Genomic DNA, 144,179 nt, shown 5'->3' with positions numbered 1-144,179 from the left:
CTTAAACACATTAAAAATTTATTAAAATTAAAGAAAAAAAATTGTACGCAAAGAAAATTTATATGATTGTGAAGCTTATTCCTTATAGGATTTCCTTATACCTATTGCAATTGTTCTCATGATACGATCTCGGAAAAAGGGGTTGAAATTTTTATTTCCCTATAACTTAACCCCCGGGGGGGCACCTCGAAATGAGGATGAGATGCTTCCGGCATGGTGGTTGGATCTCGCCACCCTGGAGGGTACACTAATAGGTGGGGGATCTAACTCTTCCCATCGATGACAGGACGTACTTCCTTCAGGGAGGGTTGTACCGTGGCCGGTGACGGCCCTTAGGACTCAACCACAGTTCCCGCCAATGTTGTTGTTGAGGCGGTTCGGTCATTCAGTTTTATGGTTTAAATCCGTGTGCCTTCGTGGCGGGTCGGAGAGTTAGATGATTGACTTTCCCTATAACTTTTTTAATATGGAAGATAGCAAAATAAATTAAATTAGCCAAATGAGCGCCTCATTATGACGAACAACTTTTGCATTTCAAGCTTTTTGATAGGTACATTACTTAGAAGATAGCGGTTAAAAATGATTTCCAATTTCTAATTTTGACTGTTGGTAAACTCATTAATTTATGTTGCCAGTTTTGAAGGAAAAAAAAAATGAAATAAAACGTCTACCTTTATTTTATTTTCATGTATTGAACCTTTTAAAACTCACGTGGACTAAAAGATTAAAGGCTTCTATAAAACTAATTAAATAAAAATAAAGGAGAATCAAGATGTAATGGCAACATTATGGAAAAATAATCTATTAAGCAGATACAATGTTATCTTAATATTATTTATTTTGCAATAAATACTGAATTGTGCGAGAATAATAAAATCATTATCTATGGTTGCTTCAAACTGTAGTATTTCATTATTTTTGTCTAAAGCAGCGTTCACACGAAGCCAACTATTGTGCGGGATATAAGGTCACGCCTACCTCATGAACATCATGTGACCCTAATGGGGCAATAGCAACTCATCAGTACTATTGGTGATAATTGGTGATTTGTCATTGTTCCCTTGCGATCACCTTATCTTTATGGAGTAGGAATGACCTTCTGTTGTGCGCAATAGTTGGCCTCGTGTGAACGCCGCTTAAGGATTGAAAATAATAGCTTAGATTATAGGGAATCTAGCTTTGCCTTTCAGCTTGCTGAAAGAAATTTTTAAAAAATGAAATAGTGCAAACACCATTTATTCGCAATCATAGGCTCTTAGATTATAGTTTAAAATTGTAATTGTATTAATATAGTAAAATTATAGTAAAATTGTTTGATTGATACTTATCAAAATATTTTAAAAAGATTCCTGTCGTAATAAACACCTGCTACCAAGAAGTAACTACTTGACTAAATGATTTATTTTGGTCTAAGTTTATTTTATTTTATTAACTTTCTGAAAATGCAGATGTTTGTTATCACTCTAAATTGTCTGATAGTTATATTTGTACACGATATTATTGAAGCAGTTTTTCGATTAAATAAAAATATTCGAATAGCTGAGCGAACGTAATGGAACTTATTTAAAACTAATCTATCATGTTTTACAAAGTGTTAATACAGTCAAACCTCATATATAAAGAAAAAGAAAATGTAAAAATGTGACTCGTTTAACGAGTGATGTTTCGTAAAATGCATGACACGGAGACATTGTGGCATCGCATGTTGGATTGGCTTTTATAGTCTATTAACTACAGCTGAATAACTATTTTAAAGCTTACGGTGTGTCATGTCGAGCATTTTGGACGATTTTTTCACTATATGCATCAAATGATACAATGAACAGTTAGTATGTCAGCCAATAAGCGTTATCATTTTAATAACCCAAATCAAAACAACATCAAAAAAAGGTTCCACTCTCCTTCGCCATTTTCCCCTCCAAATTTTTTACCTATGAAAAAGATAGAAGAGCACAACTTTCCAACCAGATATCTAAGCATGGGTTAAAAAACAGTCGGAGTTTGAAGTTAACAATCAATTTTCAATCCTTAGTTTCCTGATATTCTCCTCTAGTAATAGCAGTTATTAAAAAAAAAAAAGCTTGAAAGCATGTATAATATTTTATAACAGCAAAATACTTATATATAAAGATTTAATAATATTAATACATTCTTTTATCAGTTCCAGTTAATTTCAAATGCATCCAACTATTTACTAATTAAAAATACTCTTCAATAAAAAGTACATAAGAATTATTTTCTTGAATGAATAGATCATATTGTTAAGAAATTTTATTAGTCTAATTGCATATTCGTAAACTATAGATATTGTTAAAAATGAAATTATGTGTTTAAAAAAAGGAGCCCTTCCGTCATAACTTCTGCTAATATTTTTGATTCATTTTTCCAATTTATGAAATACTATTAAAATCAAAATAACATTTTGAAACATTAACGTTTATTTCGATTACCGCCACTACTCTTTTCAAAATAATAATAATAATATGAGCTTCCAACAATCCATTTCATTTTTTTGTATTGCAAGCTGTCTTGGTACTTCATTAAAATGAATTTGCTTTACCAAAGGCCACGTCATTTGCTATAACAGATTCATTTCTTGTTTTGAATCTAAAATTTGTGTGTTCTTCAAGATTTTGAATTTCTTCGACATCTTACAGGGCACCCCTCTCTGAATTTCCACACCACATTAACGAGTGGACGTTTGATTCTAAAAGATTTTAACATTCTTTAGATCACAGGTGGCGAGTATTGACCCTGTGACCTTCCAATACTAAAGTTGCTATTCTGCTATTTCTAAAATCCACCCTGTTGATTTTTGCCCCCCCCCCTTCCCTATTTATGTATGAAACATATTGCATGTTAAAGAACCAGCGGAAATAGTCTTTCCAAAACTTTCTCGGATGCTCTCTGATCCCAGAGAATATAATCTTAGAAAACGCCTTGTATAGCAATAACGTATAGTAGTTGATAAATATTAACCTTCTGCATGAATATAGTATTTTTACTGAATCTATCGTGCCGTAATTGGCGAATTTCTTGGCGATAAATTTATGACATGCAGATAATAGTATCCGAAAAAACAATTTTTGTTTTAGACGTGTTTTTCCCAATCATTTGACACATAAATACATTTTTAGTCACAAAATAAGATAATAAATTTGATATATTTAATTCTTTGAGTTGTCGCTTTTATATGTTTCAAAAAGCACAGACCGGCAGACGGCCAATGTTCTGTTTGTTTTGTATTTATCGTATTAATTTATATTCGAACAGACGGTCAGACAAACGTCCATCGAACGGATTTTTCTCAAAATATGATTGAAATCTATAAATTTGATACAAAGACCGTATACCAAATGTCATCCATCTAGTTAAAGACGTTTTTGAGTTATTTTGTCACAGACAGAAAAAGAGACGGTCATTTTCCAAAAATGTATTTTTCAAACTCGGGAAGTCTAAAACGTGTGGATTCGTCAAAATCTCGAATCCGAATTTTTCGACGATTGCATACTCCCTATATGAGAAAGTAAAAATTACCTTATTTCTTCCAAAAATGCTTGAGCGTTGAACATTTAAATTGAAGCAGAACTAATCCCGAGAATGGGAAATAATTAGCATGTTAAGAAAGTCATCACATTTTAAATATGCCACTGTTCTGAATTGTTTGTTATTTGCTTAAATAATTAGCAAAGAAGATATTTGTTTGCCTGCCGGCAGGGCACCAGCGAATAATCACTCAGAGGCAGAGGACACTTTTACTTGGTGACATTTATTCCGTTTTCATTTATTCAAAGAAACCAATGAAAGATTAATTCCAGATGAGATCCCTGTTTTTTCGACAGTGATAAAATTGGTCATTGAGTACAATGAATGTGTCCCTGGAATATTAATCTGTATAATTTTAATTGTTTCCTCTTCTCATTTGCATATTTCCTATTGTGCCTTTGTCTCGCCTTTCTTTTATTATCAGTTTTTTTTTTCTTTACTTCCTTTTCTAAAATGTTCATTTTCCCTCGTCGCTGTTTAAACATCTTCACACTACATAAAGAATAATAACAATGATAACAATAAAAAAAAGAAAAGAAAAACGGCTTAAGCGAAGAAAGCCAAACTTTTGGAAGTTTGGTAATAAGAATATATTAAATAAAAAACGAGGAGAAAGAGTTATTTTTTTTATTATTCTTAACCCTCTTCAAATTTTCATTTCAACAATTATTCTGTACTCTTTTCGTAAAGCCAACGGAAAAGTGTAATATCTCTTTCTCTGTTCTGATTCCCCCCTTCCCCTCCCGCACTTTCTCCCCTCTTCTCGACTGCGCATTTATTTTCGAATGAAATACAAAAGCAGACGACTTTTTCCTCCCCTTTCCCCCTTTTTGAGTCGAGAGGAAGGAGCAAAAAATTAAAAAAAAAGTGAATGAAAATTTAAACGTAGAACACTAATCTGAATAATTAGGTTTTTGTCAGCTAGCACCGAGTACAGCTGTAATCACACCATCCTATAAACAATAAGGACGGCTGATTTGCATTGCTTATAAGCAGAACGCTTCTTATTCATTTCTTTAATTTTCGTATTTACACAATTTTATTTTTTTTTACTGAAAATTCTGGATTCGCTTAAATTAAAAAAAAAATCGTGCTATATTTTTTCATTTCGTAACAAAGTCGAGTTGGAAATACATTTATACGCCTTATTAGGCCATTTTTATTTCTCTCTGTCTTTTTTTTATTTTTATTTTTTTATTCTTCTTAGTGTAATTCTTCTAGTTCGAATTAGCTTTTCTGCGCAATGTCAGGTAATTGTTATACATGTGACATTTCTGAATCTGGCAGTATGTTTCGGGATTCGAATCCTCATTCCGATTTACCGCCTTCCTTACTCCTCCCACTTGGATTAGAACTTTAATTTAGGGATGAGGAGAAATAAACATTTCGTGAGCTCCGAGCATTGTCCAGTGAAGGAGCAATGGAGTTCATTTTAATAGCTGTATGTTGTTAGAGACAGCATGTTTCCTCAAAATTTAGGCTGAGAATATTCGTTAGTTGAAGTATTATGGCTGTAAAAGTTTGAATGTTCTAAGAGAGGAAATTGTTTTATGCAAGTAAGTTACAAAATATCTTCCTTTATTACTAAAAGCCTTTACTTTTTTAAAAAATATAACATTGTTTTTTAAAAAACAGATTACTGTCTCAGAATATATAAATTATATTTAGTATAAATTATATTTAAAATATATTTAGTAAGTTCTTTCAATAATATATTTTACAATAAAAAAAATTCTTACTTTTATTTCTAATTTTCTAAAAAACAAATCTAACTGTTAAAGAGTAAATAAATAATAATAGTGGTTTAAAAATATAGATTTAAAACAAACCTTCATTTTATGATTTTAGAACGCATTAAATTTGGCAATAAAGAAAAAATATATCTACAGATATAAATTGCTAAATTAAAAAAATTACCTTTATTATCTTTTAACTAAGGAAAGTAATTTTTAATGAAGCAAAGAACTTGTAACGTAAAATAATTGCAAGGTTACTTAGATATTAAAAAATTAGAAGTTTTATCTTTTTTTTAATACATATGATACGGAGAATATTATTTTTCACTTAAACTGAATTATCTTTTTAATTCATATCAAAAATTTATATATTCGCTATTATATTCTAATTTATTTTATTTGTACAAAATTAAAAATTGATAATTAATCCATTGCAAATTTAGCAAATACAGTCATTAATATTGTGCAATTTTTGTTTGTTTTATTTTATTAGACAATTCCAAGAGATTTGAAATAATTTGCATCGCAAATATGCTTAATATCAAAATGTAATTTTTTACAAATTTTTTATTAAAATTTGAATACAAGTAAAATAAATCAATTTAATGTATTATGCAATAAAAATGAAATGCATTAAGAGCATTAAATTCAAGATTAATGAGTTTAATAAAAAATAGAAAAATTTTAAATCTCAGTCATTCCTGCATTTAATTTTTGTAACATTTTTTTCTAAATATACTTTTTATTGAAATAATTAAAAAATGCACACAAACTTAAAAAAAAATTATTTCTTTAAATAAAAAAAATGTTAAACAAAATTAAGGAGAATCAATTCTCTAACCGTAGTAAATTAATGTTTTTAGGCCGGATTCATCTATCTTCATTTTTAAAATTTGCTGTTAATTATATATCAAAGATAGCAAGAACTCAAAAAATTAATTAATATTGTCAAAATACGCATGAGTATAAATCCAGTAACTAACACAATGAAAAAGTATTGTGGTAAAATATATTCAAACTTTATCAAACTCAAACAAATATTACATTTAAAAATTTATTAAAATTACAGAAAAAAAATTGCAATTATTAAAGGGCTTGTTTGTTTTAAATTTGGTTTAATTTAAAAATGGTGTGGAAATGGATTTTATGATCCGAAAGTTATTGAGAAAGACATTATATTATGGAATAATTTTAAGTTAATAAAGAGTCTTGTTAAAATCTTGAAGGAAAAAAAACTTTTTTGTGTGTGAATCCCTTTTACCCAAGAATTAACTATAAGGCAAATTTGACTGATTTGGATCCAACTAACTGCCTATAAAGTATCTCGAAATGACTTTTACATCTTGCATACCACTTGATGCGCTATAATATTGAATAACTTTTAATTAATAAAGAATCTTATTGAAATGTTGAAAAAAAAACTTTCTTTATGAGTCCTTATTACCCACGAATTGACTATAAGGCAAAGTTGATAGACTAACTGCTTACAAATAGTCTATATTAACTTTTTCATCTTGCATGCTGCATGATGCATCCCTCAGATTATAGATAGAATGCCAGCCTATAAATATTAAGTAAAAGTATTTGAAATGCCGAAAGAAAAGTGCTGTCAAAGTCAAGAAGAAAGAATATAATGACTGATCAACTTCGCTAGATAATCGCAAGACCAACAAGCTGATCTTTAACATCAAGCGGATATCAATTCAGAAATGTGATCATCCTTAAGTGAAAAATATTGGATTGAAAATTATTTTAACATGATAATAATTTTGAGTCGGCCTATATTTAATGCTTCAATGATGCCAAAATGATTCAATATGGTCGATAAGACAAACTGTCTGATCTACAGTAAAAAAATGTTCCACGTAGTAATTAATTGAATAGAAATGATTTACTAACGAGGGCTTTTTAAGAATATTAATTCTATTTTTAATTAATTTAAAATTAATCGTAATTTATGAATTTTTCCACGATAGTTTAGAAGCATATCGTTGCAGATAAACCATTTTTACTTCACTTCAAAACTCAAAAAATTAGCTATTCGATGATAAAAATTTTATTCTTGAGGAATTTTTTCTTTCATTTTAATAATTTTTTCAATTTTTACTATATAGCGGCAGCTGCATTTTTATCATTTATTTCTTACTGAAATGCTTTATAGTCTAATAGCGAAGAGGGTTCGCTTTCGCAGTGCAAATCAAAGAATAAATAAGTTTTTATTCAAAATATATTTGATTTTCAACTTAATAAAATTGCTCACTTCTATTTCAAATTTAATATTATTTTGATACAATTTTATAAATTTGTAAACTAGATTTAGAAATAGCTGTAAAATGGTATTATAAAAAGGCAGGTGATACAATAAATAAAGTTTTTTAACATTATAATGTTTTTAACCTCTTTCCTTCTGTAAATAACGCAGTGCAAATTTTTTAAGAATAAAATGTAGCAGCTGAATCAATCATGCCAGACGATAATAAAGTAATGGAATCAAATTTAAAACCTTACCAAGTTATAATATTATATTTCCGAGTATCGATTTTTTTTTCTTTTGCTATAAAAACCGTCTAACAAATAATTCTGACATATTAATTGTATTTTTATTAAAAGTGATTTAAATTTGGCAGAGTTTTTCTGAATAATTTTCTTTCATATCTATTGCTTTTTCTTCCAATTTTCAAAATTAAAAAGTAAATAAAATTTAATTAAAAATAAACTTATTAATTTAAAGAATATTAGAATAGGGGTTTTCCGAATTTTAACTTTAAGAATAAATATAGAAGAATCAATTCTAAAACATTTTTTATATCCAAACGTTACTTACAAAAAAAGAGAGAGAGAGAGGGTTAAATTTTCTGTTTTCATTCAAATAAATAATTTGGCTGCCAGGAGTTAATAATTGATTCTCGACGTCGGATAAACGAGAACACTTCCTGAAAAAGAGAAAAGTTTGAAACGGTGAGTCTGTCAAAGAGACATAATATAGTTGTAATTAATACAAGTTTGATAGTCTAAACGAATGTTTATTTGTACATCCTCAATAATTTGTGTGCCGTTATGATCGTTATTTCATTCATCTTCGATAAAACTATTGTTAGCAACATTTTACGATATTTTCTAAAGAAAAAAGCGATATGTTCTAAGGAGTCCAATATCGCTAACTGCAAAGGATTTTATTTTCGGCCCTGTTCACTTTCGCTCGCCAACCTTATGCTCTCGAACTATCATCGAATCATGTATGTCCTGAGCTTAGTGGGGTTTCCTGAGAGATTGATTCCCTCCCTCCAAATAATGAAAGTAAATGGAAATAAGCTGTTTTAAAAGTGTCATGAATAAAAAAAAGTTCTGTTTCAAATTAAAAATATATTTTAAAATTAATTAAAATTTAGAAGAAATCTCGTCATAATTTTAACCTTTTCGGCAAGAATGAAGAATTAAAAGATGAAATTTAAAAAATATTAAACAAATTAAATAAAAACTTTCTTAAAACGGTTATAAGACATTAAAGTAATATTTCACGTTGCTTAATTTTTACTAACTAAGAGCATCTTTAAAAACAATATTTTTAATGCTGCCTACTTTAGCGAGGATTCTAATTCCAGCTCTAGATTTCCGCTTTTCATTTCCGTTTATATTTCCTAATGTATGCGCTTTTAATTTCTGTCCACAACAATGTGTTGCAGACTGCTTAAATTAAATTCACATTTTTAAGTCATCAAATAAACTGAAATTTAAAAAATGCACTCCATATTAATCATTTAATAATCGAAAAAATTCTAGAGTCCTAAAAGTTCTTAAAAAATTGTTTTATAATCTGGGCGAGCAAGTCGGTTGTGGTAGGTGACTAATAAACAGGAAACATGGTATTTTCTAAAAAAAAAATCCAAGAAAAAGTTTAAATCTACAATATAAATTCGATAAGTAAGTGTTATTTAAGGCATACATGTTTTTATAAACAAGAGATATATACTCTAATTGGAGCCAGACAGTTCATTTCTAAGCCTTATTGGCATATACATTTAATAAGAAAAATAGTCTAAATTAAATAAAGTAATTATAAGTGGCTAATAAGTAATTATAGTGATTAATATAAGTATAAATGATTAATAAGTAATTATAAGTAAGTATATTAAAGTAATGAAAGTGACTCAGTCTAGTTATATATAGGCTGAGTCAGTAAATGTCTCAGAACTATAAATTATTTTTTTTACATACCCCCAATCTTATGAATTATATTTAATGGAATATTTTTGAGATGCTAACATTTTAGATAAAATAAAAATTCCACCCTTTTTCGACTAAAAGGAATTGAATTATAGAAATCAGAAAATCATTATATATTTTTTTTTAAATCCTATAATATAATTGGATGCCTTTTATAGGAATTAAATATTATCGTTTTTATCATTTGAAAAATTGCTTTTTCATATTAATAAACCGAATTTTACTTTGTATCAGAGAAATCTTTTTATTAATAATTCTTTGAGATGCTGCATTCATTATAAAACCAGAAGGAATGGTCTCTCAAAACTTTCTCGCATATTCTCTAAAAACTTGCCATGCCAAAGAACACCTTACATGGCAATGACGTACAATAGTTACGAAATATTAACTTTTGACTTGAATTTAGATTTTTATTGAATCTATCGTGCCATCCTTGACGAATTATATGACAATAAATCCCTAGCATGCATTAATTGTATTCGAATTTGCGTTTTAGACACGCTTTTTCGGAACCGATTGAAGCAAAAATTTGACACAAAACTGCACTCGCAAAATCTCATACTAAATGTGATATATTTAAATCACTGCGTTTTTGAGCTATCGCGTTTATATGTTTCTGAAAGAACAGACTGACAGAAAAATCATCGTTTTGTTGAATTTGTCTGAAAATTCGACAGGCATCTACTCTATAGATTTTATATCTGTGTACCGAATTTTATCTATCTAGCTAACTTTGTTTTGTAATTATCATATTAAATTATTTTCGAACAGTCGGACGAACGGACTTTGAGAAGAATTTACTCAACATTTGACATAAATCTGCAAATTTGGTGCAAAGACCGAATACCAAATTTCAAAAGTCTAGCCCAAAGACTTTTTGAGTTATCTTTGTCACAGACAGACAAACTGGCGAACATTTTTTAGAGGTGTTTTTTTTTTGTTTTTTTTTTTCGAACACAGGGAGGTTTAAAACAAGAAGATTCGTCAAAATATCGACTTCAAATTTTTTTGCCGATTACTATGCTTTCTCTGTACTACGTATAAGAGAAAATAAAATTATTCTGTGCTACTCCAGTGCTGAATACTTCTATTTTCTGTACTTTTATTTTTAAAAGCCTGTTAGTTCCAGCAAAATTATTGTATTAATTGTAGTTTAATCACTTTCGTTTTGAATTAAAGCATCAATTTTAGGTGAGATGATTGAAAATTAGAGAAATCGTTAATAGCACAGCGTAAAGCTTCTATAATTGTATGAATTACATGTTTGTCAGAATTTGAAGCTTAAAAATATGTGCTTATGAAGCTATTAAAACCGTTACAAAAATATTTAACAGAATATTTAAACGACCATTAATTCATGCAAATCAGTTGGTCACCAAAGATTGCTAGTAGCTTATAAAATAAAAAAATCGTTAATGAGAAAAAAATAAAGAAAGAAAGAAACACTGAAATATTTATTATACCTTAATATACAAAGAAATGACAATGTTGCAGAGTCTATCCCTATATTTTTAAAGGAATTTTATAAACAATTGCTTTGTTTTAAAAGTTTTTATTCATTTCGCTAAAACATTTGCTCAGATTTTAAATTACCTGATACTACAAAGTTGTTTTTTTAATCACAAAACGGGTTTTCTAAATGACAAAAAAAAAAAAAAAAAAAAAGTATAAAAGTCAATGTTTTCGTTGTTCTTGAAGATTAATATTTCTCTTCTGTATTTCAAAAATGCTGTAAAAGCAGTAAATCAATACATCTCAAGACAGAATAAGTACGACTGTTAATAATGAAAAACATTTAAATTGGAATCTGCTGAAAATAGAATTCCGAGTAAACAGTAAAGGAGCAAAGAATTCCAAGTAATAGAATTCCAAGTAAGTAAAATTTAAAGGAGATAAGAATCTCTAGAAACTCCTGTAGAAACTGTTATCTGTATCCGTAACTGTTATCCGTAGTGTGACTATGTTTTATGTTTATTTCACCTTTTTACTTTCTCGTAACGAAATAATAGCGAATGTATAGTAATCCCTTCGCTTCACACATCCCAAAATATTTTTAACATTATATCTATCTGACTATCAGTATGAACTAGATGACTGAAATTTGCTATAAGGAATTATGACCAAATTTGTGGATTTCTGTCAAATTTTGAACGAAATCCATTCTCGGGAATTCTATCAATGTCGTTGCTTGAATGCGAGAGAACTCGATAATGCAAAGAGCTAGGCAAATAAAATTTGGTACAAAATGCAAACAAGTTTAGCATCTAATATATAGGATACTTATCAAATTTTGAACCAAATCTGTCAGTCTGTAATTGCGTAGTAAACCGTGCATGCATATATTCTGTATTTTTCACATGGGAAATAAAACTGTGAGTAATCCTGTAGATATCAATCTAAAGACTATGAGATTAGAGGCGCTTCTTGAAGCCCCGTTCCCATGACCTCTACGCGCCTTGAGTCTGGCGCATTTTGCCCTCTTTCCCCTCATTTGTGGTTATACTCGGCTCTTTGGTGTATATTCATTTTATATATCCCCCAACAGGTTGAGGGAAGATCCTGATCAATATTCACGGGCAAGAATGGTCCTACGATGGGTCAGATGGCAAATTTAGACAGTATCCTTAAAAGCAGCAGGCCATGGGAACAGGGTTTTATAAAGATGAAGTTTAATATCAAAACGTGCTTATTGCACAAAATGTTATTGCAATTTAAATATTATTTAGTATAATTCAAAATCTGAAAAGCAGTTTTTTTTATATTGTACTGAGATCACTTATATTACTTTCAATGATTTATTCCCTCTTACGTTCTGCACTTACTTTATCGAAAATGTCAGATTATAAAAAGGGGCGGATTAGTGCAGAACCGATTTATAAAAAGTAACTGTATTTGTATTGTATGTGAAATAATTACTCTGCACAAATTGAATTTTAATCTGATGATTTGAAAAAAAATAAAGTTGAAAGTATAAATCGTTGTTACGATCCACTAATGACTTCCACTAATAATTTCCCAGTTGGAAGAAGCAGGAAGGCGAAGAAATTATGTACTAACAGATTTAATCAAGGTTAAAGCAAGGTTGCTCACAAAGAAGAAGCAGATTTAAAATATTTATTTCTAATGAACGACATGGTGTGGTGCGGAAGTTAGAAGAGGGGCGGGGGGGGGGAAACAACTCAGGTATCGTTTTCGTCATCTGACCGCGGTTCAAAATTACGAGATTCGTCCCAAAATAACTTTAGTGTTGCTTTAAAATGGGACGTTAATATATCTGAACTAAACTGAACTGAGCTTCTAATGAACGACAACAGATAAAGGCAGTGGTGAATTTCCACTTAGGCAAACTAGGCAACCGCCTAAGACCACAGCACTGAGTGGGGTAGGGACCACCTGCAGACCAATTAAAAAAACTTTATTTTCCTAATTATCTAATAAATAAATTTAAAAAATACAAATCCTATTAATGAAAAAATATTATGATAATATTGATACTTTATTAAACGTGATAAGTCAGGTATAAATGTAGAGCTGGGTGGGACAAAATGCCCATTCAATCCCATTTGGATCAGTGTCTCGGGTACTGAAAGTGTCTCGGGTATTAAGAAAAGAAGTAATGTTTAAAGAAAAACAGATAATTTATTTAGAGTAAACAAAATTAACAGGACATTAACAATTAAAACCCGAAAGGTTAATTATATTAAAGTTAGAAGTTAAAATACTTAGATGGCACCAAAGGGCGAAGCCTAACAAGATGTCGGCACATAGCAAAACTAACTGCCGCCGTAGCGTAAGATTATTAAACACTCATTGTTACCGGAGACGAATAACCCTCCTCTCTTTTTTCGAGCGAATGCCAACAGTTCTCTTTTTACTCTAACTTATGATCATGTGACTTAGCACTTTGGATTAGTAGAATCCATGGTGCCATCTATTACAATACAATAAAACTAAATTAAAATCTGGGTGCGGTAGGTACAGCAGTGGAATGGTAATGGTCACTAATTAAATCTCTACATAAATAAACTTTATTCGGTTCACTTTATTATTAGAATATATTTTTATAACCGATTGCCTTCTTCCAATAATATTGTACGCAAACGTAGTTTTTATAACCTAACATCTACTTCAATAATATTGTGTGGAAACATAATTGTTGGGTAGTTTGAATAGATATATTAAAAGAAATATATTTTCACAAGGTTAATAATATTTAAAATATTCACTTAAAACAAATCATAATAAAATCATAATCAAAAAAAATCCGAAATATGAAACTAAAATGACCATATTATTAAAAGAGAGGTGTCATGATGTCGACTGTCTGGGGTTGTTTAGTACCTAAATCTATCAATGGACAGAGGACCATATAGTAGATCACTAGATGGAAGAAAGTTTAAAGCTTTATTCTATTCGGACAATCTTAGTAAATCTGTTTATAAGAAAACGGACAAATCTCAAGAAATTGTGTTTCGTCAGCTATTATAGATTTTAGACTATTGTTTATTTTTAGAACTCCCGTGATAGAACATTGAATGTTCTAGATGTACATCGTGTTTTCGTTCCCAATCGATATATTGTCAAAATTCCAGCAGTTTCCGGAACCTTTTCAAGAACATCGCTACGTTTGTCGTCAAGGATGGGGACAATGGGCCGGAATTCATTCAGCATCTGTCAGAGCATTCTGCAAAACTCTCTTCTTTATTATGAAAATTCAATATGTAGGGAAGTAATGCTACAGATTCCTAACAATTTATTTCCATATATATAAATAAAAGCGCCTTAAAATGTACATGTGTGAAATGTAAATATGAAAAGGACATCTATGAATGTTTATGAAAATGAAAAATTCTGAATAAAGCACAAATATCTATTTCTCAGCTACTAAGAAAGAAAAAAAATTACAAATATGAGCGAAACATTTTTATTTATACTTTCTAAAAATTATGAAGACGCATTCTTTTAATATAATTGTAATTTGTTTTTATGTCGAGCGAAGCAATTGCAATTCTCTTTCCATTCATACAGTATTAAATCTGATACGGTATCTCAGAAAAGAAATTTTCATCTTTGCATGTAAATATCAGTCTGATGCAGTACAAGTTATTAAGTTGCATTATTAGTGTTGTTATTAGTTGCAGTGCAGCGTGTTTTGTGCAACATAGTACAGAAAGTACAACATAGTACAGTACTTTTTTGAGTGGCTTCGGTAACTATTAAGCTTTAATGTTGCAACAACTTCCTCATTTTAATTCACAGTAAAGTTGCAGACGATTGAAATATTTTATATAATGAAATATTTCGAATTAGATGATCCCCTGCATAAGTTTTTACTTTCTCTTATAGGTAATACAGAGAACGTATTCTAATTGTTAAAAAATTGAAATTCGAATTGTTAAAAAATTTGACTAAGCTCCACGTTTCCTTAGTTCGAAAAACACATTTTTGGAAAACGTCTGTCTGTCTGTGACAAAGATAACTCAGAAACGATTTGAGTTAGATGAATGAAATTTGGTATAGGGTCTTTACACCAAATTTGTAGATTTCTATCAAATTTTGAGCAAAATCAATTTACAGGTAGTCTATGTATTCACTTGTTTGAGTATAAGTTAACAAGATAACGATAAAACGAAGACAGCTTGATGGATAAAATTTGGTATACAGATTTAAACTCTATAATATAGATAGTCATCAAATTTTGAGACAAATCCAATGAGGAGTTGAATGTCTGTCGGTCTGTACTTTCAGAAACCTGTTAACATGATCATTCGAAAACGCAATGAGTTAAATATATTAATTTTGGTTTGGAATTCTGTGCCGCCAAGTATAGATTTGCATCAAATAAAAATTTCACTCCGTTGTGAAAAACGCATCTAATACACAAATTCGATTTTCGAATGTTATTAACCGCATGGCAGAGATTAATCGCCAAATAACTCGCCAAGGATGACACGATAGATTCAGCAAAAATGCTAAATTCACGCCAAAGGTTAATGTTTCGTAACTATTGTACGCCAGTGCCTTACAAGGCATTCTGTGGGATAACACCTTTTGAAAAAAATTATTGCATTTCATGATTACACAATAATTTATTTTATAGTGAAGGACTTGAAGACACAGGTTGTCTTTTATGGGGTTTATTGGTAACATCAACAACAAAAGGCACATGATTACGCCATAGTGTAATAGGTCTAAAGAACTACACATAAAATTTCTCGGGAGACAGAGATAGCCGAGATCACACTCCCCCTAATACAGGAGTCAAGTTTGCTTCTACTGAAATATATATATATATATATATACTAACATCAACAAGGAGACCACGTGATATTTAAATGTTTGGCAGCTAGCTCCGCCCATGAAGGCCACGTGGTTAACTGAATTCTTAACACCTTTATTAATGAGGATGCAAAAAAGTTTTTGAGTGAACCCCTCTAGCTGATTATAAAAAACATTTGCATGCAGTCGCATTGTGATTTCATCGAATACTAATATTAAACAGATTTTTATTTCATCTCTTACACCACAGGTCTAAAATCTTGCTCACAGATACTAAATTATAAGCAAAATTTAGATTATAAATTAGAATTATTGATTAAATTTTGATTCGTAAAAAAACATAAGAATTCCATGCCAATCAACGTGGCGTATATCAGTTAATGCAAGAACATTTCTTCAAATTTTTTTTTTAATGTAGGTTATTTTTCAAATTTTTAATTCAATTTTCTTTGGAAAAAAAAGACAATCGTCCTGGGCATTTTATTAAAAACTGGGACATATCCAAGACTTTTTAAAGTTAGGACAAAGAATCAAAAATGTAACTGTTACACGAGACGTCTAGTCATTTTTATTATAAGGATCTTTATTAAGAATAATGAGGTCAAAAATCAAATAATAATAATAATAATAATTTATGATTTCTTTAAAAGTGTCATTTTTTTGGAGGATGCTTTCATTGGTTGCTATAACTAGTTTGATGTCTCAGTCTTTGAAAACATAATATTACGGATATAAGCATAGTAATGTCTTTCAATATTTTAATATGTACTGGCATGGGAATACAGGTAAAATTTTGGCACAATTTTGTTTTAATAATTTACTTATTTTTAATTGAATAACTTTTTAATTTTCAAATACAAGAAACTGAATATATAGGATAAGAAAATTAATACTTACGCCAAATATGTGATGTCCTTATTTATCAATCTGTTTATTTTTAAATGTAATGTATAATTCATGGAAATATAAAGTTTATATTGCCCTTGACCTATTGGTACTATTCCCCTTTTTATTTTAATTAGATGTGTTACACAAATGCCATATGTATTAGCAAAGGCTACAATTCATCCATAGCTTGATGTCCTGTATTATATACTTGAATTTGTAATATTAGTCGTTTCATCTATTTGCTACATTATAAATATATTCTTGGAAAAGTGAGGACAATATATTCCATAAGATTGGTAAAAATTCTGATAGGAAAATGACAATTTTTCTCGAATACATTAACATTTATTGAAAGTGTTACGTTAAATCTATTATTTATTAATCATGTTTTGTTCAGATGCAGTTTTTATCCGAATGTTGGAATCTCTATGTTCAAATTTCGAAAAATAGCAACAGTTCATATAAGAGAATTTATTAAATCTTATTTTTTTAAAATTTATTAAAACAGTTTGGAGCTTTGTGCAGCAGACGAAAATGTTCGTGTTTTGAAATATTATAACTTCTCCCAAACGTGCTCAACAAAATATTTACTCTTTAAGGTTTTTTTTTTAATATAAAAAATTATTTGTGGTTTTTTTTTTTTTTAAATCAAAGTTCGTCTCATTACAGAGTGTGTTCTTAAAATTTGGAAGAAAAAAAATAATCTTGCTGAAAATTTTGTTTCAAATCATCGCACAAAAATGATAATAAGATTTTTTTTAAATATATATTGTACATATAAATATATTTTATACAAATTATATTGATATATATTTTTTAATTTAGGACTTAATATATTTTTGTAATATACATATAATTTTTTAATCTGACTTCAGAAAAATTATAATTATAGTGGGGTGTTGTGGTTTTCTAAAGAACTGCCCGGCTTTAAATACCAATATTTTTAATCTTCACAAACACAGCTACATAATAAAATTCACAAACACTTATGTACTACACACACATAGAAAATTAGGTTAAAGAAAACGGTATGGTGGAGGGATTCCACCGTTCCCAGCCGAAAGCATTCGGGGTTAGCGCAAGGGTTGCGCATAAGGAAAAAGTCGACCTCAGGATGCAGGTCTCCCGTTCAACTGCTTATCTTCTGTAAAATGCCACAAAGGGGCGCTCTTTGCCCTAGGGGAAAAAGAGGTGCTACATAATATTTATTGAATCCAAGAACATAAATAAGATAAATTAATAATATAAATAAATAACATAAATAAAATAAATTATTGTCGGGGTTTCCGTACCTCATAACTTTCGAATAAAAAATATTACACAAAAACCGATTACGTATTCGTAAATTACAACTCAAAGAATTTTATTAATGATATTAAAGAGTAAAGCTTGCACAATTTACACTTTGTTGGCATTCAGCTGAAGGCGATTATGTATTCGTAAATTACAACTCAAAGAATTATGTATTCGTAAAATACAACTCAAAGAATTATGTATTCGTAAATTACAACTCAAAGAATTATGAATACGTAAATTACAACTCAAAGAATTATGTATTCGTAAAGTACAACTCAAAGAATCGCCTTCAGCTGAATGCCTACGAAGTGCAAATTGTGCAAGCTTTATACTTTAATATCATTAATAAAATTCTTTGAGTTGTAATTTACGAATACGTAATCGGTTTTTGCGTAATATTTTTTATTCGAAAGTTATGAGGTACGGAAACCCCGACAATAATTAATGAACACCCTGTATATAAAAGAAGGATTATACCTAATGGAAAGAAAAATCAATTATTTAATATCGGTTGATTTTCTTAAATTCTAAAAAAGTAGCAAAAGTAGTCTCGTATAAATTTTTAATGCAGCTGTATAAATAAAACGAGAAGCAGTTATAATATTTTATTAAACAGCAGCTGAGTAATGTTCTGTTTGTTTTTTCAGTGTTGTGTAAGCGAACTTCAGCAGCTGAAAAAAGATCATTGTTCCTATACTTAACTTTCATACTTTTGCTGATGAAAAATGTTACAAATGGTAAGTAACGACAAAATATTTGTTTTATTTGCATCCTATTCGTGCTGTAGCAACTTCACGTTTTTCCATATTTGAATCATGATGAATTTCGAATCTTTTTCTCAATAAGTTCACCCGTTTGAAATGGAAAATTAAAATCGGAAAACGATGCTTAGCGTCGAAAAAAAATGAAACATGATTTTTAGTATTTAAGTATCAAATGAACTATGGTTTATAAAAGGTAAGCTGAAAAAGTGTCCATTCATTCTCTAAATAGTTCAGAAGACCGTATAAAGAGGGTCTCTAGCTGATTAATTGAAAAATAAAATATAGATTACCAAAATTCAAAAACAATAAATTGAAAAAAAAATGAATAGAGAGGGAGAGAAAAATTTGGGTAAATTAAATAAATAATATTAAAGATATAAGCATATAAAATATATAAAACAAAATTAAAAACTTAAACATGTTATAAAATGTGTTTTTCCATACAGAAAGATAAAAGTGTATTGATAATAAAAACTATATGTATAAAACATGGCAAAGAAATCGCTCTTTTTACTTAATGTTGAATGGCAACGGTAAAATGTAAATAAATATTTTTGCAGCTGCAATTATTCAACACTTTACTAATTAAGAGAGCAGAAAAATATTAGAAATGCTTTGGAGAGATATCACCATGCCACCAAAAATACCATTCAGTCAGAAGAAAAATACAAAAGAAATCAAGAAACAGGTGTTAATAGAAAGTATAATCCAGCACTAAAATAACCTAACCGTCACTAGATGGATAACTGCTATAACTTATACTTATGGAAGTTGATGACTTCTCTCCCAAAATGGCTTTCACATTTCCTTAAAACTCAAAAAAATTACCTCTTTAATAATATAAAATTCATTTATGCATATCTTTTCTTATTTTTAATAAAAATTTGTAATGCAATACACGATCTGCAACTATAATATGAATTGATAAATTGTAGTTAATTTTTTTTTGTCTCAGGTTGCAACAAGGCTTTGCCAGTGATCCTTTTAACAAAATAAGAAATCCAGTATTCGATTTATTGGCTCATAATTGCTCTGTTTGATCGAAGCACTAAATACGGCGGTTTCGGAGCATCTGTAGTTTTGATATTCAAATTCACTTATTTTAACAAATGATCGCATGTTTTTGCCAATATTAAAATTAAGATTTATAAAATTTTCTTTAAACATTTCTCTAACATTTTCTTTTCCACCTTCATTTCGAAATATATACATATTTTTCATTTACACTAATCAGTGGCACACGGATTAAATTAAATTCATTTTTTCAGTTGTATCGAATAAAAAGGTGAATTATTAAAAAAATGTATTTCATATTCATGGTTAGTAGCCTAAAAACTCAATAATCTTGGCAATCAAACTGGTCGTCAAAAAAGGCTAGTTTATTTTATTATTCCAGGTTCAAATTGAGATTTCATGCTGAGCGTGGGACTTAGACCATTTTACATTACCTGGGATTTTCAAGAATAATATGCATATCGCGAAAAATTATTAAAAGGGTAGAATCAGAAAAAAATTATGCATTTATTAACTTTTATTGCATTTTAAAAAAGTTGTCAGATAATACTTAAGTGATTAAAAGCTTGTTCAAAATGAACATCTTCGACACTTAAACAAAACTGCATTCTTTTTCAAATACTTGTTCATATGCTATCGAGTTACAGGCTTTTTTAATTCATTCACAATGATCTACAAAATGCATTCTGCCAAAGTCAATTCATTTTTTATTTCAGGCATAATGCCAATCAAAACTAACTCTATATACCGGTCACCGTTCAATATCTTTTCTGTAAAAAGTCAACTAAAGAATTTTTTAAAAACTCCCCATCACATATTTATAGAAAATTAGAAATGGTGATGAACTTCTTATATGAAGAATGGATTTTAAGTCATTGTTTTGAATATCAATATTGCTTCCATGGTTGATAGATGTAAAATAGAGTTGCAGTTAACAAAAACTCCGTGAGCGCAGCCTCTAAGGTCAACGCTACCCTAAGAAACAATATATATTATTTACTTCAACCTAAAAATTAAGATGTCTCTATTTGTGTTTGCAAATATTGATTACTGCTAAATAATTATCTAAATCCTTTTTCAGTGAATTAATATTTTTATTGAAGGTAAAAAAGGTTTCTATATTGGTATTCTCAGAATCCACATTTCTCAGCTTTCAGTACAAAAGTAACTAGGAACCAAATACCACACTGGATCAATTAAAAAGAATAGTACTAGGTACTTCCAAAATAATAGAACAGTAGTCCAAAGAAATAGAATAGTAGTCCAAATAGAAAGAATAGTACTTCCAAAAATATATTAGTCTACATAAAGATAAAAATATAATATAAAAGATACTAATATACTTACAAAATAATAATGGATTCATACACAAAGATGAGGCATAATTGTTGTATTATTATAACAGACAAATTCTATGCATTAAAGTTGACTTTAATTCGAAATATATGACCTCTTAGTATTTATCTGTTTCCATTTTTCACAGAGATTCTGGAAGTGGATGTTTGTCCTGGTTCCACCGTTTCCCTTCCCTGTCCAGCCCTCGCCCCCATCCAGGTCAACGACCGCGCCCTCGCTGCCTTCTGGTACAAAGATGACCAGGTGACCCCTTTCTACATGGTTGACGCGCGTTCGAGTCCTTCAATTGAACAAGGCAAGCACCGCCAGCTGTCCAGCTTAGGGAACAGGGCCACATTCAATGTGTCCACTAGTCCAGCTATATTGTATCTGGACGTCGAAACCAAAGAGGATGCGGGCACTTACGTGTGTCGGGTAGATTCCTATAGGTCACTTACAAGGACTTCTACTGTCAAGTTGATTGTACTATGTAAGAATTCTTAACTATATTATATATTATGTAATTAAGAATATTTATATAGTTATTGACTGTTATGCCTAATTATAAAATGTATTCACATAATAGTTAATATATTTAATAGTTTGCCTAGTTGGAATTTTAATGCTGTCATGCCTTAAATTTCATAGATATACAAAGAAATTGAAAATAATAAAATGCGATAAAATAAAGTTTGCTACCTAAATTCATTAATTTTTATTTATTAGAACTGCAACGCTCCTATTATGGCGAACACGATGCTTTTCAGTATCAAACTACAGAAATAATTTTTTCGAACATCCTGAAATTCTTTGTCAGCTAGCCAGTTCTTTCAGTACCGCCGTCCTGCTTTAGCGGCAGGGGTACTGAATGATCAAACCTGCTCAAGAATAACACAGGGACTGTGACCTTTTCTCTAATGGCCATCTCCGGCACCGTCGCAGACAATTGTCTCTCTTGGGCGATACATCCCATAACATGGGGGATGCATCTTTGCATTTTTCCGTAATTTGATAAGCACCATCTTTCTAATCAGGCTGGCACTTCGAAAAAAAGCAATGTTATTAATAATGACAATAATGGAGCCAAAGAGGTTCCATTACCGATATTTTTATATCTCATTGAAGAATTTGAAGTAAAAAACTCGTTCACTTATATGATGACTTCTCATCTCCATATTCGTCGTCTCTGCCTAAACATGTAGGTTTTAGAGAAAAGAGAAATTTAAAAGAGATCCTAGATCCATTCCTCTCCATATTTACTTCATGTATTAATATGCAAAAGTTATTCGTTATCGCTATTAAAATATATTTTTCTTTCATATTGAAGTACTAATCTACTGTCCGTTTTAGTATCCTGAAACGACCTGTTTTCGACGATTCTACCTTTCTAAAGGGGTAGACTCGGAAGGATGTGTGTCATTATTTTATTGTTAAATGTAAACATATCTTCCTTTCATCTTTCCTCTCACTCCTAATTTGTCGAAATAAACTCATCCTTATAGCGTCAAACAATACTGTTACGAACCTGTTATGCTGCTTCCCAGCATAGTTGGTTCCATAGGAGGTCCCAAAGCTTGGCGACCATTTGACGACTTGGCGACGAATTTGGCGACTTTGGGGTCCAAATAAATTATACCCGAAACATCGAGAAATTTCCCGATCCGTCCAGTAGGAACCGAGTTACGCCTCGAACGTTCCTGATTGGTTGAGAGGCTTCTAGCCCCGCCTCCCGAGACCTATAAAAGGAAGCAGCCGCAGCTGCCGGGCAGTCGTGAACCAGTGGTGAATTGAGCAGAGTAGTCGGAATCGACAGTAAAAGACTGGCCTTCCAGAAATAAGCGGAGCAGCGACGGAGTGAAGCTGGTGCTGAACTAAGCTGTGTGCTACTGTCTGCAGTAGAGTCTGTTGTATGCTGCTGTTCATGCTGTTTTGTATGCTGCTTCGTCTCGGCTGAAGATAATCGTCTTCTGTGCTGTATATAGTTGTCGTCTTTGTGCTGTCCTGTGTGTCTTCGTGTAAATAAACGTCGTTGTTTCATTTTCTACTGCCGCCTGCTGATTGAGTGTTCTCCACACCATATAACTCCCACTATCCAAACGAACCCGGGAAATTTCGTAACAATACACAGATGAATTTACAGAAGTCATGTGCGCCAAATGGCAACTAAAGATGCGACTGCATGTCGAAAATTGGATTATTCCTTCTAAAAACTTCAAAGAAATAATGCGCCTTTGCGTCTTCCCATAATTTGATAAACACTGTCTTTCCAAATCCTTCTAAGCAGGCAGGCACTTCTAAAATGAACAGTGTGATTAATAATAACAATAAGTATTGAAATTCTCTTAAATTAATTTGGAAGGGGAAATTTTTGTATTGAGTTGTTAAATAGCATTAATTGAAAGTGAAGGTGCCATTCAGTTGTGTTGAGACAACCTATGCATATTTCTTATCATATTTTTTCTTGTTAGTTTTCACTGTGTGTGTATTATATGTATGTTTCTTTAACAGCTCCTACTCCCAAACTTTTCATTTACGAAGGTGAAAAGCTATTGAGTGACATTGCAGGTCCTTACAGAGAAGGCTCTGATTTGGAACTAACTTGCGAACTAACTGGAGGTGAGGAAGTTTTGATGAAATTTCAGCACGATTTTGGTAATGGTATGAAATCAATGATTTTGTAATATAATAAGAACAGTGATTAAAAAGTACAGAGAAGGGTGTTATAATTTCAAGATTAAAACATGCGAGTGAAAACGGTTAGCAGATAAAGTTCTTTAATCTTTCTATGAATACAGCGGAAACTAAGAGATCGTAGTTCCTTTATTATTGTACAGAAGAGCCAGGAAACTATCTTATTGTCGTATTTACTTTGGCAGTAAAAATTGAATGAAATTTGTCTCTGATTTCGTTGAATTACAGACATAAACCAATAATAATCCTCTATTTCGATATTTCGATTTTCATGAAATTTTTATCAGTTGAGAGGCGATTCAATTGGTATTCAAGAAAACTATTCTTCTTTTTGATCTGCACAGAATATTAGAAATCGGTTATGCGTCTAAAACCAAAATATTTAGCCAGAATGGATTGAATAAAGCAAGCTAATATTTGTACCAGTAGCGTAACTAGAATAGGATATATGACAACCAAAACTGTACAGAGAATCTACATGCAAAGGTTCTTTCATGGCAATATCTGAGGGTGTTGCCAAAGTTTACCAATACCTGTGGGGTGATTTATGCAAAGTTGAAAGAAAGTTTATGGGTGGCACAAGAGTTTTTTTGAGCAGTTCAAACTCTCAAATTCGAAAATAGCGATATTTAAAACATTGATATATATCATCCAAGATTTCAGTTCAAATGCACGTGAGAATCATTGGAAATATGATCACTATATTGGAAGATATATTTTCTACTGTTGCTGAAAAATTATCAGAAATAAAATGGAGCGCAAATATGTTCTTATGTCTGATTGAAAGAAAATATGAGATGGGTTAAAGAAATTTGTGGACCATACTGCAAGAGATACCTTGCGTTATCAAGTCCCTATAAGCTCAACCATTATCCATTCAATTACTTACAGCTTTAAAAAAAGCAAGTAAACAACAACTATAACTTCATTCCTGAAATTGCAGGGAAACAAACGTTATTTAGAAACATGAACTATTTTGGAAAGGACAATGCAAAAATCAAATATATAAACCACTTATTTAACATGCTTTTCAGCAAATAATGGCGGCCGTTTATTTTTTACATCTGAAATAATGATCTTAATATATTTATTATTTTTATTTATAATATTTATTATTTTTTCAAAAAAAAAAACTTTGGTAAACCGGGTATTTTTTAACATTGAACGAGAAGATTGAGTTGTAAAATTATTTCTATGTAAATAGTTTGTAATCGACATTTTGCAACTATAATGGCACAAATATAAAAAAATAGTGCCAAAATTATCTAAGACTTTATTATCTTTGATGTTTTAAGAAAGATATAAGAAATTGTTTATTGAAAAATTCTCTCAATAAGTGGCACAATTTTAATTTTCATGCAAGGTTTTTTAATTTTGTTTCAGACATATGGAATAAATGCATATCTTACAAACTTAATGATTCATTTAAATTTCTGTTCTTCCAAACTAAATAAATAAATAAATTTTTACAATGTTTTTTTTTTTTTTTTTTTTTTTTTTTAATTCTGAGAATCGTTTGCTTGCAATTCTTACCGAAAACGTTAATTTTCTTGTATTAAACTTATCGGGTTTTATAATTTTGCTATTTATTTGTTTATTCTTTCCTCCGAAAATATTAATTTTCTTGAATTGTGTTTTAAAATTTTGTTAATTATTTGCATGTTTCTTTTTCCAAAAGAGCTAACCTTTACTGTGTTAAATTTGTGTTTATTTATAGTATTCCCATTAATTACGAGTTTGTAATTTCTTAATTTTATTCCGTTTTCCAAAAATATTTATCGTTATTGTGTTATATTTATCGTGTTTTTATAATTTTGTTGATTATTTGCCAGTTCTTTTACGAAAAAAATGTTGTTTATTTATTCTTTTTTTTCAGAAATGCTAATCTTTACTGCATTAAATTTATTGTCTTTTATAATTTATTTAGTTATTTAACTATTCCTTTTTCCAAAAAATATTAGATTTTACTGTGTTAGATTCATTTTGTTTTGTGATTTTTGTTATTCATTCACTTGTTGTTGTTTTCGAAAATATTTATTTTGCTGTGTTCTAGTTATTTTGTTAGCGTCGTTTATTATAGATTTTATCACCAAAATTTTAAAACTATGTTATATTAATTTTTTTTTTATCTTGTAAATCATTTTTCTTTAAATTCTCCACCCAGCGCTTAATATTAGTAATATCGGACTATTTATTCATTTTGATTTTGTCCATTACTTTTTCTCAATAGTTAACTCTTATTTCATTAAATGATTGACTTTGTTTTAAATCTTTAAATCGCTAGCTTGTACTTATCTCCACTAATTAAATTCTACTGTATAGAATCAATTCTGCATATTTTTATAAGCAATTATTTTTCTTAACTTGTTTTGCGTTGATGAAGACAGAATTCGATTGATTCGATGCCACTGTTGTTCTTTTACATGAAAATTTAAAACATTTTGTTCATTTATATGTTTTTGATATTTTAAAATTTCCAGAAATTAATAATCAGTTAATTGATTCATTTAATTTCAGTTTTATACGAATGTCATAATATAATTGCGAATTTGTAAGTATAAAGGGTTAATTAATTGCAGTGGAGTATGGATCCAAAACAAATTCAAATTAAACCAGACTGTGTGCATGTAACATTATGTTATAACAAAGGACCAGACGAAAATTCGGTTTTAAAAAACGAAATTAATTATAAAGGGATTGAATTATTCGAAGCTCATACGACCAAAATAATAATTCTATTTAGCAAAAATTTCGAATCAAGCAAAACTGTAAGCCTTGTGTTCCGTGTCCATTGCTTCATTATATTATAATAATGTTTCAGTTAAAAAATTCGAATTAAAATACTCAGATTAACTAGAGTGAAGCCTGGATGATTTGAAGCTAAAATAAAATTTCGAATCATCTAAAATTCCTAATTAAACAAAACTAAGTTCGAAAAACACTATGTTATAGTAACAGAGTAGACGAAAATTCGATGCAAAGGGCCAAAATTATAGTGGAATTCAATAATTTGAAATTCACGAGATCAAAATAAAAATTCGATTTCGCTGAAAATTCGAATTAAACAAAACTTTATGTCTTTAACATTATATTATAACAACGGACAAAGAAAAATTCGAATTAAAATGCTCAAATTAATTACAATGAAACTTGGATGATTCAAATCTACAAAAAAATAAGAATTCGAATTTTTCAAAGTATCCAAAATTTCTAATTAAACTGTGTTCCGAGTTATGTTATAGCCAAAACACCAAAGAAAAAATTCGAAAGTGTTCCGAGTTATGTTATAGCCAAAACGCCAAAGAAAAATTCGAATTAATAAGTTCAGTTGTGTCAAGTTCCATGGTAATGGATAAACTGATTAGATTTCGCAACTTTATACGTATGAATTGCTAATTAAAAACTAAAATGTAGGAAATAAATGAAATAAAAATTCGCATTTTTTAAGACTGTTACAAAACTATTTTTCTTAAAAATAGCTTTCCTTAAATTTATTTCATTTCCATTTCTTCCACCCGATGTGCAGCGGAGGAGTCGCTCCCGATGCAGGTGCTGTGGACGATCCGCGGGCAGGTGGTGGACTCCACGTTCAAGGTGCTGCCGTCCGGGAAAATCCGGAACGATTACCGGCTGAGGAGCATCGAGCGCAACCTGTGGATGGTGGCGGTGACGTGCGTGGCGGCCAGAAGTCCCAACGTCACGCACCAGCCCTTCCTCGTCGCATCCGTCCAGCTTGATCTCTTCTGTATGTTAGTGTCCAAGCACATCCTCTTTTTTTTTTTTTTTTTTTTTTTCTGTTTTTTCCGTTTTATTGCAGGAATTTATATTTAGGATTTACTGACTTACTTTCAAAAATTGATACTCATATCTTCCAAAACAATCTTATAAAAGATGTTTTTATTTTATTTTAAGACTAAAAAAAATTACCTTTTTAATGACATAAATTACTTTTGCGTACAGTTTTTCATTTTACTTTAATAATATTTTTAATTCAATTTGATACACGATCAGAAACAATGTTTTTACAGGATTCAAACTCTTCATCAAAACATTCGAACATGCGCTTTTGCCAATCATACAATCTGTAGTAGAATTTTCATTTCCGTTTTTATTTTGTAATATGTACGCTTTATAAATTGCAGTAAATTGTTTTAATTGAATTCGTGTATTTTAGACGTATTAAATAACTTGGTGAAAGATTTTTTTTAATGAAATGCATCCTATGGTAATGATTTAACAGCCGAATAAGTTAATAATCTGGGCGAACAAATTGGTTGTCGAAGACAGCTAGTAATAAATGAGATATCTATTTTGACTTAAAATATATTTTAAAATTTGATATATATTTATTCTGTTCGAAAATATGGCACAGATTTTAAGGTAATTGCTACTAATCTATACTAATAATAAAGATTAGTGTGTGCGTGCGCCCATGAGCGTTTATGTGAATGTAAGTGTGTGCATGTGTCCGTCAATTTCAACTGCATAATCAAGAAAACCATAATGGTGTTTGGGAATTTTCTAATTTCTTGCATCAGATTTTTTTAATGTTTTGAAACAGAACAACAATGCTCGTCGATAATATTCCAATAATTTTTTAAGGTAATACCATGATGGTTTCGAATGTAGCATTATTTGAAAGATTGACTCTAATTTCCAGAGCAAAACACGAATTGAATTCCTACTATAATATGCTCATAGCGCTCAAATCACTCTAAGACTCTTGCCACCTTAAATCACACTGTGTAACTGTGCCAGGAAGTCGAAGATTTGGCTAATTGTAGTGTGTGTGTATTTTGCCTTTCTACAGAGCAAACCATGAACCTGTAGCTATCAATCTTGGCACACATATACCAAGTAAAGTGGGAATATGCACCTTAGAACAATTTTTTACAAAAATTATTTACAGTTTTAATTAATTAAAAATAATATGGAATTCTGGTGTTTTTCCGTGATAACCTCCGAAAGTATTACTGTACAAAAACGAAATTTACACCGTTTCAAAATATTTTTTTTTAAAAATTTCTCTTTAATAATACCAGTTTAATGATTTGGGAATTTCCCTTAAATTTTGACAATTTAAAAAATTATTTTTATGCTTAATTATTAACAATATAATACATTGTTGCTTTGAATTTTAAACCATTTTCATTGTTTCCTCAAATACTTAATTGCATGATTTTCTTTCATTATTGAAAGCTAAAAAAGAAGGATTCTGTTTAGTTTCTGTGTAGTATACGAGACAAAACCAATGGAAGTGGTCTTTTCAAAACTTACTCGCATACTAATAAAGGTACACACGAGAACACTTTGCATAGCATCGGGATACAATAGTTAAAAAACATTAACCTTTGGCTTGAATTTGACTATTGTATTAAATCTATTGTTTCATCCTTGGAGAGTTTATTTGGCGATTAATCCCTGACTTGCGTTTCTAAAAATCAAATTTGTGTTTTAGACGTGTTTTTCTAAACCGACTGAAACAAAAAATCGACACAAAGCTACACTTATAGTCACAAAATCTCATATCAAATCTGATATCATTGCATTTTTGAGTTATCGCTTTTATATGCTTTTGAAAATACAGACCGACAGACGATCAACTACTTGTCGGCTTTCGCTAAAAGTTGATGGGTGTCTGCACTATAAATGCTAAATCTATATACCGAATTTTATCCACCTCTTTTAGCCCTTTTCGTTTTGTAATTATTATGTTAACGTATATTCGGATAGCCAACAGACAGAATTCTACTGCGTCAGATTTCAGAACAGATTTTTCTTAAAATTTGATAGAAATCTGCAAAGTTGGTGTAAAGACCGTATACCAAATTTCATCCGTCAAGATCAAAGTGTTTTTTAGTTATCTTTGTCACAGACAAACAGAGATAATTCCAAAAATGCGTTTTTCGAACTCAGGTCTGAAGCGTGAAGACTCGCCAAAATGCCGAGTTTTAATTTTTGGACGATTACAATACTGTCTTTGTACTTCGTGTACGAGAAAGTACTAAGAAAGTAAAGTTACAATATCGCAAAATTCTGGAGATAGAAAAACCGGATACTTACATTTTTAATAGCACTATGATGTTATGGGACTGTCTTCTTTAGAAAAGTTCATGTACACAATAAATACAACTTAGCGACAACAATTAAAATAATACAGCTTTAATGTCGGACAATTTGGAGAGATCATAAAAATGGAGTTGTAAAAAATGCTTTATGTAAAATCAAATATAGCCAATACTTCCGACAAATCAGCTGGTACCCGAGGTGAATTTATGATACACATTTACAAGTACAATGTGTACCCAGTTTTTGTACAGTATATACAATACATAGTACATACGAGTATATACATTTTATATACAATACATGTGTATACAGTGTCTCACAAAAGTGATGCGACACTTGTGCTTTACAAAAGGAAACTGTAATAAAATAAATAAATAAACATGTACAAAAAATTTTTTGGTGTGTTTCATATTTAAAGTTAGTAACAATTATTACATAACATACATTTTGTCAAAATATTAAAATATCAATTTAATAAAAATACAATTGTTTGGAACGGAGCAAAAAATGGCTCACATAAGTGATGGGACACTTACTTTTCCATCAAGTATTTATCCAAAAATTTTACTTTTTAAAAGGTTTTAATATTTTGTTGGATTTCCTTTTACTTTTAAAACATGATTTAATCTTCTTGGGATGAATTCGACTCATTTTTTTGTGATTTCTGGTTTTACCCTATTCTTCTTGAAGCACCGATTTTAATTGTTGTTGTGAAAAAATGGTGTGTTTTCGAATTCTTGATTCCAATTCTTGCCAAATATTCTCTATGGGATTTAAGTCTGGAGATTGTGGTGGTGTTTTTATTATTTCAGGACAGTTATACAGCAGCCAGAGTCTAACGTTCAAAGCAGTGTGCTTGGAGTCATTGTCCTGGTAGAATTTAAAATCGTTATGAAGGTTCAATTTTCGTGCTGAAGATTTCAAATTTTGCTTTAAAATGTCAATATACTTGTACTGATCCATTATACTGTCAATAAAAACAAGATTACCAACTCCAGCGGACGACATACATCCCCATACCATAACTCCTCCTCCACCAAGTTTTACTGTTGGCACCAAGTTCTGTTTGTGAAGTTCTTCCCTGGGTTTTCGCCACACCAAGATTCCACCGTCAGGACCAAATATATTAAATTTACACTCATTAGCAAATATAACTTTATTCCAGTAATCATAATTCTTATTTATGTTGGATTTTGCGAAAGCTAGTCTGAGTTTTCTATTCTTTTCACTTACGAAGATTTTTTTCCTGGCTACTCTACCGTGATATCCAGCAGATCGAATTACCTTTCTAATAGTTTCAGGATTAACAATTATTCCATATAATGCTTGTAAATCAGCAGTAACTTTAGGAGCACTCTTTCTTGGATTTATTTTTTAATATTTCGAACGATAATTCGCTTTATTCCATTGGATAGCTTTGATGGTCGGCCAGGTCTTCTTTTATCCTGAATAATATGATTCTTTTTATATCGTTTAATGATATTGAAAACTGGTTGAATGACTCAAGTTAACTGCTTCAGCAGTTTTTCTAATAGATTTTCCACGTTCGATATGCAAATTACTAACTAATTTTCGAATTTCAGGCGAAGTTTCTTTTCGTTTAGCATTCATGGCTGCACAGAGCTAAAAAACACAAAAATTCCATAACAAACTGAGGAGAAATACTGCAGACGATTTTATAAATTATTGCCAGTTGCTTTTGAGTAAAAATAAAACCACCAAAAATATTTTTACTGCTTATTTCAGACGATTTTTGTTGCATATCTAATGTTGTCCCATCACTTATGTGAGCTATTTTTTGCTCCGTTCTAAACAATTGTATTTTTATTAAATTAATATTTTAATATTTTGACAAAATGTATGTTATGTAATAATTGTTACTAACCTTAAATATGAAACACACCTACAAAAAATGTGTACATGTTTTTTAATTTATTTTATTACAGTTTCCTTTTGTAAAGCACAAGTGTCCCATGACTTTTGTGGGACACTGTATATGATACAAAGTGTACCATAATTTTACCATATTTGCAATATATGTGTACTACGTGTCGCAATACGATCGCGGTTAATATTATGATTTTCATCTGCATTATATTATCAAAAATCTCTGCCCTAAACCAAACGTTTACCAAAATATTTGTTTAGTGTGATCGCTATGTCCTTTAATGTTATCAAGTTTTGAAAATTGATCGATTCTTCTTTCCAGCCAATGTTAATGATGGATGTTAATAGAATTTTTTACTTTGCTTGTAAAGAAATGTCTATGAGTCATTTTTTTTATAGGATGAATTTCATATTCTCATGTCTGAACTAAAGTGATCTGGATTGATTTAAATCGACAGTTATGCTATCAGATCTGGCTTGAAATCCGTTAAATGGCTATACTGAATATAAAAACTGTCATTGATTTGAATGTTAAAGGCAAAACTGAAATTTTTAACAAATATGAAAGTTTACCTAAAGTTGGTTAATGCAACACTGCAGGGCAGCTGAAAAGTTCACAGCCTCTTCTTTGTGGCAAAAGTGTATTGATTGATTTTACTCAATTCGTTGATTGTTATCAATCGGCCACTGTTATCAAAATTCTGAAAACCCAAATTGATCACAATAAGCGTACTACTACCTATAACACTGACCGAATGTAAAGAGAAAAATCAGTACACTGACTGAGAGATTCTGTCATATTTTTTTTCCCTGCAATACCAAATGTACAATTTTTTAAAAAATTCAAATTTCTTTCGAAAAATAAGAATTGGTGGAGAGAAAAGCGACCACTCAGAATATACTTCGAAGATATGAGCTAATATATAAATTAAAAATTTGCGAAATAGGCCCAGTGGTTGGGACTGATTCCTTGAAATTTGAGCTGTTCAGATATTTTAAATATGCATACAAAAATATTAATTAAGTAGAATAAGTTTATTGATTGAACACATAAACATTATTTCAAATGTTCAGTCATTTCATTTGAAGAGGAGGAGTTTTGTCATGTTTGGGATTTCTTCTGAATATATTAAGCTAATCGTCTTTGGCAACCAACTGATTCGTTTTTATTATTGCTTTCTTAGAATTTCAATTATTGATACGAAATGCTTGATTACGTAAAAGTAAATTTTTGTTATTTGATAATACTGCGAAATATGAATTGAATGAAAATTGAAGTTAATGTGAAAATGAATTATCTTTTTCTGCTACTATTTTCGCAATAAAATAAAAAGCATAGAAATTACCATTAGATTTCAACATTGTTAATCTAATGCTGAAAAAAATTCAAATTTGAAGTTCGTGCCATGTTTTTAACCGGCTCTTAATAGTAACAGATTTGCAAATAATTAATAATGCAAAGAAACGCTTGTTTTCACTTTTTCAATCAGAATATGTCAGAGAAAAAAACCTATATTATAATAATTTCAAACTTATAATGGAATAAATATTCTATAATTAGAAAGTAGATAAAATGCCCATTATTATATTATGAAACTAGCCGCCTTTGGCGACCAGTTGGTGCGCTTGTATTAAAGCATATTAAAAACATCAACAAAATATTTTTGAACCTCAGCAAATATAAACATTTTTATACAAAGTATTTTTATAACTCAGCAAAATATTTTTAAAATTTACGTTATGATAAATATATAAATTGTATTATTAATAAATAGTTTGTACACTGTTCTATTCATTGTAATGTACATTTTCCCTAATTTTTGGCCTATAACTTTATATGATAGGAAAGAGCAAAAATTTTTAAAATGAGCGGCTTCTAAAACATTTTCATCATTGCTTGATTCTACAGTTAAACTTAAATTGTAAGTACAACAAAATTTCAGAATTTTTGTTTAAAGCGTGCTTTATATTAAACATGGAAAAATAAATCGACTCGTCATGATCACAGCAGTGAAGGGGAAAAGCTTAAGGTGATATATTAGTAACAAAAAGGAAAATGATTTGTGCTTCATTCCAATAAATATATTTATATTGTTGTAAAATGCGCTTAAAATATTTTATAAAGATTAATTAAAAATAGAAAAAAATTATATAACAAAAAATTGGTAATGATATTCCTACCAAAATTTGAGAGAAATCCGCTCAAGGGAAGTCTGTCTGTTCCGGCTATCTGATTACAAGTGACCAAAATAACTACAAAACGTAAAGAAAGTTTGAAAATAAATTTCTTTTTGATGAGATGTGAATTTTAATTTTATCAATTTTCCAAAATAGCGGATGTGATTGTATAAGAAATATGCATTAAAATGTGTTTGCTAAAAGTTGTTCTTACAACAAAAATATTTGAAATGTTTCAAAACTGTAAATCAACTGCAGAAAATACGTCGATGAATCTGACGTTCTGGCAGATCATCCTCTTCGTTTTATCAACATGTAGATAGACCAGAGCATTGCTGTTTAATTATTGTCATTTAGAATTAAAGGCATTATTGAACAAGTTCTTATATACAAAAAGTCGAAATCAACAAAAATTGTGGAGTTTAGTTTTAGTTATATTAACGTCTCGTTTTAAAGCACCACTAAGGCTATTTTGGGACGGATCTCATAATTTTTAAACGTGATCAGATGATGAAGATGACACCTGAGATGGCACCCCCTTTCCAAACTTTCACACCACACTAGCTGGAGGACGTTCGACCCCGACGGATTTAACGGGCACCAGACCCGCTTACACAATGATTCTTGGGGAGAATTGGGTCTCGAACCCACCCCACACATACTTTCATCTTTATTCGGTCAGATGGATAATGCCCGTCCAAAAATGAATAAGATGAGCAATATAGGACCTGTAATTTTGATCGTTTTTTACTTTTAATGATTAATAATAATTGATCCCTCATAAACTTTTCATTTGAATAATGTCTTAAGAAATTCCTGACATATTTGTTTAAGAGTGATCATTAGTAAAAAAGATGATGAATTTCCGATAAAGCAGATGAAATGTGCGTATCGGCAAGAATCGAAAGCATAACTCATAAACATCCCAAGACAGACAGAAAAATGAGAGGATGCAGGCGGCTTTTGGATGGGTGTGAAAAAAATTATCATTGTTCAAGCCGGGTCAGCTCTGATTGCAGCTCGAGTGCCTCTAAGTTCAAAGGGAGGAAACGGTTTTCCTTCAAACCAACCAATCATTTGTATTCACTATGGCTTTAAATGGATTGAATGATAGGCAGCCCCTATTTGAACTTCCCTTGCTTGTAGTTTCTTTTCTTTTTCTGCCTTATTTTTACGTTTTTAAGGCTTTAATTTTAATTTTCGCTGACCATTGTACTCTCAGAACTAAAAGGCAAGCAGAGAGCATCGAATTTCCAAAGTAAGCAAGAAAAAAAAATAAAACAGATCTAAAAGAAAGAAAATTTAACTTTTAATAATAATAGGTAAAGGAAATACTGAAACTTTGTAATTCAAATGGGTTATCCACCAGTGATTTCTTATGTGATTTTTAACCTTATATATAAGTTAAGTAATTTTATTTTTCTTTTTCCATATGATACAATAATTTAAAATGATGATAAATGAATTCATTACTTTGACCCACACTATTTAATACTGCAGTTATAAAGTATTAAAAAATATATAAAAACTGGATTCATGTAGCATTACTAACTGAAATAGGGGCTTCTTACCTTACTGTGAATGGTCGTCAAGAGTTATCACCAATTAGTAAACAAAACGAACATGCACTTGTTTGTACTGCGTTGTGATAGTCCGGAGCCGGCCTTCTCTTTAAAGGGGCCTGGGTGCAAAAATTTATTTGGGACCCTAAATGTTTTGAAAAGTAAATTTAAAAAATACAACTCGAACATATAACACTATTGCATGTTTATTTAATGCTTGATTCTATTTTTGCTATTAATTTCTACTAAAAATTACAATTTTTTTACAATTTCTTTTCCGATGCTTAGTATTGCAAATGCATTAAGCGTTCGGCGCTCATGCTTGACCGATGACAGTTCTTCATTAATTTTAATTTGCTGAAAGAGCGCTCAGCACTTGGTAAGGTAATTGACAAAGTGGAATTTTTTTAACACAGATAATAGTTATTCACATGCCTTTTATTCAATATCAAATTCCGTCGCAAATCAATTTCCTGGATTAGGTTTTCCTCTACATATTCGTTATAAAAAATTACAAAATTTTTGGAACATTTTTCTAATTCATGTTTTATTAAAGTTTTTATACCTTTAATTAATTTGAAATACTTTTAAATCTATTTTCTATCCGCGCAACAAGAATATCAATTACAAAGTTTAAAAGTAACATTTAAATTCCTCTACTGGTTTTTTTTATAACTTCAGCTTCTGCTATTTCGGAATATAATCTTTTTTTTTTTTTTTGAATTCGTTTTTTTATGAAAATGTTTTGAAATATTAGAATTACGTGCTATCACTTTTGCTTCGTCTAAAAATGTGTTAAATTTTGTTCGTAAATTTTGTATTTCAGTTTTAATTTTATTGATTAAATTAAAAGTCGAGTCAAGAGCAATTGTTTTTATTTGAAATAGTTTATTGATAGTATAAATTCTGGACAATATTGCAAATTATATAATCAAACATAAAATAAATGGCATTTATTATAATAATTATAATTATAATAATCCAATAATTTCGGATACAGCTGTATTATCTTATATTGAATCCAATTGTATCAATACATTCTTCTACGAAATTGCAAATTTGTTCAAACTGTGTAATTACTACTTTAACCGAATCTAGTTCGGCTTCCTAAAGAGTATCGCATAATGATTTAAGAGCAGTATTTAAATACTTTTGTAGAATTTCCTATATTTTTGTAGATGCAGAAAGTAAACAATATAAAAACTTCAATATCCAAAAAAAAATTTTACAATATATACTGCTGGGAGCGGCATCACAAATTAATAGATTAAAAGAGTGTCATAGACAAGGCACATAAATGGCATGAGGATTTAGTGCAATTATTCTAGATTGTACACCTTTATATTTTCCTTTCATGTTGGTACCTTTGTCGTATGATTGTTATCTACAATTCATAATATCTTAATTAAGCTCCCTTAATCTTTTCAATAGAGTTTTTGCTAGTCTTCTTTAGTCACATCAGTTACTTCAATAAACCCTATAAATGACTCATTTATAGTTAATTTTTTTCTCGTCAAGATTTACGTTCCTAATAATGACTGGAGTTTGTTTCTTATGGGAAATATCAGGAGTACAATCCGTTTTTTTTACTGTAGCACGTGGCTGCTTTTATATAGCTTTAATTTTGTTAAGGACTTCATTTCCTAGCGCAGGAATAATTTTTTCTTATGATCTGGGGGCTAAATGTTGCATGGTTTTATTTTTCGAATTTTTTTATATTGTTTATATGATCCATTAGCGTAGTCATATTTTCGTGATCCTTTAATTAAATTTTAAAAATTTCCATTATTATGGTTTCCTTTTAAGTAAAAGATTATTACATGCTAAAAATAGAATCACGTCCACAATTCCATAAAGTAATAATTTAAGTCATTCCTTTTCCATACTTATATGAACTTAATTTGTTTTATCAATAGTGGAACATAAATTTAGTCGTTTGAGTGATTCTTTCTAAACAATAAATAAAAATAAAAAAAAACGTTCATAGTTTTGAATTGCAGTTAACAATTTTTTTCAGTTAATAGCCACTTATAAATCGTGTAGACTGTTCCTTTCCTCTTCTTTTGAGAGATAGTATACAACAATAACAGAAAGCCAGTCTTGCGTTTTAAAATAATTTAACTGACTTCGAAGCTGAGTTTCACCATTTGACTTTTTTTTAAGTAATACGTAGTGAGAAAACGATCTACAATCAGCATTCTTAGCAAATGTTCCTTTGTGTTGCACAGTTCCGGTTTTAACACAAAACATTTTTTAAACTTATCAGTTATAATACTTCAAAATAAACTTAGATTATTTATATACCCTCAACATATTTGTTATTGTCCTTTTGGTCGTTATCTTCTAATTCAATCTTATTTATATAAACCTACAGTTTTTCAACAAATTTCACAATTATCACTGCATGATTGTGTAGTTTGAGGGGCACTTTCTTCTCTAGTTGAAGATTGAATTATAAATTCTTAAGTCGAAACAATTTCATTGGCAAAATGACTTTATAGCCAAGAAAATAAAGTTATTGTTTGACAACGGATTCTAAAACCCTCCGCGCTTTTGCGCATGCGTAAGAATGGATTTAATTCGTCAAAATAGAATTAAGAGGAAAGATAAAAGGAGGTGTTTATATCTATATCTATACTTATAATAAAGCTCAATGTGTGTGTGTGTGTGTTGGCGCTCTACAGGCCAGGTCATTTGACATACAGCTATCAAATTTGGTACATGTATACCTTAGAGGTCGGGAATGTGCACCTGGGGTCCCTTTCTTTGAAATTTTAATTAGAATTTTAATTATTAATTAAAAACTAACTTTCCCGCCAAAAAAATCTTCCATTTCCCCCACCGCCAAAGGAGTAAGGCTTCAGTTTTTTTTTTCTCCCAACAGTAATGAGGCTAGGGTTAATATTTTGCGGCGGATTATTTCAAACGATTCTGTTTATTTTCTTAATGTTTGATGCATTTAAAATGAAACATTGTTAATTAATCCATGTTTCAGATTCATTCTGAAGTACTTTTGAATTAAAATAACACAGAATAAAGGAAATTAAAAATGTATAATCTGCATAGCGTTACCCCAACTGGCGTAGAAAAATTCACGCATTTGCGTTACCCTAACTGGCGAAGAAAATTCACGCATGCGCATTGTTCTGATTGTTGTCATGACAACCACTATCAACGGATGATTTAAATTATTTTTAGGTTAGTTGCATGCTTTTGTAAGTAAATTGTATTTATGTTAGTTATATATTTTTTGTATATGCTTATAGTTTTAAGCACACCGTTTTTCAAGTAATTTTTTTAAACCTGTTTTAGACAGATTATTTTAAACGATTCATTTTATTTTCTTAGTGTTTGATGCATTTAAAATGAAACCTTGTTAATGAATCGATCTGTTCATGATGAATCTGAGAAATTTTGTTGACAAATTCTTGAGATATTACATAACTTAAGAAAGATATTCTTTTGTGCCCATAAAGTTTAAACGCTCAGTGACTCTATTATCAGTAATCATATTATTAAAAAAAATGCTTTGTTTCAGTAAAAAATATTATATTAATTGCAGATTAATCATTTACACTTTAATTTAAAGCATAAATTCTATGAGGGGTAGCAGAAAATTAGAGAGATACATATCACGTTATGACTGAAGGCCTTTGTAATATTATGATCGAATTATATGACTATCAAAATTTGGAGTTTTAAAATATTTTGCTGAAGAATCTATTAAAGTTGGAATTGCATAAAATATTTAATTATTAAAATTTTAACGAACATTAAGATTGGTGAACCGGCTGGTCGCCAAAGGCGGCTAGTTTAACAATAAAATAAACTCAGATTATTCGCGGATTGAATTAAAATAATACGATCAGAAACAACACGATACTCACATACACGTGAAAGAAAAAGTATCTAAGAGGGCGAAAATCAAGGTCAAAGAACGACGAAGAATTCAGGAAATCCGCTCATCCTTCCGCGTTTCTCCCCTTAATGAGATAAAATCGTCAAAAAATGGCTATCTCAAAATACTGAAACGAACAGTACTTGAAATTTGTATTTTTCCTATAAAACTGTATTCTTCTTTTTTTTATGCAAATTTTCTTTTATTGATACCAAGAAGGATATTTTCTTTTCATCGATGTGATTAGATCTTTGTTGTTACATATGGCACTTGTCATAGAAAAGCCCGCTGACGAATTCAGTGATTTTAAGCCGAGTTTTTGTGCAGTAGCGTCTGAGGGTAAAGGCCCTGAGTACCCGAGGGCAGAAGTCCGACTTTGACTCATAAGAAGATAACACTCGCTACACACCTCATAGATAAAACACAGGGGAAAGAACAACCATGTCTGAACCAGAACTCGAAGGACGCCCAGATCACGGGGAAGACGCACTACCCCTAGGTCAGGACGCCGGCATGATTAGATCTAATAATATTAAACATTTTTTAGTATGAATTATCAAAATACTATATGGAATACAACCTGGTAGTGAAGTAAATGATTGTAAATCTACTTAACTTATGCATACAGTATGTTGCACACTTGCTTAAACTGTAAACTCCATGTACTTCCCAAACCGTTGATTGTTCCTGTTAAATTCTTTCTTCTTTTCCTTCCATCCTGCTATTAGTATTCAGAACATTAATTTAGTTTTATCATATTGGACCCCCTCGATCGCGGGGCCCCAGTACATAACATCTGTCGCATCCCCCAGATGGTTGATCCTGGATACATCCGACAATAAATGCATTATCAGTACGCCGCAAAAAAAGTATGTTACTACGCATTCCTCTTCACGCAAGATTTAAAAGAGAGAGCCGTGCGAAGATTAGCAGCAGTCAGATTTGGCGATAAGAAAAATAAACAAATTGGCGACATTCTGACCGTTCCACAGTAAGGTAAGAACTCCTCTGAAATAATCAAAATTACTCAAAATAGAAACATATAATTGTAAGGTAAAATAGTCACATAACAAATTCAATAGAAATGTGTGGAATGAAAATTCTTTTATTAAAATAGAGCTGATAAATTTTTTTCTTAAATTTGATATTAGTTAATTTACTTATTATAGTCTTAAGAGATTTAAATAAATTTTCATGAATTAAAATAAAATCGATTCATTTTTTTTTCATATTATCACTCAAAAAAAATTCTATTATTTTGTATTATTAAATAAATTCAATTATTTTGTGCGTATTATATTAGTTTATTTTTCTACACTAGATGGCGTTCTCTTCTCGATTCTTGTTCGTAGATATGTTGCGTAAATACAAAAATAAAACGATAGCATTTCAGACAAGAATTAAATTCTTTATTGATCGATTATACAAACGGATTTTCCAATCTCTAACTTTCTGCACCAAATATTTTTTTATTGACCTTAATTAAGCCTTGCAAGTTATTCTGATGATCTGATTTAGCATTTAATTATAGGGCTGTTTCTAGAGAATTGGTTTCAGTCTTTTTCTTATAAAAAAATAATGAAGGCTGAAATTTTAAACAAAATAGGGAAAAAAAAAAAACTTTTGAGAAATATTATTTACTTTTTAAAAATATAATATAATATATTAGATTTAGAGATTTTTGCCAGTCTAATATAAAACTTGAAAAGGATAATTAATAATGTTTTAATAGGAATAATTAAATAATGTTTTAGTATGTAATCGAAACTTAATTTGAATTTGAGTCAGTTCGAGTGTATTGATCTTGTAAATTTAAATGAAACCATAAAATGAATACACTCAGAAAATATCACAAAAAAATCTATCGAAATTTTGGGACAACTTAATGTTGTGGGGGCCCTAGGTCTGTTTGCTAATTCGGGCTTATGGAGTATTCAAAAGTTTAAAAACAATTTGATTCGTAAAGTCTTTACTGCTGTAAATAAAGCTATAAAGAAAGGGAAAAAAATCAGATGTCATTTTTTCTATCGTCTGCAAACTTTACTTCGGATTTAAAATTTGTCAAACATTAAGAAATTGATTTTCAAAATTCGGAATAGAAAGAAGTTATCGAAAATAATTTTTACATTTACATTAAAAAAAATGGATAATAATATTTTGTTAATTATAATGAAATGTTTCAGATATTTAATTTAAGAAAAAGTTTTTAAATCCATCAACATCTTTCTAAAATATAAATTTAAACAACAGAAAATCATTTTCAAATATTTATAGGACTATTTATGGTTGTTCACAATCCGTAAGTAAACATCAATGCAACAAATATTATATTGTTCCAAAATGTATGGCCTTAAGTGACTTCAAAGGCTCAGTAGATAGGCAAACGTTTCTTCACAGCAATTATTACAATAATAGCTTAAATAGTGTAATAATTAATTAATAAATAAATATTTACTCAAAGATGTCAATTATTTTTAGTCGCATAGTAAAGATAAGTATCTCTCGGGTCATATATATATATTTTTTTCTAATAGTTATTCATGGGCTTATAACAGCAAATGGCACTCGGGAGATGGCATTATTTTTTACCCTACTTATTACATGACGTAAAGAAAGTGGTATAAATATACTAATACTTTGTTTTCGTAGGTGCTAACTGCATTTTGGCCTTTTCTCTAATAATTTCCCTGATTTAAATATTTTAGTTTATAAACAAACTTTTTTCATTCAATCAGACTTCCAACATAAAATAACATATCCAACGTTTATTTACTTTTTTATTTTATTATTAGTCAAAAAATTATCTTTTCCAAATTTGTGTTCCAATCCGAGAAACTACTCAAGAAGGAAACATCCTTAATTTTTTCTAAAACGAATTTGAGTAATCTTCCCACAATTTTCAAGCATACTCTCTAATAAAGGAGCTAATCTAGAGAACACCTTGCATAACATTGCCAATCAATAGTTACGAAATATAAACCTTTGACATGAATTTAGCATTTTTACTGAATCTATCATCTAACTCTTGGTAAGTTATTTGGCGATGAATCTCTGGAATGCGGTCAATAGTATCCGAAACTAGAATTTGTGTTTTAGACCTGTTTTTCCTAATCGGGTTGAAATAAAAATCTGACATATAATTACACTTACAGTCACACAATCCCTTCCAAATTTGATATATTTAAGTTATTGCAACTTTGAGTTATAGCATTTACATGTGTTTAAAGGTACACGTTGGATCCCTTGTTGAATTTGGCTCAAAATATGATAGTGTCTAGACTATCGATGTAAATTCTACGTATCGAATTTTATATATGTAGCTCTCTTCGTTTTGTAGGTTTCGTGTTACCTTGTGTATTCGAACAGACGGACAGATACGCTTTCTCTAAGCGGATTTGGTTCAAAATTTGATAGAAATCCACAAATTTGATACAAAGACCGTATACCAAATACCATCCATCTAGCCCAAAGCGTTTTTGAGTTATCTTTGTCACAGACAGACAAACAGAAGGACATTTTTCAAAATCGGGGAAGTCTAAAACTTGGGGATTCGTCAAAATTTCGTGTTCGAATTTTTTGACAACGTATATGATTAAGTAAAAAATGGCATAAACATACTATTGTTTTGTCTTTATGAGTGCCTTCTATAATTGGTTTCTGGCCTTATCTTCTAATATCCACTGATTTAAGTATTTCAGTTCATAACTTACCTTTATTCATCTAATCAGGATTCCAATATAAAATAACATATCCAACGTTTATTTACTTTTTATCCAATTAAATGCAAATTAATTTTATCTAAATTAATCAAAAAAATTCCAAATTTGTGTTCTAATCTTAGAAACTCAAGAACAAGAAAAAAATTCGCCTTATCTTTGAATTAATTTTTAATCATTATAATAAATTGTAGTAAAACAACATAATAAAATTGTGATTTGCTATTTATTTTAAAATAGCGTGCGAAATTAATCTTTTGTTTAATTATTTGATTAATCTAAATATAGACATTTATTTTATAACTGTATCCTAATATCCCTGAATATTTGACACATTTATCAGTACGATTCCTTGCACACAATTTCTTTGAAAAGAACAAAATTTCTTTAGTTTTTTTTTTAAATACATAAATTTTACTTTAGCTAGTAATGTAAAATTATATACAACTGCTCCACGAACGAAAAAAGAAGGTATTTCTTCATCAAAATCTGAACGCGGTACAAATTCTTCTATCTTTATCACCTTATCTTTATGAGAAGACTTCGTTTGCATACGAGGATAACTTTGTTACTATTTCGCACTGTTATCGCAGTGTAAACATTGGGGTTAGTACTCCAGATAATCCTAATCTGATAAAAACGTGTATGCTATCACTTAAGAAACGCGATTGCAGAACAACTCTGTTGTTGATCAAAACACATCAGAGTTTAAATGAAAAATTGAAATATATTTTCTTGTTAACTTAATGAATCAAGAGTGTAACTTTTTAAAATCTAGTCCTTGGTAAGTAACTGACTAGGGTTTGACGGTTTTTCAAACCCGGTTTTAAAAAACCGATTCTTTTAAGTAAATTTGTCACATTCGAAAACCGGTTTTTAAAGTAAGAAAACCGAATTTCCAATTCTTTAAATATATATATATATATATATATATATATATATATATATATATATTGATTGATTGGGACCGATTTGTCTAGCAGCTGAGGGCTTAAGGCGACGAGATGCGAATTTATAAACAAATGAAGGTATATTTGAATTTCTGTTAAATGAACTAAAATATTTGAGCACTGAAATAAGTTTGAAATTATTATATGCTTTAAAAGAACGAATTCAAAAGAGAAGACAAGTAGAAGCGGCAACTCTTTTACTGTATTTTCAAAATCCACAAAACATTTATAGTTCAGTGAATAAATCTAGTGTACTTTCTTTAGCTTCAAAAACCGAAATTATTAAGTTATCTGGAAAGATATTGTCTAGAATATTTCCATATTCTTATGTAGAAACCAATTCTGATGAAGAACAAATCGAAGAAACTACTCATCAGAGTAATACCTTTTTAAAAGAAGCCATGGAAAAATCAATTTATAAGTTTCTTGAATACCCTGGGAAAAAAACTTATAAATCCAAAGACACTGAAAGCTGAATTTTCATTATTTGAAGCAACGAATAAAAGAACAAAAATTTGTTATTTGATGCCAATAACTTAACTTTGATGCTTAAATTTGTTATTTGATGCCATGAAAACTCTAAAACCAAGGTCAGTAGTAAGACTTAGCCACCGTTCAGTCGATATTTGTTTTTTCCTCTTCTATTTTTTTTGACAAAAATTCGAAAACCGGTTTTTTTGGAAATATGGAATTTGAAAAGCGGTTTTTCAAAAAGTCGGTTTTTGTATAAACCCTATAACTGACATTTAGATAAAAGTTATGATCCCAAAAATGCTCAAATTTTTTTATTACATACTTTACCAGATTTCTCAATCGTTGTAATGTAATGGTTAGCGGAAGTGGTCTCCCAAGGTTTTTCCCTTATACTATATGTCTTTGTCTCTCATAAAACTGTGATCTTGGGTAAGGCCACGAATACGTTGCATGATATTGGTGAATGATAGTCACGAAATATAGATCTTTGATGTGAATTTAGCAATTTTACTGAATCTATCAGGAGAAGATGTATTTTGGACTCCTTTTTTGCCAATTGACTGACGCCAAAACTTCACACTCTATTCTAGGTGTAGTCAAAATTGATTAATTTCATTGATTTAAGTCATTTAGTCATGAGTTACTTTGTTCGCATGCAAGGAGAAATACAAACAGAGAGATGATCAATCGTTTGACAGATTTGGCCCAAATTTGAAAAGTATCTATAGTTTAGATATTAAACCTGTATACCAAATTTTATCTACCTCATTCTGTGAATTTTGTGGTCATTAAGTTCACCTGTTCTCGAACAGCCAGACAGACGGACTTCCTGGGAAAAGATTTCGTTCAAAATTAGATAGAAGTCCCCAAAATTGCTCTTAAGCCCATATACCAAATTTCACCCGTCTAGCTCAAAGCATTTTTTCAGTTATCGTGTTCACAGACAAACAGAATATTTCCAAAAATGTGTTTTTCGGACTGAGGGAGGTATGCGAAACTTAAAGATTCGTCAAAATTTCGATTTCTAAATTTTTGACGGTTGCAATTTTTTCTCTATACTTCATGTACGAGAAAGTAAAAAATGGAAGAGAATAAACTTAATTTTAAAATATTTCATTACGGTTTGCAAATTAACAACCTTTTTTTTTTAAAAAAATCATAATATTTTAGATTTCCTGAACACAAAAGATACCTATTATAAATTCATTGTATCGTTGATTTTTATTCTTTAGAAGGCTGGTTTATGTTTAAAAAGAATCTATTTTTAAAATGCTCACTTTCATTTAGGTATTTTTACTTAAATTTAAGAGTCATGTATACTTTTAAATTTTTCTCCACATCTCTCAAAATCTAATGAGTATAATTGTCGTTGTCGAAGGATAAAACCATTTTACTCTTAAGTTTAACTAGTCCCATAAAATTGTTATATGTGTGTGTTTCGTTTGACCTATCACTATCAAACTTCACACATATATATTATGGAGAATAGAAATGTGCCTTTCTGAGAGATTTTTAAAAATTTTCAATTGGAGTAAGTAATAAAAAATTTAACTGAATTTTAGCATTTTTCCAAGATAACTTCCGAAAATACTGCACAAAAATTAGTTTCAAACTGTTTTTTAAATTAAAAAAAAAATTTAATGATAATTATTTTAATAGCTCTATTAATTTTTCCTAAAGTTTGGCATTAAAAAAAATGCCTGATTTTTGCCTGATTTTCGGCAATAGATGATCACTGTAGCCCAGAAATTCAACCCATTTTCATTGTTTCATCAAATATTAAATCGCGTGATTTTTTTTCTTTGTTAAAAACTAAAGAAGAAAGGTTCTATTTAATATCTGAGTAGTTTACAACACAAATAAAAAAGTAAAGTTACAATCCTGTGAAAGCAGAAGATATATGAACCATCAATTTAATCTTTTAATTGTTCTACGATATTAGGAATTTGGTTTCTATCAGAAAGGTTTATGTGCCCAATGAACAGAACATAAGTAAGATAATTAAAATAACGCGTCTTTAACCTCTAGAAATTCGACAGAATCATGTCAAAGCGATTAGTTATATCTAAGCGAGTTGTCTAAGTTATATCTATGTGGTTTAGTAAAAATTAAATGTATCTAATATCCCGCCGAACCAGCTGGTCATGAATGGCTACTAGTTAATGATAAAAAAGAATATGTATGTCTCTGCATGTGTTTCCTGGCTCACTGCAGACAGACCGTTAGACTTTAAGCTACTAAATCTGTCACGCATATACCGTGCCGGATGGAAATGAGCACCTCTGAGTAATGTTTTCGAAATTTTAATTAATTTAGAGTTACACTCCGAAAATATTACAGCACAAAATGGTATAAAGTTTCTAAAATAATATAAATTACTAGTTATAGTATTGCATAAGTTGTTATATATATATATATATATATATATATATATATATATATATATATATATGTATGTATGTATGTAAATGATATTTTAAATTAATTTAATCCAAATTAATTTCCAAAACTTTATCTTAATTTATAGCCCATCGTAACTTCATTCTAAAATATTCTCTTATTTCTTGATCCAGTTCCACTTTCGGTCTAATGAATCCCTTTGTAAAAATAATGCGCCGTCAGTACTACGTATCAAATGAAAGTGATATCTTCTGTACCCTTCAAAATGTGGCAAAGGTCACACGTGTATTGAATTGGCGCCTGGTCAGAAATCCTATGTTATATAAGACTAGTGATCATTTGTTCGTCCCTTTTTGCCTTCTGTTTTTGTGCTGCGCTGTGCCTTTTTGTAAATAATCATGTTTGCCTCCCGAGAGAGAATAAAACGGAATTAAAAATACCAAGTCTCTTCACTGCTTCGAACCTGCATTCTACTTAAACCAAAAATATATTACATGTATGTATATATATATATATAGAAAAAGTTATAATACAGTATTTGTCTATCAACATGTGAAGTTTAAAAATATTTTGCTGAGGAAGCTGTTAAATTATAAACTTCAATCTACATCCAATTGAAATTTTATGTAATCAATCATTTCAGCGATCTAGTGGGTCGCCAAGGCCGGCAATTATCCAAAAATATTGGCAAATATCTAAAGAATACATTACAATGTTTTTAAATGGCTCTTTGTCTTGCTTTATTCAGTGCGACCTCTGGATGTACGCATCTCTCCCACTGATGGTACCTGCCGAGAGGGGTCCGTTCTGCGTCTGGTCTGTCGAACGTGGGGATCGCGACCTCCCGCCGAAATCACTTGGTGGATGAAAAGCTTCCGACTGTACAACGTTTCCGGACACAGGTTCGAGAAGGACGCCTCGTCTAGCACCTTGAACCTCGTACCGATGGCCAGTGATCACGGGAAGGTGATAGTGTGCAGGGCCGAGAACCCGAAGCTGCCCGGAGTGTCAATGACAGACAGTGTGATGCTTAATGTTACATGTGAGTATGAAGTTCCTGTATACGCATATACATACATTGTATGTATATACATATTCTGTATCTGCATACTGAGTATAACTAGTTTCCTTCTTTGCTTATAAATAAATAGTCAGGCAAAAGCTCGAAGTGAAAAAGAAGGAAATCTTTATTATTGCTCCCATGAGCAGTTAATTCCATGGGAAGGAAGAGTTTTATAGATATAATAATGACTGTTATGCTGAAATAAAAAATAAACCAAAAAAGCGTGATGCGAACGGAGGACCGGCAATTCAAACGTCATCCATGTTATTCTGACCACTTCGTAGCGGAAGTTGATTCGAAGTGGACCATTTGTTCACACTTTCAAGCGGAAAACTGAATATACTTATTCTAATAGTTAGTTATAAAACAATGTCCCGAGATACACAAAATAAATGTGTGTGTGTATATATATATATATATATGTGTGTATATATATATATATATATATATATATATATATATATATATATATATATATACAAAAGTATTAGAATCAAGTTAATAGGAAAAACAAAAACCAAATAAAAATTAAACCAAAAAAATTATTAAAAAATATTAAAAAAGAATCCGGCCTGAAGACTTTTTCAAGGGTCACCCTCAGGCAGGGATTCAAATAAAGGGATTTTTTCTGTGAGGACATACAGACATTAAGTCTAATAATGATTCATCGTGACCCGAAAATCCCCCGAAATTATGCTCAAGAGATATACCATTTTAACAGAAAGGAAATACAAAATAACAAATTAGAAAAAAACCACAAAGTAAAAATACAATAAAAACAATAACAATAAAAACAAAAACAGCATTAAAATTAAAATTAAAAACGAAAAGGCCAAGACATACCATCCAACAGTGAACGAAACTTTAAACAATCGATTGTGATTTCCTGTTTTTGAAAGTTAACGGTAAATTATGTAAACAGAGGTAGGCACCCAGCGCCATCTATTGAGTGATCCAATATGCAAGTAAATTTCTATTTTTATTTAAGCCAAAAGATTAATCCCAAACCATACCTTGTTTAATTAAAAAATTGACATTACAGTAATTTCTAGGAAAATCATTTTTAATTAAATTTTTAAGGAGGATATTTGATGCTTCAATATAAGAATTTTTATTATTGCAAACCCTTTTGATCCTGTTAACTTGTGAGAAAATAAGATTTTTGAAAATTTTAGAGTTTAGATTGGAATGGTAGTTACATAGTTTTGTTATTTTAAAGTTGAAATCATCCCTTTTATCGTATATACCAACTATTGTTTTATCATTAGCAATTTCGATTTTTAAATCTAGAAAGGTAGCCTCAAGTTGATTTATATTTGTATCTTTTAGAATTAAATCTTTTGGATAGCAATTAGTAATAATATTAGTATTGCCGAAGTTAATCAAAAGTAGGTCATCAATATATCTCCACCCGTTTATTAAATTATATTTAATTATTTTTTTCTCATAGTAATGCAGGAAAATATTAGCTAATTTATAAACAAGTCAAGGGCATTCCAATGGGGACAGCTTTCTCAAGTGCTTTAGCTAATTCCTTTTTGGTTTTAGTTTAAATAGGTAATAAATTTTAGTTGCGATTTCGAAACTGTTTTGTTTCGTTTTCATTTTAGTTTTGTTTTCAAACTTTTTCTTACTTTAGATTGGTTACTTATATATATATATATATATATATATATATATATATACAAGAATTGCTCGTTTAAAATTGTAAGATAAACAGAAGCTACATTTAAATGCTTATTCAAGAAGTAATTTCTGCCTTCGCCTTCACGTTGCCTTAAAAAAACTACTAGATACACCTCTATCAAAGTTCTGCTATACAAAAGTGACGGAAACTAGTATTTTTTTATGCTTTCAAGTTCAATATCTACCAATATCTTCGACTGACATGCTTTAACTTTAAAAGCCATAAGGCATCGGTGCCAATCCTTTTTTTTTTATCATACCTTTACTTTTTGAATTGCCTGCTTAACTTCTTTGTCTTTTGAATTACCTGTTTAATTAGTTTGTTTCTAAGCTGTGCCTCATTTCAGTTCCTCCCAAAGTAAGCCTCTCCCTGAAGACCTATTCCAGCAGCTCTCTGTCCGAAGGAGACACAGTCGCTCTTATCTGCAACGTCATGTCCAATCCAGCCGTCGGCCCCGTCCTCTGGAGCTTCGTGCAGGAGACATCCGTCGCTCCTCCACAGAAGAGGTTCCCCCTGGAAGGATCCCAGACTCTCGTATTGGAACGTCTGCAACCCTGGCACAAGGGGAGTTATCGATGTAGAGCTACCAATAGTGAAGGCGTCGGAGAAAGCAATTCCCTGTGGTTGGCTGTCAGGCGTAAGTGACTTTTGTGGTATTTGGGAAGGGGTGGGGGTGGCATCGCACGCTATCCACAATCGGTCTTTAACCAAAATGGTTCCCTCTCTTAAGGGGAACTGACCAAATTGAAATCCACTTTTAGCTCAATTCAGAGTGTAATTAGAGTGGAGCAAGCAGGACTTATGTCCTGAGGGACATTACCAGAGGATACAAAATTATTAAATACTTAAGACAGCTATGTTTAATGTATTTAAGTTAAAATCTTTAGAATCTTTTAAAAGTTTCCAACTAGGGTTGGGTCTTTATACAAAATATCAGATAGATATTTTGCATAAAGTACGTAGCAATATTACTAAACAGATACAGATTAGGAGTATCAAGTACTCGGTATGTTTTTGGATTGATTTGGACTGATTATCTCATCGCCTTCATTCATCTTCGATTAATTAATGCTGTATCATTCTCATACAAAGAAGGGAGTCGATTTAACATGGTTAGCCATTCTTCGCCAATGGTATTAGCATGCATGTTGTTTTTTAACTATATATATATAATATAATTCATCCTCAGATTCATGTAAAGGCATACTTATCACTGAAGAATTCCCATCTATTCCTATACTAATTATATGAGCAAATTCCTTCCTTTCCTCTTCTCATCCAATCGTCAGGCACTGTCAAAACTAATGGCTCTGGCAATAGTCATCAAAACCTCTATCGAAGAAGCGAAATTCCGATTTAGAATCATATTAGTATCAGTGTCGAAGCAATTGTAGGAACGAACCGATTTCTACTTATTTCATTCCGACGGGAAACGAATGTATTATTGGCTCTATCACGTGCAATTCAGTATCAGTATCAACCTGTACCCGAGACAATAAAATGGCGTAACAAATCAATCCTATTTCCAACTAAATCTAAGACAAATCAATGTCTATATGTAGCCTTTTTTATGGTTTGGATCCTGGATGGATAAACTTTCCAACTGGGTTTTTTTAAATTTTTGATTTATTTTTGCATCACTGATAGCACAAGTCAAAACTCCCTTCAGATAGATCGCATTAAAAATCTGGAAACATTTTTAAGAATTATAGAAGTAAATTTTTTTTAAAAAAATTTTAGTTCAAGTTGAATTTTCTTTCACACAACTGCCATTTCTGAAAAATTCTCTTTAAAAGTCATACCAAATGCAAGTAGCTTCCCATTCTTTTCTAATACAACCCATTCTCAAATGTAATTAACTCTACAATAAAAATTAAGAATGTCTCGTGATGCCATTCGTAACTTAATGAATGTGCATAAAGTAAGTAAATATATAACTAAAACACATGTGCGATGATTTTTAATTTCACAAACTAATAAACAGATATTATCTCTTAATAACTTTGATAAGTAACTTTTGCTTTTTCTTCCTTTCCTTTTTTTTTTTTTTTTTTTTTTTTTTTTACTTTCTTATATGCGAAGTAATAGAGAAAAAGTATCGTAATCGTCAAAAAATTCGAACTCGAGATTTGACAAATCTCCACGTTTTAAACCTCCTAAGTTCGAAAAATGCATTTATGACATTATGCATGACTACCCATATGTGAAAAAGATAACTCAAAAAGCTTTGAGCTAGGTAAAGGAAATTCGGCATAGGATCTTTACATCAAATTTGTTCATTTCTATCAAATTTTGAGCAAAATCCGTTCAGATGAAGCCTGTCTGTCCATCTGTTAGAATATAATAACACGGTCACTACAAAACGAAGAGAAATAGATGGACAAAATGTGATGCACAGATTTAATATCAATAGTGTAAAAGCCTTTCAAATTTTGAGCCGTATCCAACTAGGGTTTGACCGTCTGTCGGTCTGTGCTATCAGAAACATGTCATTGCGGTGACTCAAAATCGCAATGACTTAAATATATCTATTTAGATATCAGATTTTATGACTTCAAATACAGTTCTGAGTTAAATTTTTGTTTCAATCGGTAGGAGGAAAAAGCATTTAAAACGCGGATTCGATTTCGGGTACTATTAACCGCATGCCAGAAATGAATCGCCAAAAACAATAACCAACGATCATATGATGGATTCAGTAAAAATCCAAAATTCATGCCAAAGGTTAATATTTCAGAACAATGGGGTCAATTCACGGTCACGTGTCATGTACCAAACAAACAGTTTCTGCTTAATTTTCAACCGTTCTGCGCATGTCGTGATGTCTGCCGATAACGTTGATGAAACCATCGTTTAGTAAATATTACGCTAGCCGATCAATTATTAAAAACTTCTCATTTTTTTTAAAAAAAAGATATTATTTTGAATTATTTAATCCAGATTTTCGTAGTTATATAATTTTATTTCTTATATTAAAATTTTAATTAGTATTTTCAATGAAATTATTGTTTTTGCATAATTAATTAACATCACGTTTGGTGCCGGTTTATTTTTTCCTTTCCCATATCCCTTCCTTTTTTATCCAAAGGATACATTTTGACAAATGACTATGGCAGTGTTTTTGAAAAATTACATGTGTTCTTTTTTACTTATTATTTAAATATTATTGAATGTTGAATCTTATGAATATAATTCTTTTTAAAAATAATTATTACTCTTAGATAAGTTAATATTTTAAAGCTTACTAGTAAAATTATTACATTTTTTTCTTATGTAATTATTTTTATTAATATTGAGACTTTGATGTTTTCAGTTTGCTCAGAGGGAAGAGCATGAAACTCAAATTAGTATATATTGAATAAATTAACTTTACAATTTCAAATTATGAAATATAAAAGGCATAGATACCTTTTTTAAATCTATGCAACTTATGAATCAGTTATTTCATTTTAATTTGTAGAAATCTTTAAAGAAAAACAAACAAAATCACATTTTCATAATTTTTATTTACACATTACAAAAAAAAAATATAGATAAAATATATATGATAATTATTTGGAAAAATAGGATCAAATGGATGTTTTAATGCACTCACTAATTCAAAAAAAAACAACATATTTACTATTTATCAACATTTATTTTTCTAGACACTTAGAAATAATATAAACACAGTATTACAAGAATGTCAATGCAAATGATGAAATCAGTTTTATTCAACAGAAACATCTTAGATACTAAACAACATTTTTTTTTTATCACCAATAAAAACATAATGTTGAACAGTATACTTTTAAAGCAGAACATTTATGGATATTTTTTAATGCTAAAGTTACATTGATAAAAATTACATTGAAAGAATATCATAAAATAAAACAAAAACATATAATACAGTAAATTTAATAAACAAGAATAAGGTCATGATAAATATATATAGAGAGAGAGAGAATTAAAATAGGATATAAAGAGTAGTTGAAAGTAACCCTTTTATGCTTTTACAGAATTTTATTATTCAAGATTGATATGTTAAAAAAACAGAAAGAAAAAAAAAGAGTCCAATATTTTCTGGAATGAATCTTTTTTTTTTCTTACAGAATCCTGAAGTTCTTGCAGCTCATTTTGCAAATTGCTGATCCTGTCGATTATTTCAGAAAAAGTAATAGTCTGGGAAGAAGCAGAGTACATTCCACTGAAATCAGAATTCATATAATTTTGCTTAGTAATCAATTCTCTTGCATTTATATACTTAACTAAATGACATGTTTTTTCAAAACTTAAATATATATATATATATATATATATATATATATATATAGCATTCAATTTATCAAATTAAGAGCACTTTTAATAAAATACATCAATTATATATATATTATAACAGTCAATAAGAAAATTGGATTTTCAGTAGTTAGTAAAGGATTCACTTACTAAATAAATCTTAAAGAAATTTATTCACTTCCACCTAAGTTTAGCATTATAGCAGTTGTTATTTTTGCAACAGCAATTTGTTTACTTACATTAATTAAATTTAGATAAAATTTTGTAGAAAAATGCAATGTAATATTCATGTAAACATTTTAAAACCTTCTAAACATATTCAAAATTATCAGAAATTTCATCAAATGCGAATAAAGTAAATTAGAAATGCACTCATGTTTTTGATGGCAAATCGCTTACCGATTTCTTTTTCCTCGAAGAGTTTTTCTAACAAATTACTGGAACAGCTATATTTAATAAAGGACACACACTGAATGAATTCTTCAAAATGATCGGAGTATATCACCGACTTCGAAGGCTTGAAAAAATCTGTACCAAAGCTATCAACCCAAGTCAGGATTGTTGAAAAGAAAATAAGAAAACATTTTATCATGACAGTCACTCGTGTTTCGCATTAAAGCATGCATCCATCAGCACACCAGTATTTCCTCTGTTAACACATAATAAGAGCAAAGAAAATGACTCAAACATTATAACTTCAAATGTAAACAAAAAATCCGCTTCATACTTGGCGGAGAACGTTAATGGCAGACTGCTCGACGAAAGCGGTGCGGATGATACTTAAATGCCATGCGCAAGAAGTACATGACATGTGACTTTTACGTCACATGAATTGACCCCATTGTAAACCAATACTTTACAGCGCGTTGTTGTCTGGGATAATACCTTTATTAGAAAGTTTTGAGAAGACCACTTCTACTAGTTATTATATAAGTGTTAATCATTTTTTCCATAAAAGCATTAATATGTAGAACATTAAAATACGAATTTTTTAATTATTTCTCATGAAGAAGTTGTGATAATCTATTTTCACTGTTCAGTAGTTTTATTATTCTTATAGACAAAATCTTACATATATTTTTTAATTTCAAATATCTATAAAATCGACTCTTGGATTAATTTGTTTCTGTTTTTCATTGCAGATCGTCCCATTTGCAAAGCAGGCCAGCAAGTTTCGTACGGAGCTTATTTGGGAGAAACTTTGAGCATCCGCTGCGAAGTGGAAGCAGAACCTGCGACCGTGTCTTTCCACTGGGGGTTTTCGAACACTGTGTTGCAGCACAGCAACGTGTCTTTTGTGAACAGGGGTCTGAAGAGCGTGGCAACATATACACCGACAGACGATATTCATCTGGGGTCCCTGTTCTGCTGGGCCAATAACAGCGCTGGAGAGCAACATGTCCCGTGCACTTTCACAGTTTTCAAACCAGGTGCGAAATTTTCATAAGAAGACGCTTTTAATAATAATAATAATAATAATTGCTAAAATGCCTTACAGAGAACAATGGTTAAGAAAATATAAAACAAATCGATCGAATTTTCTTTTTTAAACCAATCCATTGCCATAAACCATAAACAGAAACTCTGATTCGCTCGAAGGCGCATTGAAAAATCTGAATGACCGGACGACAGCATTAAAGCCCGTTCCTGTGCCCATCTTTCATTATTCTCTCTTTTCTGATCTCCAAACCAACCAGAGAGAGCAGCGCCACCTCTTGGATGACGAGGAAAAGGAATCAAAACATTACAAAGAGGACATCAAGTCACCGAAGGCAGTTAGTTATAACTATTCATTGTCATATCTATAAGCACAACAACGCCGCAAATTTAATACGGTAGCATATCTGCTAATTCATATATGGCCAATATTTTTACCAACTGACTTCTCTATCATTCCGAAAATATATTTTTCGCTCAGAAATGTTCAAGATTTGAATTCCTGTGCCCCATTAAAATTCTCTTGGCTTTACATACGTTAAATACAACCTGGTGAAATCCTTCTGGCACAGCATTCTTACAAGATCCATTCCTATACTTCTACTCTTGAGTAGCTCCAACACTCGATGTCAATCAAAACCAGTCTAGAGTATGTGAGGAATATCCCTCTTTGTTTTCAATTTGTGCATCATAAAGCTTTTCTTATTAGTTAACAAAAAACTTAATTACTGCATACTTTTTTAGTGGCCCCCAATCGCCCTAAGAATTGCCAAGTTCTAAATCGAACCCACAGCTCTTTCATGTTGACATGTGAAGCAGGCTACGACGGCGGGGCACCCCAGCGCTTCTACTTCCGTGCCAAAATCAAGGGATCGAGGGATGACGGCCTTTCGCTCAGCTCTCCACTGCCCCTCTTCAACCTGTCTGGCCTGCCTTCCGGATCCACCTTCCAAGTTTCCGTCTTCTCCAGGAACAAAATAGGAAAGAGTCACGTCGTGACTTTGGAAACCACAACGTTAAAAACTAAAAGAAAAGGTAGTCTATTTTGATGCCTATTCATTCACTTATATAAGCGTTCACTTATATAGCAGCGTTCACACGAGGCCAACTGTTGCGCGCAGTGGAAGGCCACGCCAACCTCAGGATCATCACGTGACTCCAACAGCACAATGGTAAGTGGTTTTCTCATCTGGACAATTATTTGCCATTGTTCCATTCCGGTCACGTGATGTACCTTAAGTAGTCACCACTTTCTATTGCGCGCAATAATTGACCTCATGTGAATCCCGCTTACTTCAGAAACATCATGTGACCCCAACGGCACAAGGCAAATGGCTTTTTCATCGGACCCACTATTTGCCACTGTCGCATTGCGGTCACGGGATCTTGCTGAGGTAGGCATGGCTTTCAATAGTGCGCTATAGTTGGTCTCGTTTGAACCCTGCTTTAGACTTTCACACAGGGACAATTGCCGGTTTCAAAAGGTGACATGTGATTCAAACCAAATCTCTGCACAGTTTAATGTCATGGATGCAATAAAACCGCATTCTCAGAGGCCAACAGTTGCAGGATAATAGAAAGCCACGCCTACCTTAGGAGTAATCACGTAACTCCAGTGGGACAATGGCAAATAGTAGTCTCATCGGGACAACTATTTGCTACTGTCCCGATCACGTTGTCTCAACTATTAACATTAGGACATTACCGGGACAGCAGCAGAAAGGCAACTATTGTGCGCAATAGTTGGCCTCATGTGAACGCTACTTAATGCTGCAAATGCTCATGCATTGTGCGAGAGTTGCTTGGAAAAGGGAAAGTCGTTGTCTCAAGAGTCTGTGCATACTTCTGTTGTTGCATGTAGATTATCAATATTTTGTTGGGGGTTACGTGATCCTTTATTGCAGCCAGAGATAGTCCCCGTTTAAATTAAGTCTACGATGTTAAGGAAATTACATTACTACGTGTGTGTACAGAAATATATATATATATATATTAAAGCTGCAATAACTTACACTTTTGGTTAAACATAACATGAAATGTATTCCTTCGAATCATAAAGCTATACTGATGAGTCATAAATGTCAGCACCGCGGTGATAATAATTAAAAAAAAAATATGTATACAGGTTGCGATTTCGCTGTCCTTCCCGTTGAAAAAGAGCTCGGAAACGTAAAAAAGAGACGGCATTCATTCAATTCTTTTAATTCCTAAAGTATGGGGGATTTTTTTTCTTGCTTCTTTCAGTTTTTGCATTCATTTAATAGAAAAATGGAAATAAACGCTTGCATTCATTAATTTTCATGAATAGCATTCAAGACGGTGTTGCAAACTAAATACGATCCTTCAAAATAATATCATGATTTTTGTTATTAGCATGTTGATGACAGGATATGCATAAATTCGCTCTTTTCGAATTACCCAACATCAAAATTTGATTCAAGAATTTATCTTGCAGGTCATATTAATAAATGCCAAAGAAATACTTTTTTTATGGCACGTAAATTGTGTTGAGCGAGCACAGTTTCTATTTCTATTTTATGGAGCATGCATTTGATTCTTATACCCTACACATTGCTACAAAATGTTGACCTTAATTGTTTACCAACACTGGCCATTCGTCATCTTTGCGGAAACTATTTGAATTTAAACCGGAAGAAGCGATAGCGCTGCTTCCGCCATCCGCGTCTGTGTCAATATATAGAAAAAAGGAATCACGGCTGGGTCGTTACGAGGAAGATTTATTTTATAGTTCTGTCTCAGAGACAGCAGGTGCATCTAGGTCTAATGACAAGCGGGCATTATATTATTTTTAGACCCCCCCCCCATCTCAGGCATCATTTAGTAAATTGATAGACGATACGTATATAATTTTTTCAACTACTGATCCTATTTGACTTTAAAAATAACGTAAATAACGTAACATTGATTCTAATATTTTGTTCATAATATTAGGAATAATTATGCATTTTTGCCTCTTCCTCTTCGCCTTTCTTGGTAGCTATGCCGCCACTGCTGGGCTATATATTCGTAATCTATCTATTTCGATAGTTATTAAAGTAGTATGGCTTTAGTCCTATCGCAATTTTATGCATGAAAAAAAATCTTGTTCAGGGAACATACATAAAAGATTTATTGCAATTTTATGCAAGAAAAAAAATTTTGTTCAGGGAACCATACATAAAAGATCTATTGCAATTTTATGCAAGAAAAAAAAATCTTGTTCAGGGAACATACATAAAAGATCTATTTCAATTTTATACAAGAAAAAAAATCTTGTTCAGGGAACATACATAAAAGATCTATTGCAATTTTATGCAAGAAAAAAAAATCTTGTTCAGGGAACATACATAAAAGATTTATTGCAATTTTATGCAAGAAAAAAAAAATCTTGTTCAGGGAACATACATAAAAGATTTATTGCAATTTTATGCAAGAAAAAAAAAATCTTGTTCAGGGAACCATACATAAAAGATTTATTGCAATTTTATGCAAGAAAAAAAAATCTTGTTCAGGGAACATACATAAAAAATTTATTGCAATTTTATGCAAGAAAAAAAAATCTTGTTCAGGGAACCATACATAAAAGATCTATTGCAATTTTATGCAAGAAAAAAAAAATCTTGTTCAGGGAACATACATAAAAGATCTATTGCAATTTTATGCAAGAAAAAAAATCTTGTTCAGGGAACCATACATAAAAGATCTATTGCAATTTTATGCAAGAAAAAAAAAATCTTGTTCAGGGAACATACATAAAAGATTTATTGCAATTTTATGCAAGAAAAAAAAATCTTGTTCAGGGAACCATACATAAAAGATCTATTGCAATTTTATGCAAGAAAAAAAAAATCTTGTTCAGGGAACATACATAAAAGATCTATTGCAATTTTATGCAAGAAAAAAAATCTTGTTCAGGGAACATACATAAAAGATCTATTGCAATTTTATGCAAGAAAAAAAAAATCTTGTTCAGGGAACATACATAAAAGATTTATTGCAATTTTATGCAAAAAAAAAAAATCTTCTTCAGGGAACATACATAAAAGATTTATTGCAATTTTATGCAAGAAAAAAAAAATCTTCTTCAGGGAACATACATAAAAGATTTATTGCAATTTTATGCAAGAAAAAAAAATCTTGTTCAGGGAACCATACATAAAAGATCTATTGCAATTTTATGCAAGAAAAAAAAATCTTGTTCAGGGAACATTCATAAAAGATTTATTGCAATTTTATGCAAGAAAAAAAAATCTTGTTCAGGGAACCATACATAAAAGATCTATTGCAATTTTATGCAAGAAAAAAAAATCTTGTTCAGGGAACATACATAAAAGATTTATTGCAATTTTATGCAAGAAAAAAAAATCTTGTTCAGGGAACATACATAAAAGATCTATTGCAATTTTATGCAAGAAAAAAAAATCTTGTTCAGGGAACATACATAAAAGATCTATTGCAATTTTATGCAAGAAAAAAAAATCTTGTTCAGGGAACATACATAAAAGATTTATTGCAATTTTATGCAAGAAAAAAAAATCTTGTTCAGGGAACATACATAAAAGATCTATTGCAATTTTATGCAAGAAAAAAAAATCTTGTTCAGGGAACATACATAAAAGATCTATTGCAATTTTATGCAAGAAAAAAAAATCTTGTTCAGGGAACCATACGTAAAAGATCTAATTTTATGCAAGAAAAAAATCTTATTCAGGATTTTATTGAAATTAAACAATAATCAATAATCAATTATTCCTAGTAAAAAAGACAGAAAAATACAGTTACCACAATCAAAGTCAATAAAAAAATACTGCTCATTAGGGTGAAACGAAAATGGTCTTAAAAATTTTTTTTTTTAGATTTTAATTTAGTATTAGTGCAGAAAAGCTGCCTTTTAGAAATTTGGTTGCAGTATTACATTATCTTAAGGTGCTGCAAAGAGCTTGAAATTTGTAAAAAAAATTGAAAAAAATGGAAATTTTTAAAATAGGTCTTTAAAAATTTTTCTTACATTTTAGTTTGGCAATAGTGGTGAAAAGTTAGCTTTTAGGTTCATAAAGAATTTTTAAAAATTCTGGTTGCAATACAACAATATTTCGAGGTGCCGCAAAGAACTTAAAATTTGTAAACAAATTGAAAAAAACTTTGATAAAATATTTTTATGAATTTTTCGTTCATATAATGTTATAAAAGATAATTTAAAATACATTGCAATTGATAAAAAAAATTATTAATTACAAAGTATAAAAATAAAAAAATATTTTTTATGTCAAAGCTTGCGTTTCTTACTTTTGTATCCTTAATTATTACAAATGTTACAGCTGCAAAATCATTGTTTCTACTTCATTACTACATTAAACAGTTTTGTTTTTAATTTTTATCAAATTTTTGCATATTTACGCATGAGTCAATTTTTGCTCTCATGTATCCTTCTCTTGCGATTGCACCACAGACATTTTGAGCCGATTCAGCCATCAGTCCCCTAGCTCTTTCCACTGCTTTCATGTGGCAAAGAAGCTGGGGAAAGTCGATAACCGAGTCCCCTGTACTATTTGATTCAGCTTCAGATGCCTTCTGTATAAAGTTTTAACTTAATATTAAACCGCACAGGCACTTGATAGTTTCATCTGTTCTTGTCGATTTGATAGATCTGGTTGACTTGCCTCTGTTTGTAAAAACACTGTTGTTCTTCGGCGTTTTCATTGTGGCCAGTAATCGTTTCTGGTGCACTAGTATTTTTTGCCCGTTCTTGATTAAACTTAACTATTCTCTGTAGTTCTTTACTCTTTCTTGCTTCTTTCTTTCTCAAAGCGCGTATGGTAGCAATATCAATATTACCTATAACCATTTTCCTGTTAGACCGTTGGTCATTTAGAACTTTTTATTCCATAACTGGCGCTTTTTTTTTCTTTTATACAAGTTAACAATATCAAATAAACGTCTAGCTTCTTCCCTAAATTCTATGAGGTTGGAATTAAACTTATCTGAACATTTTCTGCTTTTAGACTTTAATAAATTCCTTTATTTAGCACGATAAGCTTTTATCATTTGTGAAATTCTTTTACTAGAAGCAACAGGAATAAAAGATCTTGACCATATTTGTTCTATTATGGGAAGTAAAGTGTCATATATTTCACTTACAGAAAGATTTTTCTCTGAAGCAATTCGAGGTTATGTTTAACATAACAGTAGCACTTCATAACAGATTCGTAATTAGGGAGTTCAACTTCAAGCAAAACACTAAATTTCTTAAAAATAAAACGCTCCGACATTTGTCTTGCTTTCACTAATTTCACTTAGTTTGGTGAGAGGGGGTGCCCGTTCAGTTGTCGTACTTGTCATCTGACCGTGGTTCAAAATTACGAATTCCGTCCCAAAATAGCCCTACCGTTGCTTTAAAAACGGAGATGTTAATATAACTAAATTAAACAAACTGTAATAGTCAAAAATTTTAATGTGTGATTTTGACGATCTCCACAGCACACAGGATCATATGCTGGCAATTGAAGTAATTCGGGGTAATTTTTCGAAGAACTTAATTGATGTTCTTTTCATAAATTCCCGAACGTGTTCAATTTGGTCATCATGATAATATTTTCCTTGTAATGCGCCACGATACCTTAACTTTCTTCATCAGATGTTTATCTTGGAAAAATTGCAACTTCTTAATGTTTTGGACGGAAGTGTCCCCCCCCCCTTTAAAAAATTTAAGAGCCATACATCAACATTGGTCTTAAAATAGCTTCGTAGAGCAGACGCTTGAGCCTAGTAAGGAAGATTTACAATAAGCAAGTGGTTCTTGTTCGAGATGGCTGTTGATGGGTTTAAGTTAATAAGATTGAACTCTTCATAACACTCGGTGAATTTTTGTCTAAAAGAGACTGGAATTTCTTTTGCCTAAACAAGTTAGCTCTGGTCCACAGCATTTTACGATTACTAATGGGAGGACATAGTTTGAAAAATTGAGTTCCAGATGACATTTAGTATAATGGTAGTACACATTTAAGTTGTTCATTCATTAAAATGTTAAAGCGCAATAGTCAGCCAATTTCAAAAATTGGCTGGCTATTGCGCTTTCAAACTTTCAATATTGCTTATGTACAATACATTCCTGAGTATCCGGCTTCCGTACTATCCGGCCTAGCTTTCTTTTGTCGTAATTAAATGAAAAAGGCAAAGTGCTGCATTGGCAACATTGCCAAGGCATTGGAAGCGGGAGTCTGTTACGATCCTTTTACGCGTCGTGTGTAGAATACACAAGTTGTGACAGTAAAAGCGCAACGTTCTGCTCATTGTTCATCGTTTTGTCAGTGTGTAACGGACCTCAGTTGTTGTTGCTGTTCCTGATTATAACTGCACAGTATGTACAGTATTAGTAAATTGTTCTTGGGGTGTGCTTAATGTTTTTTTAAGTGTTCACAGCAGGGCCGCCACGTGGATATTAGGCGCCCTTGTTCAAATTGAAATTTGGTGGCCCTTTATGGGGTTCTGTTGCACTCTTATAAAGTGCTGCAAATTATATGTGAAATACTCTTTTATCGTATTCAAAATTTGACTTTCGAACTGCAAAGCTTTAAAATTATAAAATTAAAACACGTTTGTCTTACTGTTTTTAATTATTTCATAAATTTTAAAAACAAAACAATGATAAAACACTTTTTAAGTAAAATATAAAAATTAGAAAATATATTCAAATATTGATTCTCCTAGCTTTAACAATTACAAACGCTCGTATCAATTCCTTTATGTTTAATTTATCCAAAATTTCGCTGTCTATGGAAATAATTGACAAGTCCGACAATCTCCTCTGCGCCATGGTAGATCGCATGTAGTTTTTTTATAATTTTAAGTTTTGAAAAACTTCGTTCTCCAATAGCCACCGAAACTGGCAGGGTTAAAGAAATCCGTAAAGCTATTGCAATATTTGGAAATGTATCAGTAAGATATTTTAATAAAATCTCATTTTATTGCTTAGAAAATATAAAACATGCAAAATTGCAAGCGTGTAATTAACAACTTTTATTTAAGTAACATTAAATTAAAAAACAATAAGTACTATAAATTTTGGTGCCCCCCTGGCACAGGCGCCCTTGTGCGGTGAACAATTTTGCCACCCCCACGCGGCGGCCATGGTTCACAGTGAAGATTTGAAAATGGTGATAAACAAAAAAAAAGTTGTAGCGACTATTTACGCGCTGTACAGTGACTAGACAGCAAAAACCGACGACTGCTCTGTGATTCACTGGACCGCGTTCACATTTTACGTGGCATGAAATAAATGGAGGTTTAATAAGAAGTGAAAAAATACATAATGTAACAGTGAGTTTTGGAATAAAAACTTTTTTATCTGGTATTGGGACTTCTTTGTTATCCGGCCTACCCTTCCGCCACATTAGGTCAGATACTCTGGAATGTACTGTACTAATAAGGCGTTATAGTCTCCGACCATCCAAACAACGCAGTCGGCAAGGCACTGGTTTAGCAATCTAAGTTCAATCCAGAAAAGTATTTTTTTTTTTTTAATTTTTGTTCTTTTAAAATTATTTCAAATTAATTTACACATTTACAAATAGTCTTAATTACAATGCTTTTCATTTTTTTATACAAAAATGAATGTTTATGTTCCTTATTCTTGAATTATTTTACTTTTTAGAAGAAAAATAATTTTTTTTTTAAATATTCAAAATTACATAAATTAAATCAACAATTTAAAGATAGTTTCAATGAATATGCTACTCGTTTTTGAATGCAAAAATAAATGTTTTCTCTCTTCATGCGTGAGCTATAATTTAATTTTTAAAAGTAAAATAGGGTATTTGAGGTATTCATTCATAAGGTATTTGAATTATAATTATAATTTAATTTTTAAGTGTTGAAATAATTATAGTTAAAATCATTAAATTGAAATAATTGTGTAAAAAAATAATTTAAATAATTATTATCATTTTAAGATTATTACAAAATTTTACACTTTTTTATTTTTAATAATGACAAATTATTTGTTACAACTCAGCGAAGCTGTATTTATATAGGAAATTAAACAGAGCAACTTAAATTAATAAAAAAACTAGGGGGTTCGCTCGCTATCTACTAACCCACTTTTAGTCTAGCAACAGATATGTTCAGATTCAAATTATTCCAAAATATGATAAAACAGTGAAAGAAATAAAAAATGTAAAGCAAAAAGGACACTCGCAAAAATCACCTGCATCAAAGTTCTTTGTAAACACAAATAACCTTTCATTTAAATAACTATATACATCCCCCAAAGAAACAATTTTTTTTTAAAAAATTGCGCTTTCCCACGGAAGCAAAAGCTAAAGCAGAATTATATTCTCTTATATGCTTCCGATAGTTTCTTCCTTCGATTGAATCACTGATCAGAAAGTCTTTCAATATTTCCGGTGGATTCAGCAGATGTTCCAAAACAATTTTTTTTATCATGACAACATTTCGTGTATTTTCCACTTGAATTTACTTCTTTTTCCCAGTAATGTGCCTGGCAAAAAGAACCGAGTCCGGGCATAGACCCACAACTATGCTCCTGTAGTTTGGAAACTTCGCTCCGTACACATGAACGTTTAACCCTATCTCGTTCATTACGACTGGATCTTCTTATGAACGATTCTTGAGTATTTTCATTCGACCTGTCTTCTCTTTATCGACGATTTCGTTTTAAAATCGATACGGCACGACTTAAACCCATCGTAAAAAATGTTGCCCGTTTTTTGACCGTTAATTTTGTGTTTAAAAAATTTTCAAACCGATGCAAGAATAGCGTTCGCTTGAAATCTTATCAAACCGTGTGTTGATATTCCCGGGAGAGGTCTAAGTGTTGCAGAACGGCAATTAACAAATTCGACCTGATTTTGCGTCCACGTAAGCGTTTTATATATATAGATACATCAACAAACGTTCTCATTAGTAAAAATTGAAAAGAAAGATAAGAAAGCAGATACTAAGTTAGGAATACATAGGCAGACGGTTCAAAATATTTAAAACATGATACGGTAAACTTCGAGCACTGTCTGATTTTCTGAAGAAAGACAAATACTTTTTGAAGGTAAATAAAGTTTGTTTTGCAATCCATCCATTTAATGTTTCTCTTGTGGATCATCATTATTTATCAATTCTGCAAGATGTTAATTTTCAATAATGGCTATTATGGTTCTGGTATGTAATAAAAAATGAATGAAATATTTTTATGATGACAGTAATTATAATTATATTTAGCATCATTAAAGTAATATCTGTAATTATTTTTCCTAGTTAAAAATAAATTTGTGATTCAAGTATTAGATAACTGAACATTTATTTTTGCATTACACAAGAGTATCATATTGCCGCATTGAAAAGAGGCAATCGACTCTCCATGGCCGAATGGTCAGAGCACTGATCTCATCCCGCTAGAGACAATGCGATTCAGAATTTGTGTAAATATTTAATTCCTTGATTTTATGTTTCCCTTTATTTCATGTTCCAGAAGATTCTGGACCTTTCTTTAGTTTACCAGACAAGTGTTTTGGACTTTTCTTACTGTCTCCAGAAAAGTATTCTGGAACTTTCCCTGCTAGTATAAAAGCAGAAGATCTGTCAGTCACTGAGTTCAGAGTTGAGTTAATAAATTGGTTTAGCTCTACTTCTTGTGTGTGTCATTGCGTTCCACACTAAAGTATCTACGTGACGATATAAATTAAACCTGTCTGTAAGTTATTAATTTTATTTAAATAATTTTTACCATTTTTTATTAAAAGTAATCATATCTTTAATTATTTTTTAAATTAAATTAAAATTCAATAATTAGAAAAATAAAAATTTATTTTGCATTAAATATGAAAAACATATTACTTAAAACTATTTATAAACTGTTAAATTGATTTGAAACAATTTTGAAAGAACACAAATATTAAAAATAATAGTCCAAGACCACAACCACCGTTAGACATCGGTGGTTGTGCCAAAGCACAGATTAGTTTTCACCTCTACGTTCATTTCTATGCACTTTCACTGATTCAATTGAATTCATGTTTTTCAGTTATATCAAACAACATGGTGAATTTTTTTAATATATACATGCATTCTATGTGAATTATTTCAGAACCTATCAAGTCAATAATCTGGCCGGACAAATGGATCGCCAAAGACGGCTAGTTATGTTTATCATGTAACAATAACGCCGCTTGAATTGAATTTCATATATTTTTTCCTCCATTGATAACTTATTACATGTGTGTATTTTGTATACAGGTCCGTGGACTTGGAAGGGAAACCGAAGCCTGCTGATATCCTCTATCCTAGTCATGGTCTTCGCCATCTTGACGCTGGCCGCTGCGGCTATTCTCAGGCACCGGTCCCGCCCCTTCCTCCTCTAGCTCTCACCCTGAGGTCTGCGCTTCCGAAATGATCGCACTTTTGTTTCCTGTTTGTGACAATGAAGTGAACTCGTCAGGATCTATGGAAAACTGAATACGAAATTCAAAAATCGTCATGTTCGTTATTGAATTCCTATTGTTGAACATTTGAGAGAATATTTCGGTTTCGTAAGATAAAATGAATGGAAGCAAAGCCATTTGAGTCTTTGCGATTTGGATGAATGGAAGCTAAGTCACTCCTCAAAATTGCAATTTGTGTCGTTGTAATCGAGAAATCTTTGTCAATTCTATGCAAGTAATGCTGTTCTTTGATTGGCAATAAATCAATATAATAATTAAACTATCATTTGTGAGAGTGATAACCAGTGATGTAACGAGATTAAATGGCACCTGGATATATGATTATTTCACCTCCATTCGTCGTCACTGTTAGCCAGAATAAAGGATGACCAGGGTAAAATATTTATTATATTTTCACCCGTTCATCTTATTTATTTTTTACAAGTGACATATTTTGTGCCCTCGGCCTTCCCTTAACAATAGATACGGGACATCTATACCCCCCCCCCATACACACCCTTTGTCCTTCGATCATTACACCAATGGTTGTAACAACGTCAATTGTTGTTTTCCTTGTAAGAATACCTTATGTTTGGGGGGGGGGGTTCATGACTCAGAATTTTATTTCCAAAGTCTAATCTGTGTGACATTTTTATACAATTGTCAGAAAAAAAATTAAATCAAATTCTGTCTAATCTATAAGGTATCCGAACATGTTCGGAGCACTTTTTTAGAAAAACATGATGTAGACATACTTTAACGATATTTCTAGGTTTAACACTATTAAAGATTAGCAGTAGAATGTCAATATTTGAAATAAACATTAATAATTTTTGAAAATTGGCATCTAATAGCATAAATTCTTTAAAAACTTCAAATTGGCTACACCAAAAACTATTATTATCATCCTTGCAAAACTCATACTAAAATAAACTACATAGTTTTCTCTAGAGAATGAACAACAATCGAATGGTTAAAATAATAAATAAAAATTTTGCAACCAATCAAAGATTTATCATGAATTTTTTAGTAAATTTATGACATTATTACTTAAACAATAGGCTGTAAATTAAAACATATTCACTCGATCTAAATTCTTTCAGTTCATTCTCTAGAAAATAGTATAAAGACAAAGTCCACCCAATTTCATAGTAATATGATAATTATATTTTGAGTTATTTGATTTGAAGTGAGCAACAAATGAATAAAAATCAGTTTTGAGAAAAATGCAATTAAAATATATAGTAACATATTTTAATAATTAATTATGGGCGTACATTCTTAAAATTCACCACATTTATAGGCTATACCTTCTTTCTCCTCAGTTTTTAATCATTTTATTTTTTTTTCTGGCAATTTTTGCATTTTTTAGTGAATGCCGCTTAGATTCATTTATTCTGTCTTTGTCGAGCTCAGTAAATGCTCTAATTGAATTTGTCCTAGGATACACTCCAACAACCTTAAGGATATTCAGTAATCCCATAAAAACTTCGTTAAAATGTATTACAGACATAAATACCCCTAATCTGAGGATTCAGAGCTCAACAAAGACATCTTTAGGTACAAATTTCCACAAAACACCGTTGAAACATTTATTGGCATTTTGTATTTTTCTGTGCAAAACATTTTCCATATTTAAAACTAAATTTGTGTTTATAGAAATTTTTAGCATGTTTTTTTGGCCCTTTTAATTGGTACGTCCGGTTATTTAAATGTCCACTTCCAGTTTACCGATCATTACGAAAAGATTAATATCTTGACTTCTAATTAACGTAGAGACAAAAGTAAACCTGTTTTGGATAGCTCAAAGACAAATCTATCCAATAAAAGAATTTTTGAAAAAATATCATTTTTAGAGAAAATTGATCTTTTTAACGTGTTCGGATACCTTAAGTTCATTTTTAAATTTGGTTACCCTTAAATGAATACAAATTTTCTTTTAACATTTTTTGGAATTTTAGATATGAATAGTGAGAGTGATAATCTGCTTACCTATTCATTCATATTATAATTTATTAACTATATTTTCGTTCGAAAGAAAAATAATATAACTGAAAATAATTATTTGTGTTTTGATGCACGAAATTTATTTCATTCTCTCTAACAATCGGGCTATCAAAAACCAACAAACTCAACTTAAAGGCTAGGGGATTATGTTACAACTAAATGTGGACTAACATTAAAAACTTGTGCCTTTTTTTACAACTGAATGTCTTATTTTTTCTGTTATGCTAAAATTCATGATAAATTTTATTAACAAAGCAGATTGATAAACAGAAATTGTAATCACAACTTCGTGGTGAGTAAAAAAATCATATTTTGATATTTTTTTTCGTCACAGTGTTAAGTAAATATAAAAATTCAAATTAAAAAAAATCAAAATCAAATTTTGATTTTTTTTTAATGTTTAAAGTAATCTGTCCAAATCCAACTCTCATTTGTAATTTAAAACAAAAAAAACCATAAATCATTTTATTTTACAGATTAATAATTTCATTTTGAAGTCTTATCCAGAAGGGGCCAGGTACTCCCACCTTTTTGTGTACCCTCCAGGGTGGCTAGATCCAACCATCATACCGGAAGCATCTCATTCGCATTTCGAGGTGCCCCCCGGTGGTATACTATAAATGGAAAAAAAAAGAGAAAGAAAGAAATAGCAAAAGGAATAATGATGTTTTATTAAGCGACAGTTTGTTACTTTTTTAGTAACAGTTGTGTATAATTGGGATACAAAGATACATAATTACAAAATATGATTTATGCTAGATTGGTAGCACCAATTATTTACAATTACTAGGCAGTAATCTATTCTTTTTCTTATACTGTGAATATCTTTTCGAATTTTCTTAGTTATGCTTTGTACTTGGTGTTATTATTCTTTTTTATCCAACTTGTTTTACATACCTACATATTTTGTTTTTCACCATAACCAAGATGACTCAAATGTACACATACCACAGTGACAGATGGCTGACATGGTTAGACTCGTAACTGTACGATAGTTTAATTTTTTTTAAATATTTTTGAATTTTGATTCACTAATTTGAAAATTGTTTCCTCTCAACTCATTTGAAGGTTTGTCATATTTACTTAATAATTTATTTAAATTCTCATGAAATTCCTAAGTTTGGAAAATTTCCCCACTTCTTAAATTGTTTTGAAAAAAAAAATGGAAGAAATTATTGTCACAGTAATAAAAAAAAATGAATCGGAATATATTGTAAAGCAGCTTATTTTAATAATCATAGTATAAATTTATATGAAAAAGTAAAAAAAATGAGCATCAGCTGTCAGTTAAAATGATGCAGTCAGATGTATTTGTTTATTGTATGAACGAAAGAAATCAAATAATTTTGAGTGACTTGCAAATGGGCAGCTGATTTTATAAAAATTTATTTCTTTTGTAGTTTTCATGAACCTTCAGCAAATAATATGCTTCAGGATAATATATTTAATAAATGTTATTAATATAGCTATTTTGTGATTTCTGCACCATATTCAACTTTCATCAAAGAAGGATTTTTTTTTTTTCCTTATTTATGAGTAAATTTGCATTTTCTTGCTTTTTAAAGTAGATGTTCTTATCTTAATATCGTAATTTTTTTTTTCCTATATACGAAATATACAGAAATAAAAAAATTGTAATAGTCAGAAAATTTCAAATTCGAGGGATGGCAAATCTCCGTTTTACAAGGTCTCAGAGCTCGAAAACCACGTTTCTGTAATTATGTCTTCTAGGTCAAAGATAACTGAAAAACGTTTTGATCTACACTGATAAAATTTAGTATATTATTGTTTTTTTGGTGTTGATATTATCGTTATTTGGCATATTAAGTTATGAAGCATATTATTGTTAGCATATTATTATTTGGTATATATATTTGGTATTATATTGATATTATATCAAATATCAATATATTATATACATTGATATTTGGTATATTATTGACCAAATGTGTAGATTTCTGACAAATAATGAACAAAATCTATTTCGTCGAAACTTGTATATCTAACTGTCTGAATATGAAGACGATAACTACAAAATTAAGAGAGTTGTTTAAAATTTAAATCTAAAGTGTAGATCCTTCAAGATGTTGACAGTCTGTCGGTCTATAAATTCACAAGTATGTACACGTGACAACACAAAAAAAGCAATTACTTGAATATAAATCTAAAATTCGGAATGTGAATTTGTGACAACAGCAATAATTCTGCGTCTATTGTTGTTTTTTAATACACACATTTATTGGGGAGCAGTAACAAGTAATGACCTATTACATCTAACACTCTTTAATAATATGTGGCGAGTTTTTTCAGAATATTTACGATTCTTGCATGAGTCACAATTTCATAAATCAAGATGGCGAGAAATAAGGCCACTATCGGATATATTGCCTACCTGTTATTATCTCTTAAAAATTTAGAAATCTTTTTTTTTATTTAAAGACTCATTTTCTTTATTATTGCGTGTGTTTCTTGAAGGTATTCAAAATTTTGTGAGTGTTTGAATTTCCGCCAGCATCGTAAAAAGTTTTTTATTTTTTTATTTTTATTTTTTTTTTTGCAATTTTTTTTAACATTTAAATTACATCAAATAGTAAATAAACAAGCTATCTTCATAAAAAAAAAATAATGCTTCTGTGCAGTTACTTTTTTTTTTGTTTAAATAAAATAAATTTCGATAAAAGTAGATACATTTAGAAAGAAAAAAGAAAAAAAAAATGGTCGCATTACCTTTAAAGACTATATTATTTTTTTTAAAAGTAATGTTCTGCAAACTTTAAAATTTTTGTTTTGATCAATTAGTTAAAATTCAAGATTAAAATATAGTTTTTTTTTTAAATCTTATTTTTTAAGTTTTTAAAAATTAATTTGGTCCCATTCAATTATAGAAGAACGCACTGCATACTGTACTTCACACAACTTAACTAAGATTTTAAAAACAAAATATAGCTAAAATATAATAAAACAAATAGCTTTTTCACGTTTCAGAAACAGGATGACTAAAATCCCATTTGCGACAAGAAAACCTGTTAAGCGCCATTTTGAAGATTTGTATCTCTCTTAGCGAGGAGGAAATATAATTGATCGCATTCAGATATTTTTAGAAAGTGGAAAATAACAGATGTATCGATCGGCTCCTCAAGTTTTCTCACAACATGCGTCGAAGTAACATTTTAAGGAAGGAAAAAATATATATATAATAAAATAAACGACTGCGCCAATTCTTTTTACAATATGCACAATAAAACATGGAAAGGATAATTTAAATGCGTTCGATGAAATATAAAAGGAGTCTGAATCTGTCCCAAGTTATGAAAATATTTAGAATCTATCTGGAAAAATATAATTTTCTTTGTTGTTGTTCGTATTTACGACCATTTCCCACTAGATTAAATGATTTGTATATATTTTAAATTTTTAGGGAACCATATCAATGAAAATTATTCTTTTAATATATTTCTTCACCAATATATTTTTAAAAAGAATCTTTACTTCTTAAATATAATTATTTTTTAATATATTTTAATATTTTTGTTTAATTTTGCAAATTGCTGATTGTTAGTATTTGGAATTAGCGGCGGATTAGAAATGCATAGTTTAGTGAAATAATAAAATAATAATAAATAAATAAACCGAGGAATTGCAAAGCAAAGAAGTGATTCTACAATATATGAGTGCAGGTAGAATTGAAATAACACCAGAAATGACAGTATGATTTTAAACAGACAAAATATAAACCAGAGGCCGTGGTCTCCCCGAAACTTTCTTCAATATATATATATACTTTGCCAATTACTTGAATATATATACAATTGCTTAAATATATACTTTATAATTAGCTTAGTAATTTTCAAATATCATAATTGAAATTAAATATGTGTATCATTACCAATAATCCTGGATTTATCCGAATTCCGGATTTCTTACTGTTTGAAATCCGGAATTACCAGATTTTTTTTTCACTGAAGCTCAATCACTTTTCTCATATTCTGTCTGGTTACACTAAGATTTCGTTATGACCGCTAAATAAAAATTTTTCAAACAATAACTCGCCAAATGTAACAGTACGGTTTAATTTGCAATCCCAAAAAACGAATGTTTCTTTAGCAGAACTTCGCTTTTTTAGTTACTACTTAATAAGGCTCTCCTTTTCACTAAAAGAGAAAAAAATGCCCGAACTGAATCCAATTCAAATTTTCAATCTGCCCGTCCCCTGAGTAAATGAGTACAAATATCTAGGGTTAGTTTTTGACACAAAATTAACATTTAATAGTCATATTAAAGTGGCCCTCGTCAAAGCTACGACAACGAGTGTTAAGCAGCGTTCCCACGAGGCCAACTATTGCGCGCATGGAAAGCCACACCCATTCCAGGAAAGATCACGTGACCTCAACAGGACAACGACAAATGGTTGTCTTATTGGGAAAACTATTTGCCACTGTCCCATTCCGGTCAAGTGATCTTGCTGAAGTAGGCGTGACCTTCCATTGCGCGCAATTGTTGTCCTCGTGTGAACGCTTCTTTAAACTCAACAGCTTAATTGCTCTATTGTGTAAAGCTTTCGATTAGACTCAAGCTTTTGCTCTACAAACAATTTTAAAACCAATATTAATGTATCCTTCTCAAATTTGGGAAGCCACTTCCGCCAAAAACATTAAGAAGTTGTAAGTGTTCCAAAATAAACATCTGATGAAAATTGTTAATGCGCACTGGTACATTAAAAGGAAAATATTTCAAGATGACCTCCTAAAAGAACCCCTTTCGGAATTTATTAAAAGAACATCCATTAAATTCTTCGAAAAATTACCCATGATTCGCAACGAGTTCTACAACTGCCAGCATATGATCCTATTGTGCCTAGCTCTAGGAAAAGGCCTAGAGCAGCAATCGACAACATCTACAAAAACTTCCCGTTTGTAAAAAGATCTAGAATTTCGAACTTCGTTGCCAATCTGTAGGATTAAAGTTTCCAAAATTATTTTTGTTTCGGCCTTAGATAGCTATGATCCAAAACTACGCTCGTGAAATTTTTCTGCATTTTTTCAAAAATAATTAACTAAAACAGTTAATTAAATCAGTCCCCATAGTAAGGCAAGTGCAACGTAAATCCATTAAAGTTTTTTACTTCACCATAAATAATCAAAATATTGATTCTTTATTAACAATTCAATCAAAACAATAAAGTATATAATTATACCAAATTTCACGACGTTAGAGCTTTATGAGCTCGTCTGAACTCGTTTCAATTCATTTTGATATTTCAATCAAACTTACAAATTATAATTGCTATTCCAAATTATGATGTGGAGGTGCTCGTGATGGTGTGTCACACCGCTGAACTCTGAAACATCACGCCGTTGCCGTTGCCGTTACCTTGACTTCCGTTTGGCGAATGTTTCGCAAACTTGTTGATAAGGACCTAACATTATTTAAAGAACTAAGAGTACGTTGAAAATATTATTTTTATCAAAAGAAGGTAAATAAAAGAAAATATATATAAATCCTTTTCAATCACTAACTGGGTAAGATTTAAACATCTCATGGATGTTACAGCACCATGAAAAAAAAAAAAAAAAAATTCTCAAATTTGTTATCAATCGATGCATTTCAAATGAAATCAAAGTTTAATTAATATTAATTATTTAACTAGTAATTGAATCGTGAAAAATATAATGTTGCATTGCGATCATGGTATAATTTTTTAACCCTTTCTGAAGCCATAGGAAATATGCTTTTCACCAAATTCATCAATCTTTGTATGAAGTTATGTAGGTTGGCATAAGTTCTAACAAATTTTTCAATAAGACAGAAACTTAGATGCTTTAGCTCCTTATCTCACACAGAACGGTGTGTTTTGATTTGTTACTTAAACATTAATAAAAAAAATTAATTCATGAATCAAATCAAATATATTTAATAAGGTAAATGAATCACTTTACTTAAGCCAATCTCGATTCTAAAAATATTTTAATATACCATGGCTAGAAAAAAAATAGCCTTTTAAAGGGTTAAAAAAATTTATAACTTAGTACACCAGCTAATGAGTGAGAAATCAATTAAATAAAATAAAAGCTTTAAATAATCATATGAAGATTCACTGCTGGAATATTCTTAATATAATATCACATATGCGCATGTTAAAATGACACAGAATCGAATTGTAAAAAGATTTATAATTGAAACTATGAAATTCAATTTTCGTCAACATTAAAAAGTCTATAACAGATATGAATTGTAAGTCCTAAACGATTCGTATCAAATCACATCTGAGAAGACGTCGTCGATTTTTGTTTGTCTGACACTCCTCTGGCTTTGGGGATGATCGATTCCAAAATGATTCTCTGATGCAGTTCCTGAGGAAGACGAAAATTGTCTGACAGAAAATGTTTGGATCCAGATGAAGCCCGGAGTCTTCGAAAAGCTTTCAGCTGAAATGGAAAAGGAAACGGTTAAAGTGGCTAGATGCAATCGAACTAGTCCCGATTTTTGATTCTATGTAGCAACTTGAGAAAAGGTTTCAGATTTATATCTGAAACTGAGTTTTTATTTCTGTCATTTCTTCCTTCCTTTCTTTCTTTTTTTCTTTTTTTTTTTTGTAACTTTTAAATAGGTAGATTATATTACAAAAAAATATAGCTAGGTTTAACTGTTTACTTTTTCATTTACGCAGAATAAAGAAAGTAAAGTAATTGTTAAAAAATTCTAAGTCGAGATTTGGACGAATCTCCACGTTTTAGACCATCATGAGTTCTAAAGATATATTTTTAGAAAATGCTCGTCTGTCTGTCTGTGACAAAGATAACTCAAAAACACTTAGAATTTGACTTGAAATGTGATGTACGGTCTTTATACCACATTTGAAGATTCCTATCAAATTTTGAGTAAAATATGCTCAGACGAATTCCCTCTGTGTGGTTGTTCGAATATAAGTTAACACGATAACTACAAAACGAAGAGAGCTAGATGAATGAAATTTCGTACATAGATTTAACATCTATAGTGTAGACACCTGCCAAATTTTGAGACAAATCCAACTATAGGTTTACTGTCTGTCGGTCTGCATTTTCAAAAACATGTAAACTCGATCATTCTAAAACGCAATGACTTAAATATATCCGTTAAATAATTTTGTTCAGAAGTCTGTCTGCCCGGCTGTTCGAATATAAGTTAACAAAAGATAACTACAAAATGAAGAGAACTAGGTACATAAAATTCGCCACACAGAATTAACATCTATAGAGTCAACGTACATCAAATTTTGGGTCAAATCCAAAGAGGGCTTGTCCATCTGTCGGTCTGTACTTTCAAAAACATATAAGCGTGATAACTCGAAAACACAATAAGTTAAATATATTAAATTTGGTATGAGATTTCGTGATTACTAGTACAATTTCGTGTTCAATTTCTGTTTGAATCGGTTGTGAAAAACGCCTCTAAAATAGAAATTCGATTTTTGGACACTATTCACGCATGCCAGGGATGAATCGCCGAAAAACTCGACAAGGATTGGCACGATTAATTCGGTAAAAATACTACATTCCCGCCAACAGTTAATATTTCTTAACTATTGTACGTTAATAAAGCGTTATCTGTCTTGACAAGTTTATTAGAGGATATGCGAGAAAGTTCTGGGAAGTCAACCATCTAACTCTCCGACCCGCCACGAAGGCACACGGATTTAAACCATAAAACTGAATGACCGGACTGCCGCAACAGCAACATTGACGGGAACTGTGGTTGAGTCCTAAGGGCCATCACCGGCCACGTTGCAACCCTCCCCGGAGGCCGGAATCCACCATGCCGGAATCATCTCATCCTCATTTCGAGGTGCCCCGCCGGGGGATAAGTTCTGGGAAGACCACTCCGACTGGTTTAAAATTAATTTTAGAAGTATTCTGCTCACTAATTTACAGGCGAGGTAAAGCAGATCATCCTACGTTTTACAATAGATTAGAACTGTCCCCATAATCTTCTGGCAATTTTATTTATTTATAATTTTCCCCCCCATTAACATCAGTGAACACAGCGAATCGCAACGGTTAGGTTTCCCTAATTGCTGAGGAATGACAGGAACTATACAGCAAACTGTGCCGGTTTAAGGCAATAAATTGTTTTAAAAAGTTCATGAACAGCACCTGATTTCCAGTGGCTCGTGAGTTCCAGAAAATTCTGGTACATTTTTTTTTTTTTTTTTTCATTTTTATCTTGGAAATATATAAATTTCAACTTGACCTCCCTTCCAAACCACATTATCAAGAGTGTTCCTTGGAATAATACAGAAAATGTGGTACTTTTTTTAATTTAAATTAAAATTTCAGAAAGTGCATGCTCTCTTTAGCTACATTTTGCTCATAAATAAAATACGCTTGGTGAGTGAATATGTTATCTCAATAAAGTTCTAAATCAGAATGATACTTAGTTTGCAGAGAGTAGTACATTTAATGTTAGCAAATGATTCAAAATTCGACGAGGAGATTGTTAGGAGAAACAGGAAATATCAAAAACACATCTTAATCACATAGGTAAATACGAAGGATGAGTTGGAATATTTTCACCTGTACTTGAGGTGGGCTTCAGACTCAGTCATTTAAATTTTGGATTGAGTTTTATCAAACGCTGAGCTAGCAGACAAGAAGATCCTTCGCAAGAATCTCTATCGCTTCAGCCTGTTGTGTCGAATATTTTCAAAAAGATCTCAAATTTATTCATAGCTATTTTGTTTTGAACAGTAAAGGGTAGCGATGTTCAGCTACCCTTTACATAATTTAATTTTTAAACATAATTTTTGAAGCAGAATTGTGGCCGTAGTCAGAGGAGACACTCTGAATTTTTAACTCCGTTTTATTTGTATCCTGGGAGGCATGATTTATGGACAAGCAGAAGCGACGGAACACATCACATAGAACGACATAAGAGAAAATGAGGAAAAGCTAATGAAAATTTTATTCCTGTGAATATATATTGTGAGATTTTAATAGGGATTTCCTACACATTTCGCCCATAGGCAAGGGAATCATAGGAATCTTTTAGAAGAATTTATTTAGGACAGGAATTTTTTATCCCTTCACTCGGAGCCTGGGAATCGCTGACGAAAGCATTTTTACAGAGCTTTCTGTTGCATTAATTAGACAGAAAAAAGGGAATGGGATCAGGAAATAAGAGAATATTTTAGAATGAAGTTAATATGTGCTAAATAGAGCTAAAAATTAGGAAATTAATTAAGTTTAAATCAGATTTTAAAATATCATTACACACATACAGTGGCTCCCAAAATTGAGGGCACACTATACTCTTTCTTCTTTAATTTTATTCTTTTTGATCTTAAAATTCCTATTTATGGCTAATATTTATAAGAACGACAAAATATACATTGACAAAAGTATTAGGCTGAAAAACGAAACGGAAGAATCAATAATATTTTTATTACAGTAATTTTTATGTCAAAGTTACAAATTCCAAAATCGCAAAATTGAGTATACATCTAGGAAAATCTGTCAACAAAAAGAGAAAAAGAAAAATTAATATTTTGTTGCATATCCTTTTGCATTTAGAACAGCTTGTAAACGGTGTGGCATTGAGTTGACAAGAGTCTGAGTTGTTTCGCCCGATATTTTCGACCATTCTTCTTGTCATACTCTTCTTAAGCGTTCCTTGCCCCTAATATCGTGTTTTTGAACTGATTTTCTGAATTGAGCACCACAAATGTTCTATCACATTGAGATCTGGAAATTGAGAAGGGGTGTGCAATTGCATTTTACAATTATACAACAACCATAACTTAACTATTTTAGCTGTATGTTTCGGGTCATTATCTTGTTGAAACAGAAAATTAGACCCTAAACCCAAATTTCTGGGCACTTTGTTTTAAATTGTTTTTTAATATATCCAAATATTTAATTTTGTCCATGATTCCATCAGTGAAAACTAAATTTCCCACTCCTTTCGCAGACACACAGCCCCATACAAGAAGTGAATCACCTCCATGCTTGACAGAAGGATCGGTGTTTTTAGGAAGAAGTTCAGAATTGGGCTTTCTCCAAACATAACATCGACCATCACTACCAAAAACATTGAACCTACTTTCGTCACTGAATATTACTTGATTCCAGAAATCAGGAGGCTTTGAAATATGACTTTTAGCAAATGAAATTCTTTTCTCTCGATTTACTTTGGAAATGAATGGTTTTGTTCTGGCTATGCGACCATTATAATTTGCTTTTCGGATTACTCTTCGAATTGTTTCTGCAGAAACACACTTTCCAAGTATTCTTGAAGTAGATGTAGCAATTTTTGTAGCACTCACCTTAAGATTGTTTGCTACCTCTCGAATAACTCTTCTCTTGGTCGTGGCACTGAGGATTTCTTTTCTTCCTCTTCCAGGTTTATTAGCAATTTTGTCCATACATTTTATACTTCTGGATAATCTTTTGCGTGAATTTCCCTTGCAATTTCCCGTAGAGATTCACCATCTTCAGACAATCCAATAACAAGTTTCCGAATTTCAACATTTGTTTCATTTGTGGAGCTCATTATGATAACTAAAACGTTTCTTTTCGCTTGGAAATCAATGATTGCCAATTAAAGTAATAAAACTATTTTACTTATTCATTTGAAAATAAATAGTGGTAATCAAGTCGCATATTTTACAAGGTGTCTACCCAATTTTGTGACTTTGGAATTTGTAACTTTGACATAAAAATTATTGTAATAAGAATATTATTGATTCCTCCGTTTTGTTTTTAAGCCTAATATTTTTGTTAATGTATATTTTGTCGTTCTTATAAACATTAGCCCAAAATAGGAATGTTAAGATCAAAAAGAATAAAATTAAAGAAGAAAGAGTATAATGTGTACTCAATTTTGGGAGCCACTGTATATATATATATATACATATAATTTTTATCTACTTAAAATATAAATAAATATTATACTGAATATATTTAAGCGATAGAACATACGCTTCTTTTTACATCATAGATGCTTCGATCGAAAATTTGTTAATCTCATACAACAGTTTATTATAAATGTTTTTAAACATAAGCAAGTAATGCTTCATCATTGTTATATTCTATTTCTGTACTTTAAAATAGTTGCTTCAAAATAGTACAGATAAGTAGTGTAGCCTCTCATTAGCAAGATTTGCATGTTCTGATTCTTTCGCAAAAGTCTTGATTGTCTAGGGTTTAAAAGCTGGCTGTTATCTGCAACAGCTATTTCCCGAAATAATGACTTTCTCCTTCTCCAAAAGTGATACTGTATCTCTTTGTCACTTCAACCCCACGGCAGTTAAACGTTTTGAGGAGCTGCTTATCCCGTGAACTTCCCTAACTCGACACAGAGCTTTATCTTCATAATTAGTAAAATAAAGAGATTATTTTAACTGTGAAACGTAAAGTAGATACCTAAATATATTTTAATCAAGAATGTAGTTGCAGTTCCGAGTTTCTTTCGTCGATTTATGCAGGATGTCCTTTCTAGTCGGAGAACTATAGTTGATTTTTAACTGCTTCCTTGTATTTAAGTCTGTAAAGGCAAAATTAGGATATAATGATCTTAGACTATCCAAGCATGGTTCCCAACATTAGAACAAGAGATTTTCAAAAATCTAATGCTTGAATTTTCATAAAAGAGAAAATTATGTTGAGAATCTACGTCAAATTTTACCAAAGTGATTGACCGATAATCCTGTGGTGAGATTTAAGTGAAGATTGATGTCCCACGGGGGAGCACCTCGTAACTGAGGTTGAGAAGCTTCCGGCATGGTGGTTGGTTCTCGCCACCCTAGTGGGTACTCGAAAAGGTCGGGGTCTGGCTTCTCTCATCGATGATGGGACATACTTCCTTTGGGAAGGGTTGTACCGTAGCCGGTGATTGTCCTCAGGACTCACCACAGTTTCCACCAGTGTTGTTGTCACCGCGGTTCAGTCATTCAATTTTTTTCCTTGTACCTTTCGGTGGGTCGGAGTAGTTAGTTTGTGATTACGTGAAGATTATAAGTGTATGTTTCATGAGCAGCATTAGAATTTATAAGCTGTTCAAGAAACCGAATATATTCGTGAGAGATATTGAAATTGATGATATTCAGACATGAACGAATGTGAGTTGAATTGCGTGTGAAAGAACATCAAATCATGCACTTTTCATGAATTATCTGAAGTGGACAGTATCAGCTGAGATTCACTTTCTTCTATTCTGATAGATAGGCAGGTGTGCGTGATGTCTGCTAAATTTGTAACAAAAATGTTTTTTGCAAATCAAAAATGTGAACCCTAATGAAGAAGAGGTATCTGAAAAGAAATGTTTGTCAGAAAGAGTGGTTCACCCCAAAAATTTCTAGCATACTCTAATAAAGATGTTATCACAAAGATGTCTTGCATGGTATTGGCGTACAATAATCACGAAATATTAAACTTTGGGGTGAATTTAGCATTTTTATTAAATCTATCGTCTTTTCCTTGGCTAGTTATTTGGCGATTTATCCCTGGTATACGGTTAATAGTGTCCAAAAATGGAATTGGTGATTTAGAAGAATTTTTCAAGACCCTTTGAAACAAAATTTATCCACAAAATTACACTTGTATTCACAAAGCCCCATGCCAAAATTCATATATTCAAGCCATTGCGTTTAGAGTTATCGCATTTACATGTTTTTGAAAATGCAGACCGACACCTCATTGGAGTTAGCTCACATTGTCATAGATGTCGACACTATAGACATTAAATATATGTAACGAATTTCATCCATCTAGCTCTCTTCGTTTTGTCGTTATCATGTTAATTTATATTCGAACAGACGGAAAAATAGACTTCCTGTGAATGGATTCCTTTCAAAATTTGATAGAAATCTACAAATTTGATGTAAAGACCGTATACCAAATTTTATCCATCTAGCTTAAAGCGTTTTATCTATCTTTCTCAAAGATAGATAAACACACGTACATTTTCCAAACATACGTTTTTCGAACTCGGGAAAGTCCAAAACTAGGAGGTTCGTCAAAGCCTCGAGTTCGAATTTTTCGACACAATTACAATAAGGACGAACCTTGTGTTTGTAAGTATGTTCGAAAGATATTTAAAGCAGTTTTCTTTTCAACCTTACTTTCTCTGGCCTAAAAATTGAAACGGCAGGTACCACCGTACACATGTTTCAGAACTCTACTTTATAGAATCGTTACGTCAAAATTACTGACCAGTAATGTTTGGCGTGTAAGTGAGGGGCTCAAATTCGATATCAGTCGGCCGCCTTCACTTTGCATTTTTTAAAATTGGGGATAGATACGATACTTTATTATAGCATTTTTTTTTCCAATTTTTTTTTATCAATCATTTTCCCCCTTTCCTCTTGCATATCTAAACGCAAAGAACCAAACAAGTTTGTTTATATATTTCCTAGCCGCCTTTGGCGACCAGCCGGTTCTCCAGTATTACCGCTCGCTACAATTTTCAATTAAATATTTTAAGTAACTGGTCTCTTAATAGATTCTCAAACAAAACATTTTTAATCTTCAAATTTTGATAGTCATACCAAACTTATACTGTTGTTTAGATCGTTTCGTTCAATTTACTATATATATTTTCCTAATTTGTTGTCATTTCCGGCAAAACTTCAACTTTAATTTATAGTGGAAATGATGAAATTGCAATTAATATAAAGATATTTTTTTAATAAAACCAAGCATTTTATTTTATTATTGTTATTGTTATTTATTTATTATTATTATTAGTGAATATGAGTATGGCAAACAGAATCGCTCTGTATTTAAGTCTTATGTGAACTACAAAATATTTTTAATAATTTATTTAATATCTCAAACAATAATTCAACAAAAATTTCTCAGATTCAGCATAAAATTCAGTTTTTAGTTTTACTTTCAAAAGGATTGTAATGAAATCAATAAAAATATTTTGTTCCGGCCTATAAATATATTTCAAAAATTATGAAGTCTAAATTTAATGCAGTAAGGTATCAGATTCTGAGAAATATTCTGGACACACCAAATTTTAAATAAATGAATGAATGTTTCTATTTTCCACGATCAACTAAGACTTATTTATGAAGTCTTGAAAGTTAAAAATTTAGAAAAACTCAACATTTTCATAATCTTAGGCCAATTAATCTTGAGAAACCTGCGCGCTGATTGGCGTATTTTCTTTGAAACAATCGATGGAAAATCTAAAATTATCCTTTTTTTATTGAATAGCGATATTCAAATTTTCATAAATCAGTCAGTTTAAGTGATTGATTTAGTTGATTGGAAATTAACTCTTTTTATTTAAAATATTAGTGTTTCAAGAACATTTTGTTATTCGTGATTTCTACAGCAGAAGCTTTATGTAAAATCAAAAATTCGTTATTTATTAGAGCATTTATTGAATCAAGTTACATAAAATATAATCATTTTCCATTTAGACCATTTTAGCAGATCTGTGTCTTACTAAAGGTTTACAAATTAGCTGTGTGACCCTGATTTGAATGGATATCCTGTTCATATTAAACAAAACTTGCCTTAAAATAAAACTGATTTATTGGATTAATAATATAGAGAGTGTAAAAGATCATAAAATAATTTTTCTTGAATTTATTTTTTAGAAAAAATAATATTTCATATTTGTTTTATTTCCTACAGACACGTGCCGAAAATTATATTTTTGCAGATTTTATTTCCAAAAAGATTTAATTTATTTTTTGTTGGAGCTTTAATCAATGTGATGGCAACACTTTGAAAAAAGCTAATTTTTTCCCATGAATGCGAAACGTGCTCGTGCGGCTTAAATTTTATTTTTATTTTGTACGAAAAAAATTGTTGGAAAATATAGTTAAAATATTTATTTAAAAATTCATTAAAAATAGAAATTTAATTTTAAGGTTAAAACATTGGTATCATTTAAAAGATAAATTTTTGATCTTTAACTTCATGTAAAAATCTTTTTTGTGCGGTAATATTTTCGGAAGTTATAGCAGAAACACGCCAAAATTTTGCTTAATTTTTAAATAAATAAAATTCTAATTAAAAATTCGAAAAAATAACCCCCAGGTGCACATTCCCGGCCTCCAAGGTATACACGTGTCAAATTTGGTAGCTGTAGGTTGAATGGTCTGGCCTGTAGAGCGCCAACACACACACACACACATTGAGCTTTATTATAAGTATAGATATATATAATGTAAACATATAATTTTTACGCAGCTTCGTGGCCGAAGAGAGAGACACTTCTGTAATTTTTCCATCCCGGGAGGCATAATTTATGTACAAGCAGAAGCAAAGAGGGCGTCCATCTACATCACAACACAAGAGCGAAAAGAGGAAAGAGCGTAAAGAGAGGCAGAAATATTTTTCCCGGTCATTATTATACTATGAGAATCTGATAGGGATTTCTTTACAAGTGTCGATTTAGGCGAGGGAAATTTAGATATCTTTTAAAAGAATTTGCTTGGCTTGACAGTTTTTCATCCCTGCACTCGGAACGTGTAAACGTGCAGATTTAAGCATTTTTACAGACCTCGTGGAGCACTAATAAAATAAAAAAGGTGGAATTGGGTCAGGAAGTAAGAGAACATTTTAGAATGAAGTTAATATTGGGTGAATTAATATAAAACATTGGAAATTAAGGAAATTAATTAGGGTTTAAATTAGATTTTAAAATATCATTATATATATACATATATGCCTTCTGCTACTCATTCATTAATTCTTATAGACCAAAGCCCGCTCACTGGTATTAAAAACATTTCAGTACAAACATAACATTTAAAATTTAAATAAAATATATAACACAAACTGATACATATGAGAATGTAACAATACTACGATAAGCTGTATAATAATAATAATAATAATAATAAAAGTACCTGGTGCTCCCCGATGCGGACAGGTGTCGCCAAGATCGTCCACGTGACGCCCTCCGTACAAGGTGGGGTAGTGAGTGATCCTACATAGCGATAATAGTGCTTGGCATCTTTCGGCAACATCTTGGCTAGTTGAAATGATTTTTTAATGGGCACCACCGGTCCAGGAACAGATACTTTGGGTAGGGAAGTGATTATAGGTTCTAAATCAAGGTTTTTCCGTTTAGAAATCTGTTGGAATAAAAAGAAGAAAAAATAAATTGAAGATATTTGCTGAACGCATGGATTAGTTTTCTATTTCATTTAGAAGCGGTCACCCGAAATTCAGTATTGTAACCCTCTCATTCGAGCTTCTTATCATTTCAGCTACTGTTTCGAACAGCAAGCTTAAACTTGTTCCATCTCTTGGGAAAACACCGGGATCATTTTTTCTATCAGTAATTTCTTTATGGCATGAAAATACTCGGATTCATACGAAAAAATATATAAATAAACAGAAAACCAATGTTTGGATATACGTATCATCCGATAGAACAATTGTGGCATCCCCTTTGTAAAAATTTGCTCTGGAGAAGTAATGTAACGTCTCTCTCTCTCTCTCTCTTTTTAACTTGCGCACCTTTTCATCTATTGATTCTACTCACTAAGGAGGGGGGGGGGAGCGGAAGGATGAGCCATTTCCTATATTCTTTGTCATTCTTTGATCTTGATTTCCTTGATACTTTTTTCCCCCTAAACGTATATGAGTGCACTTATGACCGTGCAATTGAGTATTGACTGCATATATGGTTCATTCAAGTGGCAAAAACGCCTTCAGATGTGACACGAAGAATATTTTATATAATATTACTAAGTGCGACCGAGATTATCTATCGCTATTAATCTCAACATTTTATTTAAAAAATACAATAACAAATAAAAAGAAATATTTTAACATAAACGTTAATTTTATTTTATAAAAAAGTGAACTACCAAATTTTAACAAAAGAAGTCCTCCATTCATTATATTACATTAATGTAAATCAACAACTCTGTTTAAATCGGGTCCAACAATATCGTGAAAACTTATTGTATGTATGGAATAAAAATATTTAAATATTATTGCAGCAGCTCCTTACGCAGTAGTTTCTGTGATTGGCATATTACAGTTAACACTGGATTATCCTCAGACGGATTGTCTGCGCTTCTTAATTCAAAAATATTGTTAAAAAAACCTGAATCATGGCAGGAATGGTGTTTCCCGAAATTTTCTCACATACCCCCTAAAAGAAGTATTAACCATCGTCTCTTCCCCTCCCTCATAAAAATTCTGGTCCTTCAGCAAGGTCGTGAACGCCACGAGAGCTCAGATTTTTACGCATATGAAACGTCACGCATATGAAAGTTATGCATGAGCATATGCAGACCGATAGGCAGTCAGTCCATTAAAGATGTAATTCCGCATCAGATTTTAAATTAAATCTCAGATTATTCTAAAATTGAATAATACATTTTTATTCTTCTAGGTTTTTGCGCTTTCACTTGAACTTCGACAGACAAATATCCATAGAATAGATTTGGTTCAAAATTTGAGAGAAATTTACAAATTTAATCGAAATATCGTATACCAAACTTCATTTATCTAGCTCTGACCTTTTTTGAGTTATTATATTTATAAATTGGCAAAATTCCAAAAATATGCTTTTCGAACTCATGGAATCTGCAACAGGGAGAAAAGTCAAAATTTAAAATTCTTATTTTTCGATGACTGCATTTTTTTTTTTTTTTTTTTTTTTGTACATTCTATATATATAAGAAAGAAAAAAGTAAATAAGAAAACTTATTAATATAACATTATATTATTTATTAAGTCATAATTGCGTGTATAGGCGATTACCCGCAAGGCCTGATGAAGCCTGCTAAAGGCCGTTAGGTAATACCAATCACCAATCTTGGGGACTCTTTTCCTTTATAAATATTTAAAGCAAAATATTTTTTTTATCAATTTTTGTATAATTTTTATATAAGTAGCAAATGTTAACACATTGAAATAGCAATTCAATTAGCAAAACATGCAGATGACTCAGTTACAAATAACTTTCTAAAAAGTTGGTTTCAGTATACAAAGAATGCGCAAGTAAAATTTAATCAAAATGGTAAGAAAAGAAATGACAATTTTTTAACTCAATCTAAATAGTATTTAATAACAGAATTGTATATTTTTTTTTAAATTATTAAGCACGATTTTTTAAAATAAAAATTAGCAAATGGTAATTAAATCGGGATGAAACTACTTCAAAATGAATTCAAAACACTTTTTGATTTTAATTTAAATGAATTCGATTGTCCGGCCTTCATAATTAAACAAAAGTACAAAATCAAATAACTTAAAGTACTGCGTGAAAGTATCAAAGGCGCAGGGCTCCCTAAAATTATATAGCCCCTAAGCAATTGCCTACTTTCCCTATTTAATAATCCTGATTATCAGTAGCCCTGAGTGTCTGCGAGATTTGCTTCCCGACAGCAGCCATAGCATCCGATTCCCCGAATAATCGATAACACACAGTTTTCATAAAAACACGAATTTTTCACTAAAACAGAGAACACGTAATGCAAAACGAATAAATTTATCTTCCATAACTGCAATTCTCAGGATACATAATCATTAATAGCATTAAATAAAATAAAAGAAATTTTCAAAAAATTATTATTATTATTATTATTATTACTGTTTTTTCAAAGCGAAGTAGCTCTCGCTCTGATTTTTCATTACAGATTGCTTCACTAATATTATAAACAGATAAACAGCTGTACTAATTTAATTTTCAAAAGTAATTTTTTTAGCAGATCATCAAATCGATTTATATCGGGAACTTCCGCCATTATTTATTATATTTGCTTCATATGAAATTTTTTGTTATTAAGAATCAGAATTCCATATTATTCATAAAACTGGCAAGTTAGTATAAATATTTCATTAAATATGAAACACTGATAAAATAAAGCTAAAACTTTATTTCTTTGTAGATGCGTAATTAAATTTCAGCTGAAATCAAACATGAAAATCTGTTCCAGAACATAGATGCAAAACGAACACGTGGCGTTTTTTTTTTTTTTTTTTTTTTTTTTCTTTCCTAAAATTGAATGAAAAACTGTTAAATATTAAAATGTTTCAGAATATTCATAATTGGATGCGTTTATAAATACCTTACGGCATCCACGTTCTTAGATCATCTATTCTTTATCATCATTTTCAATACAAAGTAAAAAAAAAAAAAAAAAAAATCGCCGCCATTTTAATGAAATGGCGACTCATTTCACTGGCGCATTTTAAGAATGTCTGTAGTAAGAATTATAATGAATCAGAGATTTAAAAATGAAGTTCGATTTCGATATTGTGATTTCCAGAAGTAATCAAGTATAATTTGTAAAAAAAAAAAAAAAAAAAAAAAAATGCAACACATTGATTTCATTTAAAAAAATGATATACAATGTGTTTATTTACAAATCACTAGTTTCGCCTATAACTTTACAAATGTGATTTAAAGTCTATAAGTGGATTACTTCTAACATTTTGGAGTTCATTCAAAGAATCAGTATGTTTCAGAAACATGAAAAGCCTAAAACAATAAGATTTATTTTAACAAACATTTTATTTGAAAAAAAATAATAACTACTAAATGTTAATTCCAATATTTACCGATAGATGGCAGTAAGGAGATTTTGAGGAGACTTGATGACAGGCGATAAAGACACCTGTTCAAGAAGACGAAGCCATTGCTAATGGCCGCCAATAATGATTTCCGGCAGTTCCGGAAAATAGATTATAGATTTTTTTCATACTAAATACGTAATTTTTTTTTTCAAAATATCATGCTACCATTGAAATTTTCTGCACTTATTTTTCAGATTCAATGTCCGAATACTTATTTATGACAAAATACTTTCTCTTTACTATTATTCTCTGTTTTCTTAGAATGAAATTCGTATTTAACAGAGACATGGCGAGCATGTCACTTTGGAAGGAGAGTGAAAATGCTGATTCTAGAGATGGATGTAACCGACTTTAAAAACAAATATTTTCATGGTATCTCATTTTCAAACTGCGCTCATACTTAAAAATTAAACAACTAATGAAAACTGAAAGATTATATTACGCACAACGTCTATTGTTATATACGATCAAAGAAAATAATAAAATAGTAATAATACGAAAAAGTATTCACTAAAATCAATAACATAAAAATAAACATGAATGATGAAGAACAAAACATTTCTATCAAAACACAACTTAGTTTTATGAATTGTAATAGATCTTATGGAGTTTTTATAATAATAATTTTGTCTTAGTTTTACTTTAAGGAACATTCATTGAAATCATTTGTTAATTATAATTAAAATCATTTGTTAGTTATAATTGAAATCATTTGATAACTACATCACGAATGTCATTCTGTCTTTTAAAGAAGAGAGTTAATAAATCTAAAAGTTAATTACTTGTGTTTATTTCAATATTTTTGGAAAACAATTTCAATGCACAAAATGATCTTTCACAAGATTCTGAAATTATAAATCATAATAGAACGATATTGAAAGTTGAAGATAAAAAAAAATTCTCTGTAATTTAGATGCCGCTCTTCCAATACCTAAAAAACTGAAAGTTTTCTTTATTTAGAAATATTTTTTGACTCAACAAGCAAACATTTTTCTGAAAAAAAATTCTGAAATGAGATTCTATATCGAATTTACTAATTCTGATAAAGATCTCTTGGCTGGAAACGATCAAAAAAATTTTGAAAGGATTCAAACACAGACACCGAAGAATTAGATTAAATGTGTCCGAATCATAATAAATTTTCTAATTATTCTATCTCTATTTTGAGGATTAATTTATATCCGTTTTAACTAAATGCATTAAGCGTACAGAAGTTTCAAAAAGAACATCATTCTGCAGAATGTTTCCATAGAGAGCAAAAGAAATTCCTAATGCTGTCTAATATGATGCAGCTAAAAGGAAATTTTATTGATCGGAAAATGAAGCTGAGGGAGGAGAAAAAAAGAAGGCGGAGCTTTGAAATTTTATAGAAATTGGATTTTCAATCATTGAATATCTGTTCTTTTAATAGTTATGAAGCTTTCTGTGTAATAAATTCTGTGTAAAGTTCAGTAATAAATGTCATTTTTAGTTTACATACAAGATAAATCAAAATTCATTCGAATTATAAAGAAAATTTTTACGTAGTTTTAATAGGAAATTCAGGAGACAAAATTTCAAAAAATTCGAATAATTCATATATTTTATTTAAAAACTTTCTAATTAGCTAAGTGTGACTGTTGAGAGAATTTATTAAATAATTTATAAGAAATGACAAGTAACTGAGTAGTTTTTAAAGAATCTGGGAAAGATAGTATCAAGGACATTTTTATTTTCTCACATTAAAAATAATAATCCCAGGGCATGAGTAACCCTGTTAATGTATTGTTCAACCTTCTTACATTTGTTCCAAGATTAACATTTTCATTGTGTACGTAATTTCTGTAAAATTTCTGTAACCTGGCTATTTCTGGTCTTTTCTAACTAACGTTTAATAATCGAAAATTCGTTTCGTTTTTTTTTTTTTTTTCTTGTAAATGCATATACATTTCAAAAAAATGTTTAGGTTTTAAAAACAATAAAAAGACAAGTTGCTTACTAAAAATTACGTATTTAAAACATTTCGCGAATGACATTTTTTTTTTTTTTTTTCGATCAGCAATTGTTTATTCTCAGCGCCATCTTATGTACAGACTCATCGCATTAATTATGTAACTTTTATACATGAAAGCGTTGGAGAATCAATCCATAGATATTTAAAACTGTATATAACATAAACTACCAGCTTATCTATATTAAAATATTACATTTTTGAATCGAAACAGATTAAAATGACTTTGGCGAATACAACATTCATCTGAAACAAAATTGTCCTTTTCTTCAAAATAGTCGATAACTACATTATTTCAATAAAATGTCGGTACATATTTCGCAAAAATATCGATTTGAGAAGTAGAATTTCATTATCTTTTCTTTTGCAGCTTTTTTTTAAAAATATTTTTATATTGTATAAAATACCATGTTTGATTATTTTCCTTTGAATATTGATGACTGATGACTGAAGAGATAATTTGGAGGAAAAATTGGGAAGAAGCATGACACTGCTTTAAAAAGAATTAATTAATTGTGTAAAATTAATTAATATACAATTCGAATTTTTGAAGAAAAAAAATCCTAATCCGATAAAACAATTAGAAATTTAAAAATTGTAAAAAAATAACACAAACAGGAGTAAGATTTTAATGCTTTTGTTCAAAAATTGATGATAAATTTACATATAAGATAGCCAATCTGGGTTTTTTTTTTTTTTTTTTTTTTGTCGTTAACTTTAAAGAAACCACTTGATCGGAATTCAAACGAACATATGCATTTCTATTAACAATCGTTCGATTCTCTGGAAATAATACGGATTTTTTTATTTTTTTTTTAATTATCTATTTATTTATTTGACAAAGCTGTTACTTCCGAAATTTCAACTTTATTAGCTTGAGCAGTACCATTACAACATTATAAAACTTATATCAGTGTGTGTTTTATTTCGTTATTATTATTTTTTTTGCTGTTGTTTTAATTCTAATGGCAATAACACAACAGGGCCAGGAGATGAAGAGTTAATATAAAAAGGCATCTATTTAATATATTCGGTTTTGATTGAAGAAAAAATCAAGGACAAAATGAAATTCAAATCCAGGTCTTCAGCATGAAATTTTAAAAGAACGGGCAACTTTTGTCAGTATAAAGAAGAGCAACTTCGATATTTCAACTGACCGTCGTTTTCTGCAAGTATTTTTGCTTTAAATTTATTGTTTCTTTAGAATCCATCATAGTAATTAAATACATTATATTTGCATGCAAAGTAGCCATTCACTTATAATTATGTTTAATTTTTTATTACTTTAATTTTAAATATATATTATTGGAAAAAATAAATAAATGTATTTTCACAAATTCATGTAAATAAAAAAATATTAACAAAAACACATCATTGACTAATTAATTAGTTAAAAATGTATTAAAATATGAAACTAAACTAACCGTTTATTAAAAAAGGGGCTTCATAATGTGCATTGTCTAGTGCCAGAAAATGTCTACATCCGCCATTGTTTGGAAATTGATAGTAATGCTATTAATGAACTGTTGAACTTGCATAACAAATAGCAAATAATCGATAACTTAATAGAGATCTTAGAGTAAATAAAAACAATACGAGCGATAATATCAGACTCACATGCAAGAAAAAAAAAGGAATGATAATTTTTAAATATAGATAAAATAAGCTGAATTAAAAAAAAAAAAAAAGAGTAGAAAATTTTAGAGATTTTAGAGACTAAACTCTCTGTTTAGGAACATATTCCAGCTACAAAGCATGGAAAAAAAAATATTATGCTTGATATGAAAAAATTTTATTGGAAAAAAATCAAAAGAGATTCCAACCTCTAATCCTAAACATCACACCATGATGACAGTTAAGGCTTCTGAACAACTGTTTTCACAACACAAAATTTGTATACAGAATACCAGACGATAAAAAAAAAATTGTCATGTTAATAAAAGCGAAAATGAAAATTTTGCTTTATAGTTAATGCAAAATAAAGCACGGCTTTTTTTTTATCATAATTTCAATTGTAATTAAAACTTGTGACTGAAATATTTGATGAAATTCTGATATTCATTAAAACATTGTCTTGTAATTAGTATATCTGGGAAGATTATTTATTTATTTAATTAAATTTTGAAGGTTTATAAAATTCCTTTTTTGTGCGATAATATTCTGCATGGTTCATATATTAAAATTTCTCTCAATTTTAAATTAATCAAAAATTTAAGAAAAATTTTAAGAAAATTTTACGAGTATCTTTAATCCTAGAAATAACCAAATGTAAAATGTAAGTAGCTCTCGACGAAATTTGTAGATGCTTGTAGACATCTAAAAGTAAAAAAAAAAAAAAAAAAAAAAGAGTATTTAGGCATATTTATTAGATTTCATGCAGAGACATCGACAAAGAACTGTGGTCTGGATAAAATACTTACAATAATACTTCTAAATAATTCCTATTTAAAAAGAACGAATAGTACCGACAGCTGCATTCTGATTAGCATTATTAGAATGCAGCTGCTCCCAACTCTCTTATACAGTTTGTTGTTCTTTCTTTAACTCTATGGCCACGTGCTTAGCGAAGGCACCTTGAAGTATCTGAATTGAAATGTAGCTTATTTATATATAATAATTCTGTTTAATGCAGTTTATTTTTAATGTATTCTATTTTATATCGATATCTTTGATAACTACATTTTCATTAGATAATATTCTTCCAAGTAGTTTGCCTTTGCTATTGTCACCAATTTATTAAAATTTATCCGCATTATATGCAGCGGCAAATATAGGCATTTTTTTTTACCTAATAAAGATTTTTTATAATAACTAATCGATTTAATTTCATCAAATTTTCAACTTAATCAATATACTAATGATTTATTTTTGTTTTTTTTCTATTTCAATAATTTGATTAAAAAAATAAGAATATTCTTCATTACTTTTTTAATACGTATAACGTGACAAAAAATGACAAAGATAATAAAATTCTTGTGTTTGAAATTGTATTAAGAAAATAGAAACTTCATGAATATAACATTAAAAATTACTATTTTGCAAGATCTATCAAGCAGAATGCACAATAATCTGTTAAATGAATACTTAATATTCTCATATATTATAAATAAATAATTAATTATAACTTAATTTATTTAATAATCCAATATGAAGACACATTTTAGCCAGAATATTTTCCTGTTCATGAAATTTGCGTCTTTTTACACATTTATTTATTTAGCAATCAGGCTATTGGCATTTTTTAAGCGTTCTGCCTTTTGTTTCCTTCAGCCTAACGATTCTAGGCAGCTGCCTTATCGAAAATCCGTTCCTAATTGTAATCAACCCGATTTACGCTATTTCCATGGGCCCATTCATCGTGTAACTTCGAAGTATTGGAGCTTGTAACAGTAAATTCTGTCCATATTTCACATATGTTACTGATTAATTTTTCACGAAGTCGTCAATTTAAGTAAAAATTTCAGCATATGTTAGCTTAAGTAATTAGAAAATTCTTTTGTTTCATTTTCGTTCCAAATTAAAATTATTTGATATATTTTTTAATAAGTTATTTGCTTGCTTATAAGTAAAATTCGAGAAAAACAGGGATATTTGATTATAATTCTTTGCCAGTCATGAATTATAGAATGGAAGGACTAAACTTGGAAGGACTATTTCTTAGGGAACGGCCCAAAATCTTACGGTTTACGTAAGCACTCAGGCCTTGCTACAGGTTGTCAAACTAGGAGGAAAAAAATTAATAAACGCAGTTATAAAACTAAACCTAAGTCAAACGAAATATAATAAATACTGAATAGTTTGTTTATTCATTCAAAACTATGAAATTCTTTTCGACCAAGTACCAATTTTATAAAAAGCAATTAAATACCTAAAAAATAATGGATTTTAATAATTAGTTACAGCTATAACCTTTATGTTTCAATTGACAGTCTCTCCTAGCATTTGCTGGGGGGGGGGGGGCTTACTACTATTTAATTACAGCCATTTTTCAGTATAGTGAAAAAATGCATCATCAACTCAAAGAAAAATATTTGGGTGTATATTGCTTGCCACCTCTCTCCCCCCACCCCGTTTGAAATTCGAAATTAAAGAAAATATCAGTTTTCGGAATGGTGCCAGACTTATTCAAAGAATAGGCGGGGGGGGGGAGTTTTTTGTATAGATTAGCAGTGGATCTTTCTGACATGTTGTCCTTCAGAAGGTCATGGTCCCTCACAAATCTTTTTTCCGGCACCAAGTGTTATTCGGCTTGTTAATCAAACTTTCTTTCCTTAATTCGGGATGCTCTGCTCAACCCCATCAACAGAGGGTGCTTTCGTCGACACTAATCTTTTTGTTGTTGTTGTACTTGAAACTCAAGGGCAACAATAACAATTAATCTATTACCTGCCTTTTTTTTTTTTAATTTTTGGCCGGATAAATTATATATATGCACAAAAAATTGTGTTAACAGTATAATTATATTCAAATTATGATTTGTTTAGAAAATACTGTTCGTCAACAGATTCTGAGACGACCACATTTCGACGACTCCATCTCATTAAGGGGTGAGACGCGGAACGATGAATGCATTTCCGGTATTCCCTTTTACCTTGGATTTGCCTATTAGATACTAGTAAATGAAAACATGTCTTCCTTTCACCCCTATTTTGACGGATTAAACCCATCCTAACGCATGCGCAAAAGCGCGGGAGGTTTTACAATCCGTTGCTGAACAGTATATAATATTTTTGGAAAAGGGAAACGTTATAAAATGATCAATAAAATCATTTGAATAATAAAGAAAAGACTGAGTAAGTACCAAATCGTTATTATAAATTCTAAATTACATATTTATGTACGCTTTTTCACTATTAATATAAAAACTAAACCAAAAGATAAGGCTACAAATAGGATAATTCTGTTCCGTTCAATTCACAAACGAATTTCTAATTTGTTCACTTGTTGTAAAGAAACGAAGCAGAGAATACATACTTTTCTGCTTCGCACAACATTGACTGATGCATCATATATAAAATGAAACTAAATTGTCAGGCGTACCAAACATATTTTTGGCGTCGAATGATGAACGCAAAATTCCCAAAGAGTATCGTTTCAGTAATGGGTGAATGCAAGCTGGTTGCAATAGTTAAATTTAAATCAAAACTAGAATACTGGTCAGAAACCGAAGTATAGTAGATGCACAGTTGATGTGAGAATCGAAGTTTCAATAACCTGAACAGAACTAATGAAGATCGAGATTGAACCAGGTAGTTGAGATGAGAAATGCGGGGGGATGAATTATCTCTATATTTGCCAATAATTAAATATATTCATTTAATATTCCTGTCTTATTTTAGAAAATGTAAATAGAAGGAATATATAGATAAATCCAATTTGCTGTTTGACAGGGAAAAAATTATTTAACTCGATTTATACTACCATTATCAGTTATCTGGTTTATAAGCCTATGAAAAATCTACAAACCAAGATGGATTTGATTTAAAACTTGATATATACCTGCACTTTAGATCTTAAATCTGTATGCCAAATTTTATTCATCTAGCCAGTTCTTTGTAGTTACCCTGTTCACTTTTACTCGAACAACCAGACAGACAACATTTGAGTGGATTTCGTTCAAAATTGGTAGAAAACTAGATTGGTTTGGTTTAGTTATATTAACGTCCCATTTGAAGCAACACTAGGGCTATTTTGGGACGGACCTCGTCATTTTGAACCGCGGTCAGATGACGAGGACGACACCTGAGCTGGCACCCCCCTCTCTACACCATACCACACCAGCGGGAGGACGTTTGGTCATGACGGATTTAACGTGCAACAGACCGCCATACACGACGGTTCTTCGGTAGAATCGGGTCACGAACCTGAAACCCTCCGGTTCCGAAGCCGAGACCTTACCACCAGGCCACCGTGGCCCAGGTAGAAAACTAGAATTTTGGTCTGAAGACTACTAACCAAATTTCATCCCTTTGGCTCAAACTGCTTTTGAGTTATTTTACAAAGAGAGAGAGAGAAAAAGAGAGTTTCAAAAAGGCGTTTTTCTGATGTAGGGAGGTTTTCGTCAAAATCTCGAATTCGAATTTTCTAACGATGACAGTTTTTTCCCTTTGTATATTTCGTATACAAGAAAGTAAAAATGATTAAATTCTGTTGGTATTTCAAAGACAGCATTTAAAATACTAAATGTTCCACTTTTCAAAATTGTTCGCATCATTCTAACATCATCTGTGCCTTCAGAAGCTTTTAAAAGATTTAATAAGGTGAAGCTGTTTTTCAACCATATTCAAAGAAACATAACTGATGAACATATAAGTTGATTAAAGTGGATTTTTTTTCTTTAAAAGACATATGGACATAGATGTGTTATTCGCGATATTGTAAATAAATAGATAAATATAGTAAATAAATAGATTTATTTATTTTAAAAAACTATTATTATTATTATTATATAATTCTAGAAGATTAACCATAAAAAAATGAGTTGTATCTTGATACAAGTTTTTGTTTGTTTGTTTATAATCATTCATGGATTTTTATTTTTACATTATTAACCTCAGTTAATACTTTACATGCTTTTTATAACTTTACCCTTTCATTATTTTGTAAGTTCTTTGATTGCATATGATGCAGTAACCGAATTTGTATATAATTTTCCCATTTTCAGTCAGAAATGAATTTAATCAAAAACGATCCTGTACCTCGAAATGCACGAGCACGATTGCAAACTAGACAACAGAAAATTATTCCTTTTCAAGTCAGCAGCATCCATCCCAAGAGTTTGACATTTACACGCACCCCCCCCCCCCCAAATAAAAAACCGAGATGCTCTTCCTGTCGCTGACAGCATGTCTGATGTGTCCCAACAAGCTGGAGCAACAAATTCACTGTTCTAAAAATCAATACTCTCCCAACCGTCCGAAACGCCAGGTGTTCCATTTCAACCAAGAGATGAAGACATGCTTTTAACGTCACTCCCCATTCAGCAATTCATGCGTAGTATAGTGGAAAAATTCTTTATCGACTATTGATAATCCTACAATGGGTGCGCTTCCTCCCCCCCCCCTCAAACGACGCTAGAGAAACTCCTAATAAGAGGAAAACCCCGGTGCACTCTTTATCTCTAATGGCCACGTGATACTCCCCTTTTCTTCATCCGTCCCTTTGCCCCCCCCCCATGCTTGATAGAAGGGTGAGGAGAAATACGATCAACTTCCCATAGCTGATTTTTGATGATTATAGAAGGTACTCTACGAACGAGTCTTGTTTGGCTCGTATCGATTGATTTTAGGATTTCCTCTTCCTTTTGGTGCACGCTATATACGTATTAAATCGGATTTCCCGCTCTTAAGCCAAATTAAGTTCTTTCCCTTAGACAAGTTTAGTGCGTCATATTTCTAAAATCCCGTATTTTTTTTATTTTTTTTTTTTTTTACTTTTTACTCTTTAATTTCACAAATTGGAATGCCAACGGCCATACCATGCTGAAAGCACCGGTTCCCGTTTGATCTCCGCAGCATCGGGGGTGGTCAATACTTGGGAGGGAGACCACCTGGGAACGCCGTGTGCTGTTGGCATCTTTGGCGCCCTGGCCTAGTGGTAGCGCGTCTTCCCCTTGATCTAGGCGTCCTGGTTCGGGCATGGTTGTTCTGCACCCTGTGTTCTATCTCTGAGGTGTGTAAAAGGGCCTCCTCCCCTCCCCCCTCCTGTAAATAGGAGTCGTGCTAGCGAATGTGTGAGTTCATCTTCATATGAGCTAGAAGTTAGGCTTCCGCCCTCGGGTGCTCAGGTGTCTTAACGCTCAGAAGCTACTGCCCTCCCTTTCCATGGTAAAGCGGACATGACATCGTCATCACAAATTGTAAAGAGAATTCATTTCAGCATCTCGCTTAAAAAATATATTAAAATTTTAAATGAAGGTGATCCGGGACACATCAAAAAATTTTTTATTAATTAATTCAGAATTTTGTAATTTTTTTGCACTGATTAACCATTTAACTAATAAGTAAAATTACAACAAAAAAGTTTTAAACAAATTTTTTTATTTAATTTTTTAAAGAAATAGTGGGGGTTATTTTATATTTCTAAAACTCAAAATATTCTTGGTCAATTTTCAAAAAAAATTTTTTAAAAAAATTAAGCACAAATATATGAGTTTTAATTTCGATTCAGCAATTTAAAAAAATATAATTTCAATTAAAAAAATAAATAAAAAATACTTGAATAAAAATTTCTAAAAATTCTAAAATACTTTTTTTAAAGTTATATTTTTTTAAAAAAACATGGTTTTTTTTTTTTTTTTTTTTCTTCAAATTTGCTGAATCAGAATTAAAGTAAAATGTTTAAAAAAGATATATGCTAATATATCTGAATATAAGAAATCTTGAGAAAATGCATCATGGAAAAAAACGCATTTAAAGTTTGAACACCTTTTCAATAGATTATCTGAAGCTAGCCTTTGAAAATTAGGCCAATTTGGTTATAACACCTCGCAGAGAAGTTTTAATGGCTGCCTTATAAGTAGTAGATTCTTTTTTCAAAGCCAGATTCAGTTAAAGAAGCACCAAGATTCTATATTCTATGTTTTGGTTTAGAGTCTGTGAAGCTGCAGTGTTGCAGAATCGTATAAATATCCCTCTTCATATCTCAACCATTGTTTTTGTTTCTAACTATGGAGTTGCGATAATATCTAGTAATTTTTTTATAGCTGTATCTTTCAAACTTCGTGCTTCTTTCCACCGAATGCTACGCCCCTTTTCTTTTCAACGTTTACGTAGAGCATAACTATAACTGTCTGAGTGCTAGATTGTTATAACAAAACACTACAAAAAATTATATTTACCCTTTTAATTAAGATAGAAACATGATTTAAACATCGTTTTAAACAGAAAAAAAACTTAAATATTTTTTAAGAAATTTTTTTAACAAAATATAAAGGTTTTTGTGCCCCGGACCCTCTTAACGTTACTAAAATAACAAAACTTTTTTTAAAAATTCAGTTTAAATATTATTTATTTATTTATATTATCGGACATTTTATAAATTATAAAAAAGTATTTTTTTAAATTATAAAGTAACAATATAAAACAAGTAGAAGTTAATAAAATTAGGAATGTCTGCATTTTGTTCCAAAATTTAAATGATATTTTATTTAATTTGAATAAGTTTAAGTACATAATCTTTTACCTTTTTTCCATTCTTAAATTAACTGAAAGCACAAAATTAAATTATTCTGAACATACCACACACACACACACACACACACACACTCACACACACACACACACACACACAAAATATAAATCTATAAATCTAGGGGCCCTTCAAAATTGCTTTCCTCTAAACAATTACCTACTTTTTCGTATTTAACAATCCGATTACGCTCATGCCCATACTAAGCTAAATGAATGTCCAGGACCACTAAGCATTGATCTGGCCTAGAACTAGACAGCTGCCGCAAGTAAATCGATTTAAAAACTTAATTTTCCTTGTAGCCAAGTAAATAAATTTGTAAAAAATAAGTTTTCTATGAATGATAAAAATATAAGGATAATATTAAGAGTTTATCATCTGTAATTGGTCAGGTTTATTATTAACGAATTTATAAAACCGAGTTTCTGATTAAATAACATTGTGTACAAAAGTGGATGCCGGGCAATTTGGAATCCTAATAGATAAAAGCATATACTATTCGTTTCAATATTCTACCACTATGCTATTATTCCCTTATATACTATACTTACTATACATTTCCCTTAATTTCTGAAAGTTTTCCAAAAATTCATAAGAAATGAGTATATGCCTTGCTATTTCTAACCTTTTAAACAATATAATCTATGTCTAACCTAAAATAGTGAATTTTTTTTAGATTGATAGTATTTGAAATATAAATTCAAATCTTTTACAGACTTTTCTCAGAATTAAGAAAATATATCACTTGTTTTCCTAAAAATTTGCTTTAGCAGTAGTGATTTGTTTTAAGTACAGAAGTTTTATTTCATGATATTGCATGCACCACTATTTTTTATATTAATATTGATAGTAATTCGAAATAATAAACAAAAACAAAAATAAAAAACAATTTGCCACTTTAATAGTGACTTTTATCAATAACGTTGGTGTTCTTCCAGAATTTTTTCTCATTTTGTTCAAAATTCTTCTTTATCTCCTTTTTTTTTTTTTTTAATTGATTAAATATAAAAGATAACTTTATCCGACAACAAAAATTGACCTCTCTGAAAAAATAATTTTTTGAATTGTACATTGAGGTAAAAATCAATTTTGTATATGAAATTTTCGAAAGTTAACGCGGAAAAATGCCAAACTTTCGCTTAATTTTTTATTAAAATTCTAATGAATATTTCATGAAAATCGCTCTGTTCTGCACATTCCCACCCTCTAAAGTATATACGTGCCGAGTTTGGTAGCTCTAGGTCAAATGATCTAACTTGTAAAACGCCAACATACAATATACACATATCTGTCTTAATTACAAATAAAGATTAAAATAAAAATACTAAACCACACAGATACAGAAAATTAACATTGATTGAATAATTAATGAATTTTTTTCCAAAACAATTATAAACAGAGATTTCTGAAATTCAAATGTCAAAATATACTGAATAATTTGCTAATAAACCTTATTTATATTGCATATGTTGCCGACGTCCTGGCCTAGAGCTAGCGCGTCTTTCCTGTGATCTAGGCGTTCCGGGTTCGAGTCCTGGTTCGGACGTGGTTGTTCTCTTTCTTGTGTTCTCTCTGTGAGGTGCGTGAATGAGCCTCCCTGTAAAAAGGGGTCGTGCACGCGAGTGTGTGTGTGCTATCTTCATTTGAGCTAGAAGTCAGACTTCTGCCCTTGGGTGTTCAGGGGGCCTTACCTTCAGAAGCTACTGCGCAAAGTTTGGCTTAAATAGTCACACGACAAAAAAAGAAAAAAATGCATATGTTTTATATATTCTTTGATTGACGGCAAGTAGTTGCGAATATCATTTTCTTTGCATCGAGACTATGATTAAACAGGAATCATAAATAACTCACATCAAAGAGATCAATAGCTCACATCTCCACTACTAATTCAGGTAAATGTATGTGTATTGGCGCTCAACAGGACAGACAATATGACCTTGAACAACCAAATTTGGAACATATATATTTTGGAGGGCGGGGACTTACACTTTAAAGAGATTTTTTTTTAAATTTTAAATAGAATAGTAATTAATACAAATTAAGTGAAATTCTGAGCGTCTTTCAATGATAATACCCAAAAATATTACAACGCAAAAATAATTTTTACATCTTAAAATTCAAAAAGTTGCCTTTTCAATGATCAATTCAAGATGAAGTTGCCTTTTCAATGATCAATTCAAGTTGAAGTTGCCTTTTCAATTATCAATTTAGTTGCTGTGTAACTTCTTTCTAGTTTTGATGAATTTTTATAAATATTTATTTTTATTTTACAATATATTTCATTTTTGAAATGAATAAAATCAAATCGTTTTGACTGTTGATGCTAACATGTCATCCTAGCTTTAGTTACAAGTTCGATATCATTTTCCATGCTGAGTAGGTTCCAGCGTAAAGTATGGTTTTAACAACACTTTTGACAATAAGCATTGTATTTACGAAGATACTGATAAAAAAAATTAGGGAAATGCACAACAAATTGAACAGAAATGAACGCTGACTTTGACAACAGCACGTTGTCTGTCTATCAGAATTTCAAGTCTAGAATTAATTTACTCAGGAACGCAAAATATTTACACAAAATTACGTGAAATATTTAACTTAAGTCTTTAAGAGAGCATTTATCCCACTGAATCACAAAATGGCTAGGTTTTATAGAAATGATTGATCTTAAAACGAAAAAGGAATTGAGATTGGAGCGTGAAGAAGAGAGTTCCATTATCGCCGGTTGTCCCGGATCCGGGGTGTGTATACAGTACTGTGCAAATTAATTGGGACAAACACAGAAATTTTCACAAATGTTGTTTAATTATTATAGGTTACCTTACATGCACAGTATAGCAATTTAATATAAAATATGTCCTCCTCTAGCTTGAATGAGATCCTGCACACGGTTTGGCATGGATTCCACTAAATTAGAACATAAATTTTTGATCCCGACATCTCGAAACCAAACTTTTATAGCATTCTCAATCATTGTTTTCTTTGTTGAGCAGTCCATTTTACTCAGATGTCTCATTACAATGCTCCGCAAATTTTCGATGGGATTTACATCAGGAGAATTACCAGACCAATCCAAAACCGTTATTTTTTATTTTTGAAAAAATTTCGTTGTTAGCTTAGAAGGACGGCATGGAGCAAGATCTTTTTGAAAGATACCAACACTACCAGCGAACGTTTGCATCATTGGCACAATTTTACTTTCTATTATAGAAATGTATTGTTTAGAGTTCATCATCCCTTCAACTAGTACTAAGCTGCCAGGTCTTTCAGAAGTAAAATAACCCTAAAACGTCTGTTTCTGAGGGTGCTTAATTGTTTGAATAGGATGTTTTTCCGTGATGGGTTCTCCACCACTTCGTCTGACAAATCTTGGTCGAAACCCTTGCACAAGAAACTGCGTTTTGTCGCTGAATAAAACCTTTTCCAATCTTGTGCATTCCAGAATTTCTATCCCAATCCAAATGTTTTTTCTTCATTGCAGGTGTCAATAACTGTTTTTCCATTGGTTTTCTTGCAAATCTCCCAGCTTCACTAAGCCATTGTCGAACTGTTGATGAATTCACGCTCACACCAGTAGCTAATAATTCTCTCTGAAGATCTCTGCTTCTTTTCTAAGGATGCATTGTACTATTTCGTACAAGAAATTTGTCTGTTCGAAGTGTGGTCTTGCGTTTGCGTCCATATTTACTCTTTCATTCTGGAAACACTGCCCCAAAATTCTTTTGCTGATTAATAATCCTAGAAATACTGGATTTTCCAACTCCAATTACTGCAGCAATATCCCTCACAGCCATAGAAGTATGCTGACTAAGGGTAACAATTCTAGTCCTTTTCCTGGTAGTGATATCCATTTCTTTTAATACACGTCAGAAGGGCACAATTCACACAAGTGACCACTTTTTACAGAAACTGAAGGGAAAAATTTTCGACATGTCATGATCACGTGGTCAAACCGGTTTAGATTAGTCAAGGGCAGTCATACGTTCTAAGAAAATACAGTTAAAAACGGTTTCAGGCAGAAAATCCCCGAGAAAGGAACAATTTTCTTAAAAAATCTATTTGTCCCAATTAATTTGCACAGTACTGTAGATCTCTAGTTATGGTCTTGCGCTAGTCCATTTTAAATCCTGTTTCTTTCATCTTTTATTACCCTGGTTTTTTCATTTAGAGGTCACGAAAAGAAATCAAAAGCTTAACTGAAATAAAAAATAACTGGCAGAACAAAAATTAGATGGATTTATGAGCCACTGGCAACAGTTTATCAGCAAACAACCTTCTGCTATTCCCTGATTTTTTGTTTTTTGTTATAGTAGAATTAAGCAGTTCTTTCTTTCTTTTTTCCTCTCTTTTCTTTCTCTCTTTTCTCTCTTCTTTTCTTTCTTTCTTTCTTTTTCCTGATTTGTATTTTGTTAATTTCCAAAACTAGTACTGATATCCATTTTCAATGACTTTAACTCAACAGAAGTATCATAAATAAAAAGTAAGATTATCCTGTTTCCGGAGTTCTTGGCTTTCATCTATATGCCTGTTCTTTCATTTTTTTTTAAAAAAAAAACTTTTTTATGCATGAAGTATGCAAAGATAAAATATTATAATTGTCAAAACATTCCACCTCGAGATTTTGAGAGACTTTAAGGTGATCTCAGAAACACAATTTTAGAATAATGCCTATCTGTAAACTTAACATCAAAACATTTCGAGCTAGACTTAAAATATAAATCATAAACTGATACTCCGACCCGCCCTGGGCACACGAAAATAAAACCAGACCGCCGCGACAGCAACAGATGAGAGAACTGTGGTTGAGTTCTAAGGGCTTTCACCAACCATGGTACAACAATTCCCATGGAAAGTACGATCCGTCATGGATGGGAGGTAGCCAACCTCCACCTTTTAGTGCCCACCAGGGTGGCGAGAACCAACCACCATTCCAGATGCTTCTCATCCTCAATTACGAGGTGCCCCCCCCCGTGGGACACATGCATGTGGTAAATTATTTTTATGTTAAACTACCACGCCGCTATAGCTAAAGTCTCCTTTTCATCAGGGCACATCTAATAATAATCAGTCGCACATCAAGAAGTAGTTACTATAAAAGACTGAGAGTAATCATTTTATTATATCGGAGATCGTACTTTGATATATTTAAGTATGGGCAGTAACGGTTAAATAAGTTGCTAAAATTTTCTTCTGTAGAAGACTTTACATTAACCTGTAGTGGCATCACAAGCCGCTGTGGCCTGGTGGTAAGGTCTCGGCTTTGGAACCGGAGGGTTCGAGACCCAATTTCACCGAAGAAGAGTCGTGTAAGAGCGTTTGGCGCACGTTAAATCCGTCGGGCCCAAACATCCTTCCGCGGGTGTGGTATGGAAGTTTGTAGATGGGGTGCTACCTTAGGTGTCATCTTCGTCATCTGATCGTGGTTCAAAGTTACGAGACCCGTCCCAAAATACTTATAGTCCCAAATACTTATATATACGTCCCAAAATACTTATTACCCTAATGGTTTTTTTTAAAACGGGACGTTAATATAACTAAATTAAATCTGTAATCCTACATGAGCGCAACTACATTTGAGTGCAACTCTAGGTATAATGGCAGGAAAAGGCCATCACTCTTCAGACAGTAGATTTTACTGTAGAAGTCGAGATTGATGTACGTGCAACGAATTAATGTTTCTCAGACTTATAGGTAAAATCAAATTTCTTAAGGACGCTACAAATATTAAGCATAATATACAAACATTTTAAACTTTATCTCGATCCTTACATGAATGAGTGGAACAGTACATTTCTGAAACGAAAAATGTTATCTAATTAGATATTAGAGAACATAAAGCAAATACGAAGTTAACAAGAGTTGAGGGGGAAGGACAATTGGTATTGAGACTCATCCATACAGGACATTTCCGTACGGGTCACAAATAGGCCTGGCTGATGACATCGCGATATCATTATTTATTTATAGCAATTATAAGTTATAAATAGCACCCCTTAACATATTCTTGGCAGATCAGAACAACTCCAAATAAAAAAAGGATTAATTTATATAATATTAAATATTTGTTTTCTTTTAGATAAAAATATTTAGAAAATAATTTTGTTAAAATCCTTTTAATAAAGTGTGTCAATACCAAAGCAATGTCTACATGTTACAATTTACAACTTTGCTTTTAAAATAAGTATTTTTACAAATTAAAATATAACAGTATTTGTAGAAACATTAACAAAAATTCTGTATGAAGATCAATAAGAATGAAGAGCAACAAAAATAAGCACTCATCGGTAACCAAAACGAAATCTAAACAACATCGATAATTAATTGTGAATATCGATTTATTGTATCACGATTTATCGTGAACTATTATTCATGATCATGATTTCGATATATCGATATTTTTAGAAAACTGGCATTGAAAAATCCATTTTTCAAAATTATCGAATTTTTTTCGATAAACCGAAAATCGGCTCAGCCCTAGTCATAAATGTCCAATAAATCAATCGTAGCTTATTGAAAAAGGGGATTAAGTCTAGGTTTGCTAAAACCATGTTAGTTGTCGCCAAGAGTATTTGGCGAGAAAATGTATTGGTATTTTAACTAAATTTTGATGCTTAAACATAAGGAAAAAGCTTGTGCAGGTTGAGGTTCGAACTCGCAACGTTAGGGTTCATAGCCGAGTAACAAAGCCACTAGACAAAAGTGTACACGCTCCTCCGGAAGTTGTTAACTAGCTTATAATGTTACCACCACAAGCTTCTCTCTGTTTATGTATGTGCAGACTTTGTACAAACCAGGCTTTTTGACTTACACCTACCAAATTTGGAAAATATAAACATCACCGGTTTCACGAGATTTTTTGAAACTGATATAACACGCTATCTCATGGAAATGCAACAAAACTACTAAGATATTTTCTTATTGCTTGTGACATTTCAAGAATTGCTTTTGCGACAATTCCATCCTTAGAAATCATTCCAATACCAGCAACCTCATTTAATTGTACTTCAAACTTAAGAAACTACTTTTTTTAAGTGCCTCTATTTAAATAACATATATTTCTGTGTTCGAACTTACTGAATTAAACAAGCGAATCAAAAAGAATGAATGCAAAAACGGATAAAACCAAAACCCTTTCGTTGAATAAAGATCGTTATATTTATGTAAAGATGCATTTGCTATTTAATTATAGAAGAAATTACTATTGCTTGAAAGTAGATATAGTATTTATATGAGAAGAAATATAATTCGTCTTTGATTTTTATCCTACATTTTTAAATAAATTTATTGAAAAGCAATTTATCCTTCAAAAAAGAGAAAGTGAAAAGTATTGAGATTATATTAAAACGCATGAAATTGTGTTAAAGAACATGTGGTCAAGTATTCAAAATTGCGTTAAACATCATTTGAAATAGAGTTTAAAATGTTGTAACCTATTATGGAAATTATTCTTATCATTAACACAACCAGCTAATAAATAAGACCATTAATTTACAATTTTATGACTGATAAGGAAACGTCCCGTACAGAAAAGTCATACAACCGGGACAATCACTGGTATGGTATGGATAACAGACACCCAGGGCATATTGTTATTATTATAATTTGCCCTTTGTCATCATTAGTTGCAAAATGAAGAACAATGTTGCCTAGAGCATTGTATTATTTCTTCTTCCCTACGTTGTAAATTGTTTTTTTTTTTTTAAATGACATAAATGAACGGTTTATCGTCATGGCACAAAGCTTGTATCTGAGACCTATAACCCAACAGAAAAACAGAATCTTCCCTGTAATTCACCCTTTGCCACTGGTAATACGCCGTTTAGAACCCATTTGAAAAACTAAACAATAATTTATTTAAACGAATGCTCCAAATTCGATAAAAAACTGATCAATCATTTTTGGCCATTTTATTTTTTTAATTATTTAAAAAAAACGCTTAAAAATTAACGAAATTACAAAAAAAGAAATGATAACTGTTTAACAAATAATAATAAAGCAGTTATTTAGCGAACATGGTATTTATTGTATTATTCTCTCACATTACAATACTACAGAAAATATTTTGTATTTCCTATGAAGGGAAATATACAGTTTAACTCTTATGCATTTCTTAATTATCTTATCTCATAAAGTACCTCTGATCTTCTTTCATAAAAATCTTGTTAAAAAACTTCGATCTGAATGAATAAAAGAGAACGTATATCTATGAGGTGGTTGTCAACCTAACTGGTTGACCCAAAACTATCAGATTTGATCCAAATATATTTTGGAGTATAGAAATGTATTCATCGGAGAATTTTTTAAAAATGTTTAATAAAATAATCGAATTTTAATTAATACAAATTAATCGATGTTTTGGAATATTTTCCTTGTTATCTTCCAAAATTATAATTGAGCAAAGCTGTTTTTTACACCATATTAAGATTCTGAAAATTGACTTTTTAAACACATTAATTTGGTTTCATTATTGGAATTTTGATGATTTCTGTATCGTGTTGGCTTGATTTGTTATTTTTAGAATGTGGAATTCGCTTACCTGTAGTTTCACCAATAAACTACTCCATTTAATAATCAGATGTTTATTGCATATAGTTTATTACTTACGCAAACCAAATTTATCACTTCTAAATTCTTAAAAATAATAAGTTAACTATTTTCTGTTGTTTCAGATATTATTTAATTTTGTTATGACATAATAATAATAATGTGCTAATTTATTTACAATATCACAGCAGTATATTTTATTTGTTATGACATTTATGCTCTAAATTCCACATTTCCTTTTATTGAAAATTCTTGTCTCGATATCAAAATATTTGTCAGCATATTTGCAATAATTACTTAATAAAAAGTCCAAATAATTATTATAATTATTACTCTTTATAATACGTTTATATTAATTACATGAGATAATTATTTTTAAAATGTAAAATTGATTATTATGTGATACCTGGAAGCTAAATTTGAGAAACATTGTTTGCCCCCCCCGTTGGAAAATTTCTGCCGCTGCTTCTGTTTACTGTATACAGTTTAATCCGTAACCTGAAGACGGAAGTCAAAATGACTCCGCGTTGTTCATTAGCTCTGATTATCACGTGGTATTTTGTCCTTGAATACAATCATCTCGGTATCTTCAAGCTGTTCTTTCAGCAGTATGTCAAAACTCTTAAGTTTGAACACGTGTGTATAACCTAGTATTCTTTTTCAAAGTTTTTATCGCTATTTATGGAGTCATTGACTCCATGTCTCTGAAACTGTTTTAATTTGAATAATGCAAAAATATTTTTTTAAAATAATATTTTAAAACGTTGTATTCTTCATTTTTGGTTGCTAAATTCTAACAGTTATTAACATTAGTGTCATTCCGCAATATCTAAACGAAGTAAATACTCATTATAAGATGGTTTAAGTTTTTCTTATCACATTTTCCCAACATTTAATATTACAACATTTAACATTTTAAATATTAATATTTTAAATATTTTTGGTTAACTACATGATTTCCAGAATGTATTGTGTTTCCAAAATAAATTCCAATGCTGATTACAAAATACAAAAAAAAAAAAAAAAAAAAAAAAAATGGAGTCATTTTGACTCCATGTTTCTGGACGCGTAAGGAAATTCTCATCTCCAGTTACGGGTTATGCAAACCGAATTTATCAATTCTAAATTCTTAGGTGTAAATGAGTTTTCGCCCAAGTAAAGTAAAATATAGGGCCTATTGCTGTCTCCTTATCATAAATATACTTGCTGACCCGGCAAACGTTGTACTGCCATATAAATTATTTCTAGTGAATATTTTGGTTGTTAATTAAAAAATAACGAATATATTGCAAATGTGTGGGAATGGGATCTATGGCAGGAGCTGTGTAGATGATGATCGCCGATAAAAACAAAAAAACACCAATCATTCATTTTCTCAATACAATGTATTGCATTAACGTAACGAACATATACATTGTTTGATCTCTTAAAAGTTAAACGTAAAGTGAAAAAAGTAATATATTTTTTATCCTAAAGTATAAAAATGAAAGAAAGAAAATCAATATTCATTTAGAAGAGCAATTGAGTGTACGATATTTTTTGTCAGTCCGTCTTTAGCCAACACAAATAAGCTCAACGGTTTGCCAACTCTAGAACATGCCACATATAATTGTCCGTGTGAAAAACATAGCGTGCCCAAATCTTAGTCGCAAACAGACATCGTTTGGCCTTGCGACTTATTGATTATCATTGCGAATGCCCATCTAATAGGAAATTGAACACGTTTGAATTCAGTTGGCACGTCTGTGAAAATCATTGGAATTCGTGGCAGCAAAACATTTTCGGCTCGGAATTTGCCATTCAGAATGGTGGCTTCGATAACGCTTTTCATCAATTTTTTAATGACCAATCGCGTACCATTGCACAGCCGTGGTGGGTTGAAATTCCGAAGTAAAATAACCAGATATGCAACTTTCAGTCGTAGAAGGTGTGGTGACATGCCTGGCAAATTCAATGAGTTCAAAAACTCTGTTGGATAATTTACAGCTTCGTTAGCATCGCAAACTGTGTCAATCGATTTGTATGATACCAAGGCGCCTGGCAACGACAGTTAAATCGTCGACGTGCACATTTTTTGGTGGTCAAATGGCTCTTTCTGCCAGCCACGCATGATTTATGTATTTTGTGCTACATCGGGAAATACGCGGTCAATGAGAGCATTTTGCGAATCAACGACAGTGCAGAAATGAGTGGGCAATTTTATGCATCCAGTATTTTCAAAGACATCAACTTTTCCATCGCCGATATCTCACAATTGATCTGAGAATGTATCAGCAGATAGATCTTGTAGCATTTGGACGAGCATGTTTATTTTTAGCTGGACTTTTTCAACATTACGCCACAGTGGCGAGGATTTCAAGCAAGCGTTATCTCATCAGCGTACGTTGAACGTGGAATGACGGGAAGTGTTTGTGTGAAATCACCTGAAAGGAGTAACAGAGTGCCGCCGAATAGTTTGTTGTTATTTTTTATATCTTTGTGTGTACTGTTCAACGCCTCAAGAGAAATGATAATGATAATGGGCCGGTGACATTAACCAACAACAGTCGCACACCTTATTACCTAGCGTTATGAAATATACTTGACGAACTATTCTCATGCCTACCAAATACACATAAAAAATTTCATAAAAATCGGTCGAACCGTTTCGGAGGAGTACGAACACAAACATCGTGACACGAGATTTTTATATATTAGAACTTAGAAGTCTATTTGAAATTGAATTGTTGTTTCAAGGACACAGGCATAAGAAAGCAAAAACGAAATACTCCCTAAAACTATTACTTCGACGTACTGATTCATCGTTTTTCGAATTTAACTACATCTGCCACTGTTGCAGGAAGCATGTCTTCTCCAGACAGAAGGAAAAGAAACAGGTTAGGTGAGGTGGGTGACCGGAACATTTCCTTAGTCGTTTGCATGGAGGTCAGAGAGAGGCAGTGAGCACGTGAGGTCGGTTAGTAAACTAGCTAGTAAAACTAATCATATAATTATATACATAGAATGGCAGTTGTTTCCTTTTAAGGAATGTGCTTGTGTTCGGAATTTTTTGAAAAAAGCTATGAAATAGACATATTTTGCATAAAACCGATTGGAAGAAAAAAAACACCAGTTAAATTAACTAAAATACACAATTAAATGGCAAAGGTTTTTTTAAAAATTGGGGAAAAAAAGACCTTTTTTGATTAAAAATAGGGATAAAACTTTTTTTTTTTTTTTGGTTTAGAGGTTTATCAAATGATATGCTTAAAATTTTGCAAAAGCTTAAGAAACATATTACCTAGTTCCAGAACTAAAATATAAACTATATTTCTACCCTTTATTTTAATATTGGGTTTCGACTGATAAACAACATGAAATTTTCCCCTTTTTTTCGCATTTTGGAGCATCATAACAACTATAGAATAATTTTTTTGAAAAATATGCATTCCAATTAAATTTATGAGGGTTTTTCTTTCCATAAGAAAATTCTACCAAAGATAAGATTTAGCGAAAATAGCTTTTCAAGATTAAAATAACATTAAAACGCATATAAATGAAAATATAAAAATCAATGCAACTTCTCAAAAACGGTTTTGGAAACAAAATTCAAACGGTTCTATAAAGAAAACTATTCAAACATTGAGAATATTGAAGTTAAAACATTTCATATTTTCCTAAAAAAAAAGTCGACTTTTAACGTAGTCACCTAACTTATGAGAAGAATTATTTTTTATCGAATGCACGCGATTATGTTTACTGGACAAAGTTTTATTTTAATCGTGTTAATTTAATCATCCAAGCATTTGACAAATTTTATATTTACCTACTGGTTGAGGTAGATTAATAACTTTTGAAAGAAAGAAAAAAACTTTGAAATTCAAAGCATTTTATTAAAAGATAAGCATTTGCGATTGCATGCTATTTTATGAGATACACGAAGATGAAACATTTTGCATGTGATGCAGCTACGCAATAATGTCTTCGCGCACAGCGAAACAGAATTCATAATACTGCTACTCTAATCTTTTCCAAATTTTCTGGAAAGCTTATGTAGATTACTAGGTGTTTTTTATTTTCATTTATAAACGTTACCGTTATCTGAAATAAAATGCAAAGAATTGGGCAATTTAATAAAATCGGATCACATAGTACACAATAAATACTGCAAGCTATCTAATTTTGAAATCTGCGGTTCATCTGGCAAGAAGAACCAGTGAGAGTAGTCTTCACAAAACTTACTCGTATACTCTCTAATAAAGATATTACTTCTATTCTACGTATAAAAGTAATGGACCGTGAGTTAGACAGTGAATGCTTTGCATAATATTGGTGTCCGGTAGTTGCGAAATATTAGCTTTTAGTAAACTTAGCATTCTTACCGAATCTGATTCCTTAACTGAAATAAATTCATTGAAAAAATTCCGACGATTTTTTAAAAATCAATCCAGTAAACTGTAAATTAATTTTTTTTATTTCAAATTCTGATATGGAAGTGTAAACAAAACTTTTCATAATGCAGAACTTCGAAAATCGAATATCGTTTGCAGTTTCCAAACAAAGCAAAATAAAGCAACAGCGGGACCTACTCGAATCAACGGAAAAATTTTGTTTCGAATTAATATAATATGATTCCTAAGGCTGATATCTTCAATGTCAATATTTGAGCGCTGTAAACAGTGTAAAGGTTTCAGAATCACTGATAGGGAAGAAACACAAGGAATACCACAAAAGAAGAAGAAGAAAAAGGAAAAAAAGAAATAAAAAAGAACTCACATTTGTGTACAGTAGCATACCTACAAAAATGGGAGCTCAGGATAAGCACCAAAACCTTAGACCATTTTTTTACCCTTATTTTTTTCTGATAATTTAAATCCGGGAGTACAAAAACTGGAAGTATTATTGAATTTTAATAATATTATATCAAATATTTTAGAATTGATATGATTTAAATTTACAAATAATTTTACAGTGATAATTCACAATGATAAAATGTATCATAAGAATAATAATAATAAAAAAAAAAACTATTTGGAAAACAAATTTTATAAAGTCAGTTCGAAAGTTTTATCTTAAATTTACACAGAGATTTTTTTTTTTTCCACTTCTAATTTTAATAATTTAAATAAAGCCCCTCTCCCTTAAAAATAAAATAATTGTTATGGAATTTTTGATATCTTAGAGAAATACAAATTAACAATGATTTTTATGTATGTTTTATATGAAAAAATATCTTACTATAAGTGTACAAATCTCATAATCCATCGAAAAGGAATATATAGTAGTTACAGCGAAAACCAGAAATCTGCCCAAACCCGAATTAACTAAGGAAAACGCATTCTAACTGACAGTGCTAAAAAGAACCTGTTGTATTTGTGTTTTGAAACTATAGACAATTTTTGAATTTTGAATTTTGAGTCTGTCTCTACCACCATGTCCTATGGCCACATGTCCACTTTCGATGACATCAAAAATTTCTTCCAACTGGTAAATAATAGTTGATGGACTCACTTGAAGAAACCTACTTTTTTACCCCACTGATTTCAAGAATGTCAAACCTTTTTAATCTGCGGTACTGAACAAAAGTCTTGCAGATTTTGCTTCCTCAACCTCAGATAAAAGAGTATTGCATTCATCACGTGTTACAACATTGATGTTATTCTGTTTTTTATGTACCAACTGTAATTGCTCAATAAATCTATCTTTCCAATTTTTAGCGCAAAAAGCATTTACATTTTCTTTACTCATCGCAAATGAATCAGCAAGCGTAAGCATGTTCCTGCAAGAATAAAGTTAGACGACTGCACTTGCTTTGAAATTTTCACAGGCAACAAATCTAGATTCATACGGTTTTAACCGGACAAAACCGGAAAGAACTAGAGAAAACCGGTTCTCTCTACCACTGTCTGTTAGAACGCATGTTAGCTAATAAATTCGGGTTTTCCCTAGTGCTGTTGGTTAAAATGCGTTTTACCTAGTTAATCTGCGTTTTGACTGATTTCGGGTTTTCACTGTAACATATATATGAATAATAATGAAAAACTTATTTATATTACTTTTGTACCCTCAGGCATTACTTGAATACTCTAAATATTGAGGTAAATTTTTAGTTAACACGTATAAAATCATTTCAAAAGTCTTAATAATTAAGTTAATATCTATACCAATATACAGCACTATTTTACGCATACAGTTAATTTCATTTATCTTTAAAATTAATAATATTCAACAATATTTCTAGAACCTTGTGGCAAAGTTGAAATACGTTACATGAAATAAAAATGTTTACACAAAGCTCAAAGACCTGATCCAACGTTGAAATCAAATTAATACATTATTAATTTATCTATGACATGAAAAAATATACTATTATACGAATAAATTTAGTGAAAATTATTTATATGCATATAAAAAAAAGATCCCGAAAAATGTTGAAGGTTTTAGGTATCACAAATGTCATAAATTTGCTTTTCTCGCTTTTATGGACGCGAAAGTGTTTATGATTTTCTAAAATCAATTTATACGAAAAGAACTAAATCACAGTCTTTTTATTTATTTTTTTAATTTTATCAAATATTTACATCATAATATAGATTTTTGCTTCTCATAATTTCCATAAGTTTTTTTTATTATTATTTTTACCGATTTCTCACATTATCTTAATTTCGAAAGTTCAGTCTTTCAGAATGCTGTTTATCTTCTTCTTCAGTTTAATAGAGATTTCAATGAATGAAAACAGATGCGATCTTTCCAGCGTATTTACATTTAGTCTGGCGAATTCTTTTATTGACACTCAAAATAAAAAAAGCTGGGAAAATTTATTATGAGTACTTTCCATTCATTATTTTATTTTGAGATATATGTCTCGATTATATCAATCATAAATATATTTTTTATTCGATTTTCAGGAACGTAGTTTCCTATAATATGTTTTACTGCTAATATATTTGAAAAACGACTCTTATGATGATGATAAACATATGATATTTTTAGTGAAAGATTTTTTAAATTAACACAATCGTTCGTTATGCTGTTATAGAGTGTTCATTGCTTTCCTGAGAATTGAAAAATAATTTTTTTTTTTCTTTTCATGTAAATCCGAAGGAGTTAAAATCTCTACTCCTTGCTTTCCATTAAAAAAAAAATACCGCGGTCTCCTAGTGTCGGCTTCGGACCCAGAGAGTTTAGGTTCCAGTCCCGATTCAACTGAAGAACCGTCGTGTAAGTAGGTAGAGTGCGCATTAAATCCGTCGGAGCCAAACATCCTTCCACTGGTGTGGCGTGAAAGTTTGGAGAGGGGTTTACCGGCTCAGGTGCCGCCCTCGTCATCTGACTGCGGCTCAAAATTACGAGGTCCGTCCCAAAATAGCCCTAGTATTGCTTTAAAAAACGGGACGTTAATATAACTAAACTCCATTTAAAGAATTCATTTGAGTTTTGTTATAATTTATTCTATTTATCACATAAAATAACCATAAGCTGGAATCATAATTTAATAACTATAAGTTTCTAATAAGCCCTTATTTCCAGTTAGGGAAGCCTGCTACCTTTAAAAGCTTTTAATTTAATTTATTTATTTTAATTTATCTGTTTATTTCTTGTTGAAATCTTTTATATTTTTTAAAATTTAGAAATAAAATTTACAATAAAAAGAAAATTATTAGAAACTTAATGTTCTTTTAACTGCAACGATATACCTTAATTTTGTGACCCATGTTAACTCATCCAGGACATGTTCCCTATTTGCACTATCCTAGTTACGCCATTGTTTGTGTATCAAATCTTTCACATCAGAATTTTAGCTTTTTAAAATATAAAAAATTAATAAAAGAAAAATTTATAAATGGTTTGTGCTCTATAGAAATTAAAATCACTGGAACTATTTTCTCTATACTTTACTCATAAATACTATGAACCATACGGAAAATTTTTGTGAAGATTTTGTAACAATTAATTGAATGGTTTATTTTTATAAATTAAAAATCCATGTTTCCATGTATGAAAAAAATTATTTAACTTAAGTGTTGTGGATGGTTAACATTTTATGACTGCGCATACTTTAAAATCCGTAATTCGAGTTCCTCATTCCACTGTTCAGCTCATTTTTATCATTCTTTAAAAATTATAATTAACTTTACAGAAAGAAAAAAATTAACTTTCAGCGGTTTTTAAAAATCATTTGTCTGTAATTTTTCCTGAGAAATTACGTATTTTTAATATCGTCTGATGAAATGATCTGCTCGATTTAATCAGAAATGGACTGCAGACCATAACAGGACTTTGTATAAAATAATTTTTATTTTATATATATAAAAAAATACTTTTTACAGAAAAACTCGTTGGCATTTCATTGAATGCAAGTATTAAATGTACATTTATTTTCTCGCATATAACGGTTATCACGCGTAGCCGACAACTGCTGATAAAAAGTGATAATCGTCATTTTTGTTAAGTAGAAGTATTTATTATCTTTTAAGTACTTCAGATTACAGAAGAATAATCACAAACGGCTTAATCCCGAGCGCGGAGTAATCTGATTCCGAAGAGTAATCTGGAAACGGGAATTCTCATAGAGTCCCAAGGGCCAGCTACGATGCAGCATCTCTTATAGGAGGTATGTCTCGTCATGTAAGAAGAAGTAACTCAACCCCACAGCTTTAATGTATTCAACTGGAAGGGAGAAGCAACCACCATATCGGAAACAATTCCTCTCGATATTTGAGTTACTCTTGAATACCTCTTCCTCTTTGGGATAAACCGAAGTCAAAGGGGAGTTTTTGTAAAGGTTTTACGACGCTTAATTATATGGTTTATAATTAATTTTAGTAATAAAAGACATAGCTTTTTTTTGTCCTGAGCTACACCATGGTATTTCATTTAATTTTAAATAATTAATATCTTAATTATTCTATTCACTCATGTATTGTCTATTTTTATGAATAGCATTTTTTCTTTGCATTAAATATCTTTCGTTTTGATTTCAAAAATAAGTTTTTCGATGTTCCTTTTTTTTTCCCTCACAATTTTAATATTTCTCGGAATGATGCCAAGAAGAACTGATCGAGGCAATACACGGAAAAATGGACACTGCAATTTTTATTTAAAAAAAGCTTCCTAAATAAATTAAATGTAGGTTTACACCCAATGTCTCTGAAAGAGAAATAACTTTTAATCAACATGCCCATCTAGTATATAAAAAAAAATATGTAAAAATTGCGTTTTATTCGTTTTGTGATTGGTAGATAGCGAGTCACCCGACCTATTGCACCTGGACATCACTTATATGAATATAGCAGAGTCGTTCCGATGTTAAAAAGGTGGCAAGGGACTTCAGTGGGCATATTGTAGATTAAAATTGCATTTAAGTAGCAGTGTGATAGAAAATATGTTATTACATTTTATAATCTGTTGAGTTGAAATAATTCATTCGATCTGTGCTATATATTCGTATGATAGCATTTTCTTAATAAACTATTTGCATAAGTTTTTTTTATTAATATATTAAATAAGAACTTTAAAATATTTAAGCATTGCAAAGAAAATAAAGGAAAAGAGCATATGTTTACTGCTAAGTTAATTTTATATAGTTATCTTAAAGGTTGTATGCTCTTGAAACTGAAACTAAATTTATTCCTCTAATAATTATTACGAACGTTCATTTGATAAAATATGTGACTCTTACTATATTTTAATGATTCGAAGTTAATCAGCATGTAATTATAATATTTATTTTTTGAAACTTATTAATTTGAATAGCATTCAGATTTTTTTAAAAATCTTTCTTAAAATAGTCAAAAAACATTTCAGTTGCAGAAAGTGTTTCTAATATAGAGACCATCATACAATCATATATCATATAATTCTATAGTAATTTTTATTTGACTAAAATTGTCTTTAACGGAAAATGAAACAAAGCTTTTTTTATATATAAATATAAGATAAAAGCAATGCTCAGTTTAATCAATTTTCGAAATTTTTAACAATCAAAATAAAATAATTTTACCTTTATAACCATTCCTTTAGACCTGCTTGATTTGTTTGGATATTATACTATATAAATCTACAATTTATATTAAATATTGTTAAAAAAATAATTTAATTATTATCCTCATTGTTATATAGTCAAAAAATATTTGAAATAATCTTTGAAAGACAGACGTTAAAAACTAAAGATAAATCAAATTTTAGAATAACAAACTTCTATAATAAATGTTATAAACATAAAAGTATCGAAAAATATTTAAAAAAAAACTTTCTATATATCATTTTAGTTGAAGAAAATTTCTTAACATTCATTTAAATCAGATTCGTAATGCAAAAGAAATTAAATGAAAAAAAAAATTGTGCATGAGTGGATGACTTTGATCATGGAATTTTGCCAATTATTACTTTTAATTACGACTATTACTTTTAAATTATTCAAACTAAAAAAAAAAAAAAACACTGACAGCTAGAGCTTTAATTATGTAGAAAGTCAATATGATATTTAAATATGTAGCATTAAAAGGCAAAATAAACTCATTTTTTTCTTTCAAAATATTATTCTTTATATTATGAAGAATTATGTATGATTGATGTCATATATATTTACATCGGCTAAGGATATAACATGTTTTGCTATTTAATTTCAAGCAGATTAAAGACGATCATTCCTTTGCTAATAATATCTTAACAGAATGTCCTAAAAAAGTGGAACAAGCGTTTATTTCCTTAACAATTTCAATTATATTCTTCAAGTTGCAAGGTGAGTCAAAAATGGTATTAAAAAGTGTGAAAATCCTTTGGTTAATTTAGAAAGGGATAATAGAAAAATTAAACGTTTACTTGACCCGCATTACGAAAAAGCATCACTTAATAAAATGCTTTTCTTTTATCCATCTATGCATATAAATTCATGCTTCTAGACGTAAAATTTGCTGATATATTTTAAGTCAAATTTATTGACTTAGAACTTTTTTCCAAGTCTCTGCCGGTATTTGAGTGAAACTTTCGTTGAAACTTTTAGGGAAAATATACAAGGATCAAGAAAAACTATTTAAAGAGCAGAATCAGAAAATATAACTCAATAATTTTTTTTTAAAAAAAGGACCTGTATTAAATGAAGTGCTTAAAAATGAACACCTTCGACATTCATACGAATTTGCATTACCTTAATAATACTTGAGCATATGCAATCGAGTACATCTCGAATTCAAGATATTTTTTTTTTTTTTTTTTTTGAATTAGCAAAGATTTATCAAATATCTGCTGACAAATCCAATTGATCTTTTAATTCAAACATAACTCCAATAAAAATTAACTCAATCTATCAGTACCAATCAGCATACTTTTGCAGAAAATCGGACGAACTAAAGTGTTCCTAAAAATAGAAATATGATTCTAGATATGGACCATTAATCAAATGCCAATTGTTGCATTGTATTGAATGCCAGTTAGTAAGTTGAAATAATCTCTACACTGTCAATTTCGGAATGATGAGTTTTGAACTGAGTGTTTGTGATCCAGCCTAAAGGTAACTTGAAAAACCAACAGGAGTCTTCTTCCCAAAACTTTCTCACGTACTTTCTAATAAAGTTGTTATCCTAGAGAACGCTTTACATGGCATTGGTGTACAATTTCTTTAAAATATTAACTTTTGGTGTGAATTCAGCAATTTTACTGTATCTATTCTGTCATCCTAGGTAAGTTTTTTGGCGATTAATCCTTGATGGAAAAATCGAATTTACATTTTAGACACGTTTTTCTCTACCGATTGAAACAAAAATTTGACACAAAACTGCACTTGTAGTCACAAAATCCCATAACAAATTTGATACATTTAAGTCACTGCATTTTTGTATTATCTCGTTTACATGTTTCTGAAAATACAGACAAACAGAGAGTCGATCCGTAGATGGATTTGGCTCAAAATTTAACAGTTGTCTACATTGTAGATGGTAAATCTGTGAAACCGAATTTTATCTATCTGGCTCTCTTCGTTTTATAATTATCGAGTTAACCTTATATTCGAATAACCGGACAGACAGACTTCCTCTGAACAGATTTTGCTCAAAATTTGGTGTAAGCGCCGTATATCAAATTTCGTCAGTATAACTCAAACGGTTTTTGAGTTATCTTTGTCATAGACAGACAGACAAACGGACATTATCCAAAACATGCATTTTTTTGTAACTCAGGGAGATCTAAGAGGTGGAGATTCGTCAAAATCTTGAGTTTGAATTTTTTTAACGATTTCTATACTTCATACACGAGAACGTAATAAGGCGAAATTGCAGTTATATCGCCATATGTATGACACCTCATTCTGATCATTCCTCTCCGGGTGAAGTAAGAATCCGGCGATTTATAATCACTAAAGCGCAAAGTCTATTAGAATATTGGGAACTGAAAAGACACTTGTATTCTTCAAGAACTAGCCCGGCATTACGATTACGTAAACATAAAATATCATCCTACCCAAAAGTACCTTGTTGTCTGATATACAGGCTGTTCATTAATTATTGTCGGGGTTTCCGTACCTCATAACTTTCGAATAAAAAATATTACGCAAAAACCGATTACGTATTCGTAAATTACAACTCAAAGAATTTTCTTAATGATATTAAAGTGTAAAGCAAATGCGCTAAGATCGCATTGTTGCCAAGTAAAATTCTTTGAGTTGTAATTTACGAATACATAATCGCCTTCAGCTGAATGCCTACAAAGTGCAAATTGTGCAAGCTTTACACTTTATATCATTAATAAAATTCTTTGAGTTGTAATTTACGAATACGTAATCGGTTTTTGCGTAATATTTTTTATTCGAAAGTTATGAGGTACGGAAACCCCGACAATAATTAATGAACACCCTGTATATATCATTCATCCCCCCCCACACACACACACACAAATTCGATTAAAAAAATTGTTTTCTTTTTGATCATTCCAATAAATCTCTGAATATCTTAAATGATTAATGGTTTTCTCAAGTTTCTCTACCCTTCTTTATAAACCCGAAGGTACAATTGCCGATCAATGAAAGTGAACAGCGTTATGCGTGATTAACAAATTTCTTTGTCATTCAAGTCATGATGATTGGATGATGTACTAGTTGCATTCTGAAATAAATCTTTTCTTCCACATTTGTGGCCAGACCCTCGAAATTTAAAACTAAGCATATTTCTGCAAATTTTATAGATAGAAATGTGAAATTTTGAGTGTATATAGATTAAAATAACGGCAAAAATTTTACTAATTCACACTTTGACACTATGGTGAACGCACACAAATTTAATTTTGCTCTATTTTTATTATCACTTTCGACAGTAATCAAAGTATTTTCATACAATTGCCTACTTTATTTAATGAAATTTTGTGACTGGAAGTATGTGTCCATATGCAATATTCAGAGAAATAAAAACTTGTTCTAAAGTGCAATCACTTAATGCTTTTTAGAAAAAAAAAATGATTCTAGAAATTATTCTTATCTATATTTTCAACAAGAAATTTAGGGAAAAAAAAAAAAGAGAGAATAAAATATAAAGTTATATGATTGTTTTTCCTAGCTTAAAAGTCTATAGATTTAGGACACATTGAAAATTATTATTAAATTATAGGCAGTGCTTTAAGAAAATAAGCAGTCATTTGCTTGTACATAACCTGCGAATAAAATTATAGTTCATGATACTGTGCTGTTTTCATGTAATACGTATAGATGTTGCATTTGCATTTTGATTGCATGTACATAGGATGATGTATTTAAATATGATCAAATTAGCTAGAAAATGAGGTAATATAGTTCAGATTTGAATGAATTTCAATGATGATCAATATTTTCTCATTAAAAATGTGTTTTTGTCTGAGAATTAACCAGCAATTATTTTTAAAATTACTACTATAAATGTTGTATTATTTCGCAAAATAAATAAATAAATAAAATAAAATAAAGCAACTTATTTAAATAACTACAACGTTAAAAATTATTCACCAGCTCGTTTCATGTATATATATATATATATATATATATATATATATATATATATATATATATATATATATATATATTAAGCATGCGTTAGGATGGATTTAATTTATAAAATAGGGGTGAGAGGAAAGATGAGAAGAGGAGATGTTTACATTTAGAAATAAAGAAAAAACTCCGATTATTTGTGAATTGAGTTAAAATAAAATAATTCAGCCAGAAATGCCACGATACGTTAAAAAAAAATTAAACGAAAAGTACCGCGTCTCTCCCCTCAATGAGATAGAATCGTTGAAAAGTTTTCGTCTCAGAATACTGAAACAACAGTATACCCACACTGAAAGAACTATACATTATTGATATCTATTTAAATTTGAATTTAAAACACTTTCTGTACATTTTGTTAAACACAGAGTTAAAATTAAAACCGCAAGAGATATTATTATTAAATCTGCAATAAACTGAAAATCATACTTCCGTTTATTAGATTAAATTTATATTATGCACATCAAAATTATAATTTTTATAAATGTCTTCTGTATGGCAAAATGATAGACGTGTTCCCTTATTACAAATTTTTGAAACAAATTTCTCACATTTTATTTATGATTTTCAATACTCGTCTGAAACGCGATGTACTAAAAATAGTATATTGCTCGTTCCAAAAGAACAATAACTCGGATCAATAGCGTTTTTTCCAAGGAAGCTTCGTTTCTTTATCAAGGACGTAGAATATCGTTCTTGCTCTGACATTGACTGATTACTATTTGCCGTATGTGTCAATGCACCGAATTTTATGGACAAAGATAAAGGTTATAATGTGGCAACCATTTTAATGCTTGAGCACAAGCGATATTATCCCCTTCATCGCGATAGCCCCGCCAAAGGTCATTAAGCTTCAGCAAACCTGCAAAATGCTCGCAGATGTCTAAATAATAATGAGTGAAAATGTACTTTTCAGTTTTTGAAAATAAGCGATCGAAGGGTAACATTAGCAAAAGAATCCCAACTCTTACCTCCAGGAATACTGCTACTACGGCAAGGTCGCCAGTTTCTCCGTTTTTCTCATGAACGATGTGCAGCTGAAAGAATACGTAATCATCAACACTTTTACTCTGAAAATGAAATGGTACTATAAAGAACAAAATCAAAAAAATTTCGTTGGAAGTTCTTGTGCCACAGTCAAGCTGTACACGAATAAAATTCTGCAGTTAGAGAGTTTCTGTAAAACAGTATTTAAAGTATTATAATCTTCAAAAAACAAAGCTTAAAATTATGATAAATTGTGGCATTTCAGGCATGCTTTCTAGAAAACTACCCGTTTTCTTAAGCTCCAAACTATAGCTTGCAGAGCATCTTAAATTCTTAAAACTAAAATAATACTCCAAGCAATTTAGAATTCCATCGGCTTGTTTATTCTTTCAACATAACAGCGTATATTACAAACATTGCCAGATTCCAGAAGGTTTACAATGAATCGTCAGCTATTATACAAAAAATAAACGAAATAATATAAACAAAATATGTTTATCAAAGAAAAAATCGTTTGCTTTTACTTTTTAATAATATTTTAACAAAATAAAAATAGTAGCAGTTATGAAATGTCTGAAAAAGGAATCGTCTGCTAAATGTCTATTAACAGATTTAGATTATGATATTTACCGAACATATATAGTCTTTGCACTAATTTGTATATTTGCATCAAATTTCGAAGAAATCTGTTCAGAAAAAGTCTAGTTGACCAGTTGTCAGAATACTAGTGAACATAAGCACACAGATTAATCATCTAAAGTGTACATCTATTTCAAATTTTGAATCAAAACAGTGAAGGGGTTAGCAATCTGTCGGTCACTATTTTGCATGCATGTAAATGCGATAATTCAAAAACGCAATGACTGGGATGAATGAATTCGGTACATAGAATTAAAGAGTCGATCCTTAACAAATTTTAAATCAAATCTTTCCAGAGATTGATTGTTTATTTCTCTATGTTTTAGCATGCAATGAAGTGTGTGAATTCAAAAATAAATAAAATTTGATATGTTATATCTTGTTTTTAAAATTGCAATGCTGTATCAAATTTTGTTTTCAATCTGTCAAGGAAAAGAAGTTAAAAAAGATATTACATTTTAATGCAGTCTCAATTCTATTTAATTACAGAAACGGACATTTTCTTTAAAACAAATTTTTGACACACACTTTAAAACACTATAGTAACACATTTCTTTTTTTTAATTTTTTTTTTAGAATTATAAACCAATGAAAAACAGAACAGAACAGAAACAGATAATTATGTAGAAATGATGTTAGAAAAATATTCCAAAATTTAAAGGATGCTGAATATTAATTTAAATAAGCTCTAGTGACAGGTATTCGTAAACTCAATGAAAGAACGAAATTAACTTTGAGTCTGGCGATTTCAGGTCCATCACAGCTGTGGACTCCAAGACAAATGTTTACTTTGGATATTTAGCAATCCGATTCTGACAGTTACAATTCATTCTACAACAGGGTCTCGGATTACCAAGTCATTAGCAGCTTCCTATCCGCCTGGTGCTGATAGAGCTATATAACGCATTCCTTTAAATCCAAATAACAGGATATACGGCGTTGTTGAGATATGTATGACCATTCAAGTCAGGAGGTGTTCCCTCGTCAAGGGTCTGCTATATTTCACCCATCCCCTTTGTCTGTTAGTTGTTGTGGGGAAACAAATTGCTAGACGAAGTAAGGAGATCTTTTTATCCTTTGTGTAGCAATAATGCATTCCCAAGGTCATCTGAATCACTCCGATACTGAGCTTAAAAGTCTTTTCCCCCACTGACCTCTTTCTTTCAGATGATTTTTTTTTTTTTTTTTTTTTTTTTCCTGTTCCGATTCTCAGTTTACAATTGGGAAACATTGTGTCAGTTTAAATACCCTAATCGTCACGTTTTTTTTTTTTTTTTTTTTTTGTCTTCATGAAAACATTGTATCAATTTCAATCGCATAATTCTAATACTTAATTTGGGACCGAAAATATTTAATAGACAAAAAGAATATATATATATAATAAAAAAGGTTTTTTTTGCTGTTTTTTTATTTTTTTTCATTTTATTTTGCATTACCGAATATATTCAGAAGTAAATATTCGCCAAACGGCACTTCTGTTTCACGAATATAGAAACAAAATAAAGCATTAATTCTTATGATCAATAATCTTGCATTTTATTTTAATTTTCTTTTGTATTAATTGATCAACAATAAAGCATTTTCCCGTCTAAGGCAGTGGATAGTCAGAGATCATTTTTTAAAATGAACTGATAAATTTAATTTCACATTTTGAACTTAATAAACATGTTTATGCTTTATTCAATCAGCACAAGTGGTTTCCCCAGTGCTTTCGCGCATAGTATTAATCAATCACATTCCCTTGCTTATAATTGGGAATCCTGGGCCAGATCATGAACACTATGGATGCGCAGTCTTCCATTTTCAGAGCTCCGCACATGAAAGGGTTATGCCTCTTAGTATAATAGAGAAAATCAACCATGAATTATGAGAGCCATTTATTCGAAACGACTGAAACCAAAATTGGATACCCAGCTACAATTTTAGCAAAAAGATCAGATTCTAAACTTTCTTTATCTAAGCCGTTGCCATTTCAAACCGTCGAGAGCGAATGTACACAACGCTTAGTCATCCTTTTGAAAGATTTGATTCAAGAATCGATAACGATTTACATTTTATATGTTAAAACTGTTTGCTAAATTTTAAACATATATCGTAGAAAGGTTTCAAATTATCAATGGTTTCTCGACTAGCACATCAAAATTGTGCCAAAACTCGCCTAAAAACCTATATTCTGGATGGATACCAGAAATGGTAATAAATGGCTTTTAGAAATTGCAATAAATAATTAAATAAAAGCGACAAATTGCTTCAAAATATCTCAATTTTGGCGACCTACATTCATTTTAAGTCTAGCCGTATCATTATGACTTCCCTACGGAAAGTGATATTCATATTTTGTAAAACATTTATCTTACAAAAAAATGATCTTTGTATTATCTTTAGACTCAAAAAATTATCTTTTTAGTTATATCAATTTTATTTCTGCATAATTTATTTTTTAAATGAAATAATTTTTTTAAATTTAATTTGATACACTATCCAAAAAAAAGTTTTTAAATGCTATGAAGAAATTCAAACTATACATCAAAACATTCAAACGAGTGTTTTTACCGGTCATTAACTCAGTAGTAGGATTTTCACTCCGCTTTTATTTCGTAATACGTATACTTTTTAATTTGCAGTTTACAGATTGAATTCATGTTTTTCAGTCCAACCAATAAAAAATTAACTATTTAACAACTTAAAAAGTCTATCAACTAGGCTAGCAAACGGGTCGCCAAAGGCGGCTACAATAAAATGCCAATATACGTGACACAGATATCGCTCTTATTACTTATTGCTGAATGGCAACAGCAAATTTAAACAAATCATTATACGGAAATTTCAGACTGCTTCCCTGGATGTTTCTACAGTTGCATTTGATCCAATGTTTCGCTAATTAACGAAGCTGTATAAGAAATGTTTGGAGAGAGCTGGTGTTCCATTAAGTAAGAGAAAACAAGATGTAAAAGAAATAAAGAAATAGACATCAAACAGAAAGTTGAACAAATGTTAAAACAGATTTAACTGTCGTCAGGTGAATATTCATAATGATTTAGCTATTCTATACAAATAGTTTAAAAAGTCAATCATTTAGGCGAACGAGTCGGTCGGCAAAGACGGCCAGTATTGACTAATAAAAATATCTCCATCTTAGTTAACATGCATTTTCAAATTAAAAGATTGGAAGAAATATTTAAAACTTATGTTGAAAGCTGTACAGCTGATGACAATAAATGTTAATTAGTCAAGAAAGCGAGAAAGGTTTTTAAAATAAAAAATAAAAATAAATGAATATACGATTGAAGAAATGAAGAAATAGGTTACAAATTTAAGACGTTTTGAAGGGGAAAAAAAATCCTTTCTTCATTTCATTAGAAATTAAAAAATAAAATTTAATTTTTAATTAAATAAAAATTTACTAATATTTTTGCATATATTTATTTTTGAAACACCATCACTTAATATTATTTAAAATATCAGCTTGATTTTTTTTTTTTTTTTTGTGTGTGTGTGTGTGTGTGTGTGTGTAATGCTGTTGAGTGATTGAATTAAAATATCAGTGTAGTGATGAAACATTCTTAAGTTATGTACCCTTCAAACTTTAAAAAAAAAGATTCTAAAAAAAAAAAATCTGATTTATATTTTTTAGCATTGAAAATTGATCTTGTAATTTATAAGAATTTTGTGTTATTTTTAAACTTTTGTTCCATTTTCTAACCAATATGTCATTGATTCTATATACAATAAAGTATAATATTCCAGGCATTTGTTTTGATTGAGAATGTTTGAAAAAAAGATCAAATTCCGAGCAAAATGTTTAGAAAAAGTTAAAAAATAAAATATTTTTGTGCGATGTATAAATGTCATTTGAAATTAGAAAAACATTGCTTCAAATTTCATTATTTACAAAAAAATAAAATAAAAATAAGCCTTCAAACGTAGTCGGATACTTTAAATTAAAACAGAGAAATTTTAGGAATCCGAAAATTAATTGAGGCCATTTCTATTCGAATTTTAGAAAATCTTGACATACCGAATGCAATAAAATATTGATTTTTGAAGCTCTGTGAAGAGAGACCGGCCGGAGAGCAACAAGTACACCAAGCGTAGGAGGGTTGCTATGGCAACTCCCGCTAAGAATAGAGTTCCCAGAATGCAGGGACTTCTGGGAAGGGTTTTACTTGTTGCTTGTTTACCAGAACTGAGCCTCCGGGATAAAGACCTATCCGAGGGGTTTGGAACAGGCGGGAAGCGGGAAGGAGGTAGCAATGGCGGCTTTTCGATTATGATGTTTTGAATTAATATGACATCAATCGTTGTACTCGTGGTTTCGCTCGCGTTTGTTTTATAATATGGACGTGAAAAATCAGAGCGCATTTATGCTCATGTTGCATAATTTTTATATTCTGTTTCTTGAGAATTTCAAAATAACTTCACAAAATTGACTCAAAATCAAAGAAAAATTGGTAATGGAACTAACTGAACTTTACTAAGAAGCTAAATTTTAAGACGGGATGCATTTTTTTTTTTTTTTTGTGATTATATGTTTTTAAGTTATGGTGGGAAAACGAGGAGTTAAAGGAACTCAAAAAGGTTTTATAGCATAATTAATTCTTCCAGGTGCTGAGGACTATGTGTATTCAAATTTTGTTTGAATCCATCGAGAAATCGGAATTGTAAAAGGTTTTAGCTAATAAACAAACAAACGGAGGTTCAATTACAAATAAACTTCAAAGTTTTGATTAATTAATGATACGAATTACTTATTTTATAATTTTAATGATTTAATCATTTTACATCAATTTCAAATTAGTAAAAACTTAATATGATTAAGAAATATATTTTCTCAGAATCAGTTTGAAATGTTTTCATTTACTGGGAAAATTCGTTCCAGGAAATAATTTAAAGATTATTTGGACAAAGAAATTTATGCAATAAGAATTATTCATAAAAAATATTTTTTCAATCATTTTATAATTAATATATTAAAGGAGGAAATTTATTAAAATCTTGAATGTTAAAAAAAAATAACAGAATCATTTTTCACTATAATGCAAACAAACAAACAAACAAAAAAAATACTACCGTCGTAATTATTACTTTTTAATTTTTTTTTTTTTTTTTTTTTTGTCTTTTCTCAGATGGGAAATACCTTTATTGATATGCACAATTTTTTTCGATTGAGACTAATACAATTAAAACAGATGGTATATGTGTAATAATATTTTTCATTTAATTAATTTCCTAATTTTTAGCTCATTTCAGCTCATATTAACTTCATTCTAAAATATTTTCCTGATCCCATTCTACTTTTTCTATTTAATTAATGCAACAAAAGCTTTGTGAAAATGCTTTCATCAGCGGTTTTATTCCTCCGAGAGAAGGAATAAAAAATTGCGGACCTAAGCAAATTCTTCTAAAAGATCCCTACGATTCCCTTGCCAAAATTGACACGTGTAAAGAAATCCCTATCAAAATCTCACAGTATATAATCACAGGGATAACCTTTTCATTAGCTTTTCTTCATTTCGTTTTGTGTCGTTCCGTGTAGAACTTGTCGCTTCTGCTTGTTCATAAATCATGCCTCCCGGGATGCAAATAAAACGAAGTTAAAAATTCAAAATGCTTTATCTTCCTTCGGTCACGACTTTGCTTTAAAAAATTATATATATATATATATATATATATATATATATATATATATATATATATATATATATATATATATATATATATATATATATATATATATATATATATATATATATATATATATATATATATATATTCCTTCCTAATATATATAATTAGGGAATTTAATTTAAACCCTAATTAATTTCTTAATTTCTATCTGAATTCAGCCCTTATTAACTTCATTCTAAAATGTTTTCTTATTTTCTGATACAATGCACTCTTTTCCTATGGATTCCTATAAACCTCCTCGTTCCTCATTTAACGAGTGTTTCGTTTCACCAGAAAGATTCGGGAACGAATTATTCTCACTAAGCGAGGTTCTGCTGTATATAATATAATATTTTACAGTTTGCACAGAACATAGGTTATTGTTCTGTGTTAATATCTCCCATATAAGCGAGATTTCAGAATCTTTCTCAAATCTTTTAATTCCGGATTTGTATGCAATTTCCAGAATTTCAACTTCAGCCATTCTATAGTCACCTCTAGAATAGCAAAGGATTTATTCAAGGTATTTGGACAGCATGAGTTCCATAATTAAGCAAATGATTACAGCAAATGAAATTCAATTAAATGGTTGTTTTAAAAGATCTATGAATTTAAAAAACAGCAATCTGGTAGTAAACAACGGTTCAGTTTTTCTTTAACTGATATAGCCAATGACATATTTATATATATAAAAAAAAAAATGGGATCCAAGACAAATATCAAAACTATGTTCCTTTCCTCTTTTTCATTTCGAATAGGATATGCATCTTTTCAAACGATTTTATTTCATGTGTTTCCTGTCTGTAAGAATTTGAAATGGAAAATGAAATTGGTAATTGATTTTTCACTCAATACCTCATGTATCCGTATTCTAAATTTTTGTACAATTATTGTTTGTTCTGCATGACAATAGAAGAATATTTTAATTATTTTAGAGTTCTTAATTATGATTTAATATATTAATTTTAACTAAAATTGATTTCAGGGAAGGACGCCATTTGGACATTAAATTGAGAAATGTTATTTTTAGATCCTAGATTATTGGTAACCATGAATTAAGAATTCTAAAAAGTAGAAAACAATAAAAATAAGAAATATATATATATATATATAAGAAATAATTCTTTTTAAATCGAAAATCAAGCAAGATTATAAAGAAATAAAAACCAATGCATCTGTAACAAGGAAATTCTTAGATATTCATTGAAAATTAAAATACAATAGCTACCACTTAATGTGATTACTTCATTCACAAAATTTATACTCAGTGAAGTGAAGTCACTAATTAAGAATTTTGATAATATTAACTGATTGATAACATTAGCTGAATTGGTAAAGTCATTTTTATTTTCACCATATCAAACGAGAATAGAGAGAGAAAAAAAATTATTCCTGATTCAGATGTTATTTATTTCAAACATACCAATAAACGTTATTAATAATTGTTTATAATTTTTCCTAATAGTTCATTTATAAACTGCCTGTACTTGTATGCTTCTTTTAAAATTTGCTGATTCCAGGTTTCAAAATATCAATTGCTTGACTCATTTCTTTGGAGGGTTTCTTCAATGTATTTATTCCTGGCAGAACTATCAACATTTATTGTTTAATTCTTACTTTCAAAAAACTAGCGATTATTCAAAATTTTACAAAAATGTAAAATTTTCAACTGTGTTGCAGTGTTGCATTAATAAATTTTAGGTAAACTTTCGTATCATTTAAGAATTCCAATTTTATCTTTAAGTGACAAATTCAATTCTTTTTTAAAATCTCTGTTTCATTTATAATTCAATCGTTAGTAGTAATGATTTATGTCTGTCCAAGCAAGACATAGCAACTTATCTGTCTGTTTAAATCAATCCATATCACTCTAGTTTAGACGAAAGAATATGAGTCCCATCCCATTAGAAAGGCGGATCCCAGATGTATCCTTACAAATGTTGTAAGCACTCCACGAATGTCAATCATTAACACTAGCTAAAAATGAAGAATCCGGAAACCTACTTGGAAAACTGACAACATTAAACTATGTAGTGACCAAAAGAATATTTTTATGCCCATTTAAATACGCCGAATCAGAATCAGAGGTTTTTTATAATATAAAGCGAATAATAAATTTAACCGCGAATACCTTAAGCAGTACACACTGTACATTATAGATAATTTTAGCTTACTTAGAGTAATTCTAAAAGAATTTTACGCCGTTATGGTTTTGTGTTGGCATCAATAATTTTGATGAAAAAAATTAATTTTCCTAAAAAAATTTAAAATATTATGAAAAAGAATTAAAAAATATTCCTAGAAGAAAAATAATAATAATGCGAACTAGAATAATTACTATTCTAACTATTATATTGTAACCCCTGACAATTGTGCTTGCCTCACTTTAGTTGCGCTACTGATGATAATCTTGGATTTTGAAATGAAAAACAACCGATTTTGTTTCTACAAATTAGAGTGTTGCAATCATTCTTAAATATAAAGTCAAACTTTTCTTTTACGCCGGAAATAAACATTAGGTTTGTTTCTGATTCCTAATAGTTATTTTTCTTTTATTGTCTAATAAATATTTTTTGTCAGCAAAATAAAAGATCTTCGGATTATACGAAATATCAGATTCCTGGTGTTCGGATTACAGAATTTCCACTGTATGTAGTGGTATCTTCGGACTCATTTTTATATTTGCAAACAAATAAATTTGAAAAAACTTGCCGAAAGAAAATGAATACATTATGTCAAAATTTTCTCTATATTAATTATATAATGAAGTATAATTATAGTTAACTATAAGCTATTAATAACATAAACCAAATTCACTAGTTGGAGAAATTCACAGAATATGCAGAAGAATCAATTCCGAAAATTTCCCGCTTCCTCTCTATCAAAGCTGTTATCCCTCCTTCTCCCAGATAAAAGTGTAGGCTACAACAGCTCAGATTTTTATTTTTAGAGTCCCGTAAATGAGTGTTTTGAGCTCTGTTTTATAGAAAAGAAAACCTAATATGCATTTTCGGCGCCTTTTTTTACAACCAACTGAACCAAAATTTGACACAGAGCACAATTTTAATTACAAAATCAAACATCAACTTTCATTAATTTAAATCGTTGGGCTTTAAAGTTATCGCGTTTTACATGCATGCGAAAGTATAGACCGATCGACAGTCAAGCCCTTCACGGTTTTAGTTCAAAAATTAAGGCAGACCTGCACTAACTGCTAACAAGAGGAGGACACGGGGTTGAAATCTCAGATCGGGATGAGATTTAGTATAATGATACTATACATTTAGAATGTTCATTCGTGAAAATATTAAAACAGAATGGCCAGTCAATTCCGAGAAAATGGTCCTCAAACTTTTGGTAAAGCTTATATACTGATAACTTGACTCCCGTCCTGATAGCCAACACAATGGCATCATTGTCTAGGTAACCGTCTCGTATAAGAACGGTCAGGGTTCGAACCTGGTTAAGAATTTTTTTTCTTTTTTAATAACTTTTTTCATACAAAAATAAATAATTATTATCGAAATACATAATATTAAAATTTAAAAAATATATACATAAATATAGATGCAGTTTTTTTAAAAAAATATTTAAATTGAATTAACGATTCACAGATAGTTTTGATTAATATGCTACTTATTTTTATGCAAGGATAAATGTTTATTATTTTAATAGTTAAATTATAATTTAATGTTTAAAGGAAAAATAATTAAAAATTTAACATTAATGGCTACAGATAATTCAATTTGCTTGCATCATTTCCAAACAATTAATTTTCAAATTCTTGGATTTTAATAATAATAAATTATCAATTCTAACTGAACGAAGTTATATTTATATCCAAAACTGAAGGGAGCAGCTGATATTTGTTAAATATATAAGCAAACGTCCCCAAAGGCAGTAATCAAAAGAAATAGTAGAGAGCAGGTGTTAATTTATTGAATGCGTAGGCAGATGGTTCAAAGCGTATTAAGCATATGCAAAATTCTTATTTAATCGAACATGATCAAGAAATAAATTCTCGCCAAAATAGTATAAAAATTCAATCAGTTGTACACCATCAATTGTCATCACCAATTTTTAATAAGATGATAAGGTATCCATGTTATGTGCCCGGCTTTCTGATGAGAGAGAGAGATGTTTTTAAACGCAAATGAAGTTTGTTTTACCATAGATCTCTTAAAGAAACCTTTCTCTTGTGGACAATCATCATTTATCAGCTATGCAAGATGTCGAAATATATTTTTTTCCAATGTTTTTACTACAGTTACCATTCTGGTTCTTGTATATAATCGAAAATAAATGCATATAGGATAATTTTTTAGAAATATTGAAAAACATTTTTACGATGTGAATATTTATAATTAATAATTATCACTGTTTATGTTATATTTATTACTATTTTTTAAATATTAAATTATAATTTAAGTATTAAAATAATAAAGATTTATCCTTGCATAAAAATAAATAGCATATTAATCAAAACTAACTGTAAATCGTTAATTCAATTTAAATAATTTTATTTTTTTTAATGCATTTGTATTTATATATATATTTTTAAATTTTAATTTTATTATTATATATTTCGATAATAATTATTTATATTTGGATAAAAAAATTAAAAACATATTAATTAAAAGTATTTGTAAATTTTTAATTGAATAAGAATTATTAAAGAAAGAAAAAAAATTCCCAGCCAGATTCGACCTTTATTCTTGCTTTCCAGATTCGACCATCTCGTATACCTTCAGTATACGAGACAGTTACCTAGACAACCAAGCCATTGAGATCATCGGGACGGGAGTCAAGTTACCAATATAAGCTTTACCAAAAGTTTGAGGGCCATTTTCTCGGAATTGACTGGCCATTGCGTTTTACTATTTTCATGAATGAACATTTTAAAGGTATGCTATCATTATGTTAAATCTCATCCCGAACTCAGATTTCAACGCCGTGCCCTCTCCTTGTAAGTCCAAGTATGAAATTTTATTCATCTTGTTCCTAAAGTATTATAGTTATTATGTTCACTTGTATTCGGACAGACAGACAGACAGATAAACTTGCGAGTGAATTTCATTCAAAGTTTGATGGAAATCTATAAAGTTGTAGTAAACACCATATACCGAATATCATTCGTCTATCTCAAAACATGTTTTAATTGTGGATTTCATAGATTTTATAATTTCAGAAATATGTTTTTGAGAATCTCGATGTCGATTATAATATTTCCTCTTTGTGTGCTTCGTATACGGGGAAAAAAAAATAATAATTCAGTTTCAACCCACGTGAATAACGGGATATATTCTGCTAAAGTGCAGAAATCAGTAAATATGCAGATTAGCTAGCTAATCTGCTAATTAACCAGGCCGATCCGTTAAAGTGAGGAAAATTGTTTCATTTCTCAAATTACCTGAGTAATCTGCGAATTACCTAGATAATCAGCACATTACCTACTAGGCGCTCGTTAATCTACATATTAGCTACTAGGAATCAGTTAAAGTGAAAATAAGATATTTGCTGGAACAACAGCAACGTTTCTGTGAGCTTAAATTAAATGTTGTTTATTCATTTTTTGATATCCAAAGAATCAAGTTAATACAATCGAACAATCAACACATTAGTTGATAAAATCAATCAGTTGGAAAACTTCAATACAAAGTATCAAATGGTTTAACATGTTATTACAATCAAGGAAATGAATCAGTTAAATGTATAAAATTATGCTTACTTACTAGCGTAATCTATAGATTGGTGACACTGCATAACAACTAGTTTTTGCGACACCTATTTGTGGTATATTCAGATTTTTTGTCACATTTTTTGAAGCCCTTCCCGGTATCAAGGGATTGTTTTATTTCTCTTTGACGTAAAGATATTTCTGCAATTGGGTCATCTTTGGTTAAAAAATCTCTCTTTGCAAACGCTGGCGAAACCAAACTGAAAATAAAGGGAGAGGGGGAGGGTGGGAGTAGGGAAAGGAAATGAGAGAAACCAACTTTTGATCTTTACCAATACTGAAACCGCAAACGTGCACATTACCTAGTTAAAAGGCGGAAAACTCTTGATTTCGCACTTTGACGGAGCAAATCAAAATCTTCACATTAACGGCTTTCGAACTTTAACGGTAACAGATATACAACTGAAATATTCTTGCTAAAGTTTGAAGGAATTCTACCTCTCCTGGATAAGATTTCCCATCAATTCTGTGTTCGGATCCTTTATCGTTTGAACTTCCCCAGTGGAAATGCAGTTGTCGAAATGTATATTTTCCATCCAAGCCGCCTCCTTTAATGAAGGGTGGGTCCGAATTTCTTTCTGCCTTTATTAACACTGTAACAGGAATAAAAAGAAAATGTTATCAAAACATCTTCAATTACTCAATCAATCTGCATATAATAGATACTATGAATAATATACTTAAGAAAAAAATCTGTACGGTGGAAAGTTCAACAGATTTGTAAGGCACAGCCGAAAAAACGAAACACCGTCAACAAAACACAGCCGAAAGCGTGCACAAAATAACACTAGCAGAAATCAACAACACACAAGTAGCAAATCATTATTAAACAACCGCAACAGCACACAACTTCTGAAGAGTATCATTGAAAATCAACATAGAGAAAAAGAGAAAATTCACATAATTATTCGCTTGAGCTTGAATACTATTCTCTTTTGTAACCCAAAGAAAGAGATTATTCTTCTCTCGTTTTGATTATTGACTGATTCTCGTACGTACGCCTCCGCTTTTTATAGCTCCAGTGAGAGGGAATCGAATATCTTTAAAAAGAAAATAAATTTGATTGAAATCTACTAGTCGATATCCTATCATATCGACAAGGGTGCAAAATTGCCAATACGTTCAAGCAAGATGACTTTGGATTCTTTCGATTTGTTATTCTTTGACAGTATGACAAATATTGGATAGAGGATTTCAACTATATTTAATTTTTATATATATACGATCTATTGCATTGTGTAGACAAAATAATGAACTAATATTTTGGAATATTTTTCTTTATCACGAACTTAGACAAGACTTTTGAAACTTGCTATTTAAGCATATTGATGTCATCGGTTAAATTTCTGTAATAACGATGAGCACATCCTATCACTTACATGGTCAGTTTTTCAATAGTTCGAACACTGATTTATCTCTATGTTCTTAACAAGCAATCGGAGTAACAGTTATCATCGATTGTTGTTATTCGTTAGTATCATTGTTATTATATATAGTTGGAAATTGATTTAAAATAATTGAGTCATGAAATTTGAAGCATCTCTCATTCTTAAAGCAAAGCTACATTTATATTTGCACAATCAACAGTCGCTATATGTGACCACGTGACCCCAATAAAATTTCGACACCAGTCGAATATCTTAGGACTGATATTGTAAGCATTTTAAAAAAATTGTGCGATGGTGTAATTTCAGGAAAATAAAATGTAAAATTACCGGTGTGGCCATTGTTTAGGATAACTGCATTTCTGAGCGGTCTGTCATATCCATGAAATTCTAGAGGCTTTAAAAAAGCGCTCTTCAACGCATCTTCTGTGTCAATGTCCACAGGAGATTGCTGACTCCCGCCACAATTTCTAAACATTTTCGGCCATTTTGAATAACCTAGAAAAGACACAGATTAATTTAGATGAATTGATTTCAATAAACCAGTTATCATCAAACGTTTCAAGCTGAAAACGTGCTTCTAACCCTCGTAGCAAGTTAGAAACTGTTCAATACATATACAGGGTGTCCACTCTAATGGTGAGCCAGCAGCTAATTTTTATTCTTAGTATGCGAAGTATACACGAGAGCTGCCTAAAAAGTATCCGACCTTAGGCCAGGAAAAATATATTACTTACGTGATGAAATTGGGTCCCTAATCCCCTTCAAAGTAGGCCCCCTTGCGCCTTCACACGCTTAGTTCAACGATCCTTCCACTACCGAAACCACTCCCAAGTGGCTTCTTTTGGAATGTGTGTTCTGTATTATCTCTTTTCTACTTTCAAAACGGATCCTGTGATGGGCCGGGACAACCAGGAGTCGCAAAGAGCCATATCTGAAGAGTGGGAAGGTCGAGAAATGCCTGAAATTCCATGTGTCACCAAGAAAGCATGGATCAGGTGTGACAAATGAGCCGAAACATTGTCATAATGCAACTGCCAGTTTTTCGTCTTACGGAAGTCTGGTCTTTTGCGCTGAACTGCATCTCCGAGTCGACGTAAAATTTTTTAATAGTACTCCTTTGTCACTGTTTGTCCTTCTGGTAAGTATTCATTGTCGTCTCTATCGATGTGCGGCCCTTTTTGAATATGTTTAACCAGTCCTTCACCTGTAGCATTCCATCGTCTCCAAACACTTACTGAATCTTAGGAATTGTTTCGCTTTGAGAATCAATGTGCTTTTGACAAAATTCGTTGCAGTATCTTTGCTCAACTCGTTCAATCATCTTGAGAGAATTAAAAAAATCTGACTAACACCTTAATAGCCTTTTACTCAACGGCCAGTAGACAGAGACTGATACACTTGAATATGGAGAAAAAAATTCAAGCATGTGCATTAAGTTGCTTTCTTCCACTGCGCACAGTGGCGCTGCTCTAGCATCATTACCCTACGAAGGGAAATTCAAGGGCGGATTCTTTTTAGGATGCCCTCGTATAGATAAAATATAGTAATATCAAGGAAGCAGAACTCGAGAAATATTCTAATAGTATAAACATATTTGTTTTTTGAAGTATTTGATTTTTTTAATAGTAAATTCAAAATGTGCTGTGATAAAATAACTATGTTTATAACCACACATTGGTATGCCCAGTAAAAAAGTATTTCGAATAAAATCACTCCAAAACTAATATAATATGTGAATGTACGGTAATTCATTTTCATTATAATACACTTAAAATAAAAAGTTTAAAAAAAATACTAAAGCCCATTTATTTTGAAAATTAAAAAAAAGGTATGGTGTTTCTCATTAAAATTATTAGTCTCATTAGTATTACCCAGAAATATACACTTTGTAAAAAAAGTAAAAGGACACTAGATTAAAAAAAAAAAACTTTTTTTTTATTTATTTTTACTGCAATTATTTTTTTTAAGAATCCTTTTTAGATCATTCAACGAAAAAATATTAGTATAATTTCCATGATATTCAAAAATAAAGTATAAATGACAAAAAAAAAAAAAAAAAAAATGGTTTCCTTCATTTGAAGTCGTGTAAAAAAGTAGAAGGACAGTTATAAAAAGAACAAAATATAAACGGTTTTAATAAGAAATACACTTTCCATTAGCTTTTATGACTTCGAATATTCTGTTTGGAAATGAATCATACAAAAATTGGATTTCTGTTTGACAAAAATTATCCCATGAGGTATTTAATGCCACTCGAAACTCGGAAGAGAGATTCAAACTACTTCCCACCAGCGTGTACTCGACGAACAAGCATTTCTCAGATATTTTCTACTACATTCAGATAGGGGCTTTTAGCTGGTCATGATAAAACCTGCATATTATTTGGTGAGAATCCATTTTTAACTCCTTTGGAGGTGTGGATTGAGGCTCCATCTTGTTGAAGCATCTAATGTTCTCATAATTTAGAGCCATAAGGGAGAAGCTCAGAGTTCAGAACGTCTGTAATGTCGTCTGTATGCTTCTGCCTACCATTGAGAAAAACCAAACTTGTTCTTCCTCCTTAACCAACTGCTAACCAGACCTTCATACTTCCTCCTCCCACTTGTCTAGTGGAATAATACTGTTCTTCAGACAATTTCTGACATATTGAATCAGACAATTCCAGTAATATTGATAACCGTCTGAACCATCTAAATTAAACTTTTTTTCATCTGAAAACATCACAGAAGTCCATTCTGTAGTCCATGGCATGTATTCCTTAGCCCAAGACAAACGATTATTTATAAGTGTTTGTTTCCACTTTGGAGGATACCTCCGTTTTTTGAAAACGAATCGTTTGAACCTTTGGATGTAGTTCTACACTGTTTGCTTGGACACATGAAAAAGTCCTGCTTGATTTCGAGCTTTTGCAAAACTTCCACTACTCCTTTTAAGCTCATGAGTTTTCTTTCATCATGAGGCGTTAAATTTTTAGGAGTACCAGTCTTCTTTCTTACACCATTTCTGTTTGGATTTTTAATAAAGTGAGAAACTGTATTGAGGCTGATGTGCAGTATACGAGTTATCTCTCTAATAACTTTACCTTCATTTTTATAAGCAACAATTGGACCCTTTTGAAAATCATTTAAGAATATAATTCTAGGCATTTTGAAATTAAAGCATCATTGAAATTTTTAACAAAATACTTTTTCCTGTGAAAAAAACATTTAAAAAAAGCATATACTTACTCTTCTACTCGTGCACATTCCACCTCATAGAAAAAATGTAGTATGTGTCCTTCTACTATTTTTAAATATTGTAAATCATATATTCTTGTCTTTCTAATTATAAATAGTGGCAGCTATTTCATTTTTACATGAAAATAAAGAAAACATTGTTAAATAACACCTACATAAGAATCTATTGGCCAAGATAAAAATATAAAAGAAAATTTACTGAAAATGAGTGTCCTTCTACTTTTTTTACGCAGTGTATAAGAATAGGTTTAACAGATACATAGTTAGTATAAATATTGTAGCATAAAATTTCATATGATTACTAAAATTTTCTTTATATAAAAAAATTGAAAAAAAAAAAAAAAACATGCTTTGAGAAAATGGAGGGAATTAACTTACTTTTTTATCGTACATTTTTGTTAATTACAACTTTAAAAGTTAATTCCTGAGTGTTTATTTTTAATTCTATATTCATGATACATTTCCGTTATCCACAAAATTTTCCCTATTTTATCAAGACAAAATTGAAAAAAAAAAAAATGAGTTTTTGAAGTATTTTGATCTTTTCAAAATCTTCAGTCACAGAGGAAAGCAGATCTAAAAGAAACCAAGATGAGAAATAAGCCTCTAATGGAAGTTTTTAATCGAATGCAAAAATTGCTTTAATACATCGACTGCCACATAACTCATTTAAGTTGCGGAAAAAATACATTTGTACTCCAGAATGTATTTGTATCATATTTAATAACTCTGAGTTCAAACGCTTTCGCCTTTTATGCGCTAACAAACAAATGGATAAAAAAATATCACATTCTCTTTTAACCCTTCTTTGCTTGATGCAAATTTCCATCACTGGCAACTTTTCTTTCACGATTATTACGTAATAAAAAATGTAGCTATAAAAAAATAATAATAAAAAGTCGCATTTATTATAGCGGGTTTGAACTTGTCATTCCGCTGTTTGTTATGGTTTGAAGAAACGTGCGATTTTTTGAATATTTTTTATAACTAATCTGAGATTTCTTTTGCTAATAAAAGGATAGTGAGTGGAGAAATTTAGAAGAGAGGAACACCGAACAACTTGTACTGAGCTTAGCATGTTAATTTGCATGATGAGGGGTATTTCCATCATAATGTTTTTTAATTATTTTATATTATATATTTATAATAGGATTTTTTTAAAAGATTTTTGCTTTAGAGCCTGAATTATATTCCCCTGATTTATTTCACACACACACACACACACAAAAATGGAGAGAGAGAATCATGCAAAGAGGGGTGAGTATCGGAATATATAGTTACATAATAAATATTAAATATAGATTATTCTTCGATCTAAAAAGCTTATAAGGTCATATCACAAAAATGTAAAAATTGACTTCATTCATATGAAAAACTAACCCAACGTACATTTTTTTAAATACTTTTAAATTTAAGCTATTACTTGGAACAATTTATGTATAATATGCCGAATAAGATACCTGTTTTTTTGTTTTTATAGCTCCATTTCAAGATATTTCTACGAATTATATGTCTTTCATCGCTCCTTGATAGACTTTCGTTTATCTTCCTTTGAAATATCTTCCCGGCTATGAAGGAAAATACATTTAATGTTGCGCGATGAGTGTAATCAATATGAATGAGAGCAATGCTAAAATAGATAAAGTAAATAAATATAAGAAAAGAATGACTGACATCATCTACGACTACTCATTTTTTTTATTAGCTGATATTCGGCCCGTTGCTACCGCAGAAGAAATAATTTTGGAAATATCGTTTGGAATTTGAAATATAGCTATTTTGTTTAATTAGGAATGGTAAAAAAAATTATATTTATTTTCTTATCGGCGATGAATACCTTCAGTGAAATTGAAGGATATATAAAGGAGAAGTACAAATAATATTTATTCTATTTTTTGGCCATGTGAAAAACATGAACTTTCTAGGTTCAAAGCAATAAGTTGGCAAAGTTTTATTGCCATCGGATGAACGATATGACAGCACATAAAACACGAAAAAACAAAAATTCTTTTTTATATATTAGATTTTCCAAGGTTCCTTTTTTTTTCTTTTTTTTTTTCCTTAGAGAGAAAATTAGTATGCACTTGTACAACTTATCTGCAAAAATGAAGATTGACTATCCTAAGTTCTTAGTTTTAAAAATTTTCAGAATTATCAACTTTTAGACAATGAAGGTGATAAAAGGGTTTTTCTTTCAGATTTTTTGCATATTTTAGAGAATAATGTCACAAATAAATGTCGAATATGGAACATAATACATAATACATACATAATAATGTCGAATATGGAAAAGAACTTCAAATGATTAAGGAAGAATTTTGGAAAAGATGGGTTTTATTATTTCAAATATTAATATCCTCTTGAAAAGTTTCTTCTTTTTCCTCACATGGTAATTGGCATTGCGGCCAGATGTAACTTCACCCATTTTCCCATACATAGTTTAGTGCACGCAGACCGCCAGATGTGGATCATTTTCACTGTATCTAGTCATTTGATATATCACTGTGTCTGCAGTTATTTGCGCATCATTGGTTCACTGTGCATCACGGTGTTGTTATATCACTATATCAGAGCCACTGCGTCTGATCATTTGTTATCTCCAAATAAAGAACCGCAGATGTGCGTTTCGTCGTTTCAAAGAGATCCATCATACCTTCAAGCTAGAAAAACGTCAAGATATTCAGATGCTAAACTTTTTTCCCTTACGAATAGACTCCTCAAATCATCAAGAAACGAACAGCAGCCGTTGTCATTAAGTATCGAAGCCAGGCGGACTTCAGTCTTTTGTTAGTTGTGAATTGATTATAATTAACATGTGTTTGAGAGGGCTCATCCACAAAGATAGATCCTTTGTGCAGGGAAATCAAAACGCTTGAAAATACTAGATTTTGGGCATTCACCTAAAATTAATGTATTTTAATTCAAAATAATTTTCATATTGTCCTTTGATAAACAGGCAAATAAATAAAGACAGCATTGAAAATTCTTGCTCTTTGATTAAAATATAAAAGCGGAAACCGTTTGGAAAACAAACGACATATTGATAACAGTTTAAAGAAAATTTTCTTTTTAGCATATTTTTTATATTTAACTTTTTTTTAAATCATTAAGATGTCGATAGCAAAAATATAAGATCAGTAACAATGAGTCATTGATACAAAATACCATTCACTGGGACAACCACGTGCTACCGGTAAGTGGTTCTTGTGTAGTTGTGGAGCACACGTTTTGGGATGCAGTTAGTTGTTTTCACAAAATATTTTTGGGTTATCTACCCCTTAAATATATATAAATAATATGTTTATCGTTATGCAAATAATAATTGCATAATAAGCAATATAGTATGCAATGGATTAGCATCGATCTGATTCAAGATGGCAAACCACCACTTAGGTATATTGGTGAAGCTGAAAATCGACAAACTGTTCCTTGTTTCCGCTATTGTATAACGACATCCAAATTTCCCACGTGCTCTCATGCCTATAAATATAGCTTAAGCCTAATTTTCGCCAAAGTAAGTTAGCTGTGATAGCCTGAGATGAATTTTGACATCTGGTTGTTACATTAATTTTGATTAAATTTTATTTGAAATATTTCCATAAATATTTGACTAATGACATTTTCCCCTCGAAATCATTTAAAATAAAATAGTAATTTATAAATACAATACATATTTTCTTCTTGCCGTTTTTAGTAGAAATCTAATATAATGTGCTTCTTCACATCGCCAAGAATGCCAACATTGCCAAAACGGCAAAATCAAAATCAAGATGGCTCACAAAGTAAGCAATATTGTGTTGCTAGAAGAACAAATTCGTTTGCTTGTTTGGATCACAATATTGGAGCCAAATATAAGAGACACATTACAGTAAATTTCAACCACGTTTTTTTTTTTTTTTTTTTACTTCCTTTAAGCATTTTTAGTAGGGAAAAAAAAAAGATTTGTTTCGAAAATTCTGCTTTTTTTTTTTTTTTTTTTTTTGCTTAAACAAGCAAAAACATACGTTTAAGTGTTTGCTTTTGGTGATATTTTGTGCCATTTCCAAACTTCGCCATTTTGTTAAAAAAAAAAAAGTACTATTCAACGAACGATACCATTCATAATCATGTTTATAGATTTTTTTTTTAAATGCGCCAAACCAAACAAATTTTGAGACATTTTTTTTAAAGCAAGAAAATAGATTCGAACTAGAGATTCTAAAGAATCTCCACGTTTTAGACCCCCTAGAGTTCGAAAAACACGTGTTTTGGCACAATGTGTGTCCATTTACCTGTCTATCCGTGTCAAAGATTAGTCAAAAACGATTTGAGTTAGACATGAAATTTGGTACATAATGTTTACAGATTTCTCTCAACTTTTGAACGAAATCCATTCAGATTTTATTTCACTATGCTATTATATTCTATTAGTTTTTCTGTAATTATTTTTTATATTAATATTCTATATTAATATTTTAACTTTCTCCTATATTAAG

General features: G+C 30.5%; 2 protein-coding genes across 2 annotated transcripts; one reads left to right on the top strand and one right to left on the bottom strand.

Moving 5' to 3' along the window:
- The first annotated feature begins 4,973 nt into the window (after positions 1–4,973).
- LOC129971102 (nephrin-like) lies at positions 4,974–67,011 on the top strand. Its single transcript, XM_056084585.1, has 10 exons — positions 4,974–5,102; positions 18,617–18,706; positions 21,231–21,572; positions 23,591–23,698; positions 27,300–27,518; positions 47,656–47,949; positions 50,004–50,294; positions 55,075–55,362; positions 56,114–56,404; positions 66,614–67,011. Coding segments are annotated over exons 1-10 (2,049 nt in total). The 5' UTR covers positions 4,974–5,101; the 3' UTR covers positions 66,739–67,011.
- Positions 67,012–74,944: 7,933 nt separating this feature from the next.
- On the bottom strand, positions 74,945–141,266 carry LOC129975209 (putative carbonic anhydrase 3). The gene is made up of 6 exons (XM_056088242.1): positions 141,165–141,266; positions 136,796–136,963; positions 135,519–135,673; positions 123,022–123,087; positions 84,653–84,880; positions 74,945–75,230 (listed from the first exon to the last, which is right to left on the bottom strand). The coding sequence occupies exons 2-6, from the start codon at positions 136,941–136,943 to the stop codon at positions 75,063–75,065; spliced, it is 765 nt and encodes a 254-aa protein (XP_055944217.1). The 5' UTR covers positions 136,944–136,963; positions 141,165–141,266; the 3' UTR covers positions 74,945–75,062.
- Positions 141,267–144,179: the final 2,913 nt, after the last annotated feature.

The sequence above is a fragment of the Argiope bruennichi genome, chromosome 1, assembly GCF_947563725.1.
Source record: "Argiope bruennichi chromosome 1, qqArgBrue1.1, whole genome shotgun sequence".
Lineage (NCBI taxonomy): Eukaryota > Metazoa > Arthropoda > Arachnida > Araneae > Araneidae > Argiope > Argiope bruennichi.
This window is presented reverse-complemented; position numbering and strand designations above follow the sequence as displayed.

Coding starts and splice junctions, on each gene's coding strand:
- LOC129975209 (XM_056088242.1), bottom strand. CDS start 136,943: ATGTTTAGAAATTGTGGCGGGAGTCAGCAATCTCCTGTGGACATTGAC. Junction 135,674..136,795: donor CCTAAACAATGGCCACACCG/GTAATTTTACAT, acceptor TTCCTGTTACAG/TGTTAATAAAGGCAGAAAGA. Junction 123,088..135,518: donor GGAAATCTTATCCAGGAGAG/GTAGAATTCCTT, acceptor GTATTCTTTCAG/CTGCACATCGTTCATGAGAA.
- LOC129971102 (XM_056084585.1), top strand. Junction 23,699..27,299: donor AACTTGCGAACTAACTGGAG/GTGAGGAAGTTT, acceptor CCCGATGTGCAG/CGGAGGAGTCGCTCCCGATG. Junction 55,363..56,113: donor TTTCACAGTTTTCAAACCAG/GTGCGAAATTTT, acceptor ATACTTTTTTAG/TGGCCCCCAATCGCCCTAAG.